We start from the raw sequence: 144,179 nt of genomic DNA on the forward strand, positions 1-144,179 counted from the left end.
GTCTTTTCCTTGCCTCTCAAGGAAGGCTTCTCCTATTTAAATCCCCTCATTCAGACTTTTAGAGATCACTTTTTCACCTACACTCCAGCCGAAATCCCTTTCTCCCTCCTAGTTTTATTTTTCTGTTTTAGGGTTTTATTTTCAGCTTTTATTTCTCTTGTAAGGTGAGCCAAATTCAGAGAGAAACTTAGAGAGAGGGTGGCGTGACAAGTGAGAAGGAAGGACCACCTGCTGCCGCAAGCCCAAGCTCACCTTGCCGTGAGCCAATTGCTTGTGTTGGGTGCCTCCTTCTTCCTCTCTCCTTGCCGCAGCCCCCATGTGCTTGCACCTCTGATTTTTGCTTTCTTCTTCCTTCTAGTTTCTATTTCAATTGTTGGATTATGCTTCTGAATATTTTTAATTAAGTTCCTGATTTTATTTAGTTATCTCTTTATTTCTTTTAATTCATGTTGCTGAGTTCAATTCGTTTATGCTTTTAATTTCCTTAAGTTTGCGTTTCTGATTTCCTTTAGCAAGCATGAATTGGGATTTCATTATTTATTGTTGTTTCTGTTTTGTTTTGTTTTATTTAATTATGTAGGTTAGTTATTCTATCTTGCATGTTAGTCGTAGGTTGATTAATGGATTCGTATGCTTTAACAAATCGTTTATCCGTCTCTTGGTCTGTTAGTTTGATGTTTGCACATATTAAATTTCCACTATCTATTAAAACCCCCGTCACTAGTTGTTTGCATCCTTTGACTGGCCACCTTAGGGTAATTGCATCTAGTTTATCCGTTAGGTTTAGCTGTGAAATAGTCAAAGACACTAAACCACAAGTAACAAGGGAATAAGGGATTATTCTTGGTAGTGGGGTTGGGCGACCTCTATAAGGAAATAGTCAAAGCTTATATGTTGTGCATGTTTGACGTTCTCATAAAACTTAATGACTCCTGCATGGGTAACAGCTGCCCTAGCTTGAACTAGGGAACATGTAGGTTAACTAGCTAAGGAAGGCCCAAGAAGCTCTTAGTTTATGCATTAGGAGAACAATGGCGAGAAAGTAACTAGCCAAACCTTTTTAGCTGTCAAACTTTAATATGTTGTGTTCAAATTAACTGTCATTAGCCTTGGATGGTTATTGCATGCTTATCTGATTTGAAACCGAAAACTTAACATTGCAAGATAGAATAAAGTGTGTGTGCGTGTTGATGAGTGTGCATTTTGCATCACTTTATGATACTAATTCCTTAACCTAGAGTGTTAGAACTCGCTATTTTGTGTTTCTTGTCTTGTTTTTGTGTTTTCAGGTCAAATGAAGCAGAAATGAGAAAAAGAAGCAAATGGAGCCATTTTGGGACAATTCCTGGTCAAACCAGGAAAACGAGTGAAATCCTGGTCAAATCAGGAAAAGTGCAGAAATCCTAGTCAAATGAGGATTCCTAGTCACACTAGGAAACATCAAGTCCAGAACCATCATTGCGGAGCCAGAAATGTGAAATCCTGATTCAAACAGGAATTCCTGGTCGAACTAGGAAACCTAACCCAACTAGGGAAAGGAGTCCTAGTGACACTAGGAGACCCCAGGGGCAATATGGTCATTACGAGAAGTCGAAACGGATAAGGAATCTCTCATTTCCAAGAAATCCTAGTTGCACCAGGAAATGTTTTTCAAGGTTCCAGAAGCTTCCAGAAGGTGGTGGAAATCCATGGAAATGAATAGAGGGAAGAAATGAATTTGAATTCAAATGGAAATGAGGGGCAAAATGGGAAGTCAAAAGTGGAGGGCCCATGGGCCCTAGGGATGCCGAACCAAGTGGGCCATGCATGCACATGCATGGGCCCAAACCCTAGCAGCCCAAAAGCCACACGCAAGGAGGAAGATGGCAGCCCATGCATGCGCATGCATGCCATGCAAACCCTAGCAAGGAAGAGGCCATGCGCAAGCCCAAGATGGAAGCCCATGGAGTGAAACCCTAGCCCATCTTGTGCAAGCTACTGAAGCCCAACATGGAAGCCCAACATGCAAGCCCAAAGCCCAAGACTACCAGCCCATGCGCCAAGGAGGGACCCTAGCTAGGCTAGGCGTGAGCCACTCAAGCCCAAAAGGGAGCAGCCCATCACGCCAAGGCCTAGTCCAGCTGGACCTAGCTGAAGCCGCAAGGCACTAGGAGAGAAACCCTAGCCAGCCGCAACTAGCTTTCCTTGGCTCTCAAGGAAAGCTTCTCCTATTTAAACCCCCTCTTATTCAGACTTTGGCATGGATTCTTTCTCCCCTCCTCCAGCCGAATTCTCTCTTCTCTCTCCTAGTTTATTTTTCTGTTTTAGGGTTTTTAGCTTCAACTATTATTTCTCTTGTAAGGTGAGCCAAATTCAGAGAGGGACTTAGGAAGAGGGTGGCGTGACATTGAGAGGGGAGGATCACCTGCTGCCACAAGCCCAAGCTCACCTTGCCGTGAGCCAATTGCTTGTGCTGGTGCTTCCTTCTTCTCCCTCCTTGCCGCAGCCCCCACTTGTTGCATCTCTGATTTTTGTTTTCCTTTTCCTTTTAATTTCTATTGTTGGATCATGTTACTGATTTTATTAAATTAAATTGCTGGTTTAATTTGGTTGTCTTTTTATTTATTTTATAGTTTTGGTTCTGATTTTAGTTAGTTGTTATTTAATCTTGCAATCTGATTTTGTTATTTACCTCTTATTGCTTTGAATTCATGTTGCTGATTTCCATTGGTTTATGCTTTTAGTTTCTTTAATTTTGCGTTTCTGATTTCATTTAATTGATGCACTTTAAGGTAGTTGTTTAGTTTATGCTTCTAGGTTCATTTAAGTTGCGTTTCTGATTTCCTTTTGCAATCATGAATTGGGACTTTGTTTACTTGCTGCTGTTTTATTTCTTTTATTTGTTTTATTTAATTATGTAGGTTAGTTATTCTATCTTGCATGTTAGTCGTAGGTTGATTAATGGATTCGTATGCTTTAACAAATCGTTTATCCGTCTCTTGGTCTGTTAGTTTGATGTTTGCACATATTAAATTTCCACTATCTATTAAAACCCCCGTCACTAGTTGTTTGCATCCTTTGACTGGCCACCTTAGGGTAATTGCATCTAGTTTATCCGTTAGGTTTAGCTGTGAAATAGTCAAAGACACTAAACCACAAGTAACAAGGGAATAAGGGATTATTCTTGGTAGTGGGGTTGGGCGACCTCTATAAGGAAATAGTCAAAGCTTATATGTTGTGCATGTTTGATGTTCTCATAAAACTTAATGACTCCTGCATGGGTAACAGCTGCCCTAGCTTGAACTAGGGAACATGTAGGTTAACTAGCTAAGGAAGGCCCAAGAAGCTCTTAGTTTATGCATTAGGAGAACAATGGCGAGAAAGTAACTAGCCAAACCTTTTTAGCTGTCAAACTTTAATATGTTGTGTTCAAATTAACTGTCATTAGCCTTGGATGGTTATTGCATGCTTATCTGATTTGAGACCGAAAACTTGACATTGCAAGATAGAATAAGGTGTGTGTGCGTGTGGTGATGTGTGCGTGTGTTTCCATCTTTCAAAACCCCCCATTAGTTATTCTATTGATTATTTGCACTGATTTGTTGTATATTAACCATTCCCTGTGGGATCGACCTCGTGCTTGTACGCTTTGCTACTAATGCGATTCGTGCACTTGCGAGTAAACTTAGAATGAAGTGATTGTTTATTTTATTCTAAGAAAACATATCAACACGTGTGGTGATGTGTGCGTGTGTTCCATCTTTCCAAAACCCCCCATTTAGTTATTCTAGTGATTAATTGCATTGATTTGTTGTTTATTAACCATTCCCTGTGGGATCGACCTCGTGCTTGTACGCTTTGCTACTGATGCGATTCGTGCACTTGCGAGTAAACTTAGAATGAGATAATTGTTTATTTTGTTCTAAGAAAACACATCAACAACACCCTAAATTGATTAAATTCTAGATGCAATAATCCTAGGTGATCAATCAAGGATTAAAAACATATAGAGAACAATGATAACAGTGAAATCAAAATCATCAAATCCATGGAATTAAATAAATAAGCAGCAACTACATAACCAAACCATTGAATATTCGGCCTAGGACTGAATCCTAGGCCCTAGAAAACGTGATTAGTTCATGCTAGAAAACAAGAACATCAAAGGAAACATGTTTTTCATCTAACAATTACAAGAGAAGAGAAGAAGAAAAGACAACACCCAAGGAGAGCTCACGCCTCCAACAGCCTATCTCTCTCAATTTTCTGATTTTTTTCAAGTGTGTGGAACCCCCAAAATGAGAGAAAGAGATGAATATATAAGGGTGTGCGGCAGCTAGGGTTTTGGACACAAAGATATGCGGCAGCTAGGGTTATCAAGGCTAGGAAAATGCGGCAGCTAGGGTTAGGAGAGAATTATGTGCGGCAGCTAGGGTTCTTGGGCTTAAGTGACATGCGCAAGGCCCTAGGGCTTCATTGCACATGTGCGCATGGTGTAGCAGACCCTTATGGGCTTCCACTTCTTCATTCTCTTGGACCCTCTCTTGATTTTGGGCTTCTCTTTAAACAGCAAATATTCATTTAAGCTCAAAATGGGCTGATTTGCATCCATTTAAGCTCAAAATGGGCTGATTTGCATCCATTTAATTCCTATGGGCTTTCCACCTACAACAGAGAAAAACACAAATAAATAACACAAAATATAGGAACTAAGTACTAAATACATGAAGATGGAGGGCCTAAAATGCATACATTTAAGGACCCAACAGCATGCATGCGCCTAACCCTAGGCAGCCCAAGCCCAATGCGACAAGACCCAAGGTGGCAGCCCATGCGCATGAAGGAAGGAAACCCTAGAGGCCTAGGCGTGAGTCACTTAAGCCCATTGCACAAGCCTTGCCGCAAGCCCATGGTTCCCTAAACCCTAGCTGCTGCCGCAATTCCTAAGCCTTGCCTCACAAGGATTTCTCCCTCACCTCTATAAATATATCATATTCTCTCATTATTTAGGGTTCCATTATTTTTACACATTCATAATTTTCAGAGAGAGAGGGAGGCCGAATTTCAGAGAGAGAGAGAGAGAGTTTGGCGTGACAGCAAGAGAGAGAAGGTGCCTTTGCCGCAAGCCCTAGCTCACCCTAGCCGTGAGCCACCTGCTTGTGTGAGATTCCCTTCTTCTCCTCTTCTTGTCGCAGCCCCTCTTTGATGTTCTTTACTTTTTCGTCTAGAATTCTGATTTTATTTTAAGTTTGTGTTTCTGAACTAATTATAAGTATGGATTGAGATTTTGTTTATATATTTCAGATTTCTTTTTATGTTTTAATTATATAGTTATTATGCTATCTTTCATGTTAGTCGTAGGTTGATTTTCAGAGATGCCATGCTTTAACAAATCGTTTATCCGTCTCTTGATGAATTAATTTGATGTTTGCATGTATTTAATTCTCATTATCTGATTGAATTCGTCACTAGTTGTTTGCGTCCTTTGACTGGCCACTTTAGGATAATTGCATCTAGTTTATTTGTTAGGTTTAGCTGTAAAATAGTCAAAGACACTAAATCACAAGTAATAAGGGAATAAGGGATTATTCTTGGTAATGGTTTTGTGCGACCTCTATAAGGAAATAGTCAAAGCTTTTATATGTTGTGCATGTTTGACGTTCTCATAGATCTTAATGACTCTTACATAGATAACAGTTGCCTTAAGTCCGCTTAGGGAACATGTAAGTTAACTGATTAGAGGTCTAAAAAGCTCTTAATATATGCCTTAGGAGAACAATTGTGAGAAAGTAACTAGCCAAACTTTTTTAGCAATCAAACTTTTATACATTGTGTTTGAATTGATTTGTCATTAGCCTTGCATGGTTAAAGTATGCATATCTGATTTGAAACTGAAAACTTAACATTGCAAGATAGGATAATGGGTGTGTGCATGTGGTGATGTGTGCGTGAGTTCCATACTTCCTAAACCCCCCATTTAGTTATTCTTTTGATTATTTGAATTGATATGTTGTTTATTAACCATTCCCTGTAGGATCGACCTCGTGCTTGTACGCTTTGCTACTGATGTGATTCGTGCACTTGCGAGTATACTTAGAATGAGATGTATGTTTATTTTGTTCTAAGAAAAAAATCAACAAATAGAAGATCCAGCTGAAAAGAGGGCAGCTCTGGAGCAGTGTCTAGGAGTTGGAAATGAAGCACAAAGAAGAAAGAAGGAAGGACAATCTTCTTCCTCCTTTGAACACTATAATTTCCACAGTATCCTAAATAGGATACAAGCCTCGAAGGAGAAAAAATCCACACAAGAAACAACCATTTCAGATCTCAAGAAGGAAGTACAACAGGTAAAGGAAGAATTAAAAGATTTAAAAAATAGGGTTAATGTTCTAGAGTTATCTAAACTCTCAGAACACTTTGATGAACAAGAATTTGAAGAAGAATTCTCGGAAGAAATAGGAAAAATCAGAGGAATAAAAAAACCCTGTGAAAAGAGTGAAGAGATTAACAACTTAGGATTCATCAATAAAATTGACAGAATCCTCACTCAAAGATGGTTTGTTGAAATAACCATCATAATTGAACAAGATTACAATTTTACAACTGTAGCCTTAATGGATTCAGGGGCAGACTTAAATTGTCTAAGAAAGGGTTTAGTACCTACTAAGTACTTCTCTAAAACAACCCAAACCTTAAATGCAGCTAATGGAAAGAAGATGAAGATTGATTACAAATTGTCAAAAGCAGCAGTCTGTAACAATGGAATCTGCTTGGAAACACCATTTTTAATGGTGAGAGATTTGTCTCAAAATTGTGTTCTTGGTACCCCATTCCTTAACAAACTTTACCCTATGCAGGTTACAGCAACAGGGATAAAGTCGGTGAACAATGGCATTAAGATTAATTTTGAGTTCATTCAAGAACCACATATTAAGTATATTAATTCCATGAAAAGCAGGATTGAAGGAAAAGAGAGATTTCTCTTCTCCCTAAAAGAAGAAATTCAGTATAAGCATACTGAAAAGATTCTTAATACCCCTCAGGCGCAGAATCAGGTAAGAGCTATCCAAGATATTTTAATAAAAGAAATTTGTGCTGATATGCCTAATGCCTTTTGGAACAGAAAGCAACACGTGGTGTCATTACCATATGAGCCAGAATTTAAAGAATCTTCAATTCCTACAAAAGCAAGGCCTATACAGATGAATAGAAAGCATCTTGAATTATGCAAAGAAGAGATAAAGGATCTCTTAAAAAAAGGACTGATTAGAAAAAGCTCATCTCCATGGAGTTGTCCAGCATTTTATGTTGAAAAGGCTGGTGAGATAGAGCACGGAGTTCCCAGGTTAGTAATAAATTATAAGCCACTTAATAAAGCCCTTAGGTGGAATAGATATCCTCTTCCCAATAAAAGAGATTTGTTGAGTAGACTCTGCAAGTCTACCATCTTTTCTAAATTCGATATGAAATCTGGATACTAGCAAATCCAGATCAAAGAAGAAGAAAGATATAAAACAGCTTTCATAGTTCCTTTTGGTCATTACGAATGTAATGTAATGCCATTTGGACTTAAAAATGAACCATCAGAATTCCAGAATATTATGAATGAGATTTTCTAATCCCTATTCATCATTTACTATTGTTTACATTGATGATGTTCTGGTTTATTCATCATCCTTTGAACAGCATGTCAAGCATCTAAAGATATTCCAAAAGGTAATCACAGATGCAGGTTTAGTAGTTTCTGCAAAGAAAATGAAGATATTCCAGGTAAGAATTCGATTCTTAGGGTATAATATCTCTGAAGGGACAATTGTTCCTATCAGTATAGCCATCATGTTTGTTGAAAAGTTCCTAGATGAACTTAAAGGAAAAACCCAATTGCAAAGATTTCTAAGAAGTCTAAATTACATATCAGACTTCTACCAGGACCTGGCTAAAGACAGCAAGCTTTTGTATCAAAGGTTAAAGAAAAACCCTTTGCCTTGGTCTGAAGATCAAACAAAGGCGGTAAAAAGGCTTAAAGTCAAAGCTAAAGAGCTTCCCTGTTTAGCCATACCTATCCCTGAGGCATTTACAATAGTTGAAACTGATGCTTCAGACCTCGGGTATGGAGGAATCCTTAAACAAAGGATCAACGGTAAGGAACAATTGGTAAGGTTTACTTCTGGTGTTTGGAAACAAGCACAACAAAAATATTCAACAATTAAAAAGGAAATCCTTGCTATTGTTCTTTCTGTAACAAAATTTGAGAGTGACTTATTAAACCAAGAATTCTTAATCAGAGTAGACTGTAAGGCTGCAAAAGATGTTCTAACAAAATGTTAAAAATATTGCTTCTAAACAAATCTTTGCCATATGGTAGGCCATCTTATCTGCTTTTGATTTCCATATTGAATATATAAAAAGATAGTCTAATTCTCTTCCAGATTTTTTAACAAGGGAATTTTTGCAGGGCAAGAATAAGAAGAGCACAGCAGATGCAGTTCAGGAATCAAAGCTACCACAGGGAACAAAGAAGTACCCTGGAAAAAAAAAATAAACCCTTAATAGAGGAAGGTCCTAAAAGGACACCTTACATATCTTTAATGGAGTTACCTCTGGGTCCCATTGAAAATATCCATTTAGAATGCAGGCCAACTGAAGTAGCAAGGATATACCTAATAGGTCATCTTCACCCTAAATTTGAAGGAAAATACCAGTTCTTTTATGAATCCATCTTAATAGAGGCTGGATCGGTTAAAATAACCCATAATTACCGAAATGATTCTAAAAGGATAATTGGTTTCTCACAAATTTACATCCTGAAGATATTATCCTTAAAGGATTGGGGTTCTAACCCTATGTCTAAAAGACGCTTCAAAAATTCAAAACTTTTTCCAAATTTTTATAGTTATTTTGACTACATGCATGCATGGGAAAATTCTTTATGCATTCAAAACGAAATCTTTTCCCATTCATGGTTTTTCAATTTTCAAGTCAAAGATAAAACTCATCTTCCTAACTGGTTTAAAGCTTGGTTCCATATTTGAGGTCCTTCTGAGGACATCCTCCCTTTTGATTTGAAGGAATCTTTTTATAAATTTAGATCTGCCAATTTTGATCTTGCAGACTACTGGGAAGCTTTATTATGGTTCTTTTATCTATATGACTTAATCTGGGTCCTAAAATGGGTCTATGAAATTTCACCTCCTGAAGAGGATGAAGGAATTTTTATTCCAAACCTGAGAAGGAAAATCTTAATAAAATGGTGGGACAAGTTTCACCATAACCATCTCCTATCGCCCAGATTTAAAATAAAATTTGTGGAAGAATTTGTCAATACTTCGGTCAAAGCTTCCTCCTCGCAATCCCAAGGAAGTGTTTCCCCCCATCTTGAAGGATTAATCTCCCAGCTCAAAGCAGCTAAATCAACTGATCCATCTCTCTCTTCAGCAGACTTGAAGCAACATCTCCTTGAAGCCTTTGATGTGGTTGATAAAATGTCTGCTTCAGCAGGTTCAGTAGAAGATTGTCACCTAAACAATGAAGATGACAGTGAAGGAATCTTCTCTCCACTTCATTGAATAATTCCTAAAAGTCATTGTCGGTTCTGTTACTGTTCGGTTCACAAGCTCCTTTACTGTTTTCTTTCAGTGCATGGGCCCCTAACTTTAATAAAGTTAGTTGGTGCTTTGTTGCTTTTTGATTAAAGGGAATCTTATCCGATTTGGTACGTGATCCCTCCACTTAAAGTTTGTTGCCATGTGCTTAGTCTGGATTGGAAGACCTCTCCTATAAGAAGGACCTCTCGGGTTCAGAAGAAGGGCATCGAATAATTTTAAGTATTTTCAAAGTTTTAAAAGTTTAGGTTTTGTTGATAGTCAAGAGTTAGAAACTCTGCCTCTTCTTTTCTGAGTGCTTTGGTGTGTTTGTTTTAAGCAATGGTGTGTACTGTTTAGAGGACCGCTATTCCAAATTCTAAACTGTAAGTTGTTTAATGTTGTTTTTGTAAGTTCAATATTGAACATATTCATAGTCTATTTTTGTATTTTTCAACTTTTGCTACTCAGTTTGTTTGTTTGTTATATAATAACATTACCTGTTTACAAGTTCAAACATGATTAATATCCTGGGTTGTGAATGGTATCATAGCCACTTAATTGTTGTTAATCATAGTCCCTGTGGCATCGGAGAGGTCCGAATCCACCGGTTACAAACATTGATCGACAACAATTTGCTTTTTAAAAGAGTTTGTTTGCTTTACTTACTAGTCGCAGTGGGTCGAAGTCCGTTTAAGCCGGAGTGAGGATAGTCCCTGTGGCATCGGAGAGGTCCGAATCCACCGGTTACAAAAATTGATCGACAACAATTTGGTTTTTAAAAGAGTTTGTTTGCTTTACTTACTAGTCGCAGTGGGTCGAAGTCCGTTTAAGCCGGAGTGAGGTGTTGCGAAGCACTTTATTATGTGGATCAGCGTTTTAGACCAATTGGACCACATTTTGTGTTAAGAAGGTAAGAAAACATCATTTCGGTGCATAGTCGGTCCAATTTCTTCCAAATTGCACCGAAACGTGCCGGTTGGTAAGAGAGACATGGGGAAGCACTTTCCCAGGATAGGATAAGCGTTCTAGACCTATTGAAATACATTTGGTGTGAAGAACACACGAAAACATTATTTCGGTGCATACTTGGTCCAATTTTGTCCTAATTGCACCAAAATATTGACAGATGACAAGAAAGACATGCCGAAGCACTTTCTCATGCTAAGATTAGCGTTCTCGACCAATTGGACAACATTTGGTGTTAAGAACGCACGAAAAATTTATTTCGGTGCATACTTGGTCTAATTTCGTCAAAATTACACCAAAACGTTCCCGCTTGGCGAGAAAAACATGGGGAGGGAAGCACATTCTCATCTTAAAAACTTACAAAAACGTCATTTCCGCACATGCTTGGTGCATTTTCGTTCAAATTGCACCAAAACGTGACCGGTTACGAAGAAAGACATGTCGAGGCACTTACTCATTTGAGGTTTAGCGTTCTATACCTATTGAACCACATTTGGTGTTAAGAACGCACGAAAACATCATTTTCGTACATACTTCGTCCAATTTTGTCTTAATTGCACCAAAACATTCCTGGAGGGCAATAAAGACATAGGGAAGTACTTTCTCATGTTAGGATTAGCGTTCTAGACTTATTGAATCACATTTGGTGTTACGAACGCAGGAAAACGTCATTTCGGTGCATAATTGGTCTAATTTCGTCCAAATTGCATCAAAACGTCACCGGTTGGCAAGAAAGATATGGGGAAGCACTTTCTCATGTTTGGATTAGCGCTCTAGACCTATTTGATGAGTGTGCATTTTGCATCACTTTATGATACTAATTCCTTAACCTAGAGTGTTAGAACTCGATATTTTGTGTTTCTTGTCTTGTTTTTGTGTTTTCAGGTCAAATGAAGCAGAAATGAGAAAAAGAAGCAAATGGAGCCATTTTGGGACATTTCCTGGTCAAACCAGGAAAACGAGTGAAATCCTGGTCAAACCAGGAAAAGTGCAGAAATCCTAGTCGAATGAGGATTCCTAGTTACACTAGGAAACATCAAGTCCAGAACCATCAATGCGGAGCCAGAAATGTGAAATCCTGATTCGAACAGGAAATCCTGGTTGAACTAGGAAACCTAACCCAACTAGGGAAATGAGTCCTAATGACACTAGGAGACCCCAGGGACAATATGGTCATTACGAGAAGTCGAAATGGATAAGGAATCTCTCATTTTCAAGGAATCCTAGTTGCACCAGGAAATGATGGTCAAAGTCAAGGTTCCAGAAGCTTCCAGAAGGTGGTGGACATCCATGGAAATGAATGGAGGGAAGAAATGAATTTGAATTCAAATGGAAATGAGGGGTAAAATGGAAAGTCAAAAGTGGAAGGCCCATGGGCCCTAGGGATGCCGAACCAAGATGGGCCATGCATGCACATGCCTCAGCCCAACACATGTGAGCCCAAAGCACATCAAGGTCCAAGACCAGCAGCCCATGCGCAAGGGAGGGGGCCCTAGCTGACTTGCATGCGCCACTTAAGCCCAAGAGGACAAGCTGATGCCGCAAGCCCATTGCACCTAACCCTAGCTGATGCCGCAATCAACAAGGACAAGGAACCCTAGCAGCCGCATGTTTCCTTTTCCTTGCCTCTCAAGGAATGCACCTCTATATATATCCCCTTCATTCAGAACCCTAGGGATGACTTTTCTCACCTCCTACTCCAGCCGAAATTCTCTTTTGTTCCTTAGTTTTATTTTTGCTGTTTTAGGTTATTTTTAGTTTAATTCTTGTGAGGGGAGCCGAATTCAGAGGGTTCTAGATAGAGAAGGTGGCGTGACAAGTGAGAGAGAGAAGGACCAGCCTGCTGCCGCAAGCCCTAGCTCACCTTGCCGTGAGTTCCTCCTGCTTGCTAGGTGCCTCCTTCTTCCTCTCTCCTTGCCGCAGCCACCCTAGTGTTTGCATCTCTGATTTTGCTTCTTTTTCCTTCTAGTTTCTATTTTAATTGTTGGTTTATGCTACTGAAGTTAATTAGTTTAAGATTCTGAATTTATTTAATGCATGGTTCTGATTTCATTTAATTTATGCAATTTAATTTAGTTGTTTAGTTGTGCCTTTAATTTTGCGTTTCTGATTTTCTTTAGCAAGCATGAATTGGGACTTTGTTTATTTGTTAGTTTCTGTTTTTTATTTATTTTATTTAATTATGTAGGTTAGTTATTCTATCTTGCATGTTAGTCATAGGTCGATTAATGGATTTGCATGTTCTAACAAATCGTTTATCCGTCTCTTGGTCTGTTAATTTGATGTTTGCATGTATTAAATTTCCACTATCTATTAGAACCCGTCACTAGTTGTTTGCATCCTTTGACTGGCCACCTTAGGGTAATTGCATCTAGTTTATTTGTTAAGTTTAGCTGTGAAATAGTCAAAGACACTAAACCACAAGTAACAAGGAAATAAGGGATTATTCTTGGTAGTGGGGTTGGGCGACCTCTATAAGGAAATAGTCAAAGCTTATATGTTGTGCATGTTTGACGTTCTCATAAAACTTAATAACTTCTGCATGGGTAACAGCTGCCTTAGCTTGAACTAGGGAACATGTAGGTTAACTGGCTAAGGAAGGCTCAAGAAGCTCTTAGTTTATGCATTAGGAGAACAATGGCGAGAAAGTAACTAGCCAAACCTTTTTAGCTGTCAAACTTTAATATGTTGTGTTCAAATTAACTGTCATTAGCCTTGGATGGTTATTGCATGCTTGTCTGATTTGAAACTGAAAACTTAACATTGCAAGATAGAATAAAGTGTGTGTGCGTGTGGTGATGTGTGCGTGTGTTCCATCTTTTCAAAACCCCCCATTTAGTTATTCTAGTGATTAATTGCATTGATTTGTTGCTTATTAACCATTCCCTGTGGGATCGACCTCGTGCTTGTACGCTTTGCTACTGATGCGATTCGTGCACTTGAGAGTAAACTTAGAATGAGGTAATTGCTTATTTTATTCTAAGAAAACACACATCAACACTATTGAACCACATTTGCTGCAAAGAACGCACAAAAACATCATTTTGGTGCATACTTGGCCCTATTTTGTCGAAAATGCCCCAAAAAGTGACCGATTGGCAAGAAAGACATGTCGAAGCACTTTCTCATGTTAGGATTAGAGTTCAAGACCTATTGAACCACATTTTCTGTTAAGTACGCACGAAAACGTCATTTCGGTGCATACTTGATCCAATTTTGTTCTCAATGCACCAAAACGGTCCCGTATAACAAGAAAGACATGCAGAAATACTTTTTCATGTTAGGATTTACGTTCTAAACCTATTGAACGATATTTGGTGTTAAGAACACACAAAAATGTTATGTCGGTGCATACTTGGTCCAATTTCAACCAAATTAAAGTAAAACATTCACAGTTCGCAAAAAAAGGTACCTAAACATCGAAGAACGGATCAAGTATATGATGAGTGTGCATTTTGCATAACTTTATGATACTTATTCCTTAACTCAGAGTGTTAGAATTCGATATTTTATGTTTGTTGTCTTGTTTTTGTCTTTTCAGGTCAAATGAAGCAGAAATAGGAAAAAGGAGCAAATGGAGCCGTTTTGGGACATTTCCTGGTCAAACTAGGAAAATGGGTCAATTCCTGGTCAAACCAGGAAAAGAGCTGAAATCCTAGTCAAAGGAGGATTCCTAGTCATAAGAGGAAACATCATGTCCAGAACCATCATTGTCGAGCTAAAAATAAGAAATCCTAATTGGAGCAGGAATTCCTGGTTGAACTAGGAATCCAAACCCTACTAGGGAAAGGAGTCCAAATGACACTAGGAAACCCCAGGGGCAATATGGTCATTACGAGAAGTCGAAATGGACAAGGAATCCTTCATTAACAAGAAATCCTAGTTGGACTAGGAAAGGTTGGTCAAAGTCAACTTTATCAAGTCAAGGTTCCAGAAGCTTCTAGTAGGTGGTGGACATCCATGAAAGCAAATATAGGCAAGAAATGAATTCAAATCCAAAAGGAAATGTGGGGCGAAATGGGAAGTCAGTCAATGGTCAAGGGTCAACTATGACTTATCATCAAGTCAAATGGGCCATGGGCCTATGTGATGCCGAAATCAGAAGGTGGCAGCCATGCATGCATGCGGCAACCCTAGCAGCCCAAAGCCCATCACGCCAAGACCCATGTGGCAGCCCATGCGCACATGTGTGACTGAAACCCTAGGGACATGCGCAAGTCACTTAAGCCCAAGAAGCAAAGCCCATGCCGCACCCCCTAGGTGTCCTAACCCTAGCTGCCGCACACCCTAAAGCCTTGCCTCGTAAGGATTTCTCCCTCACCTCTATATATACATCCTATTCTCTCATAATTTAGGGTCCCATTTTTTGCACTTTCAGAATTTCAGAGAGAGAGAGAGAGAGGCCGAAAGTTAGAGAGAGAGAGAGAGAGGTTGGCGTGACAGTAAGAGAGAGAGGGAGCCTTTGCCGCAAGCCCTAGCTCACCCTAGCCGTGAGTCCACCTGCTTGTGTGAGGTTTCCCTTCTTCTCCTCTTCTTTCCGCAGCCCCTCCATTGATGTTCTTTAATTTTTCTTCTAGAATTCTTCTTTTCTTTTAGTTTTGTGTTTCTGAATTTATTTTACTTATGGATTGAGATTTTATTTATGTCTTTCAGATTTCCTTTTATGTTTTAATTATGTAGTTTATTATTCTATCTTGCATGTTAGTTGCAGGTTGATTTTCAGATATGCCATGCTTTAACAAATCATTTATCTGTCTCTTGATGAATTAATTTGATGTTTACATGTATCTAATTCTCATTATCTAATTGAATCCGTCACTAGTTGTTTGCGTCCTTTGACTGGCCACCTTAGGATAATTGCATCTAGTTTATCTGTTAGGTTTAGCTGTGGACCAATCAAAGACACTAAATCACAAGTAACAAGGGAATACGAGATTATTCTTAATAATGATTTTGTAGGACCTCTATAAGGAAATAATCAAAGCTTGTATGTTGTGCATGTTTGACGTTCTCATAGATCTTAATAACTCTTGCATGGATAACAGTTGCCTTAACTCCGCTTAGGGAACATGTAAGTTAACTGATTAGGGGAGGCCTAAGAAGCTCTTAATATATGCCTTAGGAAAACAATTGCGAGAAAGTTACTAATCAAACCTCTTTAGCAGTCAAACTTTGATCCATTGTGTTTGAATTGATTTGTCATTAGCCTTGGATGGTTAGAGTATGCATATCTGATTTGATGGCTGAAAGCTTAACATTGCAAGATAGGATAATGGGTGTGTGCGTGTGGTGTGGTATGCGTGAGTTCCATCTTTCCCAAAACCCCCCTGTTTAGTCATTCTATTGATTAATTGAATTGATTTGTTGTGTATTAACCATTCTCTGTGGGATAGACTGTTGGGTCCTTAAATGTTTGCATTTTAGGCCCTCTATCTTCATGTATTTAGTACTTAGTCCCTATATTTTATGTTATTTATTTGTGTTTTTCTCTTTTGTAGGTGGAAAGCCCATAGGAATTAAATGGATGCAAATCAGCCCATTTTGAGCTTAAATGAATATTTGCTGTTTAAATGGAAGCCCAAGATCAAGAGAGGCTCCAAGAGCATGAAGAAATGGAAGCCCAGCCCAAACCACATAGGAAGTGGCGTGGTTGCTAGAAGAAAAGGGCTGGCCGCACCTTGCAAGGCTTTCCTTTCCTAATTGGGCTCTAAAAATCAGATTTGATATAACCTGATTTATTTCATTTTAATTCCTGATTTATTGGAGGCCCATTAGGGGAGGAAATCAGCTACATGCAAGCCCATAGGGGTCAGCTACACCATGCGCAAGAGAGGGAAACCCTAGGGCCTTGCGCAAGTCACTTAAGCCCAAGAAGCCAAGCCCATGCCGCATCTTCCTAGCTTGGAAACCCTAGCTGGCCGCACATCCTTCCTTCCCAAAACCCTAGCTGCTGCACACCCTTATATATACATCTCTTTCTATCATTTTAGAGGTTCAGACACTTGGAAAAAAATCAGAAAATAGAGAGAGAGGGGCTGCTGGAGGCGTGAGCTCTCCTTGGGGTGTTTTCTCTTCTTCTTCTTTTTTCTTGTAATTGTTAGATGAAAAACATGATTTCGTGGCTGTTCTTGTTTTCTAGCATGAACTAATCACGTTTTCTAGGGCCTAGGATTCAGCCCTAGGCCGAATTTTCAATGGATTGGTGATGTAGTTGCTGTTTCTTTAATTCCATGGATTTGATGATTTTGATTTCACTTTTATCATTGTTCTCTATGTGTTTATAATCCTTGATTGATCACCTAGGGTTATTGCATATAGAATTTAATCAATTTAGGGTGAGGACAACCAATCAGCCCCTAATACAAGTGATAAACAACTTAGGATTTAGTAATTGGCTGAATTCTAATTGTGTGAAATCGATACTAAAGCACCTAAGGTAGACGCCATGCCTTAGGGTTTTATTTGCATTGATAATCTCATTTGTGTGTTAATGGACCTTGCTGCGTTCTTAGGCAGATGCCATGCCTAGGTTGCATTTAGGGTACCAAACTAGGGTAGACGCCATGCACTAGTTTGTACATTTGGGGAATCATGCATTTCATGCTATGCCATAGGTGAATATGCGAATGCATTCATCAATAGGAATTAAAGGTTTCAGAAATTGCACCATGACATTGGATATGAGGTCTAGTGGTAAAGTCCTAGAGTCCTAGTATCATCTACCAATCTATTTCCACAAGATAACTTGTTGTTTCATACTCTTTGCTAGTTGCGCATTTTAGTCTTTAAAGTTAGGTTTAAATTGCTGTTTTCAAGACATACAAATTCCCTCTCATTCGTGTGTGTGTGCGTGTGTTTCAGTTCAAGTGAGCAGCTGCCCTAGGCGTGACAACTTGGGCAGCCACTCGTGTCTTGTTTCCTTGTTTCTTTTTAGCATACGTTTTATCATTTAAAGATCAATAATAGTCCTCGTGGGATCGACCTTGCTTGTCATCTATATTATATATAGATTCGTGCACTGCGAGTATTAAATTTAAAACGAACAGTTTTTGGCGCCGTTGCCGGGGACTAGGTTTGATCTTTGTGACAATCTTAGTGCGTTCTTTTAGTGTTTTTATTTAGTGATTATTTGCTGTTTTCTTTTTCTTAATTTGTTTTCCCTTTGTCCTTGTTCGTGTGCCGTGAGTCATAGTTGTAGGATTGTGTTTAGTTTTTCGTTTTTAACTTGTTTTAGTTTTCTGATTTTCATATTTATTTAATTACATAGTTTATTTATTTGTTTTAGTCCGAAAATTACTTTTCTCTTGTTGTTCAATTGTGGTTCTAATTTGTTTATTTCTTATTTTGTAGGTACTTGTGCATGTCCCAGCCAGATCCTAACAAGTCAATTGAGGACACTTATTTGGATGAGAGATTAGCCGAAATTAGATTGTTTTGTGAAAGGAGTAAGGCGGAGTTAGTTCGAGCAGCAACACGTTTACCTTTGCCATCCCCTACACCGTCTCCTACATCTTCATCAAGCTCTCACCAATTCGAAAAAATTATTGCCGAGGAAGACAACGTGGAACACATGGGGGATCTAGACATCCCGACCATCCGTGCTTCCCCTTCGAGCATTGCCTTGCCACCTGCTGCAAGAAATTATGAGCTCAAATCTTCTCACTTTAATATGCTACCCTCTTTTCATGGTTTACCTAGTGAAGATCCGCTAACTCACCTTAAAGATATATTTAATGCTGTGAGCTTTTTGCCCTTGACAGGTGTGAATGAGAATCAACTCAAGATGAGGGTGTTTCCTTACACTCTGAAGGATAAAGCTAAGTTTTGGCTGAATTCTTTGAAACCTGGATCACTGAGGACTTGGGATGAAATTGAGAAGAAGTTCCTAGAAAAGTTCTTTTCATCTCAAAAGACGGATATGCTGCGAGATAAGATTATGCAGTTTTCTCAACAAGATGAGTCATTCTCAGAGGCTTGGGAGCGTTTTAATACATTGCTACTTCAATGTCCACATCATGGACTTCCTTTGAACTTATTGATGCGCATATTTCATAAAGGACTAACCCTTGCGAGTAGGAATGCTGTGATTAATTTTTCAGGTGGTTCTATCAGGAATAAGACAGCCCAGGAAGCCTCTGACCTCTATGAAGAGATGGCAAGAGAAACAATGCATTCAGATACTAGAGGTAAGTGTGCTGGTGTTAATGAGGTCAATACTTCTAATAATCTTGCATCTAATGCGCAGATCGCTCGGCTGGAACGCAAGATGGATGTCATACTTGCCCTAAATCAGAAAGCTCCATCATTGGAGGTTTGCGCCATTTGTGCTACACCTGGACATGAAACGATTTCTTGCCCTCATGGTGCCGATTTCCCTGAGTTTGTGCAAGAACAGGCCAACATGCTGAACTCATATAATCAGAGGCCCAGGAATGATCCATTCTCTCCTACTTACAACCCAAGGTGGCGGAATCATCCCAATTTCAGGTGGAGTAATAACCAGAATCAGCAGCAGCCTCAAGGTTCATTTCCACAACATCAGGCACATCAGGGCTATCAACAACAACAGCCTCAGAAGAAGTCCTTGGAAGATTTGATTGCATCCATGGCTTAGAGCACACAGTCTTTCATTCAGAAGTCAGAGACACATATGCAGAAAACTGATAGGGCCATTGCGAATCTTGAGCAACAAATGGGCCAGTTAGCTACCGCACTGAATCAAAGAGAGCCAGGGAGACTTCCAGGGCAAGTGATCATTAACCCCAAGAATAATGAGCAGGTGAATGCAATTACTCTCAGAGGGGGTAAGATAGTTGGGAAAGAGGAGAAAGAAGTTGTGGAGGAAGGTGAAGAGTCAGAAGATGCACCTGAGATCATAGCCGAACCTGTTAAGGGTACCTTAGACTCTTCTGTGCCATCTTCAGGCAACCATGTGGTAGTTCCCAAGGGTTTTCCCTTACCTCAGGTACAATCTGACCCCTCTAAGTTGATTTCTATACATGCTTCTTTTCCTAGCAGGTTGCAGAAGGCTAAGAAAGAGGACCCTCTGAAGGGTGTTATGGAGATATTCAAGAAGGTGGAGATCAATATTCCCCTTCTAGATGCGATTAAGCAAGTGCCAAGATATGCAAAGTTCCTCAAGGACTTGTGCACAAACAAGAGAAGGTTCAAAGAGTTCGAGACAGTGAAGGTCTCAGAGGAGGTTTCAGCAGTGCTTCAGAGGAAGCTACCTCCCAAGCTCAAGGACCCAGGCAGCTTCACTATCCCTTGTATCATTGGGGATTGTAGGTTTGAGAAAGCTCTCCTTGATTTAGGAGCCTCTGTGAATTTAATGCCATTTTCTGTGTATGAGACTCTGAATTTAGGTGAGCTGAAGGCGACCTCTGTGAGTATCCAGTTAGCTGATAGATCAGTTAAGTACCCCAGAGGAATTTTGGAAGATGTACTTGTGAGAGTAGATGGATTGATATTGCCGGCTGATTTCCTAGTTTTGGAAATGGAGGCCGTACCTATGTATGAGGCACAATTACCCTTGATACTTGGTCGTCCCTTTATGGCCACTGCAGGTACAAAAATTGATGTTCAACAGGGTACACTAACTATGAATGTGCAGGGACAGACCATTGAGTTCAGAGTGTTTGAGGCACTCAAACTACCCAGTGATGAGCACAAGTGCTTTAGGGTGGATGTTATGGATTTGGTTTGTCAACAGGTGTTTAATGTGACTTGTAGCAGTGATCCGTTGGATAGAGCTTTGATTCATAGCCCTATGGCTGTGCATGAGGATGAGCAGGTTGAGAACATTTTGGCTCACTTAGAGGCCGTACCCCGCTGTTCAGGTATGTATATTTCTGCTTTTGAGCCTTTGCCTGTTTCTGATACAAAACTTGTACCCTCTGTGTTGCAGGCACCTAAGCTAGAGTTGAAGGATTTGCCTGAGCATCTGAAGTATGCTTATTTGGGTGAGGGAAGCACATTACCGGTGATCATTGCTTCCAACCTCAATGCAGAGGAAGAAGAGAAATTGTTGAGAGTGCTGAGAGAGCACAAAACAGCAATTGGGTGGAGTATTGCAGATATCAAGGGAATCAGTCCCTCGAGGTGTATGCACAGGATATTGTTGGAGGATGGAGCTAAGCCGACTAGAGAGGCTCAGCGTAGACTCAACCCAGTGATGAAGGAAGTTGTGCTGAAGGAGGTGCTGAAGTTGCTAGATGTGGGTATTATTTATCCCATATCATATAGCAAATGGGTGAGTCCGGTGCAAGTGGTTCCTAAGAAGTCTGGTGTTACAGTGGTCAGAAATGATGCAAATGAGCTGGTGCCAACTCGAGTACAGAAAGGGTGGCGTGTCTGCATAGACTACAGGAAACTTAACTCAGGTACTCGGAAAGACCATTTCCCATTACCTTTTATTGATCAGATGTTGGAACGTCTTGCAGGTCATAGCCATTATTGCTTTCTAGATGGGTATTCAGGCTACAACCAGATAGCTATAGCCCTAGAGGACCAGGAGAAGACGACATTTACCTGTCCCTATGGCACTTTTGCCTACAGGCGCATGCCCTTTGGCTTGTGCAATGCTCCAGGTACTTTTCAGCAATGCATGATGAGCATTTTTTCGGATATGGTGGAGCATATAATAGAGGTATTTATGGATGACTTCAGTGTATTTGGTTCTTCTTATGATAAATGCCTACATAATCTTGCTTTGGTTTTAGAAAGATGCCAGGAATGCAATTTGGTTTTGAATTGGGAGAAGTGCCATTTTATGGTACAACAGGGTATTGTTCTTGGCCATGTCATATCCAGTAGAGGGATAGAGGTGGATAAGGCCAAGGTTGATCTGGTAAGTAATCTTCCACCACCTTTGACAGTTAAGGATGTGAGATCGTTTCTTGGTCATGCAGGTTTTTACAGGCGGTTCATTAAGGATTTTTCCCAGATAGCTCGGCCTTTGAGTAGATTGTTGGCCAAGGAGGTGCCGTTTGAATTCAATGAGGAGTGTCTAGCCGCATTTAACAGATTGAAGACTCTTCTCACATCAGCTCCAGTCATTATGCCTCCTGATTGGAGTTTGCCATTTGAGCTGATGTGCGATGCTTCTGATTATGCTGTGGGAGCTGTGTTAGGGCAGAGAGTGAATAAGATACCACATGTTATCTACTATGCCAGTCGGACTCTCAACGATGCCCAGCTGAATTATTCCACCACAGAGAAGGAGCTTTTGGCTGTCATTTTTGCTTTAGAAAAATTCAGGTCATATCTGATTGGAACTAAAGTGATTGTGTTTTCTGATCATGCAGCGCTTAGGTACCTTCTACAAAAGAAAGATGCGAAGCCCAGGCTGATTAGATGGATTTTGTTGCTCCAGGAGTTTGACCTAGAGATCAAAGATAAGAAGGGCTCAGAGAATGTGGTGGCGGATCACCTTAGTCGATTGGTGCACAGTTCTACTGCAGAGGAGGACATCCTCCCTCTGAATGAGCGATTCCCAGATGAGCAGTTGTTCTCATTGTCTGTTTATGTTCCTTGGTACTCTGATATTGTTAATTATATTGTTACAGGAGAACTTCCAGGTGATATACAGAGAGCTCAGAAGGAGAAGCTCATCAGCACGGCTAAGTACTATATATGGGATGATCCATATCTATTTAAGTGGTGCCCCGACCAGATCATCAGAAGGTGTGTGCCAGAATCTGAGTTTCAGTCTATACTAACTTTTTGCCATTCTGATGCATGTGGAGGACATGGTGGAGCAAAGAAGACGGCCCTAAAAGTGTTGCAGTGTGGTTTTTACTGGCCTAGTTTGTTCAAGGATGCTTATACATTCTGTACCACTTGTGATAGGTGCCAAAAGTTGGGTAATATTTCTTCACGAAATCAAATGCCTCTTAACCCCATTCTTATTGTTGAGATTTTTGATGTCTGGGGCATTGATTTCATGGGCCCATTTCCGTCTTCCAAGGGTTATTTGTATATCTTGCTTGCGGTTGATTATGTGTCGAAATGGGTGGAAGCAATTCCATCCAAGACTAATGATTCTAGAGTCGTCCTCAGATTTCTTAAGGATCATATTTTTGCAAGATTTGGCGCTCTCAGAGCTATTATTAGTGATGGAGGATCTCACTTCAACAACAGGTTATTTGCGGCCTTGCTGAGCAAATATGGTATCAAGCATAAGGTTTCTACACCTTATCACCCCCAGACAAGTGGACAGGCTGAGATCTGTAATAGGGAAATTAAGCAAATTTTGGAGAAGACTGTGAGCCCCTCCCTGAAAGATTGGTCAGATCGCCTCTTAGATGCTCTATGGGCTTATCGTACAGCGTATAAGACTCCCATTGGTATGTCCCCGTACAGGTTGGTTTTTGGTAAGCCATGTCATTTACCTGTTGAATTAGAGCATAAAGCATATTGGGCTATTAAACATTTCAATTTTAAGATGAATGAGGCAGGTGACCATAGGAAGCTACAATTGAGTGAGTTGGAAGAACTCAGGAATGAGGCTTATGAGAGTTCTAGGATTTACAAAGACAAGACTAAGGCCTACATGACAAGGCCATTTTGAGAAAACATTTCGAAGTGGGTCAGAAAGTCTTGCTTTACAATTCTCGCCTCAGACTCTTTCCAGGTAAACTTCGTTCTCGATGGTATGTGTTGATGTGTTTTCTTAGAACAAAATAAGCAATTATCTCATTCTAAGTTTACTCGCAAGTGCACGAATCGCATCAGTAGCAAAGCGTACAAGCACGAGGTCGATCCCACAGGGAATGGTTAATATACAACAAATCAGTGCAAATAATCACTAGAATAACTAAATGGGGGGTTTTGAAAGATGGAAACACACGCACACATCACCACACGCACACACACTTTATTCTATCTTGCAATGTTAAGTTTTCAGTTTCAAATCAGATAAGCATGCAATAACCATCCAAGGCTAATGACAGTTAATTTGAACACAACATATTAAAGTTTGACAGCTAAAAAGGTTTGGCTAGTTACTTTCTCGCCATTGTTCTCCTAATGCATAAACTAAGAGCTTCTTGGGCCTTCCTTAGCTAGTTAACCTACATGTTCCCTAGTTCAAGCTAAGGCAGCTGTTACCCATGCAGGAGTCATTAAGTTTTATGAGAACGTCAAACATGCACAACATATAAGCTTTGACTATTTCCTTATAGAGGTCGCCCAACCCCACTACCAAGAATAATCCCTTATTCCCTTGTTACTTGTGGTTTAGTGTCTTTGACTATTTCACAGCTAAACCTAACAGATAAACTAGATGCAATTACCCTAAGGTGGCCAGTCAAAGGATGCAAACAACTAGTGACGGGGATTTTAATAGATAGTGGAAATTTAATATGCGCAAACATCAAACTAACAGACCAAGAGACGGATAAACGATTTGTTAAAGCATACAAATCCATTAATCGACCTACAACTAACATGCAAGATAGAATAACTAACCTACATAATTAAATAAAACAAATAAAAACAGAAACTAACAAATAAACAAAGTCCCAATTCATGCTTGCAAAAGGAAATCAGAAACGTAAACTAAACAAACTTAGAGACATAAACTAAACAACTAATTTAAAGTGCATAAATTAAATGAAATCAGAAACGTAAAGTACACAAGATTAAATGCATACACGAATTAAAATCAGCAACATAAAGTAATTGAAACCAAAAGACAAATTAAATAAATTCAGAAACTTAATTTAATAAATTCAGTAGCATAAACCAATAATTAAAATAGAAACTAGAAGGAAAAGAAAGCAAAAATCAGAGGTGCAAACACATGGGGGCTGCGGCAAGGAGAGAGGAAGAAGGAGGCACCTAGCAAGCAGGAGGAACTCACGGCAAGGTGAGCTAGGGCTTGCGGCAACAGGTGGTCCTTCCCTCTCACTTGTCACGCCACCCTCTCTCTAAGTCTCTCTCTGAATTCGGCTCACCTTACAAGAGAAATAAAAGTTGAAACTAAAACCCTAAAACAGAAAAATAAAACTAGGAGAAGAGAGGGGAATTTTCGGCTGGAGTGTAGGTGAAAAAGTGATCTCCCAAAAGTCTGAATGAGAGGGACTTATATAGAGGAGCCTTCCTTGAGAGGGAAGGAAGAGGAACTTGCGGCTGCTAGGGTTTGCATCTCCTAGTTCCTTGCGGCTTCAGCTAGGGCTAGCTGACTAGGCCTTGCGTGTTGGGCTGCTCCCCCTTGGGCTTCAGTGGCTCACGCCTAGCCTAGCTAGGGTCCCTCCTTGGCGCATGGGCTGGTAGTCTTGGGCTTTGGGCTTGCATGTTGGGCTTCCATGTTGGGCTTCAGTTGCTTGCACAAGATGGGCTAGGGTTTCACTCCATGGGCTTCCATCTTGGGCTTGCGCATGGCCCCTTGTCTTGCTAGGGTTTGCATGGCATGCATGCGCATGCATGGCTGCCATCTACCTCCTTGCGTGTGGCTTTTGGGCTGCTAGGGTTTGGGCCCATGCATGTGCATGCATGGCCCAACTTGGTTCGGCATCCCTAGGGCCCATGGGCCTTCCACTTTTGACTTCCCATTTTGCCCCTCATTTCCATTTGAATTCAAATTCATTTCTTCCCTCCATTCATTTCCATGGATGTCCACCACCTTCCGGAAGCTTCTGGAACCTTGAAAAACATTTCCTGGTGCAACTAGGATTCCTTGAAAATGAGAGATTCCTTATCCATTTCGACTTCTCGTAATGCCCATATTGCCCCTGGGGTCTCCTAGTGTCACTAGGACTCCTTTCCTTTGTTGGGTTAGGTTTCCTAGTTCGACCAGGATTTCCTGTTCGAATCAGGATTTCACATTTCTGGCTCCGCAATGATGGTTCTGAACTTGATGTTTCCTAGTGTGACTAGGAATCCTCATTTGACTAGGATTTCTGCACTTTTCCTGGTTTGACCAGGATTTCACTTGTTTTCCTGGTTTGACCAGGAAATGTCCCAAAATGGCTCCATTTGCTTCTTTTTCTCATTTCTGCTTCATTTGACCTGAAAACACAAAAACAAGACAAAAAACACAAAATAGCGAGTTCTAACACTCTAGGTTAAGGAATTAGTATCATAAAGTGATGCAAAATGCACACTCATCAGTATGGTCCATTTACTGTTACTAATGTTTACCCTCATGGTGCAGTCGAGGTCTGCAATACAAAGACAAAGAATACATTCAAGGTGAATGGCCATCGACTTAAGCCTTACTTGGAGGCTAATATGGAGCGTTCGGAGGAGAACATGCTCTTGGAGGATCCTGTTCCATTAGCATGATGTACTACCAAGTCTGGCTGAAGACGCTAAACTTAGCGCTGATTGGGAGGCAACCCAACATTTTGAGAGAAGAGACATTGCCCTATGGCTGTTTGCATGGATATTAGGGAGTTCTTAACCTTCTACTTTCCTTTAGTTTTTTTGTTGGTTGTGGTCTGTTTTTAGGTCATTAGAGTATTTGTTTTCCTAACTTGAAGGATTCATTGCATGCTTAGTTCGAAACATTGAGGACAATGTTTCATTTAAGTTTGGGGGAAGAGTTTTAGGTTTAGGTTTTGAGATTTTCGTTCAAATTTTTGAAAAATACCAAAAATATTTTTTGTTTTTATGGCCTTTAGGTTCCTGTCCACCACTATGATGAATTGCAAATGCTTTGATCTTGCATACTTTGGTCGAATTGATGAAACCAGTTCTTTTGATTATTCTTTTGACATATAACTCATTTTGAACATATTTGAGCTATCTTTGTGTGGATTACAATGCCGGTATAGTTTAGACTGAAAATGATTGCATGCTTGTATGATCTAGGCTTCTAGTGAACTTATATACCCCTTGTGAGATTCGAGCTTTAATTCTTCTGTTTTGAGGGTTATATGCTAATACTCCATACGTTCATTGAATATCTAGAGTTTGCATGGTCTCATTATCTTTCACTTGATCAAATGCTTGAAATGTGCATCATTTTAAATCAAATGATAGAACTTCCATCTCAATTTAATTGAAGCATGTTGTAACTACATGGAACCAAGGAAATGATTTAGGCCTTCTTTGTCTCGTTTGCGCCATTCTAGCCATCCTTTTTGTGTTCATTTATACCCCTAGTTGCCCTGTTGATCCTTGTCAGCCTTTTTGTTCCTTAACCATGTTACCCGTGCCAGCCCCTAGTTTGGGGGAAGTACCTTTCCGTTGTGTGTATCTACCCATACTTAAGGGATTGTAGAGAACTGGTTTAGGATAATTGTTCATTTGTGTGCAAGGCTTGGGAATAATGTGGAAAAGAAAAGAAAAGGACTTGAATATGTTGCCGTGCCCAAAAGGAAATAGAAAAAAAAAGAAAAGAAAAGAAAGTGAAAAGGGTAGGCATGTGTATCACAAGTGTGCAAATTCAAGAATGCAAGCCTTGTTGCCAAAGTGTATAAGAATGAAATGACAACGTAAAACCTGATTCTCTATGGTTCCCTTAAGTCTTTGTGTTTTCCATACCCTTCTTGTTAAAACCCTTCACCGTTAGCCCCATTACAACCCATATGTAAAAGTCCTATATGATCTTAGGTGAAGTGTAGTCTTAATGTGGAGATTAGATGGGATGGAAGCATATTGTATTTTGATTTGATTTCGGGTATTTGGTATCTTTCATGAGATCATTATTCTTTCACTTGTGCTTTCGTTCTTACATATATGTGAGTAATTTGAATTTGTATGCATAAACTCGCTCACATATGCTTTTTGAGTGAATCACTATGTAACCAATATCTCAGTGCTTTATTTTGTGAGTGACTATCTTTGTGAGATTTGAAGTGACACTAGTTGCTTGTGATTACTCAAGTTGCTTGAAAGTTCAGATTGAAAACTATGTTGATATTGTCTTACGCACATGATGCTTAACCTTGTTGATTGTGAGTTAATGTTGGCATTTGGTAATCTCTGGAACTAGTATGTAATCTATTTGATTGAGTTATGAATGATCAAGCATACCCGAGATTTTTGGTGGACGGTTGGGTTGTTTTTAGAGTCCTAGTGTAGTTTTTGTTTTCTTTTGCTAGGGACTAGCAAATGTTAAGTTTGGGAGAATTTGTTGGGTCCTTAAATGTTTGCATTTTAGGCCCTCTATCTTCATGTATTTAGTACTTAGTCCCTATATTTTATGTTATTTATTTGTGTTTTTCTCTTTTGTAGGTGGAAAGCCCATAGGAATTAAATGGATGCAAATCAGCCCATTTTGAGCTTAAATGAATATTTGCTGTTTAAATGGAAGCCCAAGATCAAGAGAGGCTCCAAGAGCATGAAGAAATGGAAGCCCAGCCCAAACCACATAGGAAGTGGCGTGGTTGCTAGAAGAAAAGGGCTGGCCGCACCTTGCAAGGCTTTCCTTTCCTAATTGGGCTCTAAAAATCAGATTTGATATAACCTGATTTATTTCATTTTAATTCCTGATTTATTGGAGGCCCATTAGGGGAGGAAATCAGCTACATGCAAGCCCATAGGGGTCAGCTACACCATGCGCAAGAGAGGGAAACCCTAGGGCCTTGCGCAAGTCACTTAAGCCCAAGAAGCCAAGCCCATGCCGCATCTTCCTAGCTTGGAAACCCTAGCTGGCCGCACATCCTTCCTTCCCAAAACCCTAGCTGCTGCACACCCTTATATATACATCTCTTTCTATCATTTTAGAGGTTCAGACACTTGGAAAAAAATCAGAAAATAGAGAGAGAGGGGCTGCTGGAGGCGTGAGCTCTCCTTGGGGTGTTTTCTCTTCTTCTTCTTTTTTCTTGTAATTGTTAGATGAAAAACATGATTTCGTGGCTGTTCTTGTTTTCTAGCATGAACTAATCACGTTTTCTAGGGCCTAGGATTCAGCCCTAGGCCGAATTTTCAATGGATTGGTGATGTAGTTGCTGTTTCTTTAATTTCATGGATTTGATGATTTTGATTTCACTTTTATCATTGTTCTCTATGTGTTTATAATCCTTGATTGATCACCTAGGGTTATTGCATCTAGAATTTAATCAATTTAGGGTGAGGACAACCAATCAGCCCCTAATACAAGTGATAAACAACTTAGGATTTAGTAATTGGCTGAATTCTAATTGTGTGAAATCGATACTAAAGCACCTAAGGTAGACGCCATGCCTTAGGGTTTTATTTGCATTCATAATCTCATTTGTGTGTTAATGGACCTTGCTGCGTTCTTAGGTAGATGTCATGCCTAGGTTGCATTTAGGGTACCAAACTAGGGTAGACGCCATGCACTAGTTTGTACATTTGGGGAATCATGCATTTCATGCTATGCCATAGGTGAATATGCGAATGCATTCATCAATAGGAATTAAAGGTTTCAGAAATTGCACCATGACATTGGATATGAGGTCTAGTGGTAAAGTCCTAGAGTCCTAGTATCATCTACCAATCTATTTCCACAAGATAACTTGCTGTTTCATACTCTTTGCTAGTTGCGCATTTTAGTCTTTAAAGTTAGGTTTAAATTGCTGTTTTCAAGACATACAAACTCCCTCTCATTCGTGTGTGTGTGCGTGTGTTTCAGTTCAAGTGAGCAGCTGCCCTAGGCGTGACAACTTGGGCAGCCACTCGTGTCTTGTTTCCTTGTTTCTTTTTAGCATACGGATTATCATTTAAAGATCAATAATAGTCCTCGTGGGATCGACCTTGCTTGCCATCTATATTATATATAGATTCGTGCACTGCGAGTATTAAATTTAAAACGAACATAGACCTCGTGCTTGTAAGCTTTGCTACTGATGCGATTCGTGCACTTGCGAGTATACTTAGAATGAGATGCATGTTTATTTTGTTCTAAGAAAACAATCAACAGTATACTATGGTCCAATTTCATCCAAATTGCACCAAAAGGTTCCTGGTTGGAAAGAAGGACAAGGAGAAGCACTTTCTCATGTTAGGATTAGAGTTCTATACCTATTGAACCACATTCGGACGAAAAAGTAATTTCGGTGCATACTTGGTCCAATTTCAACCAAATTGCACCAAAACATTCCCGGTTTGCAAGAAAAACATGGAGAAGCACCGTCTAATGTTAAGATTAGCGTTCTAGACCTATTGAATGATATTTGGTGTTAAAAATGCACAAAATTGTCATTTTGGTGCATATTTGATCCAATTTCGTTCAAATTACACCAAAACGTGCTGGTTGGTAAGAAAGACATGGAGAATCATTTTCTCAGGTTAGGATGAGCGTTCTAGACCTATTGAAACACAGTTGGTGTTAAGAACGCATGAAAACATCATTTCTGTGCATACTTGGTCCAATTTCATCCAAATTGCACAAAAATATTCACGGATGACAAGAAAGGCATGTCGAAACACTTTCTCATGTTTGGACTAGCGTTCTCGACCAACTGAACAACATTTGGTGTTAAGAACGCACGAAAACGTCATTTCAGTTCATACTTGGTCCAATTTCATCCAAATTACACCAAAACGTTCCCGGTGGGCGGGAAAGACATGGGGAGGGAAGCACTTTCTCATCTTAAGAACTCACAAAAACGTCATTTCGGGGCATACTTGGTGCATTTTCTTCCAAATTGCACGAAAAAGTGACAAGTTAGGAAAAAAGACATGTCGTTTCACTTTCTCATGTTAGGTTTAGCGTTCTATACCTATTGAACCACATTTGTTGTTAAGAACGCACGAAAACATCATTTTAGTGCATAATTGGTCCAATTTCGTCCTAATTTCACCAAAACGTTCCTGGAGGGCATGAAAAGTATGGGGAAGCACTTTCTCATATCTAGATTAGCGTTCTAGACCTATTGAATCACATTTGGTGTTACAAACAAAGGAAAACGTCATTTCGGTGCATAATTGGTCCAATTTCATCGAAATTGCATCAAAACGTCACCGGTTGGCAAGGAAGACATGGGGATGCACTTTCTCATGTTTGGATTAGCGCTCTAGACCTATTGAACAACATTTTCTGCTAAGAACGCACAAAAACATCATTTCGGTGCATACTTGGTCCAATTTCGTCCAAATGCACAAAAACGTGACCGGTTGACAAAAAAGGCATGTTGAAGCACTTTGTCATGTTAGGATAAGCGTTCTAGACTTATTGAACCATATTTTGTGTTAAGAACGCACAAAAATGTCATGTCGGTGGATACTTGGTCCAATTTCGTTCAAATTGCACTAAATGGTTCCCGGTTGGCAAGAAAGACATGGGGAAGCACTTTCTCATGGTAGGATTAGAGTTGTATACTTAATGAAACACATTTAGTTTTAATAATGCACGAAAACGTCATTTCGGTGCATATACTTGGTCCAATTTCGATTTGAATGCACCAAAACGTTCTCGAATAGTAAGAAAGACATGCGGAAACACTTTTTCATGTTAGGACTTGCATTCTAGAACTATTGAACGATATTTGGTGTTAAAAATGCACAAAAATGTCATTTTTGTGCATACTTGGTACAATTTCGTTTAAATTGTACTAAAACGTGCCAGTGGGTAAGAAAGATATGGGTAAGCACTTTCTCAGGTTAGGATGAGCGTTCTAGACCTATTGAACGATATTTTGTATTAAGAACGCACGAAAACTTCATTTCGGTGCATACTTGGTCCAATTTCGTCCTAATTGCACCAAAATATTCAAGGATGACAAGAAAGCTATGTCGAAGCACTTTCTCATGTGAGGATTAGCGTTCTCGACCAATTGAACCACATTTGGTGTTAAAAATGCACGAAAAAGTTATGTCGGTGCATACTTGTAAAAATAGAAAAACTCACATTGGGTTTAGGGATATTCTGACTTACTGGTCACATTACTAAGCTCCTCAAACAACTGGTCATTGGAAAACCAAAGATCAGAAGCCCTATCCGACATCCGTTAACTACCTTGTAGGGAATTCCTTACTCAGGCCGACTGATGGAAATAGACTGACTACCGGAGATATTCGTGTTACTTCGTCTGCACTGGTTTGTACACGAAGCGAGTTCAAGACCAAAGAAAGCCAGAGCATCTCTTTGGAGCAGCCAAAGGAAGGTACTCTCGAGAAAATCCATGTGAATAAGGAATGAGATTAGCATCCCGAGGATGAGCGTGCCAGTTGGTAAGAAAGACATGGGGAAGCACTTTCTCCGGTTAGGATGAGCGTTCTAGACCTATTGAACCACATTTTGTGTTAAGAACGCATGAAAACATCATTTCGGGGCATACTTGGTCCAATTTCGACCAAATTGCACCAAAACGTTCCCGATTGGCAACAAAGACATGGGGAAGCACCTTCTCATGTTAAGATTAGCATTCTAGACCTATTGAACCACATTTGGTGTTAAGAACGCACAAAAATGTCATTTCGGTGCATACTTGGTCTAATTTCATCCAAATTGCACTAAAAGGTTCCCGATTGGCAAGAAAGACATGAGGAAACACTCTCATGTTAGGATTAGAGTTCTATACCTATTGAACCACATTGTAAAAGCAGTTTTATACCTTTCTTCTTCTTTTATTTGAATTTGCCAATATCCAAATTTCATATCAAACTTAGAGAACACTAGATCTATAAAGTCTTTTAAGCAGATCTCTCTTGTTGGGTAAAGGATACCTAATCCATCTAAGGGCCTCATTATGGGGCTTGTAATTAATGACAAGCCTAGGTACTCCTTTTCTATTTCAACTGCTTTTTCAACATAAAAGGCAGGATAGCTCGATGGTGAAGAGCTTTTCCTAATTAATCCTTTACTTAAGAGAACTTTTATCTCTTTCCTGCTAAGCTCAAGATGATTACTATTCATCTGAATTGGTCTTGCCTTAGTTGGGATCATTGACTCATGAAAGTCAGGTCTATATGGCAAGGTTTCCATATGTTGCTTTCTATTCCAAAAGACATTAGGAAATTCTGAACAGATTTCCTTGATTAAGAGATTTCTTATCTCTTGGATCTGTTTTTGGGACTGAGGGGTCTTTAGGATGTCTTCAGTATGTTTATACTGGATTTCTTCCTTTAAGGAAAATAGGAACCTTTCCTTACTGCTAATTCTTTCCTTCATAGTATTGATATACTTGACATGGGGTTCTTGTAAGAATTCAAATTTTATTTGAAACCCATCCACTTCTAACTCGATCCCTGTTTCAGAGATTTTCATTGGATAAAGCATATTTAAAAACGGAGTTCCTAAAATGCAATTCTGAGATAAATCTCTTACCATTAGAAATGGTGTTTCAAGGCAGATTCCATTATTGCAGACAAGTACACTAGACAGTTTCTACTTGATCTGCATTTTTCTTCCATTGGCTGCATTAAGAGACTGACTAGTTTTAGTAAAGTATTTAGTAGGGACTAAACCTTCACTGATGCAATTCAAATATGCTCCTGAGTTCATTAGAGTTGTAGTTGAAAAACTGTAAGTGAGCTTTAAGTTATGGGTAAAAGTGGTATCAGAGCCAAGTTAGTGTTGTTAATCATAGTCCCTGTGACACCGGAACGGTCCAATTCCCCCGGTTACAAACATTGATCGACAACATTCTTGCTCTTTGTTTAGTTTGATTGTTTTGCTTTTGAGTCGCAGTGGGTCGAAGTCCGTTTAAGCAAGAGGATCGACAACATTCTTGCTCTTTGTTGAGGACGAAGTAGACTGTTGTTTCTGTTGACATATTGCACAGCAACCAAATTCACAAATGGCAAGTCTGTTTAGATCTCTGTCTAGAAGATCGGATGGATCTGGATCTAGTAGTGTGACGAGGATAAATAACACATAAAAGGTGGTGATGCGGGATTATGAGAAGCAATTATAAAATTGGAAAATCCCAAAGGTTCCAGTTAGTGACATCTATAGGAAATGATCATTTTCCTTTAGAAATGACTATGGCATTAAGACTTGTGAAAAAACAGTGTCTATAGCTGATTCTCACGAGAATGTCTAGCTATTTTCTTCAGAAATGCTAAAGGAGCATAGAAAGAGAGATTATAAGTATTTGCATATAGGGTTAATACAAGTTGCAGTTAAACCCTTAACTCGAACAAGGTTGAAAACCTCAGTTCTCATCTGTGTGAGAGATTGCAGACATAACATGTTTACAGACTCATTATTAGGAATAGTTGAGTCATCTTTATGTGATGGGCCAGTTTTTTTTAACTATTTTCCAAATTTCTCAATTGCCCTTTCAGATGAAGGAGTCTTTAAAAGCTTTAACCCTCAATATCCAGACTCAGGGATTCGATGTGTGATGAGTGTGCATTTTGCATCACTTTATGATATTAATTCTTTAACCCAGAGTGTTAGAACTCGATATTTTATGTTTCTTATCTTATTTTTGTGTTTTCAGGTCAAATGTAACAGAAATAGGAAAAATGAGCAAATGAAGCCATTTTGGGACATTTCCTGGTCAAACAAGAAAAATGGGTCAATTCCTGGTCAAACCAGGAAACGAGTAGAAATCCTAGTCAAATGAGGATTCCTAGTCACACTAAGAAACATCAAGTCCAGAACCATCATTGTCGAGCCAGAAATGAGAAATCCTAATTGGAACAGGAATTCCTGGTTGATCTAGGAAACCTAACCCTACTAGGGAAATGAGTCCTAATGACACTAGGAGACCCTAGGGGCAATATGGTCATTACGAGAAGTCAAAATGGATAAGGAATCTTTCATTTACAAGAAATCTTAGTTGGACTAGGTAAGGTTGGTCAAAGTCAACTCTAACAAGTCAGGGTTCCAGAAGCTTCTAGAAGGTGGTGGACATCCATGGAAACAAATAGAGGGAAGAAATGAATTCAAATTCAGATGGAAATGAGGGGCGAAATGGGAAGTCAAAGTCAAATGGGCCATGGGCCTATGTCATGCCGAAATCAGAGGTATCATGCATGCATGCATGCGCCAAAACCTAGCAGCCCATGCAGCCCATCACGCAAGACCCAAGTGGCAGCCCATGCGCAAGGATGAAGGAAACCCTAGGGGGCCTAGGTGTGAGTCACTTAAGCCCAAGGAGCAAGCCTCGCCTGAAGCCTTTGCTTCCCAAACCCTAGCTTCTGCCGCATATGCTAAAGCCTTGTCTCACAAGGATTCCTCTCACACACCTCTATAAATATATCCTATTCTCTCAAGGTTCAGACCTTCAGTTCCCATAATTTCAGAATTTTAGAATTCAGAGAGAGAGAGAGGTGCCGAGTTTCAGAGAGAGAGAGAGAGGTGGGCGTGGCAGCTAGGAAGAAGGTGCCTTTGCCGCAAGCCCTAGCTCACCCTAGCCGTGAGCCACCTGCTTGTGTGAGGTTCCCTTCTCTTCCAACCTCACGATCCACTCATTGGCAACGCTGGGATCGGTAGTGCCCCTGAAATCAGTGGCCCCAAGCTTATGAGCTCATTCAATACTATAATCTCCTACAGCTGGGCCACGAGTGCACACGGCATTAGTCATCGCCTCAACTAAACGGTCTATGGTCTGCTCAAATCCAGGTGCAGCCTCATCTGCACCATGGGCTACTCTATGGTGGTTCCCCCGCGGACGGCCACATCGAGGAGGCATAGTACCTATATAAAAACCAAAATTTTATCAATTTACAGAAGGGACATTGGTACAACAATATGAAACCTAGGCTCTGATACCAAATTGATAGGACCGGCCTCGGAGCTCTCAATTAAATTCCGAGGCCGTCCTGTGGGGTCCCACATCCCTCGGAGGGCCCGCTTTCTTACTTTAACTTATTTTTTTAGAGATCCTATCATAACTTAGAAAGTAATCTATATAAATTTTCGGCAGAATCTTCCCTAAAAATAGCACTTATCCAATTTCATAAACCTGTCAAAACACACTTCTAAGTTTCCAACTTCCCTACCACAACCAAATTGGGTCTCCGACCCAACATAAAGTTTACAAAATTTATAAGGATTACAACCAACATCATAACCAAACTACAAGTTAAGGTTTAAAGGAAATCCTACACTATACAATGAGAAGAGAAAGCCCGCCTCGACGCGATAATTGTGACTGGCTGCCGCTTCCACCTGGGCGAACCATTAAAACACAAAAAGATGACTCACAGTGAGAAAGACTCAGTGAGTGGATGAACAAGTCAAAAGATAAACAAAGTTAATAAAGTAGAACATTTATTATAATTCTCAATTTCACAAACACAATAGGATTCCCCCATTTTAAAATACGTTTTGAAACTTTTCCTAAATGATAAAAAAAAAGAAATATATCAAATATTCTTTGTAATGAACTCTTTCACAACTTAACAAAAATCTTACATCATCAACATAATTCCAATAGAAAGGTTCTATATAACAACTTCAACTTTGAAATTCCTTTTGAACATAGAAAATAATGGGAAGTAATAGAAATGCTATATCTTATAAAATTTCTAGCTAAAATATTCTTATAAAATAAAGTTTTTAATAAAAACGTTGGCCATATAAGCACCCAATTGACGGGCTCCATATTGGTACCGTTACAAAACCATCGCACCAAGTGGACCGTCTACATAACCTTCCACCCGCATCGTCGCAACGCCATCAAACAAGTGGACTTACGGTGGCCCTTGTACCATCGATTTGCCGTCGTACAATAAGCCAAAGTGTCGTACGTGCACATAGACTACCCCCAAAGGGCGAGGCATCCCGGCACACAGCCCAAAGTCTATGTGTGTGCCGTGATGGGTCCCAAAGACCTACTTAGCTTAATAGTCGGTGGGTACTTAGATGGCATTTAAATAATTTGTTTAAACATTTGATAACCCTTAAGCTCTAAAACTTAAAACATTTATAACAAAACTTTTTAATATAACATAAGTACTCATAATAATTCACATATAATCCTTTATTTTCCAAATTCGATAAGTTTTCGAGATTATTTTACCGAATAAATCCCATAAACCCTTCTTGGTTCCAAATATATATATATATATATATATGGTTTTATACTCAAAGATCAAAATGACAAATAATTCAATCCATCTAAAATTTATTAATGCAAAACGGACTTTACTCAATTCATTATTTCATCATTTAACTCAAAATTTCAAAAGTAATATATAAATCATAAAACTCATAAATTTTGCAAGCAAAAGAAAGTCCACTCACAATATTGGAGCCTAGTGTCGGTCTCCGGATGGATCACCTCCAGTCTCGGGAGCGTCGCCTAGAACAACCAAGAATACGAAACATAAATTAGACTTGGTACAGAACGTAAATTAAAGTGTGGGAGTTAACATAAGTGTTCTTCTCTTGATTTCTTTGGTCTCGTTTCAATTTACCCATCATACGACTCCTTCAACAACTTGGAAACAACTAGAATATGCCTCTATATACTTCTATAACCCAAATCTAATCCTACCAAGTTAAGCAAATTTTTCTCCATTCCCATTTCCTCAAATTTTCTAATTTTTCCTAACTTAATTCACTTATAACAGAAACTAAGAATCCTAAGGGTTTAAAATTGTCCAATAAAGCATTTAGAAACACCTCCTATTGCCATTTTCTCCATTAACCCGATTTGGGCATAACACCTCCAACCCAATTTTTCAATGTTTTTTCAATATTTGTTTTCTATATTCCCTTGAAATTTCTCAAAGTTTATGATACTAATCCTAAATTTAAAGTTCCTATAGTGAAAATCATCTCAAACCCATCAAGAACACTCCTCCAACTTCGAATTTCTTAGGAAACCCGAAATGGTCTCGAATGCTCAAAAAGCAAACTCTAATTTCTCAAGTTTTTAAACAGCAATTTAAAGAGAAAGGGAGCCCATTACCTAGAGAGGAAAAACCCCCAAAAATTTCATCGAAAATGGGGTAGAGACTGGCCGGATTTTGAAAGGGTTGCCGGCTGCCTTTTCGCTCATTTCTGGGTTGTTCGCTGCAGCCGGGGCTGGGGGTGGCTGGGCTGATGGCGCTGGCGGCTGGGGAAGGTTGTCAGCTGCTCAACGTCGGCTGGAAATGGCCGGAACTGGCCGGCTTGTCGCTGGTTGCTAGTGGCGCAGAGGAGGAGGGAGAAGAAAGAGTCACAGAGAGGGAGAAAAGTGGGGGGTCGGTGACGACGAGAGGGACTCGTCGCCGGCCTCTGGTCGTCGGGAAGATGGCTGGAGCTGGCCGCACCGGTGAGAGAAGAGAGGGGGAGAGCGGCTCGGGAAAAGGAGAGAAAGTGAGAGATCGTGTGGGTGCAGGTGCGGGGAAAGAGAAATAAAGGGGGAGAGAGAGGGAGAAGAGAGAGAGAGAGAGAGAGAGAGAGAGAGAGAGAGAGAGAGAGAAATCAGAAAAAATTTTATGATTTTGGGTATTTAAAAACCTACTTTTATAAATTTACAAAATTGCCCCTAAAATGTTACGCCCCACTCTCTCAAACCGTGGCCCCAATTTAAATTCCGTCTTCGGAAATACGTTATGAACTACTACTTTCATTACCCCCGTCTATTGAAGTTTTTTTTTTTTTTTAAGTTTTATCTTTCCTTAATTTCCCGTTTGATTACCAAATTTCTTATTAGAATGTATAAGTCTCTTTCAAATTAAACTTATCAACTGGATCACCACCGAATGAAATTTAACTTGGTCTTATATAAAAGAACGAAACTTGGATCGGGTCATTACAACCTTGGTATAGTGTTGAGACTCCAGAGTCTTAAGTTAGGATACTAAGAAGGCGACCAGAATCCCCTACTCTTTCTGATATAGAAGGAGATTTATATGTCCAGATGTTACAAAAGGAAGATACCTTCCAGATTGACCATGAACTCCCAAAAAAGGATTTTATGAGTTGGACAAATGCTCGCAAAAGAATATGGTTTGAAAAAACATTTAGTATGGCTCAAAAAGATGTTTTGCATAGGGCTTATACTTCAAGCATGTTAAGAAATAGAAGACATGTGGCTTTTTTCACATTGTTTGAATGGTTTGCTAGGAAAAACCAATTAGAAGAATATGAAATGACAATCAATACCCTTGAGAGTCCTTTCAAGAATTACATGGCAAAGGATGAGAAAATTGTGAAAGCAATTCATCCTCCAGCTATCCCTTTGGAAATTAGGGGAGCACAAGCCTCACCTTTTAAAGAAAATAGTCAGTTGACTAAATTGGACAAAGTTACTGCAGAACATATAGGAGGCCTAGTTTCCCAAGGAAATTATACCAACCTGTTTTTCCAATTCTTAGGAGCACAGACAACTAGGATCCTAAAATGGGTTTATACGGTCTCTCCTCCTAATGAAGATGAGGGGATTTACATCCTAGTTCTAAGAAGAAGTATTTCTGTCAAATGGTGGGATAAGTATAATTTTAATCATCTTCTCTCTCCAAGATTTAAAATAAAATTTTTTTGTGAAGTCCTTAATCCTTCTGAAGTGGCTTTAGTTTCCTAACCATCACAAGAAGAAAAACCTCCTAAATTAGAAGGTTTAATCGTTCAACTCAAAGAAGCTGAACCTTCCTTGTCGGCCATTGACCAAAAGCAACAGTTGCTAGAAGCCTTCGAGGAAATTGACAAGATGTTTGTTGACACAGACAGTGACAGCCATTTCAATAATGGAGATCACTGTGGACGAATCTGATGAGTGTTCATTTTACGCTATTTTATGATACTAACTCCTTAACCAAGAGTGTTAGAACTCGATCCTTTTGTGCCTGTTGTCTTGTTTTTGTGTTTTTAGGTCGAATGAAGCATAAATAGGAAATAGAAGCAAATGGAACCGTTTTGGGACATTTCCTGGTCAAACTAGGAAAATGGGTCAATTCCTGGTCAAACCATGAAAAAAGCTGAAATCCTAGTCAAATGAGGATTCCTAGTCACACTAGGAAACATAAAGTCCAGAACCATCATTGTCAAGCCAGAAATGAGAAATCCTGATTGGAACAGGAATTCCTGGTTGAACTAGGAAACCTAACCCTACTAGGGAAAGGAGTCCTAATGACACTAGGAGACTCCAGGAGTAATATGGTCATTACGAGAAGTCAAAATGGATAAGGAATCTTTCATTTACAAGAAATCCTAGTTGGACTAGGAAAGGTTGGTCAAAGTCAACTCAATCAAGTCAAGGTTCCAGAAGCTTCTAGAAGGGGGTAGGCATCCATGGAATCAAATAGAGGGAATAAATGAATTCGAATCCAAGAGGAAGAGAGGGGCAAAATTGGAAGTCAAAGTCAATGGTCAAGGGTCAACCATATCATGTCATGAAGTCAATTGGGCTTTGGGCCTAGGTGAAGTCGAAATCCACAAGAATAGTGAGGTGGCAGCCCAACACATTATTTGCATGCTTGCAGCCCATTCAGCCCAAGTCATACAGCCATGCGCAAGCCATGCATCCCTAAAGCCCATCACGCGACTTGCTTGTTGCAGCCAGCCCATGTTCTTTTAAAGGAAATCCTAGCCCATCACGCCTACAAAGAGAAAGCCCAAGGAAACCTAGCTGAAAAAGAAGTCAAAACCCTGGAAAATAGAGCACCAATTTCGACAGCAATTCTGTAATTCTCCAGAACGAATCAGGTAGCATGCCATATATGGTTGGAAAGATACGGATGTCAGATTCGAAGTAAATTTACGGATTTTGATTCCGAGTTTTCTAGCTCAAGATATGGTCATTTTAGTGGAGGTAGCGCAGCAGTTCCGCGAACTGAAAATGAAGTTACGCCCAAAATGAGCCCAAATCAGCCCAAGGCCCATGCTTGGCCGAAAATTAGAAGCCTTAATGAGCAAGGAATACACTTATCCCACATTGAGGAGAAAGAGAAATCTCAGCCCCACTCTCCTCTATAAATTCATCTTTATAACTAAAAGAGAGGGTTCTCCTCTCTGAAATTTTAGAAACCCTAGCTGTTCTCTCTCTCTCTCTCTTCTAGCCGCCAATACCCTAGCCTCCTTTCTCTCTCTTTCTTTTCTCACGCAGCCTAGGAACCCTAGCAACCCCCATTATTTCTCTTCCCTTGCCGCAGCCACCATCATCTCTCTTTCTTTATTTTTCTGTTGAACCGAAGGAGGAGGAAGGAGTCAAGCCGCTGCCACCTTGTGCCGCTGCTACCACCTTGTGCCGCCACTACCACCTTGTGCCGCCGCTACTGCCACCTTGTGCCGCCGCCGCTGCCACTCTCTAAGGATGTTCTCTTTGTTTTTCTTTTGGAATTCTAGTTTTTAATTGTTTTGTTTAATTAGTTTGCTTTCCAACATGGATTGAGAATTTATTTATATTATTCTGATTTTCTTTTCTATTTTAATTATGTAGGTTTATTTATTCTATCTTGCATGTTAGTTGTAGGTTGATTATTGGATTTGCCATGCTTTAACAAATCGTTTATCCGTCTCTTGATCAATTAGTTTGATGTTTGCGTGTATTAAATTTCCATTATCTATTTGAACCCGTCACTAGTTGTTTGCATCCTTTGACTGGCCACCTTAGGGTAATTGCATCTAGTTTATTTGTTAGGTTTAGCTGTGAAATAGTCAAAGACACTAAACCACAAGTAACAAGGGAATAAGGGATTATTCTTGGTAATGGGGTTGGGTGACCTCTATAAGGAAATAGTCAAAGCTTTTATGTTGTGCATGTTTGACGTTCTCACGGATCTTAATGACACTTACATGGGTAACAGCTGCCTTAGCTTGAACTAGGGAACATGTAAGTTAACATATTAAGGAAGGCCCAAGAAGCTCTTAGTTTATGCCTTAGGAGAACAATTGCGAGAAAGTAACTAGCCAAACCTTTTTAGCAGTCAAACTTTAATACATTGTGTTCAAATTAATTTTCATTAGCCTTGGATGGTTATTACATGCTTATCTGATTTGAAACTGAAAACTTAACATTGCAAGATAGAATGAAGGGTGTGTGCGTGTGGTGATGTGTGCGTGCGTTTTCATCTCTTCAAAAACCTCCATTTAGTTATTCTATTGATTAGTTGAGTTGATTTGTTGTGTATTAACCATTCCCTGTGGGATCGACCTCGTGCTTGTACGCTTTGCTACTGATGTGATTCGTGCACTTGCGAGTATACTTGGAATGAAATAGATGTTTATTTTGTTCTCAGAAAACATTCAACAAGTTTTTGGCGCCGTTGCCGGGGAATGGTGTCTAATATCAATGAATTGATTTGATTAATCCTTAGAATTAGGATATATTAGTTAGATTTGTTTTTGGTTAGTTTTTAGTTTAAATAAATGCTGTGACTTTACGAGCATATTCTCTACTGATTTGGTGTTTGCTTTTGTAGATGCCGAGAGCAACAATATGAGAAAGAGGAAGGGAAGATGCAAGTAGAGGAATGACAATGTCAGGCTGAAAAACAGTAAACCAAGCGCTGATTGGGGGGCAACCCAAGCATTTTCAAGAATCCAAGAGATCAATATACACCAAGGAGGCCGCGCCTACACTTGGAGTGTCCAACTTACATCCGCAAGTAAACAATTCCTCTATTCTTGCTTCATTTGACCATCTTATTTCATTTGTGTGTTTATTTGGTTGCAATTTCCCTATTGCTTATTTTGAGCATTCATGCATTTAATTTGTATACATTGAGGGCAATGTATCATTTAAGTTTGGGGGGAAAGAAATGGTGTGGTAGCTTGTTTATTAGGTTTTTAGTTTTTAAATTTTGTAAAAAAAAAATTTCGTTTTGGCTTTAGAGGTCCGGTCCTCTAGGGCATTTTTCAAAAAAAAAAAAAAAAAAAGGTTTTGTTTCTTTTGTTTTTAAACTTAGGGAGTCAAATCCCACATCAAAATGCAATTTTCTAAAATTCATTCCACCCTAATGATGGAATTGAATGTTTAGAACCTTGTTGCAACATTGTTTTTAAAGTGATTTGATTCTTTTGTGTGTTTTGGTTAGTTTTTGAGTCCCCAACAAGTTGATTGATTGTTTATGACTCTTGAGAAGCATGTTTAGCATTGTGCCTATGATATTTATTCTTCTTTTTCTAATATTGTTCCATAACCTATTTTACGATTCTATGTGATTGGGCCTTATTTTCATGAACTTGAGTTGTGATTTGCATGATTTAGTGATTCATATGCATCTTAGAGTAGACTTATGTGACCCATGTGAAGTTTTGAGCCTTGTCCTTCATTTTGCGAGTGTTGTACATGACTCTATTCTTTTCTCGTTATTTAAGTCGTTGTATGATCTCATTATTTTTGATCAAATGCTTGAAATGTATATATTTTTAAATCAATGAACTAGAACTTCTTTCTTATTCTAGGCAAAGCATGTTTATAACTACTTGAATCTTAGAAGATGATTTTAGGCCATGTTTGTTTTACCTATAGCCTAAAAAGCCAACCCTTATGTGTTTTATCCCTAGTTAGCCCTTTTGAGCCTTATAGCTTTTTCTTTGTTTACCCATACTATATACCAAAACCCTAAGTTTGGGGGTGCTATACCCCTTTTACCCATTTTACCCTATTATGGTATTGCAATGTGTTTTACATATTGATTGAGGTGGAAAAGAAATGAAAATGCATAGCTTATACAAAAATGTGCTCAGATTGTATGTACACGGTGCCCAAAAAGAAAAAAAATAAAAATAAAAAGAAAGAAAGAAATAGTTGGGACGGTTTCAAAAGAAGAATTAAGCAAAAGAGTTCAAATTGAGCTATGTAGTGCAAAGAAGCATGGTATGCCTCAGAATGATCTATTGTTCTTGCAAATTCCATAGTTTATAGCCCTTTGTTTATCCCTTTCATTTCAATATCATACCTTATCCTAAGCCTTCATTATAACCCCTATGAAGCCCTAATTGATTTTAAGAGAAGTGCAGTTCTTAATGTGGAGTCTAGGAGGGAAGGGAGTTTATGGTTATTGATCTTATTTCAAGTGTTTTGATTTTCCCTTCCTTGAGATCTTGTTTCCTTTCAAATGTGCCTATCTTTCATGCTAATATGTGAGCTATTTCTCTTTGATTACATAACTTCTCTCACATATTGATGAGTGTGCATTTTGCATCACTTTATGATACTAATTCCTTAACCTAGAGTGTTAGAACTCGATATTTTGTGTTTCTTGTCTTGTTTTTGTGTTTTCAGGTCAAATGAAGCAGAAATGAGAAAAAGAAGCAAATGGAGCCATTTTGGGACATTTCCTGGTCAAACCAGGAAAACGAGTGAAATCCTGGTCAAACCAGGAAACGTGCAGAAATCCTAGTCAAATGAGGATTCCTAGTCACACTAGGAAACATCAAGTCCAGAACCATCATTGCGGAGCCAGAAATGTGAAATCCTGATTCAAACAGGAAATCCTGGTTGAACTAGGAAACCTAACCCAACTAGGGAAAGGAGTCCTAGTGACACTAGGAGACCCCAGGGGCAATATGGTCATTACGAGAAGTCGAAATGGATAAGGAATCTCTCATTTTCAAGGAATCCTAGTTGCACCAGGAAATGTTTTTCAAGGTTCCAGAAGCTTCCAGAAGATGGTGGACATCCATGGAAATGAATGGAGGGAAGAAATGAATTTGAATTCAAATGGAAATGAGGGGCAAAATGGGAAGTCAAAAGTGGAGGGCCCATGGGCCCTAGGGATGCCGAACCAAGTGGGCCATGCATGCACATGCATGGGCCCAAACCCTAGCAGCCCAAAGGCCATGTGCAAGGAGGAAGATGGCAGCCCATGCATGCGCATGCATGCCATGCAAACTCTAGCAGACAAGGGGCCATGCGCAAGCCCAAAGTGACAAGCCCAAGATGGAAGCCCATGGAGTGAAACCCTAGCCCATCTTGTGCAAGCAACTGAAGCCCAACATGGAAGCCCAACATGCAAGCCCAAAGCCCAAGACTACCAGCCCATGCGCCAAGGAGGGACCCTAGCTAGGCTAGGCGTGAGCCACTGAAGCCCAAGGGGGAGCAGCCCAACACGCAAGGCCTACTCAGCTAGCCCTAGCTGATGCCGCATGGAACTAGGAGATGCAAATCCTAGCAACCGCAAGTTTCTCTTCCTTGCCTCTCAAGGAATGTTCCTCTATTTAAATCCCCTCCATTCAGAACCCTTGGAGGACTTTTTCACCTCTTCCTCCAGCCGAAATCCCTCTCTTCTTCTAGTTTATTTTTCTGTTCTAGGCTTTTAATTTCAGAATTTAGTTTTGTTTTAGGGAGAGCTAGCCGAAGGTAAATAGAGAAAGAGAAGTGGCGTGGCTGCAAGGAGGGACACCCCTAAGTCGCAAGCCCTAGCTCACCATAGCCGTGAGCCAATTGCTTGTGCAAGGTGCCTTCCCTTCCTTGTCTTGCCGCAGCCCCTTCCCCTTGTTTCTTTTGATTTTCGTTCTAGTTTCTATTTTTATTGTTGGATTATGCTTCTGAATATTTTTAATTAAGTTTCTGAATTTATTTAATTTGTCTTTTGGTTTCAATTACTTTATGTGGCTGATTTTAATTTGTGCATGCATTTAATCTTGTGTACTTTACGTTTCTGATTTCATTTAATTTATGCACTTTAAATTAGTTGTTTACTTTATGTTTCTAAGTTGGTTTAATTTGCGTTTCTGATTTCCTTTTGCAAGCATGAATTGGGATTTTATTTATTGGATGCTGTTTTGTTTTTATTTGTTTTATTTAATTATGTAGGTTAGTTATTTTATCTTGCATGTTAGTCGTAGATTGATTAATGGATTCGTATGCTTTAACAAATCGTTTATCCGTCTCTTGGTCTGTTAGTTTGATGTTTGCGCATATTAAATTTCCACTATCTATTAAAACCCCCGTCACTAGTTGTTTGCATCCTTTGACTGGCCACCTTAGGGTAATTGCATCTAGTTTATCTGTTAGGTTTAGCTGTGAAATAGTCAAAGACACTAAACCACAAGTAACAAGGGAATAAGGGATTATTCTTGGTAGTGGGGTTGGGCGACCTCTATAAGGAAATAGTCAAAGCTTATATGTTGTGCATGTTTGACGTTCTCATAAAACTTAATGACTCCTGCATGGGTAACAGCTGCCTTAGCTTGAACTAGGGAACATGTAGGTTAACTAGCTAAGGAAGGCCCAAGAAGCTCTTAGTTTATGCATTAGGAGAACAATGGCGAGAAAGTAACTAGCCAAACCTTTTTAGCTGTCAAACTTTAATATGTTGTGTTCAAATTAACTGTCATTAGCCTTGGATGGTTATTGCATGCTTATCTGATTTGAAACCGAAAACTTAACATTGCAAGATAGAATAAAGTGTGTGTGCGTGTGGTGATGTGTGCGTGTGTTTCCATCTTTCAAAACCCCCCATTTAGTTATTCTAGTGATTATTTGCACTGATTTGTTGTATATTAACCATTCCCTGTGGGATCGACCTCGTGCTTGTACGCTTTGCTACTGATGCGATTCGTGCACTTGCGAGTAAACTTAGAGTGAGATAATTGTTTGTTTTGTTCTAAGAAAACACATCAACACATATCCTTTGAGTGCAAAATTCAACCCAATTCTTGAATGCTTTATTGTTGAGGGTATGCCTTGGTGAGGATTGGAGTTGAATCTATTTTGTATATGTTGATTTATTTCTTGCTTGTCCAACACTTGGGTTATGAAGAGAATGACCTATATGCACAATGGAAGGGTAAGGTATCTTATTTGAAGCAATATTAGAATTTGAAGAATAAATGTTATATATGCCTTGCTCTACTATGTTATTGTTGGTCATACTCATGATGTCAGTTGTTGGGAAAGTTAGTTAGTTTGTTTTTGAGTCTTTGAGTCTTTTTCTTTATTTTCTTTACTCGAGGACTAGCAAAGTCTAAGTTTGGGGGTGTGATGAGTGTTCATTTTACGCTATTTTATGATGCTAACTCCCTAACCTAGAGTGTTAGAACTCGATCCTTTTGTGTCTGTTGTCTTGTTTTTGTGTTTTTAGGTCGAATGAAGCATAAATAGGAAATAGGAGCAAATGGAGCCATTTTGGGACATTTCCTGGTCAAACTAGGAAAATGGGTCAATTCCTGGTCAAACCATGAAAAGAGCTGAAATCCTAGTCAAATGAGGATTCCTAGTCACACTAGGAAACATCAAATCCAGAACCATCATTGTCGAGCCAGAAATGAGAAATCCTGATTGGAACAGGAATTCCTGGTTGAACTAGGAAACCTAGCCCTACTAGGGAAAGGAGTCCTAATGACACTAGGAGACTCCAGGAGCAATATGGTCATTACGAGAAGTCAAAATGGATAAAGAATCTTTCATTTCCAAGAAATCCTAGTTGGACTAGGAAAGGTTGGTCAAAGTCAACTCAATCAAGTCAAGGTTCCAGAAGCTTCTAGAAGGTGGTGGGCATCCATGGAATCAAATAGAGGGAAGAAATGAATTCGAATCCAAGAGGGAGAGAGGGGCAAAATTGGAAGTCAAAGTCAATGGTCAAGGGTCAACCATATCATGTCATGAAGTCAATTGGGCTTTGGGCCTAGGTGAAGTCGAAATCCACAAGAATGGTGAGGTGGCAGCCCAACACATTATTTGCATGCTTGCAGCCCATTCAGCCCAAGTCATACAGCCATGCGCAAGCCATGCATCCCTAAAGCCCATCACGCCACTTGCTTGTTGCAGCCAGCCCATGTTTTTTTAAAGAAAACCCTAGCCCATCACGCCTACAAAGAGAAATCCCAAGGAATCCTAGCTGAAAAAGAAGTCAAAACCCTTGAAAATAGAGCACCCATATTGACAGCAATTCTGTAATTATCCAGAACGAATCAGGTAGCATGCCATATATGGTTGGAAAGATACGGATGTCAGCTTTGCAGGGAATTTTACGGATTTTGATTCCGAGTTTTCTAGCTCAAGATATGATCATTTTAGTGGAGGTAACGCAGCAGTTCCTCCGCGAGCTGAAAATGAAGTTACGCCCAAAAAGAGCCCAAATCAGCCCAAGGCCCATGCACTTATCCCACAATGAAGAGAAAGAGAAATCTCAGCCCCACTCTCCTCTACAAGTACATCTTTATAACTCAAAGAGAGGGTTCTCCTCTCTGAAATTTCAGAAACCCTAGCTGTTCTCTCTCTCTCTCTCTCTCTCTCTCTCTCTCTCTCTCTCTCTCTCTCTTTTAGCCGCCAATACCCTAGCCTCCTTTCTCTCTCTTTCTTTTCTCACGCAGCCTAGGAACCCTAGCAGCCCCCATTATTTCTCTTCCCTTGCCGCGGCCACCATCATCTCTCTTTCTTTATTTTTCTGCTGAACCGAAGGAGGAGGAAGGAGTCAAGCCGCTGCCACCTTGTGCCGCCACTGCAACCTTGTGCCGCCGCTGCTGCCACCTTGTGCCGCCGCTGCTGCCACCTTGTGCCGCCGCCGCTGCCACTCTCTAAGGATGTTCTCTTTGTTTTTCTTTTGGAATTCTAGTTTTTAATTGTTTTGTTTAATTAGTTTGCTTTCCAACATGGATTGGGAAATTATTTATATTATTCTAATTTTCTTTTCTATTTTAATTATGTAGGTTTATTTATTCTGTCTTGCATGTTAGTTGTAGGTTGATTATTGGATTTGTCATGCTTTAACAAATCGTTTATCCGTCTCTTGATCGAATAGTTTGATATTTGCATGTATTAAATTTCCATTATCTATTTGAACCCGTCACTAGTTGTTAGCATCCTTTGACAGGCCACCTTAGGGTAATTGCATCTAGTTTATTTGTTAGGTTTAGCTTTGAAATAGTCAAAACACTAAACCACAAGTAATTAACAAGGGAATAAGGGATTATTCTTGGTAATGGGGTTGGGCGACCTCTATAAGGAAATAGTCAAAGCTTATATGTTGTGCATGTTTGACGTTCTCACGGATCTTAATGACTCTTACATGGGTAACAGCTGCCTTAGGTTGAACTAGAGAACATGTAAGTTAATTGATTAAGGAAGGCCCAAGAAGCTCTTAGTTTATGCCTTAGGAGAACAATTGCGAGAAAGTAACTAGCCAAACCTTTTTAGCAGTCAAACTTTAATACATTGTGTTCAAATTAATTGTCATTAGCCTTGGATGGTTATTGCATGCTTATCTGATTTGAAACTGAAAACTTAACATTGCAAGATAGAATAAAGGGTGTGTGCATGTGGTGATGTGTGCGTGCGTTTTCATCTCTTCAAAAACCCGCATTTAGTTATTCTATTGATTAGTTGAGTTGATTTGTTGTGTATTAACCATTCCCTGTGGGATCGACCTCGTGCTTGTACGCTTTGCTACTGATGCGATTCGTGCACTTGCGAGTATACTTGGAATGAAATAGACGTTTATTTTGCTCTAAGAAAACATTCAACAGAATCTTCACCAACTTACAGTAAAATTTGTCGTTTGCTTAAAGAGACAGACCGACTCCACCCTCTATCCAGGACACATATCTCTACTTTTTAAAAAGAAAGATGTTGATAAGATTTCCTGGATCAGAAATCTTATCCTTGTCCCTGGTCATTACTTTTCAAAGTCTATTTAAACGGACCTCACCTATATTCTGAGGCATCCGAAGTTTGAATTCAGTTTTTAAATTTAGATTTGCTTTGAGACAAGAGTTAGAGACTCTGCCTCTTTCTTTTCTTTAAGTTGAAGTTTGTCCAAACTCTTTGGAGGTCCTCTGTTCCAACAGTAACCCTGTAAGCTTCTATGCTTTCTTTAATTTCTTTTGTAATATCAGTGTGGAATTATCCTTTAAGGTATGTGCGTATTTTCCAATTCTTATTATTTTGTTTGTTCAGTTGTTATATATCAATTCTCCCTGTCTATATCAAAAAAGATTAAGTTCTGGGTAAAAGTGGTATCAAAGCCAAGTTAGTGTTGTTAATCATAGTCCCTGTGACACCGGAACGGTCCAATTCCTCCGGTTACAAACATTGATCTACAACATTCTTGCACTTTGTTTAGTTTGAATGTTTTGCTTTCTCGTCGCAGTGGGTCGAAGTTTGTTTAAGCCAGAGGATAGGCGTTGACGACGAAGTAGATTGTTGTTCCTGTTGACATATTGCACAGCAACCAAATTCACAAATGGCAAGTCTGTTTAGATCTCTATCTAGAAGATCGGATGGATGTGGATCTACTAGTGTGATGAGGATAAATAACACAGAAGAGGTGGTGATGCGGGATTATGAGAAGCAATTACAAAATTGGATAATCCCAAAGGTTCTAGTTAGTGACATCCATAGGAAAGGATCATTTTCCTTTACAAGTGACTATGTTATTAAGACTTGTGAAAAAACAGTGTCTATAGCTGATTCTCACGAGAATTTCCAGCTATTTTCTTCAGAAATGCTAAAGGAGCATTGAAAGAGAGATTATAAGTATTTGCATATAAGGTTAGTTGATGAGTGTGCATTTTGCATCACTTTATGATACTAATTCCTTAACCTAGAGTGTTAGAACTCGATATTTTCTGTTTCTTGTCTTGTTTTTGTGTTTTCAGGTCAAATGAAGCAGAAATGAGAAAAAGAAGCAAATGGAGCCATTTTGGGACATTTCCTGGTCAAACTAAGAAAACAAGTGAAATCCTGGTCAAACCAGGAAAAGTGCAGAAATCCTAGTCGAAATGGATAAGGAATCTCTCATTTTCAAGGAATCCTAGTTGCACCAAGAAATGTTAGTCAAAGTCAACTCTACAAAGTCAAGGTTGCAGAAGCTTCTAGAAGGTGGTGGACATCCATGGAAATGAATGGAGGGAAGAAATGAATTTAAATTCAAATGGAAATGAGGGGTAAAATGGGAAGTCAAAAGTCAAGGGCCCATGGGCCTAAGGGATGCCGAACCAAGATGGGCCATGCATGCACAAGCATGGGCCCATACCCTAGCAGCCCAAAGTCCATGCGTAAGGAGCAAGATGGCAGCCTATGCATGCGCATGCATGCCATGCAAACCCTAGCAGCCAAGGAGTCCCATGCGCAAGCCCAAGATGCAAGCCCAAGGTGGAAGCCCATGGAGTGAAACCCTAGCCCATCTTGTGCAAGCCACTTCAGCCCAACACATGCGAGCCCAATGCACATCAAGGTCCAAGACCAGCAGCCCATGCGCAAGGGAGGGAGGCCTAGCTGACTTGCATGCGCCACTTAAGCCCAAAGGACCAAGCCCCTTGCCGCAAGCTCACAAGCTCTAACCCTAGCTGATGCCGCAAGCTACAAGGAGAAGAAACCCTAGCAGCCGCATGTTTTCTCTTCCTTGCCTCTCAAGGATTGCACCTCTATATATATCCCCTTAATTCAGAACCCTAGGGACCTCACTTCTCACTTCCTACACTCCAGCCGAAATCTCTTTAGTCTTTAGTTTTATTTTTCTGTTCTAGGTTTTTAATTTCAAAATTTTAGTTTATTCTTGGGAGGACTAGCCGAAGGTTGAGAGAGAGAGAGAAGTGGCGTGGCTGCAAGGAAGAGCAACCCTAAGCCGCAAGCCCTAGCTTACCATAGCCGTGAGCCAATTGCTTGTGCAAGGTGCTTCTTCTTCCTTGTCTTGCCGCAGCCCCTTCCACTTGTTTCCTTCAATTTTTGTTTTAGTTTTCTATTTTATTGTTGGATTGTGCCTCTGAATATATTTAATTAAGTTTCTGAATTTATTTAGTTTGCCTTTTGATTTCATTTAATTCATGTTGCTGAGTTCAATTCGTTTATGCATTTAATTTCGTTAACATTGCGTTTCTGATTTTATTATTAAGCATGAATTGGGATTTCATTATTGTTGGTTACTATTTTTATTTATTTAAAGTAAGTATGTAGGTTAGTTATTCTATCTTGCATGTTAGTCGTAGGTCGATTAATGGATTTGCATGTTCTAACAAATCGTTTATCTGTCTCTTGGTCTGTTAGTTTGATGTTTGCATGTATTAAATTTCCACTATCTATTAGAACTCGTCACTAGTTGTTTGCATCCTTTGACTGGCCACCTTAGGGTAATTGCATCTAGTTTATTTGTTAGGTTTAGCTGTGAAATAGTCAAAGACACTAAACCACAAGTAACAAGGGAATAAGGGATTATTCTTTGTAGTGGGGTTGGGCGACCTCTATAAGGAAATAGTCAAAGCTTATATGTTGTGCATGTTTGACGTTCTCATAAAACTTAATGACTCATGCATGGGTAACAGCTGCCTAAGCTTGAACTAGGGAACATGTAGGTTAACTGGCTAAGGAAGGCCCAAGAAGCTCTTAGTTTATGCATTCGGAGAACAATTGCGAGAAAGTAACTAGCCAAACCTTTTTAGCAGTCAAACTTTAATATGTTGTGTTCAAATTAACTGTCATTAGCTGATGAGTGTGCATTTTGCATCACTTTATGATACTAATTCCTTAACCTAGAGTGTTAGAACTCGCTATTTTGTGTTTCTTGTCTTGTTTTTGTGTTTTCAGGTCAAATGAAGCAGAAATGAGAAAAAGAAGCAAATGGAGCCATTTTGGGACAATTCCTGGTCAAACCAGGAAAACGAGTGAAATCCTGGTCAAATCAGGAAAAGTGCAGAAATCCTAGTCAAATGAGGATTCCTAGTCACACTAGGAAACATCAAGTCCAGAACCATCATTGCGGAGCCAGAAATGTGAAATCCTGATTCAAACAGGAATTCCTGGTCGAACTAGGAAACCTAACCCAACTAGGGAAAGGAGTCCTAGTGACACTAGGAGACCCCAGGGGCAATATGGTCATTACGAGAAGTCGAAACGGATAAGGAATCTCTCATTTCCAAGAAATCCTAGTTGCACCAGGAAATGTTTTTCAAGGTTCCAGAAGCTTCCAGAAGGTGGTGGAAATCCATGGAAATGAATAGAGGGAAGAAATGAATTTGAATTCAAATGGAAATGAGGGGCAAAATGGGAAGTCAAAAGTGGAGGGCCCATGGGCCCTAGGGATGCCGAACCAAGTGGGCCATGCATGCACATGCATGGGCCCAAACCCTAGCAGCCCAAAAGCCACACGCAAGGAGGAAGATGGCAGCCCATGCATGCGCATGCATGCCATGCAAACCCTAGCAAGGAAGAGGCCATGCGCAAGCCCAAGATGGAAGCCCATGGAGTGAAACCCTAGCCCATCTTGTGCAAGCTACTGAAGCCCAACATGGAAGCCCAACATGCAAGCCCAAAGCCCAAGACTACCAGCCCATGCGCCAAGGAGGGACCCTAGCTAGGCTAGGCGTGAGCCACTCAAGCCCAAAAGGGAGCAGCCCATCACGCCAAGGCCTAGTCCAGCTGGACCTAGCTGAAGCCGCAAGGCACTAGGAGAGAAACCCTAGCCAGCCGCAACTAGCTTTCCTTGGCTCTCAAGGAAAGCTTCTCCTATTTAAACCCCCTCTTATTCAGACTTTAGGATTGATTCATTCTCTCCTCCTCCAGCCGAAATCACCCTCTCTCCCTCTTAGTTTTATTTTGCTGTTTTAGGGTTTTTAGTTTCAGACTTTTATTCTTGTAAGGTGAGCCGAATTCAGAGAGAGGTTTAGGAAGAGGGTGGCGTGACAAGTGAGAGGGAAGGACCACCTGCTGCCGCAAGCCCAAGCTCACCTTGCCGTGAGCCAATTGCTTGTGCTGGTGCCTCCTTCTTCCTCCCTCCTTGCCGCAGCCCCCATTTGTTGCACCTCTGATTTTTGTTTTCCTTTTCCTTTTGATTTCTATTCTTATTGTTGGAACATGTTACTGATTTTATTAAATTAATTTGCTGGTTTTATTTAGTTGTCTCTTTATTGCTTTTATAGCTTTGGTTCTGATTTTAGTTAGTTGTTATTTAATCTTTGCAATCTGATTTTATTTAGTTATCTCTTTATTGCTTTCAATTGATGTTGCTGAGTTCCATTTGTTTATGCTTTTAATTTCGTTAATTTTACGTTTCTGATTTCATTTAATTGATGCACTTTAAAGTAGTTGTTTAGTTTATGCTTCTAGGTTTATTTAAGTTGCGTTTCTGATTTCCGTTAGCAATCATGAATTGGGACTTTGTTTACTTGCTGCTGTTTTATTTCTTTTATTTGTTTTATTTAATTATGTAGGTTAGTTATTCTATCTTGCATGTTAGTCGTAGGTTGATTAATGGATTCGTATGCTTTAACAAATCGTTTATCCGTCTCTTGGTCTGTTAGTTTGATGTTTGCACATATTAAATTTCCACTATCTATTAAAACCCCCGTCACTAGTTGTTTGCATCCTTTGACTGGCCACCTTAGGGTAATTGCATCTAGTTTATCCGTTAGGTTTAGCTGTGAAATAGTCAAAGACACTAAACCACAAGTAACAAGGGAATAAGGGATTATTCTTGGTAGTGGGGTTGGGCGACCTCTATAAGGAAATAGTCAAAGCTTATATGTTGTGCATGTTTGACGTTCTCATAAAACTTAATGACTCCTGCATGGGTAACAGCTGCCCTAGCTTGAACTAGGGAACATGTAGGTTAACTAGCTAAGGAAGGCCCAAGAAGCTCTTAGTTTATGCATTAGGAGAACAATGGCGAGAAAGTAACTAGCCAAACCTTTTTAGCTGTCAAACTTTAATATGTTGTGTTCAAATTAACTGTCATTAGCCTTGGATGGTTATTGCATGCTTATCTGATTTGAGACCGAAAACTTGACATTGCAAGATAGAATAAGGTGTGTGTGCGTGTGGTGATGTGTGCGTGTGTTTCCATCTTTCAAAACCCCCCATTAGTTATTCTATTGATTATTTGCACTGATTTGTTGTATATTAACCATTCCCTGTGGGATCGACCTCGTGCTTGTACGCTTTGCTACTAATGCGATTCGTGCACTTGCGAGTAAACTTAGAATGAAGTGATTGTTTATTTTATTCTAAGAAAACATATCAACAAGTTTTTGGCGCCGTTGCCGGGGAATGGTGTCTAATATCAATGAATTGGTGTAATTAGTCATTAGAATTAGGTTATATTAGTTAGATTTCAGTTTTTGTTAATTTTTAGTTTTTAATAAATGCCATGCCTTTATATGCATTCTTTCTACTGATTGTGTGTTTTTCTCTTAATTAGGTGTGTTTATGAACCCTGATCTTGTTGCTAGGTTAGAGAGGCTCAAGAACGAAGCTTTAGGTGCATCACAAGTCAGCCCGCAACCTAGTGCATCAGATTCGAGTAGTGAAGAGACTGAGAGTGTCGACATGGCTGAAGCAAATGAGATAGTGCCGCAGCCCCTGAGCCATTTTTCAGCACCTTCGCTGCCCACTCAACCATCATGCATTCGGTATGCCACCATAGCCACTGATTTCGAAATCAAGAGTGGTCAGATTCATTTGTTGCCGAGCTACCATGGGCTGAATGGGGAGGATCCGATCCACTTTTTGAAGGAGTTTTCCGGGGTTTGTGAAGCCGCACAATTGAGGGGCCTGAATGCTGATCAGTACCGTTTGAGGATGTTCCCTTTTGCGCTTAAGGACAAGGCAAAGAGGTGGTTGTATTCGCTGCCCAGTGGTTCCATTTCGACATGGGATGATCTTTCGAGCAAGTTTTTGAACAAGTTCTATTCCATTTCCAAGACTAATTCGATTCGGAAGGAGATCCTTGGATTTGTGCAAAAGGCGGACGAACCATTCCATGAGACTTGGGACAGATTCAATGAGTTACTTACTAGCTGCCCACACCACAACTTATCTCCTTGGTATGTGATTTGTTGTTTTTATCAGGGATTGTTGGAGAGAGACCAAGCCAAGGTGGATTCGGCATGTGGTGGTGCGTTTATGTCTAAAACGGAGGATGAGGCTACAGAATTGTTTGAGTCGCTTTCTTTGAGTTCTCAACAATGGGATTCCAATCGTGCAAGAGGAGGACCAAAGAGAGGGTTGTATGAGGTAGCTGATGTGCCAAACACCATGGAGGGACAGATTTTGGAAATCAAGACTATGGTGCAGAAGTTATCTATGGCTCAAGAAAAGATGATGAGTGCGCAAGGACAAGGGGGTGACGTGGAACAAGTGAACCAGGTTGGGAATTATCCTAGGGTGCCATATGATCCATTTTCTAACACTTATAACCCTGGATGGAAGAACAACCCTAATTTCAGGTGGAGCAACAACAATGGACAGCAAGCTAGTGGGAGCACCAACAAGCCGTATGTGCACCCTAATGCCGAGAGGTCTAGTTTGGAGGACAAGATTGCTCAGATTGCTCAAAGCACCACTTCCCTTGCCCAAAGCACCAATGCCTTCATGAACCGTACCGAACAGCAGATGCAAGCCAATTCGAAGGCTATTGCACACTTGGAGAGTCAAATGGGTCAGATTGCCACTACTTTGGGTCAGAGAGAGAAGGGGAAGTTGCCAAGTCAGCCCATCGTCAACCCGAAGAATGAGGAGCATGTAAATGCTATTTTGAGGACTACTCCAAGAAAAAGAGTTAGAATGGTCAAAACTAAGGTGGTGAAGGAAGTAATTGAGATCAGTGATAGTGAGGAAGAGGAGGATCCGGAAATGACTGAAGAGCATAAGGATACACGTGAGATTCCCCTCATTCCGGACATCGACATCACCAAATTTCCAGCAACCATGAGGGAGTTGAAATCTATTGAGAAGAAGGTTGAGAAGCAAGGGCATAGTCACAATGTTCCTAGGGAGATTCGTGGTTATCTCTTTGCATCTTTTCCAAGCAAGAAGAAGGATCCGGGCTCGTTGGTCATATCATGCAGCATAGGGGAGCATAAGATCACTAGTGCCTTAATTGACAGTGGTGCAGCTATCAATGTCATGCCGCTGGTTGTGTTCGAGAGGCTTGGATTCAAAGAGGCTGATTTGCAACCAGCTGATGTGAACATTCGCTTCGCCAACTCTTCAGCCCAAGAAGCTTGTGGTATGCTTGTGGATGTTTTGGTTAAATGTCGTAAATTACTAATCCCCTCTGATTTCATAGTGCTAGATGTGCCGACAATTCCGGGCGATGTCTCTATTATTCTTGGGAGACCATTTTTGTGCACCTCTAACATGGAGTACAAAGCATTGGAGAGCGCCATGACAATTCGGCACTACGCCAAGCGAGAGTTGTATGTGCTCACTTCCGAGATGCCAGAAAACGAGGAGGTCACTTTTTATGGAGAGGAGAAGTCCGAGATGGAGAGCTTCCTCAGTTCGATCCTAAAGAATGCCGAAAGCAGCAATGGCAAGAGGAAGAGGAAAGAACGCAAGTAAAGGAGATGGCAATGTCAGGCTGAAGACAGAAAAACAAGCGCTTATTGGGAGGCAACCCAAGTTTTTAGTTTCGAATAATGGAGGAGAAGTCATTGAGGACCAAGGAGGCCGCGCCTACCCTTGGAGTGTCCACGCTTGCGTATGCAAGTAAACAGTTTCTTTATTTCGCTTCATAAGACAATTTCTTGTTTTGGTGTGTTTATTTGATTTTGGATATTTGCAATTTCCCGTTTCGCTTAATTTGATCATTCTTGCATTTATTTCATATACATTGAGGGCAATGTATCATTTAAGTGTGGGGGGAAGGGCAATTGTCATTTGTTAGTGTTTTTAGGTTAAAACAAGTGTTTAGAGTGTTTTAAGTGTTTTTGAGCGTTTTTAGAAAAAGAAAAAAATTTTTCGTTTTTAGTGTTTTTAGGTGTTTTTAGGTTAGGAAAAAACTTTTTCCTTTGTTTTTAAACTTAGGGTGTCACAACCCACATCAAAATGCACGTTTTCATTAGATCTCATTCACCTTAGTGATGGATGTGATTCTTTGGAAGTGTGCGACATTGTTTTAAAAACAAAAAGTTTTTGAGTCATTTTGGTTGTTTCAGGTTATTTTGAGTCCCCAACTAATTGATTTGAGTGTGCATGATTGTTATGAGCATGTTTTAGTATTGTGTGTATATTTGGTGTTCTTTTCATTCTAATAGTGTTCCATAACATATCTTGCAATTCTATGTCATTTGGCCTTGTTGATATGAATTTAGGTTGTGATTAGCATTACTAATGATTATATGCATAATAGAGTAGACTTGCATGACCTAAGTGAGCTTTTGAGCCCTGTTCTTCAATTCTTGAGTGTTGCGCGCCACTCTGATTCTATCATTGTCATATAAGTCGTTGTTTTGATCTCATTATCTTTCATTTGGTCATTTGCTTGGAATATGCATAATCTTGAATCAATGAGCTAGAACTCTTTTCTTGTGTACACAAAGCATGCCGTATTTGCATAACTCTTGAGAAATGAATTTAGGCCCTGTTTGTGTACCCCATAGCCTGAAAGCCTACCCATTACATGTTTTATCCTTAGTTACCCATTTTGAGCCTTTTAAGCCGTTTTCTTTGTTACCCCATACCAAACCCTAAGTTTGGGGGTGTACCACCCCTTTCATCCGTTTTACCCTTTTATGGTGTTGCAAGTGGTTTATATGTTGATTGAGGTGAAAAAGAAGTGAAAATGCATAGCTTATACAAAAATGTGTTAGAAAAGTATGTATGCCGTGCCCAAAGAAAAGAAAAAGAAAAGAAATCAAAGAAAAGAGATGGGACGGTTTCAAAAGAAAAAGTGAGCAAAAAGAGCTCAAGTTAAGCTATGAAGTGCAAAGAAGCAAAGTGTACCTCAGAATGTTCTATTGGTGCTTGCAATTCCTTGAAATTAGCCCTTTGTGTTTTCCTTTTCATTTCAATACCCTATCCTAGCCTAAGCCTTCATTACAACCCTATTTAAAGCCCTAGCTGATCTCAAGAGGTGTGTATTATACTTATGTGGAGTCTATTTAAGAAGGGAGCCTATGGTTATTGATTCTATTTCAAGCATTTGTATTCCTTTCATGAGATCAGTATTTCTTTCTAAATGTGCCTTTATTTCATGTACATATGTGAGCTAATTGCTTTTGTTACATATTTTCTCTCACATATACTTTTGAGTGCACATATCAACCCAATTCTTGAGTGTTTATCATTGAGAGTATGCCATAGTAAGAATTGGAGTTGAATCTATTATGTATGTATTGATTTAGTTCTGTTTGTCTAAGACTTGGATTTGTGTCAAGGATGGCCTATATGACAATAGAGGAGTGAGGTATGTTATTTGAAATGTTATTAGAATTTGAAGAATATCATTTATATGCCTTGCTATTTTATGTGATTAATGGTTGTGCGCATGAATTCAGTTGTTGGGATGTTGGAGTCAGTTTTGAGTCTTTTCTTTCCTTTATTTGCTCGAGGACTAGCAAAATCTAAGTTTGGGGGTGTGATGAGTGTGCATTTTGCATCACTTTATGATACTAATTCCTTAACCTAGAGTGTTAGAACTCGCTATTTTGTGTTTCTTGTCTTGTTTTTGTGTTTTCAGGTCAAATGAAGCAGAAATGAGAAAAAGAAGCAAATGGAGCCATTTTGGGACAATTCCTGGTCAAACCAGGAAAACGAGTGAAATCCTGGTCAAATCAGGAAAAGTGCAGAAATCCTAGTCAAATGAGGATTCCTAGTCACACTAGGAAACATCAAGTCCAGAACCATCATTGCGGAGCCAGAAATGTGAAATCCTGATTCAAACAGGAATTCCTGGTCGAACTAGGAAACCTAACCCAACTAGGGAAAGGAGTCCTAGTGACACTAGGAGACCCCAGGGGCAATATGGTCATTACGAGAAGTCGAAACGGATAAGGAATCTCTCATTTCCAAGAAATCCTAGTTGCACCAGGAAATGTTTTTCAAGGTTCCAGAAGCTTCCAGAAGGTGGTGGAAATCCATGGAAATGAATAGAGGGAAGAAATGAATTTGAATTCAAATGGAAATGAGGGGCAAAATGGGAAGTCAAAAGTGGAGGGCCCATGGGCCCTAGGGATGCCGAACCAAGTGGGCCATGCATGCACATGCATGGGCCCAAACCCTAGCAGCCCAAAAGCCACACGCAAGGAGGAAGATGGCAGCCCATGCATGCGCATGCATGCCATGCAAACCCTAGCAAGGAAGAGGCCATGCGCAAGCCCAAGATGGAAGCCCATGGAGTGAAACCCTAGCCCATCTTGTGCAAGCTACTGAAGCCCAACATGGAAGCCCAACATGCAAGCCCAAAGCCCAAGACTACCAGCCCATGCGCCAAGGAGGGACCCTAGCTAGGCTAGGCGTGAGCCACTCAAGCCCAAAAGGGAGCAGCCCATCACGCCAAGGCCTAGTCCAGCTGGACCTAGCTGAAGCCGCAAGGCACTAGGAGAGAAACCCTAGCCAGCCGCAACTAGCTTTCCTTGGCTCTCAAGGAAAGCTTCTCCTATTTAAACCCCCTCTTATTCAGACTTTAGGATTGATTCATTCTCTCCTCCTCCAGCCGAAATCACCCTCTCTCCCTCTTAGTTTTATTTTGCTGTTTTAGGGTTTTTAGTTTCAGACTTTTATTCTTGTAAGGTGAGCCGAATTCAGAGAGAGGTTTAGGAAGAGGGTGGCGTGACAAGTGAGAGGGAAGGACCACCTGCTGCCGCAAGCCCAAGCTCACCTTGCCGTGAGCCAATTGCTTGTGCTGGTGCCTCCTTCTTCCTCCCTCCTTGCCGCAGCCCCCATTTGTTGCACCTCTGATTTTTGTTTTCCTTTTCCTTTTGATTTCTATTCTTATTGTTGGAACATGTTACTGATTTTATTAAATTAATTTGCTGGTTTTATTTAGTTGTCTCTTTATTGCTTTTATAGCTTTGGTTCTGATTTTAGTTAGTTGTTATTTAATCTTTGCAATCTGATTTTATTTAGTTATCTCTTTATTGCTTTCAATTGATGTTGCTGAGTTCCATTTGTTTATGCTTTTAATTTCGTTAATTTTACGTTTCTGATTTCATTTAATTGATGCACTTTAAAGTAGTTGTTTAGTTTATGCTTCTAGGTTTATTTAAGTTGCGTTTCTGATTTCCGTTAGCAATCATGAATTGGGACTTTGTTTACTTGCTGCTGTTTTATTTCTTTTATTTGTTTTATTTAATTATGTAGGTTAGTTATTCTATCTTGCATGTTAGTCGTAGGTTGATTAATGGATTCGTATGCTTTAACAAATCGTTTATCCGTCTCTTGGTCTGTTAGTTTGATGTTTGCACATATTAAATTTCCACTATCTATTAAAACCCCCGTCACTAGTTGTTTGCATCCTTTGACTGGCCACCTTAGGGTAATTGCATCTAGTTTATCCGTTAGGTTTAGCTGTGAAATAGTCAAAGACACTAAACCACAAGTAACAAGGGAATAAGGGATTATTCTTGGTAGTGGGGTTGGGCGACCTCTATAAGGAAATAGTCAAAGCTTATATGTTGTGCATGTTTGACGTTCTCATAAAACTTAATGACTCCTGCATGGGTAACAGCTGCCCTAGCTTGAACTAGGGAACATGTAGGTTAACTAGCTAAGGAAGGCCCAAGCAGCTCTTAGTTTATGCATTAGGAGAACAATGGCGAGAAAGTAACTAGCCAAACCTTTTTAGCTGTCAAACTTTAATATGTTGTGTTCAAATTAACTGTCATTAGCCTTGGATGGTTATTGCATGCTTATCTGATTTGAGACCGAAAACTTGACATTGCAAGATAGAATAAGGTGTGTGTGCGTGTGGTGATGTGTGCGTGTGTTTCCATCTTTCAAAACCCCCCATTAGTTATTCTATTGATTATTTGCACTGATTTGTTGTATATTAACCATTCCCTGTGGGATCGACCTCGTGCTTGTACGCTTTGCTACTAATGCGATTCGTGCACTTGCGAGTAAACTTAGAATGAAGTGATTGTTTATTTTATTCTAAGAAAACATATCAACATTAGCCTTGGATGGTGTTGATTGTGTTTTCTTAGAACAAAACAAACAATTATCTCATTCTAAGTTTACTCGCAAGTGCACGAATCGCATCAGTAGCAAAGCGTACAAGCACGAGGTCGATCCCACAGGGAATGGTTAATAAACAACGAATCAATGCAATTAATCACTAGAATAACTAAATGGGGGGTTTTGAAAGATGGAAACACACGCACACATCACCACACGCACACACACTTTATTCTATCTTGCAATGTTAAGTTTTCAGTTTCAAAACAGATAAGCATGCAATAACCATCCAAGGCTAATGACAGTTAATTTGAACACAACATATTAAAGTTTGACAGCTAAAAAGGTTTGGCTAGTTACTTTCTCGCCATTGTTCTCCTAATGCATAAACTAAGAGCTTCTTGGGCCTTCCTTAGCTAGTTAACCTACATGTTCCCTAGTTCAAGCTAAGGCAGCTGTTACCCATGCAGGAGTCATTAAGTTTTATGAGAACGTCAAACATGCACAACATATAAGCTTTGACTATTTCCTTATAGAGGTCGCCCAACCCCACTACCAAGAATAATCCCTTATTCCCTTGTTACTTGTGGTTTAGTGTCTTTGACTATTTCACAGCTAAACCTAACAGATAAACTAGATGCAATTACCCTAAGGTGGCCAGTCAAAGGATGCAAACAACTAGTGACGGGGGTTCTAATAGATAGTGGAAATTTAATACGCGCAAACATCAAACTAACAGACCAAGAGACGGATAAACGATTTGTTAAAGCATACGAATCCATTAATCGACCTACAACTAACATGCAAGATAGAATAACTAACCTACATAATTAAATAAAACAAATAAAAACAGAAACTAACAAATAAACAAAGTCCCAATTCATGCTTGCAAAAGGAAATCAGAAACGTAAACTAAACAAACTTAGAGACATAAACTAAACAACTAATTTAAAGTGCATAAATTAAATGAAATCAGAAACGTAAAGTACACAAGATTAAATGCATACACGAATTAAAATCAGCAACATAAAGTAATTGAAACCAAAAGACAAATTAAATAAATTCAGAAACTTAATTTAATAAATTCAGTAGCATAAATCAATAATTAAAATAGAGACTAGAAGGAAAAGAAAGCAAAAATCAGAGGTGCAAACACATGGGGGCTGCGGCAAGGAGAGAGGAAGAAGGAGGCACCTAGCAAGCAGGAGGAACTCACGGCAAGGTGAGCTATGGCTTGCGGCAGCAGGTGGTCCTTCCCTCTCACTTGTCACGCCACCCTCTCTCTAAGTCTCTCTCTGAATTTGGCTCACCTTACAAGAGAAATAAAAGTTGAAACTAAAAACCTAAAACAGAAAAATAAAACTAGGAGAAGAGAGGAATTTCGGCTGGAGTGTGTAGGTGACAAAGTGATCCCCAAAAGTCTGAATGAGAGGGACTTATATAGAGGAGCCTTCCTTGAGAGGCAAGGAAGAACAAACTTGCGGCTGCTAGGGTTTCCCTCTCCTAGTTGCTTGCGGCTTCAGCTAGGGCTAGCTGATCAGGCCCTTGCGTGTTGGGCTGCTCCCTTTGGGCTTAAGTGGCTCACGCCTAGCCTAGCTAGGGTCCCTCCCTTGCGCATGGGCTGGTAGTCTTGGGCTTTGGGCTTGCATATTGGGCTTCCATGTTGGGCTTCAGTGGCTTGCACAAGATGGGCTAGGGTTTCACTCCATGGGCTTCCACCTTGGGCTTGTCACCTTGGGCTTGCGCATGGCCCCTTCCTTGCTAAGGTTTGCATGGCATGCATGCGCATGCGTGGGCTGCCATCTTCCTCCTTGCGTATGGCTTTTGGGCTGCCAGGGTTTGGGCCCATGCATGTGCATGCATGGCCCACTTGGTTCGGCATCCCTAGGGCCCATGGGCTCTCCACTTTTGACTTCCCATTTTGCCCCTCATTTCCATTTGAATTCAAATTCATTTCTTCCCTCCATTCATTTCCATGGATGTCCACCACCTTCTGGGAGCTTCTGGAACCTTAAACAACGTTTCCTGGTGCAACTAGGATTTCTTGAAAATGAGAGATTCCTTATCCATTTCGACTTCTCGTAATGACCATATTGCCCCTGGGGTCTCCTAGTGTCATTAGAACTCCTTTCCCTAGTTGGGTTAGGTTTCCTAGTTCAACCAGGATTTCCTGTTCGAATCAGGATTTCACATTTCTGGCTCGGCAATGATGGTTCTAGACTTGATGTTTCCTAGTGTGACTAGGAATCCTCATTTGACTAGGATTTCTGCACTTTTCCTAGTTTGACCAGGATTTCACTTGTTTTCCTGGTTTGACCAGGAAATGTCCCAAAATGGCTCCATTTGCTTCTTTTTCTCATTTCTGCTTCATTTGACCTGAAAACACAAAAACAAGACAAGAAACACAAAATAGCGAGTTCTAACACTCTAGGTTAAGGAATTAGTATCATAAAGTGATGCAAAATGCACACTCATCACACCCCCAAACTTAGATTTTGCTAGTCCTCGAGCAAATAAAGGAAAGAAAAGACTCAAGACTGACTCCAACATCCCAACAACTGAATTCATGCGCACAACCATTAATCACATAAGAAAGCAAGGCATATAAATTGTATTCTTCAAATTCTAATAACATTTCAAATAACATACCTCGCTCCTCTATTGTCATATAGGCCATCCTTGACACAAATCCAAGTATTAGACAAAGAAAACTAAATCAATACATACATAATAGATTCAACTCCAATCCTCACTATGGCATACTCTCACTGACAAACACTCAAGAATTGGGTTGATATGTGCACTCAAAAGTATATGTGAGAGGAAATATGTAACAAAAACAATTAGCTCACATATGTACATGAAATAAAGGCACCTTTTTGAAAGAAATACTGATCTCAGGAAAGGAATACAAATGCTTGAAATAGAATCAATAACCATAGGCTCCCTTCTTAAATAGACTCCACATCAGTATAATACACACTCTTGAGATCAGCTAGGGCTTTAATAGGGTTATAATGAAGGCTTAGGCTAGGATAGGGTATTGAAATGAAATGGAAACACAAAGGGCTAAATTCATGGAATTGCAAGCACTAATAGAACATTCTGAGGTACACTTTGCTTCTTTGCACTTCATAGCTTACTTTGAACTCTTTTTGCTCATTTTTTTTCTTTTGAAACCGTCCCATCTCTTTTCTTTGATTTCTTTTCTTTTTCTTTTGTTTGGGCACGGTATACATACTTTTATGACACATTTTTGTATAAGCTATGCATTTTCACTTCTTTTCCACCTCAATCAACATATAAACAACTTGCAATACCATAAAAAGGGTAAAACGGGTTAAAGGGGTGTAGCACCCCCAAACTTAGGGTTTGGCATGGGGTAACAAAGAAAACGGCTTAAAAGGCTCAAAATGGGTAACTAAGGATAAAACATGTATTGGGTAGGTTTTCAGGCTATGGGGTACACAAACAGGGCCTAAATTCATTTCTCAAGAGTTATGCAAATACGACATGCTTTGTGTACACAAGAAAAGAGTTCTAGCTCATTGATTCAAGATTATGCATATTCCAAACAAATGACCAAATGAAAGACAATGAGATCAAAACAACGACTTATATGACAATGATAGAATCAGAGTGGCGCGCAACACTCAAGAATTGAAGAACAGGGCTCAAAAGCTCACTTAGGTCATGCAAGTCTACTCTATTATGCATATAATCATTAGTAATGCTAATTACAACCTAAATTCATATCAACAAGGCCAAATGACATAGAATTGCAAGATATGTTATGGAACAATATTAGAATGAAAAGAACACCAAATATACACACAATACTAAAACATGCTCATAACAATCATGCACACTCAAATCAATTAGTTGGGGACTCAAAACGACCTGAAACAACCAAAATGACTTAAAAACTTTTTGTTTTTAAAACAATGTCGCACACTTCTAAAGAATCACATCCATCACTAAGGTGAATGAGATCTAACGAAAACGTGCATTTTGATGTGGGTTTTGACACCCTAAGTTTAAAAACAAAAGAAAAAGTTTTTTTTCCTAACCTAAAAACACCTAAAAAAACTAAAAACGAAAATTTTTTTTTATTTTTTATTTTTTTTTCTAAAAACACCCAAAAACACTTAAAACACCCTAAACACTTGTTCTAACCTAAAAACACTAACAAATGACAATTGCCCTTCCCCCCACACTTAAATGATACATTGCCCTCAATGTATATGAAATAAATGCAAGAATGATCAAATTAAGCGAAACGGGAAATTGCAAATATCCAAAACCAAATAAACACACCAAAATGAAAGATTGTCTTATGAAGCGAAATAAAGAAACTGTTTACTTGCGTATGCAAGCGTGGACACTCCAAGGGTAGGCGCGGCCTCCTTGGTCCTCAATGACTCCTCCTCCATTATTCGAAACAAAAACTTGGGTTGCCTCCCAATAAGCGCTTGTTTTTCTGTCTTCAGCCTGACATTGCCATCTCCTTTACTTGCGTCCTTTCCTCTTCCTCTTTTTGCCATTACTACTCTCGGCACTCCCTAAGAACGAACTGAAGAAGCTCTCCATCTCTGACTTCTCCTCTCCATAAAAAGTGATTTCCTCGCTTTGTGGCATCTCGGAAGTGAGCAAATACACCTCTTGCTTGGTGTAGTGCCGAATCTTCATGGTACTCTCCAATGCTTTGTACTCCATGTTAGAGGTGCACAAAAATGGTCTCCCAAGAATAATAGAAACGTCGCCCGGAATTCTCGGCACATCTAGCACTATGAAATCAGAGGGGATTAGTAATTTACGACATTTAACCAAAACATCCACAAGCATACCACAAGTTTGTTGGGCTGAAGAGTTGGCGAAGCGAATGTCCACATCAAATGGTTGCAAATCAGCCTCCTTAAATCCAAGCCTCTCGAACACAACCAGCGGCATGACATTGATAGCTGAGCCATTGTCAACTAAGGCATTGGCGATCTCATACTCCCCTATGCTGCATGGTATGACCAACGAGCCTGGATCCTTCTTCTTGCTTGGAAAAGATGCAAAGAGATAACCACAAATCTCCCTAGGAACGTTGTGACTATGCCCCTGCTCCTCAACCTTTTTCTCAATAGACTTCAATTCCCTCATGGTTGCTGGAAATTTGGTGATGTCGATGTCCGGAATGAGGGGAATCACACGTGTATCAGCTTTCTCCTCTATCATTTCTGGATCCTCCTCTTCCTCACTATCCATGATCTCAATCACCTCCTTCACCTCCTTAGTCTTGACCACTCTAACTCTTTTTCTTGGAGTAGTCCTCAAAATAGCATTTACATGCTCCTCATTCTTCGGGTTGACGATGGGCTGACTTGGCAATTTCCCCTTCTCTCTTTGACCCAAAGTAGTGGCAATCTGACCCATTTGACTCTCCAAGTGTGCAATAGCCTTCGAATTGGCTTGCATCTGCTGCTCGGTACGGTTCATGAAGGCATTGGTGCTTTGGGCAAGGGAAGTGGTGCTTTGAGCAATCTGAGCAATCTTATCCTCCAAACTAGACCTCTCGGCATTAGGGTGCACATACGGCTTGTTGGTGCTCCCACTAGCTTGCTGTCCATTGTTGTTGCTCCACCTGAAATTCGGGTAGTTCTTCCATCCAGGGTTGTAAGTGTTGGAATATGGATCATACGGCACCCTAGGATAGCTCCCAACCTGGTTCACTTGTTCCATGTCACCCCCTTGTCCTTGCACACTCATCATCTTCTCTTGAGCCAAAGATAACTTCTGCACCATAGTCTTGATTTCCAAAATCTGTCCCTCCATGGTGTTCGGCACATCAGCTACCTCATACAACCCTCTCTTTGGTCCTCGTCTTGCACGATTGGAATCCCATTGTTGAGAACTCAAAGAAAGCGACTCAAACAATTCTGTAGCCTCATCCTCCGTTTTGGACATGAATGCACCACCACATGCCGAATCCACCTTGGCTTGGTCTCTCTCCAATAATCCCTGATAAAAACAGCAAATCACATACCAAGGAGATAGGTTATGGTGTGGGCAGCTAGTAAGTAACTCATTGAATCTGTCCCAAGTCTCATGGAATGGCTCGTCCGCCTTCTGCACAAATCCAAGGATCTCCTTCCGAATAGAATTCGTCTTGGAAATGGAATAGAACTTGTTCAGGAACTTGCTCGAAAGATCATCCCATGTCGAAATGGAACCACTAGGCAGCGAATACAACCACCTCTTTGCCTTGTCCTTAAGCGCAAAAGGGAACATCCTCAAACGGTACTGATCGGCATTCAGGCCCCTCAATTGTGCGGCTTCACAAACCCCGGAAAACTCCTTCAAAAAGTGGATCGGATCCTCCCCATTCAGCCCATGGTAGCTCGGCAACAAGTGAATCTGACCACTCTTGATTTCGAAATCAGTGGCTATGGTGGCATACCGAATGCATGATGGTCGAGTGGGCAGCGAAGGCGCTGAAAAGTGGCTCAGGGGCTGCGGCACCATCTCATTTGCTTCAGCCATGTCGACACTCTCAGTCTCTTCACTACTCGAATCTGATGCACTAGGTTGCGGGCTGACTTGTGATGCACCTAAAGCTTCGTTCTTGAGCCTCTCCAACCTAGCAACAAGTTCAGGGTTCATAAAACACACCTAATCAAGAGAAAACACATAATCAGTAGAAGGAATGCATATAAAGGCATGGCATTTATTAAAAACTAAAAATTAACAAAAACTGAAATCTAGCTAATATAACCTAATTCTAATGACTAATTACACCAATTCATTGATATTAGACACCATTCCCCGGCAACGGCGCCAAAAACTTGTTGATTGTGTTTTCTTAGAACAAAACAAACAATTATCTCATTCTAAGTTTACTCGCAAGTGCACGAATCGCATCAGTAGAAAAGCGTACAAGCACGAGGTCGATCCCACAGGGAATGGTTAATAAACAACGAATCAATGCAATTAATCACTAGAATAACTAAATGGGGGGTTTTGAAAGATGGAAACACACGCACACATCACCACACGCACACACACTTTATTCTATCTTGCAATGTTAAGTTTTCAGTTTCAAAACAGATAAGCATGCAATAACCATCCAAGGCTAATGACAGTTAATTTGAACACAACATATTAAAGTTTGACAGCTAAAAAGGTTTGGCTAGTTACTTTCTCGCCATTGTTCTCCTAATGCATAAACTAAGAGCTTCTTGGGCCTTCCTTAGCTAGTTAACCTACATGTTCCCTAGTTCAAGCTAAGGCAGCTGTTACCCATGCAGGAGTCATTAAGTTTTATGAGAACGTCAAACATGCACAACATATAAGCTTTGACTATTTCCTTATAGAGGTCGCCCAACCCCATTACCAAGAATAATCCCTTATTCCCTTGTTACTTGTGGTTTAGTGTCTTTGACTATTTCACAGCTAAACCTAACAGATAAACTAGATGCAATTACCCTAAGGTGGCCAGTCAAAGGATGCAAACAACTAGTGACGGGGGTTCTAATAGATAGTGGAAATTTAATACGCGCAAACATCAAACTAACAGACCAAGAGACGGATAAACGATTTGTTAAAGCATACGAATCCATTAATCGACCTACAACTAACATGCAAGATAGAATAACTAACCTACATAATTAAATAAAACAAATAAAAACAGAAACTAACAAATAAACAAAGTCCCAATTCATGCTTGCAAAAGGAAATTAGAAACGTAAACTAAACAAACTTAGAGACATAAACTAAACAACTAATTTAAAGTGCATAAATTAAATGAAATCAGAAACGTAAAGTACACAAGATTAAATGCATACACGAATTAAAATCAGCAACATAAAGTAATTGAAACCAAAAGACAAATTAAATAAATTCAGAAACTTAATTTAATAAATTCAGTAGCATAAACCAATAATTAAAATAGAGACTAGAAGGAAAAGAAAGCAAAAATCAGAGGTGCAAACACATGGGGGCTGCGGCAAGAAGAGAGGAAGAAGGAGGCACCTAGCAAGCAGGAGGAACTCACGGCAAGGTGAGCTATGGCTTGCGGCAGCAGGTGGTCCTTCCCTCTCACTTGTCACGCCACCCTCTCTCTAAGTCTCTCTCTGAATTTGGCTCACCTTACAAGAGAAATAAAAGTTGAAACTAAAAACCTAAAACAGAAAAATAAAACTAGGAGAAGAGAGGAATTTCGGCTGGAGTGTGTAGGTGACAAAGTGATCCCCAAAAGTCTGAATGAGAGGGACTTATATAGAGGAGCCTTCCTTGAGAGGCAAGGAAGAACAAACTTGCGGCTGCTAGGGTTTCCCTCTCCTAGTTGCTTGCGGCTTCAGCTAGGGCTAGCTGATCAGGCCCTTGCGTGTTGGGCTGCTCCCTTTGGGCTTAAGTGGCTCACGCCTAGCCTAGCTAGGGTCCCTCCCTTGCGCATGGGCTGGTAGTCTTGGGCTTTGGGCTTGCATATTGGGCTTCCATGTTGGGCTTCAGTGGCTTGCACAAGATGGGCTAGGGTTTCACTCCATGGGCTTCCACCTTGGGCTTGTCACCTTGGGCTTGCGCATGGCCCCTTCCTTGCTAAGGTTTGCATGGCATGCATGCGCGTGCGTGGGCTGCCATCTTCCTCCTTGCGTATGGCTTTTGGGCTGCCAGGGTTTGGGCCCATGCATGTGCATGCATGGCCCACTTGGTTCGGCATCCCTAGGGCCCATGGGCCCTCCACTTTTGACTTCCCATTTTGCCCCTCATTTCCATTTGAATTCAAATTCATTTCTTCCCTCCATTCATTTCCATGGATGTCCACCACCTTCTGGGAGCTTCTGGAACCTTAAACAACGTTTCCTGGTGCAACTAGGATTTCTTGAAAATGAGAGATTCCTTATCCATTTCGACTTCTCGTAATGACCATATTGCCCCTGGGGTCTCCTAGTGTCATTAGGACTCCTTTCCCTAGTTGGGTTAGGTTTCCTAGTTCAACCAGGATTTCCTGTTCGAATCAGGATTTCACATTTCTGGCTCCGCAATGATGGTTCTAGACTTGATGTTTCCTAGTGTGACTAGGAATCCTCATTTGACTAGGATTTCTGCACTTTTCCTGGTTTGACCAGGATTTCACTTGTTTTCCTGGTTTGACCAGGAAATGTCCCAAAATGGCTCCATTTGCTTCTTTTTCTCATTTCTGCTTCATTTGACCTGAAAACACAAAAACAAGACAAGAAACACAAAATAGCGAGTTCTAACACTCTAGGTTAAGGAATTAGTATCATAAAGTGATGCAAAATGCACACTCATCAGATGGTTATTGCATGCTTATCTGATTTGAAACCGAAAACTTAACATTGCAAGATAGAATAAAGGATGTGTGCGTGTGTTTCCATGTTCCAAAACCCCCCATTTAGTTATTCTAGTGATTAATTGCATTGATTTGTTGTTTATTAACCATTCCCTGTAGGATCGACCTCGTGCTTGTACGCTTTGCTACTGATGCGATTTGTGCACTTGCAAGTATACTTAGAATGAGATAATTGTTTATTTTGTTCTAAGAAAACACATCAACATTAGTACAAGTTGCAGTTAAACCCTTAACTCGAACTGGGTTGAAAACCTCAGTTATCATCTGTGTGAGAGATTGCAGACATAACATGTTTACAGACTCGTTATTAGGAATAGTTGAGTCATCTTTATGTGATGGGTCAGTTTTATTTAACTGTTTTACAAATTTCTCAATTGCCCTTTCAGATGAAGGAGCCTTAAAGGCTTTAACCCTCAATATCCAAACTCAGGGATTCGATATGATCCCAGGATTACAGAATATGGCAGTAGTATACCGTATATATTATAAAGCCATGAACACTTTGTGCCCGGATGCACAAAATTTGGAGTTTAAAGGAAAGACTACTCTATGTCAAGCCAACCTAGGAAAGGCCAACGTAGTAGTTCCAAAGACTATTATGTGGGAACAGATCTCACTTCCAGAACAGTGGACATTACAGAACCAAGTACCAATAAGTCCTCTTGAGAACCAAGAGGTAGATCAAATAATTGAACACCAAGATGGTGACGTTGAAATTAGATTCTCTTCTACAAGATCTGCAAAGATTAGTAGGACAATTGGTGGGTCAAGCTCAAGACAATCTAGTGCTAGGCCATCGTCTGTTACTACTCGAGATGTGGAAAGTGAGCATGATATTATTATCATAGGAGGAGTAACCCAAATAGCCAACTACGTAAACCAGCCTTTGTATAGGGCTGAGACTCCAGAGTCTCAAGTTAGGATACCATGAAGGTGACCAGAATCCCCTACTCTTTCTAATATAGAAGGAGATTTATATGTCTTGATGTTACAGAAGGAAGATACCTTCTAGATTGACCATGAACTCCTAAAAAAAGATTTCACGAAAAAGTCATTTCGGTGCATACGTGGTCCAATTTCGACCAAATTGCACCAAAACGTTCCCAGTTTGCAAGAAAGACATGGGGAAACACCTTCTCATGTTAAGATTAGCGTTCTAGACCTATTGAACCAGATTTGGTGTTAAGAACGCACAAAAACATCATTTCGGTGCAAACTTGGTCCAATTTCATCCAAATTGCATCAAAACGTCACCGGTTGGCAAGAAAGACATGGGGAAGCGCTTTCTTATGTTTTGATTAGCGCTTTAGATCTATTGAACCACATTTGCTGCAAAGAACGCACAAAAATATCATTTCGGTGCAAACTTGGTCCAATTTCATCCGAAATGCACCAAAACGTGACCGGTTGGCAAGAAAGACACGTCGAAGCACTTTCTCATGTTATGATTACCGTACTAGACTTATTGAACCACATTCTGTGTTAAGAATACACAAAAACGTCATGGCGGTGCATACTTGGTCCAATTTCATCCTAAAGGCACCAAAACGTTCCCGGATGGCAAGAAAGATATGCTGAAGCACTTTCTCATGTTCGGATTTGTGTTCTAGACCTATTGAACGATATTTGGTGTTAAAAACGCACAAAATTGTCATTTTGGGGCATACTTGGTACAATTTAGTTCAAATTGAACCAAAACGTGCCAGTTGGTAAGAAAGACATGAGAAAGCACTTTCTTAGGATAGGATGAGCGTTCTAGACTTATTGAAACACATTTGGTGTGAAGAACGCACAAAAACCATCATTTCGGTGCATACTTGGCCCAAGTTCGTCCTAATTGCACCAAAATATTCACGGATGACAAGAAAACCATGTCGAAGCACTTTCTCAGGTTAGGATTAGCGTTCTCGACCAATTGAACCACATTTCGAGTTAAGAGCACACGAAAACGTTATTTCGGTGCATACTTGGTCCAATTTCATCCAAATTACACCAAAACGATCCAAGTTGGCGGGAAAGACATGGGTAGGGAAGCACTTTCTCATCTTAAGAACTCACAAAAACATCAGTTTGGGCATACTTGGTACATTTTCATCCAAATTGCACCAAAACGTGACCGGTTTGGAAGAAACACATTGGGAAGCACTTTCTCATGTTTGGATTAGTGCTCTAGATCTATAAAACCACATTTTGTGTTAAGAACGCGTGGAAACTTCATTTCGGTGCATAATTGGTCCAATTTCGTCTAAAGTGCACCAAAACGTGCCGTTGATAAGAAAGACATGGGGAATAACTTTCTCATGTTTGGATTAGAGCACCAGACCTATTAAATGACATTTTGTGTTAAGAACATACGAAAATGTCATCTCGATGCATACTTGGTCCAATTTCGTCTAAAATGCACCAAAACGTGACCGGTTGGCAAGAAAGACACGTCGAAGCACTTTCTCATGTTAGGATGAGCGTTCTAGACCTATTGAAACACATTTAGTGTTAAGAACGCACAAAAACATCATTTCGGTGCATACTTGGTCCAATTTAGACCTAATTGCACCAAAATATTCACAGATGACAAGAAAGACATGTCGAAGCACTTTCTGATGTTAGAGTCAGCGTTCTTGACCAATTGGACCACATTAGGTGTTAAGAACGAACGAAAACAACATTTCGATGCATACTTGGTCCAATTTCGTCCAAATTACACCAAAACATTCCCGGAACGAACGAAAACAACATTTCGATGCATACTTGGTCCAATTTTGTCCAAATTACACCAAAACATTCCTGGTTGGCGAGAAAGACATGTCGAAGCACTTCCTCATGTTAGGTTTAGCGTTCTATACCTATTGAACTACATTGGATGTTAAGAACGCATGAAAACAACATTTCGGTGCATACATGGTCCAATTTCGTTCAAATTGCACCAAAAGGTTCTCTATTGGCAAGAAAGATATGTGGAATCACTTTCCCAGGTTAGGATTAGAGTTCTATGCCTATTGAACCAAATTTGGTGTTAAAAACGCACGAAAACGTCATTTCGGTGCATACTTGGTCTAATTTCCTCCAAATTGCACCAAAATGTTCTTGGTTGGCCGGAAAGACATGGGGAAGCACTTTCTCATATTAGGATCAACTTTCTAGACCTATTGGACGTTATTTGGTGTTAAAACGTACAAAATTGTCATTTTGGTTCATACCTGGTCCATTCGTTCAAATTGCACCAAAATGTGCTGGTTAGTAAGAAAGACATGGGGAAACACTTTCTCAGGTTAGAATGAGCGTTCTAGACTTATTTAAACACATTTGGTGTGAAGAACGCACGAAAACATCATTTCGGTGCATACTTGGTCCAATTTCGTCCTAATTGCACCCAAATATTCACAGATGACAAGAATGACATGTCGAAGCACTTTCTCATGTTAGGATTAGCGTTCTCGACCAATTGAACCACATTTGGTGTTTAGAACGCACGAAAACGTCATTTCGGTGCATACTTGGTCCGATTTCGTCCATATTACACCAAAATGTTCCCGGTTGGCGAGAAAGACATGGGAAGCAAAGCAATTTCTCATCTTTAACAACTCACAAAAACGTCATTTCAGTACATCCTCGGTACATCCTCGGTACATTTTGGTCCAAATTGCTCCAAAACATGACCGGTTAGGAAGAAAGTCGAAGCACTTCCTCATGTTAGGTTTCGCGTTCAATACCTATTGAACCACATTTGGTGTTCAGAACGCACAAAAACATCATTTCGGTGCATAATTCTGTCCTAATTGCACCAAAACGTTCTTGGAGGGCAAGAAAGACATAGGGAAGTACTTTCTCATGTTAGGATTAGCGTTCTAGACCTACTGAATCACATTTGGTGTTACGAACGCACAAAAACGTCATTTCAGTGCATAATTGGTCCAATTTCGTCCAAATTGCATAAAAACGTCACTGGTTAGGAAGAAAGACATGGCGAAGTACTTTCTCCTGTTTGGATTATCGCTCTAGACCTAGTGAACCACATTTGCTACTAAGAACGCACAAAAACCTCATTTTCGGTGCATACTTGGTCCAATTTTGTCAAAAATGCACCAGAAAATGTTACCCAGGACAAATAGAACAAAATCAAGTGAAACCAAACATGCAAAAGAAATAGTATTGAATAATGTTTAAAGCAGCAAAACCTTGTAATCCCAGATGAATAAAGGGGTTAATCCTTTTTAATTTTAAAAACTGGCAAAGTCAAAACATAAATGATAAACAAACAAATTAACAAGAACTGAAATATGCAAACATATGCTAGTATTGCATTAAACATCAAACTTACAGATAGTGATACTTGGAGTAGGTCTCCAGAATACACAGAAAGAGTTAAAACTTGTAATCTAGAACTTATCCGAGCCTGCCTTACAATGAAGGGGGAGACCCTTTAAATAGATCTTAAAAGCTATACTGTAGCCATGTGGATTGACAAAAAGGCCTAAACAAGTGGCCGACATAGAAAAGAAGTAAAGTAGGTTCCTTCGGAGCGTAGTGAAGCATTATTGAAAAGCATCTTTGCTTTTAGCAAACTGACAAATGTTCGACAGGAAAAAGTTGATTCTTCACGTGGTGCTTTTGGACGACTTTGCTTTTAGCAACACGACAACTGAGACAGCTGGCTAGTAACTTTTAATTGAGTGGAGAAAAGATGTTGTAGCAATCATCTTCATTATCACCAGGCCAGGCTGATTGAGAGTCTGAATCAAAAACTTCTTTTAAGGCCTTCTTCAGGACTTCTTTTGGAATAAACTTATTTTCTTCCTTGAGCTTGGCAAGATGGAGGCGAACCAAGTGGAGAAACCCTAGAGGAGAATCCAGGGACTACTTCCTTGATCAACTTAACTTTAAAAATAGGACGAAGGATATGGTTATAATTGTAATTATCCCACCATTTAGTGCAGATATTCCTTCTAAGATTCGGGATGTAAAATACCTTCGTCTTCATCTTCGAGAGAGAAACAGTAATCCCATTTGAGAATCCAACAAAGGTTGTGTAGGGCATAGAACCACATCCCAATGTCCCATTGTGAGACGTCATTTGTGTTAGCCAAACCAAAAAGTCTAAGGCTCTTGAAAACTGCAGGACCCCATACTGCGAACCATCCTTTGAATGGTTAGGAATAGGCTCTTTATAGCCTTCAGCTGGAACTGGAAGAACCAGAAATGAGAAAATAACTCATTTTGAAAGAATAGAGTTATTTCCCAAGCCTTCTTGTAGTTGAATTAATCAAACCAAGCAGGGAACAAACCTTCGAATCTGTCAAATTTCCTTTTAGAAAATTGGGATGATCCCCACTCTTTAGTAGAGATAATGTCTATGATAAACATCTGAGAGTAACCAATTACTCCTCTTGAGCGATAATTATGAGTAATTTTGAAGGAACTAGTTTCAATTAGCAAGGATTCAAACCACTGCTGATTTTTTTATCCTAGTTTAGGATCGCAATGATTATTAAGGTAGCTTTTAGCTACAGGTCTTGGCTCTTTAGCCAATTCATAATCTTCTATTATTGATACTCCAACCTCTAGGGTTGGGTAATAAGGAGTCCTTTTAGGACCTTTTCCCAGAGGCTGCTTAGGCTTCTGGGTGTGCTCTTGGGCATCTTCTAGGTGCCTTTAAGACACCTTCTGAGGACTCTTCCTAATGTAATGATTCCGCCTCATTTGACTTCGCCTCATTATCCTTGCCCTGCAAAAATTCACGTGTTAAGAAATCTAGGAGTGAGCTACTCTCCCCTTTAATATACTCTATTTGAAAATCAAAAGTTGAAAGAATGGCTTGCCATCTAGCAAATATTTGTTTTGAAGACAAGTTTACATCCTTTTTTAAAACATCTTTGGCTGCTTTGCAATCAACTCGAATAAGAAACTCTTGATTTAATAAATCACTTTCAAACTTTGTAACAGTTAAAACAATTGCAAGAATTTCTTTTTTGATAGTTGCATAGTTTTGTTGGGCTGGATTCCAGACCCCTGAAGTAAAACGCACAAGGAGTTCTTTTTTAGAATTCGGATCCTTCTGTTTTAGGATTCCTCCATAACCCCTTCAGAGGCATTTGTTCCAACGATCTTGAACATTCCTGGTTTAGGAATGCTTAAACATGGGAGCTCTTTAGCTCTTGCTTTTAAGGCTATTACTGCTTTAGTATGCCTAAGGCTCCATGGAGGAGGATTCTTCTTTAGCCTTTCATAGAGAGGTTTGCTATCCTTGGCCAAGTCCCTGTAGAAATCAGCAATGTAATTTAGACTGCCCAAAAATCTTTGTAATTGAGTTTTATCCCTAATTTCATTTGGGAACTTGTCAGCAAAAGCAATTGCTCTGTCTATAGCGATGATTGTCCCATGGTGAATATTGTGACCTAAGAATCTTACCTTAGTTTGGAACAATTCCATCCTTTTAGATGAAATTACAAGACCTGCATCCATAACTACACGTAAAAAGGTATTGAGGTGCTTAAAGTGTTGGTCCACAGATGAGGAATACACCAACACATCATCAATATATGCAATGGTAAAGGATGAATAGGGATTAAAAATGCTATTTATAATGTTTTGAAATTCCGAAGGGGCATTTTTCAATCCAAAGGGCATCACCTTCCATTTGTAATGTCCGAATAGAACAGTGAAGGCCGTCTTGTACCTTTCTTCTTCAGCAATCTGGACTTGTGATGAGTGTGCATTTTGCATCACTTTATGATACTAATTCCTTAACCTAGAGTGTTAGAACTCGATATTTTGTGTTTCTTGTCTTGTTTTTGTGTTTTCAGGTCAAATGAAGCAGAAATGAGAAAAAGAAGCAAATGGAGCCATTTTGGGACATTTCCTGATCAAACCAGGAAAACGAGTGAAATCCTGGTCAAACCAGGAAAAGTGCAGAAATCCTAGTCGAATGAGGATTCCTAGTCACACTAGGAAACATCAAGTTCAGAACCATCATTGCAGAGCCAGAAATGTGAAATCCTGATTCGAACAGGAAATCCTGGTTGAACTAGGAAACCTAAACCAACTAGGGAAATGAGTCCTAATGACACTAGGAGACCCCAGGGGCAATATGGTCATTACAAGAAGTCGAAATGGATAAGGAATCTCTCATTTTCAAGGAATCCTAGTTGCACCAGGAAATGTTAGTCAAAGTCAACTCTACAAAGTCAAGGTTCCAGAAGCTTCTAGAAGGTGGTGGACATCCATGGAAATGAATGGAGGGAAGAAATGAATTTGAATTCAAATGGAAATGAGGGGCAAAATGGGAAGTCAAAAGTCAAGGGCCCATGGGCCTAAGCGATGTCGAACCAAGATGGGCCATGCATGCACATGCATGGGCCCAAACCCTAGCAGCCCAAAGTCCATGCGTAAGGAGCAAGATGGCAGCCCATGCATGCGCATGCATACCATGCAAACCCTAGCAGCCAAGGAGTCCCATGCGCAAGCCCAAGATGCAAGCCCAAGGTGGAAGACCATGGAGTGAAACCCTAGCCCATCTTGTGCAAGCCACTTCAGCCCAACACATGCGAGCCCAATGCACATCAAGGTCCAAGACCAGCAGCCCATGCACAAGGGAGGGAGGCCTAGCTGACTTGCATGCGCCACTTAAGCCCAAAGGACCAAGCCTTTGCCGCAAGCCCACAAGCTCTAACCCTAGCTGATGCCGCAAGCTACAAGGAGAAGAAACCCTAGCAGCCGCATGTTTTCTCTTCCTTGCCTCTCAAGGATTGCACCTCTATATATATCCCCTTAATTCAGACCCTGGGGACCGGACTTCACACTTTTTGCACCAGCCAAATTCTCCTTGCCTCCTAGTTTATTTTTCTGTTCTAGGTTTTATTTTTCAGTTTTTAGTTTTGTTCTTGTGAGGGCTAGCCGAAAGTTGAGAGAGAGATAGGAGTGGCGTGGCTGCAAGGAAAAGCATCCCTAAGCCGCAAGCCCTAGCTCACCATAGCTGTGAGCCAATTGCTTGTGCAAGGTGCCTTCTCTTCCTTGTCTTGCCGCAGCCCCTCCCACCTGTTTTCCTTGATTTTTCTCCTAGTTTTCTATTTTCTTGTTGGATTATGTTACTGAATTTATTTAATTTATGATTCTGATTTTCTTTTGTACATGGTTCTGATTTATTTAGTTTATGCAATTTAATTTAGTTGTTTAGTTTATGCCTTTAGTTTTGTGTACTTTGTGTTTCTGATTTTATTATTGAGCATGAATTGGGATTTCATTATTTATTGTTGCTATTTTTATTTATTTAATATAAGTATGTAGGTCAGTTATTCTATCTTGCATGTTAGTCGTAGGTCGATTAATGGATTTGCATGTTCTAACAAATCGTTTATCCGTCTCTTGGTCTGTTAGTTTGATGTTTGCAAGTATTAAATTTTCACTATCTATTAGAACCCGTCACTAGTTGTTTGCATCCTTTGACTGGCTACCTTAGGGTAATTGCATCTAGTTTATTTGTTAGGTTTAGCTGTGAAATAGTCAAAGACACTAAACCACAAGTAACAAGGGAATAAGGGATTATTCTTGGTAGTGGGGTTGGGCGACCTCTATAAGGAAATAGTCAAAGCTTATATGTTGTGCATGTTTGACGTTCTCATAAAACTTAATGACTCCTACATGGGTAACAGCTGCCTTAGCTTGAACTAGGGGTCAGAATCCACCGCTAGCGTACCATTCACTTTACTATGGGTATTAACAATCAATAAGTAAACATGTTGACAAAGTTCGTCTACTAAAAGGTTTGGCTAGTTACTTTTAGCAATTACTCCCCTTACTGTGCATAAACTAAGAGCTTCTTGGGCCTTCCTTAGCCAGTTAACTTGCATGTTCCCTAGTTCTAAGCTAAGGCAGCTGTTACTCATGCAAGAGTCGTTATGATCTGTGAGAGTGACAAACACATAGCGCATAGCTCCAAATTAATGTACCCTATGTCCTCTATGATCTCTTTTCTCATGAATATTATCTTAGGATACCCACTTGTTGCCTATTGAAACTATCATCCTTTCGAGCTTATTTAGCTTCACAACATAATTCTAGATGCATGCAACCTAAGGTGATCAGTCAAAGATGCAAAACAAATAGATTCAATTTAAACTGAGATCCAAGATTTGTCAACATATAAACAATTAAATTATTGATATTCCATAGTGAAAATGAACAGCAATGCTAGGGCTTCATCCTAGCCCTAGCCCAATATTTAACTATGCATAATTAAATCCACAAGTAAACGATGCATAATTAAAACCATGGAAATAAAAATAAAAGTGAGAGAGATCAAGCCGGGGCAGCAAGGTGGAGGTGCGGCTGCAATGGTGGTGTGCAATGGTGCTGCTCGGCCTTGGGCTCCACGACAAGGAGGCTGAGGTGCTCGGCAAGGTGGCAGCAAGCATGGCTGCTGGAAGTGGCTGCTACTCGGCGGCTTCACTTGGTCTCCCTTCTTCAGTTCAGCACAAAATAAAAGAAAACACAATAGAATGTGGCTGCTAGGGTTCGGCCACCAAAAGAAAAGAAGTTACAATAATCAAAAGGGAGATGGTGGCTGCGGCACAAGAAGAGAAGAGATGGGCGGCTAGGGTTGCGTCAGAAAAATAAAAGAAAGAGGGAAAGAGAGCAAGGGTGTGCGGCAAGAAAAGAGAAAGGAGGCTGCTAGGGTTGCGAAAATTAAAAGAAGAGAGAAGAGAACTTCAGAACTGAACCCCTTTTCTGATTTTTAAAGATATATTTATAGAGGGGAGTGGGGCTGCATTTTCTATTCCTCTCCAATGTGGGATTGATGTAACTTGACCTAATGGACCAAGGCCATACTCACTTAAGCCCAATGCACATACAGCAGCCCTTTGCGCAAGTCACTTGAGTCCATCTCCTTCAGCTCATGCGCCAACCCCTAGGGTTTTACTTAAGCCCATGCCGCACCCTCCTTAGGGTTTCACGCCTGGCCCAAGCCCAATCCCTTGGCTGAAATTCATCTCATCCATTTGTGCTTTGGCTCAATGTCTTCCAGAAGCTTCTAGAACCTTTGACTTGTTGACTTTGACTTTTGACCACTTCTCCTTGTCCACCTAGGAATCTTTGTTGACTTAGGATTTCTATCTCATTTGGAATTTCACAATTACCATTTTGCCCCTCATGATTCCTATCTTCATTAGGACTCCATTTCCTACTTGGATTAGGTTTCCTAGTTGAAACAGGATTTCCTGCTCCAACTAGGATTTCTCATTTCTGGCTTCTGATCATCATAATTGCTTCTTATTCAAGCTTGATCTTTCCTTGTGAGACAAGGAATCCTAGTTTGACTGGGATTCGGCATTTCCTGGTGTGACCAGGATTTCTCCACTTTTCCTAGTTTGACTAGGAAACGTCTAAAAAATGGCTCTTTCGGCTTCTTTTCTCTTCTTTGCTCATTTTATCCTATAAAAACAAAAACAAACTAACAACACACAAAATATCGAGTTCTTGCACTCTGAGTTAGGGAGTTAGTATCATAAAATAGTGTAAAATGAGCACTCAACACCTAGCTAGCTAGGGTTCCTTCCTTGCGCATGGGCTGCTGGTCTTGGGCTTTGGGCTTGCATGTTGGGCTGCTAGGGTTTGGGCCCATGCATGTGCATGCATTGCCCATCTTGGTTCGGCATCCCTTAGGCCCATGGGCCCTTGACTTTTGACTTTCCATTTTGCCCCTCATTTCCATTTGAATTCAAATTCATTTCTTCCCTCCATTGATTTCCATGGATGTCCACCACCTTCTAGAAGCTTCTGGAACCTTGACTTTGTAAAGTTGACTTTGACTAACATTTCCTGGTGCAACTAGAATTCCTTGAAAATGAGAGATTCCTTATCCATTTTGACTTCTTGTAATAACCATATTGCCCCTGGGGTCTCCTAGTGTCATTAGGACTCCTTTCCCTAGTTGGGTCAGGTTTCCTAGTTCAACCAGGATTTTCTGTTCGAATCAGGATTTCACATTTCTGGCTAAGCAATGATGGTTCTGAACTTGATGTTTCCTAGTGTGACTAGGAATCCTCATTTGACTAGGATTTCTGCACTTTTCCTGGTTTGACCAGGATTTCACTCGTTTTCTTGGTTTGACCATGAAATGTCCTAAAATGGCTCCATTTGCTTCTTTTTCTCATTTCTGCTTCATTTGACCTGAAAACACAAAAACAAGACAAGAAACACAAAATATCGAGTTCTAACACTCTAGGTTAAGGAATTAGTATCATAAAGTGATACAAAATGCACACTCATCACACCCCCAAACTTAGATTTTGCTAGTCCTCGAGCAAATAAAGGAAAGAAAAGACTCAAGACTGACTCTAACATCCCAACAACTGAATTCATGCGCACAACCATTAATCACATAGGAAAGCAAGGCATATAAATTGTATTCTCCATATTCTAATAACATTTCAAATAACATACCTCGCTCCTCTATTGTCATATAGGCCATCCTTGACACAAATCCAAGTATTAGACAAACAAGACTAAATCAATACATACATAATAAATTCAACTTCAATCCTCACTATGACATACTCTCAATGATAAACACTCAAGAATTTGGTTGATATGTGCACTCAAAAGTATATGTGAGAGGAAATATGTAGCAAAAACAATTAACTCACATATATACATGAAATAAAGGCACATTTTAGAAAGAAATACTGATCTCATGAAAGGAATCCAAATGCTTGAAATAGAATCAATGACCATAGGTTCCCTTCTTAAATAGACTCCACATAAGTATAATACACACCTCTTGAGATCAGCTAGGGCTTTAATAGGGTTATAATGAAGGCTTAGGCTAGGATAGGGTATTGAAATAAAAAGGAAACACAAAGGGCTAAATTCATGGAATTCCAAGTATTACTAGAACATTCTGAGGTACACTTTCTTCTTTGCACTTCATAGCTCAATTTGAACTCTTTTTGCTCATTTTTTTTTTCTTTTGAAACTGCCCCATCTCTTTTCTTTGGTTTCTTTTCTTTTTTTTTTTCTTTTCTTTGGGCAAGTATCCAAAACCAAATAAACACACCAAAATGAAAAATTGTCTTATGAAGCGAAATAAAGAAACTGTTTACTTGCGTACGCAAGCGTGGACACTCCAAGGGTACGCGCGGCCTCCTTGGTCCTTGATGACTCCTCCTCCATTATTCGAAACAAAAACTTGGGTTGCCTCCCAATAAGCGATTGTTTTTCTGTCTTCAGCCTGACATTGCCTTCTCCTTTACTTGTGTCCTTTCCTCTTCTTCTTGCCGTTGCTACTCTCGGCACTCCCTAAGAACGAACTGAAGAAGCTCTCCATCTCTGACTTCTTCTCTCCATAAAAAGTGATCTCCTCGCTTTGTGGCATCTCGGAAGTGAGACAATACACCTCTTGCTTGGTGTAGTGCCGAATCTTCATGGTACTCTCCATTGCTTTGTACTCCATGTTAGATGTGCACAAAAATGGTCTCCCAAGAATAATCGAAACGTCGCCCGGAAGTCTCGGCACATCTAGCACTATGAAATCAGAGGGAATTAGTAATTTACGACATTTAACCAAAACATCCACAAGCATACCACGGGCTTTCTCGACTGAAGAGTTGGCGAAGCGAATGTTCAAATCAAACGGTTGCAAATCAGCCTCCACAAATCCAAGCCTCTTGAACACAACCAGCGGCATGACATTGATAGCTGAGCCATTGTCAATTAAGGCATTGGCGATCTCATACTCCCCTATGCTGCATGGTATGACCAACGAGCCCGGATCCCTCTTCTTGCTTGGAAAAGATGCAAAGAGATAACCACAAATCTCCCTAGGAATGTTGTGACTATGCCTTTGCTCCTCAACCTTCTTCTCAATAGAATTCAACTCCCTCATGGTTGCTGGAAACTTAGTGATGTCGATGTCCGGAATGAGGGGAATCACACGTGTATCAGCTTTCTCCTCAATCATTTCCGGATCCTCCTCTTCCTCACTATCCATGATCTCAATCACCTCCTTAGTCTTGACCACTCTAACTCTCTTTCTTGGAGTAGTCCTCAAAATAGCATTTACATGCTTCTCATTCTTCGGGTTGACGATGGGCTGGCTCAGCAATTTCCCCTTCTGTCTCTGACCCAAAGTAGTGGCAATCTGACCCATTTGAATTGGCTTGCATCTGCTGCTCGGTACAGTTCATGAAGGCATTGGTACTCTGAGCAAGGGAAGTGGTGCTTTGAGCAATCTGAGCAATTTTGTCCTCCAAACTAGACCTCTCGGCATTAGGGTGCATATATGGCTTGTTGGTGCTCCCACTAGCTAGCTGTCCATTGTTGTTGCTCCACCTGAAATTAGGGTTGTTGTTCCATCCAGGGTTATAAGTGTTAGAAAATGGATCATATGGCACCCTAGGATAATTCCCAACCTGATTCACGTGTTCCACATCACCTCCTTGTTCTTGCATACCCATCATCTTCTCTTGAGCCAAAGATAACTTCTGCACCATAGTCTTGATTTCCAAAATCTGTCCCTCCATGGTGTTTGGCACATCAGCTACCTCATATAACCCTCTCTTTGGTCCTCCTCTCGAACGATTGGAATCCCATTGTTGAGAACTCAAAGAGAGTGACTCAAACAAATCTGTAGCCTCATCCTCCGTTTTTGACATAAATGCACCACCACATGCCGAATCCACCTTGGCTTGATCTCTCTCCAATAATCCCTGATAAAAACAACAAATCACATACCAAGGAGATAGGTTATGGTGTGGACAGCTAGTAACTCATTGAATCTGTCCCAAGTCTCATGGAATGGCTCGTCCGCTTTCTGCACAAATCCAAGGATCTCCTTCCGAATCGAATTTGTCTTGGAAATGGAATAAAACTTGTTCAGGAACTTGCTCGAAAGATCATCCCATGTTGAAATGGCACCACTGGGCAGCGAATACAACCACCTCTTTGCCTTGTCCTTAAGCGCAAAAGGGAACATCCTCAAACGGTACTGATCGGCATTCAGACCCCTCAACTGAGCGGCTTCACAAACCCCAGAAAACTCCTTCAAAAAGTGGATCGGATCCTCCCCATTCAGCCCATGGTAGCTCGGCAACAAGTGAATCTGACCACTCTTGATTTCGAAATCAGTGGCTATGGTTGCATACCGAATGCAAGATGGTTGAGTGGGCAGCGAAGGTGCTGAAAAATGGCTTAGGGGCTGCGGCATCATCTCGTTTGTCTCAGCCATGTCGACACTCTCAGTTTCTTCACTACTCAAATCTGATGCACTAGGTTGCGGGCTGACTTGTGAAGTACCTAAAGTCTCCTTTTTGAGCCTCTCCAACCTTGCAACAAGCTCAGGGTTCATAAACACACCTAATCAAGAGAAAAACACACAATCAGTAGAAAGAATGCAAATAAAGGCATGGCATTTATTAAAAACTAAAAATTAACCAAAACTGAAATCTAACTAATATAACCTAATTCTAATGACTAATTTAACCAATTCATTGATATTAGACACCATTCCCCGGCAATGATGAGTGTGCATTTTGCATCACTTTATGATACTAATTCCTTAACCTAGAGTGTTAGAACTCGATATTTTGTGTTTCTTGTCTTGTTTTTGTGTTTTCAGGCCAAATGAAGCAGAAATGAGAAAAAGAAGCAAATGGAGCCATTTTGGGACATTTCCTGGTCAAACCAGAAAAACGAGTGAAATCCTGGTCAAACCAGGAAAAGTGCAGAAATCCTAATCGAATGAGGATTCCTAGTCACACTAGGAAACATCAAGTCCAGAACCATCATTGCGGAGCCAGAAATGTAAAATCCTGATTCGAACAGGAAATCCTGGTTGAACTAGGAAACCTAACCCAACTAGGGAAATGAGTCCTAATGACACTAGGAGACCCCAGGGGCAATATGGTCATTACAAGAAGTCGAAATGGATAAGGAATCTCTCATTTTCAAGGAATCCTAGTTGCACCAGGAAATGTTGGTCAAAGTCAACTTTACAAAGTCAAGGTTCCAGAAGCTTCTAGAAGGTGGTGGACATCCATGGAAATGAATGGAGGGAAGAAATGAATTTGAATACAAATGGAAATGAGGGGCAAAATGGGAAGTCAATAGTCAAGGGCCCATGGGCCTAAGGGATGCCGAACCAAGATGGGCCATGTATGCACATGCATGGGCCCAAACCCTAGCAGCCCAAAGTCCATGTGTAAGGAGCAAGATGGCAGCCCATGCATGCGCATGCATGCCATGCAAACCCTAGCAGCCAAGGAGCCCATGCGTGATGAGTGTGCATTTTGCATCACTTTATGATACTAATTCCTTAACCCAGAGTGTTAGAACTCGATATTTTGTGTTTCTTGTCTTGTTTTTGTGTTTTCAGGTCAAATGAAGCAGAAATGAGAAAAAGAAGCAAATGGAGCCATTTTGGGACATTTCCTGGTCAAACCAGGAAAACGAGTGAAATCCTGGTCAAACCAGGAAAAGTGCAGAAATCCTAGTCGAATGAGGATTCCTAGTTACACTAGGAAACATCAAGTCCAGAACCATCATTGCGGAGCCAGAAATGTGAAATCCTGATTCGAACAGGAAATCCTGGTTGAACTAGGAAACCTAACCCAACTAGGGAAAGGAGTCCTAATGACACTAGGAGACCCCAGGGGCAATATGGTCATTACGAGAAGTCGAAATGGATAAGGAATCTCTCATTTTCAAGGAATCCTAGTTGCACCAGGAAATGATGGTCAAAGTCAAGGTTCCAGAAGCTTCCAGAAGGTGGTGGACATCCATGGAAATGAATGGAGGGAAGAAATGAATTTGAATTCAAATGGAAATGAGGGGCAAAATTGGAAGTCAAAAGTGGAGGGCCCATGGGCCCTAGGGATGCCGAACCAAGATGGGCCATGCATGAACATGCATGGGCCCAAACCCTAGCAGCCAAAAGATCATGCGCAAGGAGGAAGATGGCAGCCCATGCATGCGCATGCATGCCATGCAAACCCTAGCAGCCAAGGGGGCCCATGCGCAAGCCCAAGATGCAAGCCCAAGGTGGAAGCCCATGGAGTGAAACCCTAGCCCATCTTGTGCAAGCCACCTCAGCCCAACACATGTGTGCCCAAAGCACATCAAGGTCCAAGACCAGCAGCCCATGCGCAAGGGAGGGCGCCCTAGCTGACTTGCATGCGCCACTTAAGCCCAAGAGGACAAGCTGATGCTGCAAGCCCATTGCACCTAACCCTAGCTGATGCCGCAAGCAACAAGGACAAGGAACCCTAGTAGCCGCATGTTTCCTTCTCCTTGCCTCTCAAGGAATGCACCTCTATATATATCCCCTTCATTCAGAACCCTAGGGATGACTTTTCTCACCTCCTACTCCAGCCGAAATTCTCTTTTGTTCCTTAGTTTTATTTTTGCTGTTCTAGGTTAGTTTTAGTTTAATTCTTGTGAGCGGAGCCGAATTCAGAGGGTTCTAGAGAGAGAAGGTGGCGTGACAAGTGAGAGAGAGAAGGACCAGCCTGCTGCCGCAAGCCCTAGTTCCTCCTGCTTGCTAGGTGCCTCCTTCTTCCTCTCTCCTTGCCGCAGCCACCCTAGTGTTTGCATCTCTGATTTTGCTTCTTTTTCCTTCTAGTTTCTATTTTAATTGTTGGTTTATGCTACTGAAGTTAATTAGTTTATGATTCTGAATTTATTTAATGCATGGTTCTGATTTCATTTAATTTTTGCAATTTAATTTAGTTGTTTAGTTGTGCCTTTAATTTTGCGTTTCTGATTTTCTTTAGCAAGCATGAATTGGGACTTTTTTTATTTGTTAGTTTCTGTTTTTTATTTATTTTATTTAATTATGTAGGTTAGTTATTCTATCTTGCATGTTAGTCATAGGTCGATTAATGGATTTGCATGTTCTAACAAATCGTTTATCCGTCTCTTGGTCTGTTAGTTTGATGTTTGCATGTATTAAATTTCCACTACCTATTAGAACCCGTCACTAATTGTTTGCATCCTTTGACTGGCCACCTTAGGGTAATTGCATCTAGTTTATTTGTTAGGTTTAGCTGTGAAATAGTCAAAGACACTAAACCACAAGTAACAAGGGAATAAGGGATTATTCTTGGTAGTGGGGTTGGGCAACCTCTATAAGGAAATAGTCAAAGCTTATATGTTGTGCATGTTTAACGTTCTCATAAAACTTAATGACTCCTGCATGGGTAACAGCTGCCTTAGCTTGAACTAGGGAACATGTAGGTTAACTGGCTAAGGAAGGCCCAAGAAGCTCTTAGTTTATGCATTAGGAGAACAATGGCGAGAAAGTAACTAGCCAAACCTTTTTAGCTGTCAAACTTTAATATGTTGTGTTCAAATTAACTGTCATTAGCCTTGGATGGTTATTGCATGCTTGTCTGATTTGAAACTGAAAACTTAACATTGCAAGATAGAATAAAGTGTGTCTGCGTGTGGTGATGTGTGCGTGTGTTCCATCTTTTCAAAACCCCCCATTTAGTTATTCTAGTGATTAATTGCATTGATTTGTTGCTTATTAACCATTCCCTGTGGGATCGACCTCGTGCTTGTACGCTTTGCTACTGATGCGATTCGTGCACTTGCGAGTAAACTTAGAATGAGGTAATTGCTTATTTTATTCTAAGAAAACACAATCAACAAGTTTTTGGCGCCGTTGCCGGGGAATGGTGTCTAATATCAATGAATTGGTGTAATTAGTCATTAGAATTATGTTATATTAGCTAGATTTCAGTTTTTGTTAATTTTTAGTTTTTAATAAATGCCATGCCTTAATTTGCATTCTTTCTACTGATTGTGTGTTTTTCTCTTGATTAGGTGTGTTTTATGAACCCTGAACTTGTTGCAAGGTTGGAGAGGCTCAAGAACGAAGCTTTAGGTACATCACAAGTCAGCCCGCAACCTAGTGCATCCGATTCGAGTAGTGAAGAGACTGAGAGTGTCAAAATGGCTGAAGCAAATGAGATGATGCCGCAGCCCCTGAGCCATTTTTCAGCACCTTCGCTGCCCACTCAACCATCTTGCATTCGGTATGCAACCATAGCCACTGATTTCGAAATCAAGACTGGTCAGATTCACTTGTTGCCGAGCTACCATGGACTGAATGGGGAGGATCCGATCCACTTTTTGAAGGAGTTTTCCGGGGTTTGTGAAGCCGCACAATTGAGGGGCCTGAATGCCGATCAGTACCGTTTGAGGATGTTCCCTTTTGCGCTTAAGGACAAGGCAAAGAGGTGGTTGTATTCGCTGCCCAGTGGTTCCATTTCGACATGGGATGATCTTTCAAGCAAGTTCCTGAACAAGTTCTATTCCATTTCCAAGACAAATTCGATTCGGAAGGAGATCCTTGGATTTGTGCAGAAAGCGGACAAGCCATTCCATGAGACTTGGGACAGATTCAATGAGTTACTTACTAGCTGCCCACACCATAACCTATCTCCTTGGTATGTGATTTGTTGTTTTTATCAGGGATTATTGGAGAGAGACCAAGCCAAGGTGGATTCGGCATGTGGTGGTGCATTCATGTCAAAAACGGAGGATGAGGCTACAGATTTGTTTGAGTCGCTTTCTTTGAGTTCTCAACAATGGGATTCCAATCGTGCAAGAGGAGGACCAAAGAGAGGGTTGTATGAGGTAGCTGATGTGCCGAACACCATGGAGGGACAGATTTTGGAAATCAAGACTATGGTGAAGAAGTTGTCTTTGGCTCAAGAGAAGATGATGGGTATGTAAGAACAAGGAGGTGATGTGGAACACGTGAATCAGGTGGAGCAACAACAATGGACAGCAAGCTAGTAGCAACACCAACAAGCCATATGTGCACCCTAATGCCGAGAGGTCTAGTTTGGAGGACAAGATTGCTCAGATTGCTCAAAGCCCACTTCCCTTGCTCAGAGTACCAATGCCTTCATGAACCGTACCGAGCAGCAGATGCAAGCCAATTCGAAGGCTATTGCACACTTGGAGAGTCAAATGGGTCAGATTGCCACTACTTTGGGTCAAAGAGAGAAGGGGAAATTGCCAAGCCAGCCCATCGTCAACCCGAAGAATGAGGAGCATGTAAATGCTATTTTGAGGACTACTCCAAGAAAGAGAGTTAGAGTGGTCAAGACTAAGGAGGTGATTGAGATCATGGATAGTGAGGAAGAGGAGGATCCGGAAATGATTGAGGAGAAAGCTGATACACGTGTGATTCCCTTCATTCCGGACATCGACATCACCAAATTTCCAGCAACCATGAGGGAGTTGAAGTCTATTGAGAAGAAGGTTGAGGAGCAGGGGCATAGTCACAACGTTCCTAGGGAGATTTGTGGTTACCTCTTTGCATCTTTTCCAAGCAAGAAGAGGGATCCGGGCTCGTTGGTCATATCATGCAGCATAGGGGAGTATGAGATCGCCAATGCCTTAGTTGACAATGGCTCAGCTATCAATGTCATGCCGCTGGTTGTGTTCGAGAGGCTTGGATTTGTGGAGGCTGATTTGCAACCGTTTGATTTGGACATTCGCTTCGCCAACTCTTCAGTCGAGAAAGCCCGTGGTATGCTTGTGGATGTTTTGGTTAAATGTCGTAAATTACTAATTCCCTCTGATTTCATAGTGCTAGATGTTCCGAGACTTCCGGGCGACGTTTCTATTATTCTTGGGAGACCATTTTTGTGCACCTCTAACATGGAGTACAAAGCATTGGAGAGTACCATGAAGATTCGGCACTACACCAAGTAAGAGGTGTATTTGCTCACTTCCGAGATGCCAGAAAACGAGTGATGAGTGTTCATTTTACGTTATTTTATGATACTAATTCCCTAACCTAGAGTGTTAGAACTCGATACTTTTGTGTCTGTTGTCTTGTTTTTGTGTTTTTAGGTTAAATGAAGCAATGATGGAGAAAGAAGCTAAATGAGGCTATTTTGAGCTAAAAATGGAAGAAATGGGAAAAAGAATCTTGAGGGAATCTGCTAGAAGGATCTGGAATCTGGATGGAATTTGGAAGGAATCTTTAGAGAATCTCAGATAGAATCTTTTGGGGAATCTTTTTGGTTAAGGTCGACTTTTGGTCAAAGTCAAAGGTCAAAGGTCAAAGTCAATGGTCAACCGTGCCACATCATCACATGACATGGACTACACATGCAGCCCATGCACTATGGGCCATGCGCATAACCCTAGCCCAAAGGACCAAGGCCATGCGCTTATTGCAAGCCCAATTGGAGGAAGCCCAAGTTGTGCCATTCCAAGATCCAAGAGCCCAAGTCATACAGCCATGCGCAAGCCATGCATCCCATGCAAGCCCATGCTCCTAAACCTAGCAACCCAAGTCCATCACGCCATGCAAAGAGAAAGCCCAAGGAATCCTAGCTGAAAAAGAAGTCAAAACCCTGAAAAATAGAGCACCATTTTCGACAGCAATTCTGTAATTCTCCAGAGAGAACCAGGTAGCATGCCATATATGGTTGGAAAGATACGGATGTTAGCTTCGCAGGAAATTTTACGGATTTCAATTCCGAGTTTTCTAGCTCAAGATATGGCCATTTTAGTGGAGGTAGCGCAGCAGTTCCGCGAGCTGAAAATAAGTTACGCCCAAAAAGAGCCCAAATCAGCCCAAGGCCCACTTTTGGCCGAAAATTAGAAGTCTTAAGGAGCAAGAAATTCACTTAAGCCCATGTTCTTTTAATGAAACCCTAGCCGCACCTTGTCTTCTCCTTGCCTCCAAAGGAATCCTCACCTCACCTCTATAAATATATCCTATTCTCTTATTGTTTAGGGTTCCCATATTTTTTATATTTTCAGAATTCAGAGAGAGAGGGGGAGGCCGAATTTCAGAGAGAGAGAGTGAGAGGGTGGCGCCACTTGAGGGAGAATGAGAGACCATGTGCCGCAGCCCTAGCTCATCGTTGCCGTGAGCCTCCTTGCTGCTATGTCTCTCCTCTTCTTCTCTCTTGTGCCGCTGCCACCCTCTTGTGATGTTCTTTGTTTTTCTTTTGATTTTCTTCTTTTTCTTTAGTTAATTAGCTTGTTCTTGCTTTCATTGTGGATTTAATTATTATAATGGAAGTTAGATCTTTTATTTTCTTTATTATTATGTTTTGAGTTTTTTATTGCTTTGCTAAGTTGGATGATGAAACTTTAATTGTGAGTTATGCAATGGTGACACTTGTGATTTAAATTGATCTCTATTTGTTTTGCATCTTTGACTGATCACCTTAGGTTGCATGCATCTAGATTTATGTTGTGGAACTAAACAAGCTCGAAAGGATGATAGTTTCAGTAGGCAACAAGTGGGTATCCTAAGATAATATTCATGAGAAAAGGGATCATAGATGACATACAGTACATTAATTTGGAGCTACGCGCTATGTGTTTATCACTCTCACAGATCGTAACGACTCTTGCATGGGTAACAGCTGCCTTAGCTTAGAACTAGGGAACATGCAAGTTAACTGGCTAAGGAAGGCCCAAGAAGCTCTTAGTTTATGCATAGTAAGGGGAGTAATTGCTAAAAGTGACTAGCCAAACCTTTTAGTAGATGAACTTTATTACATTTATGCATTATCTTGAATTGCTTGGTTGTATTTCCATCAATTGGTGTGGATTCTGAATTCTTAGCATTGCAATTGTGTGTGTGTGTGTATGTGGTGTGTGTGAGTTTAACAATCTACAAACCCCTCCTGCCGTGTGTGTGTGTTTGGTGATTCTAGTTGGTAAGTTGAATTGGTTTGATGTGTATTTACCTATTCCTCGTGGGATCGACCTCGTACTTATACGCTATGCTTACATGAGCGATTCGTACACTTGCGAGCTACAACTTGGTATTCGTTTCTAAATTCCAAGTAAAACAAGTTGTACAAAAAGAGGCAACAACGAGGAGATCACTTTTTATGGAGAGGAGAAGTCAGAGATGGAGAGCTTCTTCAGTTCGTTCTTAGGGCCTGCCGAGAGTAGCAATGGCAAGAGGAAGAGGAAATGACGCAAGTAAAGGAGATGGCAATGTCAGGCTGAAGACAGAAAAACAAGCGCTTATTTGGAGGCAACCCAAGTTTTTGTTTCGAATAATGGAGGAGGAGTCGTCGAGGACCGAGGAGGCCGCGCCTACCCTTGGAGTGTCCACGCTTGCGTACGCAAGTAAACAGTTTCTTTATTTCGCTTCATAAGACAATTTTTCATTTTGGTGTGTTTATTTGGTTTTGGATATTTGCAATTTCTCGTTTCACTTATTTTGATCATTCTTGCATTTATTTCATATACATTGAGGGCAATGTATCATTTAAGTGTGGGGGGAAGGGCAATTGTCATTTGTTAGTGTTTTTAGGTTAGAACAAGTGTTTAGAGTGTTTTAAGTGTTTTTGAGTGTTTTTAGAAAAAGAAAAAAAAAAATTTTGTTTTAGTGTTTTTAGGTTAGGAAAAAACTTTTTCTTTTGTTTTTAAACTTAGGGTGTCAAAACCCACATCAAAATGCACGTTTTCATTAGATCTCATTCACCTTAGTGATGGATGTGATTCTTTTGAAGTGTGCGACATCGTTTTAAAAACAAAAAGTTTTTGAGTCATTTTGGTTGTTTCAGGTCGTTTTGAGTCCCCAACTAATTGATTTGAGTGTGCATGATTGTTATGAGCATGTTTTAGTATTGTGTGTATATTTGGTGTTCTTTTCATTCTAATAGTGTCCATAACATATCTTGCAATTTTATGTCATTTGGTCTTGTTGATATGAATTTAGGTTGTGATTAGCATTACTAATGATTATATGCATAATAGAGTAGACTTGCATGACCTAAGTGAGCTTTTCAGCCCTGTTCTTCAATTCTTGAGTGTTGCGCGCCACTCTGATTCTATCATTGTCATATAAGTCGTTGTTTTGATCTCATTGTCTTTCATTTGGTCATTTGCTTGGAATATGCATAATCTTGAATCAATGAGCTAGAACTCTTTTCTTGTGTACACAAAGCATGTGGTATATGCATAACTCTTGAGAAATGAATTTAGGCCCTGTTTGTGTACCCCATAGCCTGAAAGCCTACCCATTACATGTTTATTCCTTAGTTATCCATTTTGAGCCTTTTAAGCCGTTTTCTTCCATACCAAACCCTAAGTTTGGGGGTGTACACCCCTTTTACCCGTTTTTACCCTTTTTATGGTATTGCAAGTTGTTTATATGTTTATTGAGGTGAAAAAGAAGTGAAAATGCATAGCTTATACAAAAATGTGTTAGAAAAGTATGTATGCCGTGCCCAAAGAAAAGAAAAAGAAAAGAAATCAAAGAAAAGAGATGGGACGGTTTCAAAAGAAAAAGTGAGCAAAAAAAGTTCAAATTGAGCTATGAAGTGCAAAGAAGCAAAGTGTACCTCAAAATGTTCTATTGATGCTTGCAATTCCATGAATTTAGCCCTTTGTGTTTCCTTTTCATTTCAATACCCTATCCTAGCCTAAGCCTTCATTATAACCCTATTAAAGTCCTAGCTGATCTCAAGAGGTGTGTATTATACTTATGTGGAGTCTATTTAAGAAGGGAGCCTATGGTTATTGATTCTATTTCAAGCATTTGGATTCCTTTCATGAGATCAGTATTTCTTTCTAAAATGTGCCTTTATTTCATGTACATAGGTGAGCTAATTGTTTTTGTTACATATTTTCTCTCACATATACTTTTGAGTGCACATATCAACCCAGTTCTTGAGTGTTTATCATTGAGAGTATGCCATAGTGAGGATTGGAGTTGAATCTATTATGTATGTATTGATTTAGTTTTGTTTGTCTAATACTTAGATTTGTGTCAAGGATGGCCTATATGACAATAGAGGAGCGAGGTATGTTATTTGAAATGTTATTAGAATTTGGAGAATACAATTTATATGCCTTGCTTTCCTATGTGATTAATGGTTGTGCGCATGAATTCAGTTGTTGGGATGTTGGAGTCAGTTTTGAGTCTTTTCTTTCCTTTATTTGCTCGAGGACTAGCAAAATCTAAGTTTGGGGGTGTGATGAGTGTGCATTTTGCATCACTTTATGATACTAATTCCTTAACCTAGAGTGTTAGAACTCGATATTTTGTGTTTCTTGTCTTGTTTTTGTGTTTTCAGGTCAAATGAACCAGAAATGAGAAAAAGAAGCAAATGGAGCCATTTTGGGACATTTCCTGGTCAAACCAGGAAAAGTGCAGAAATCCTAGTCGAATGAGGATTTCTAGTTACACTAGGAAACATCAAGTCCAGAACCATCATTGCGGAGCCAGAAATGTGAAATCCTGATTCGAACAGGAAATCCTGGTTGAACTAACAAACCTAACCCAACTAGGGAAAGGAGTCCTAATGACACTAGGATACCCCAGGGGCAATATGGTCATTACGAGAAGTCGAAATGGATAAGGAATCTCTCATTTTCAAGGAATCCTAGTTGCACCAGGAAATGATGGTCAAAGTCAAGGTCCAGAAGCTTCCAGAAGGTGGTGGACATCCATGGAAATGAATGGAGGGAAGAAATGAATTTGAATTCAAATGGAAATGAGGGGCAAAATGGGAAGTCAAAAGTGGAGGGCCCATGGGCCCTAGGGATGCCGAACCAAGATGGGCCATGCATGCACATGCATGGGCCCAAACCCTAGCAGCCCAAAGATCATGCGCAAGGAGGAAGATGGCAGCCCATGCATGCGCATGCATGCCATGCAAACCCTAGCAGCCAAGGGGGCCCATGCGCAAGCCCAAGATGCAAGCCCAAGGTGGAAGCCCATGGAGTGAAACCCTAGCCCATCTTGTGCAAGCCACCTCAGCCCAACACATGTGAGCCCAAAGCACATCAAGGTCCAAGACCAGCAGCCCATGCGCAAGGGAGGGGGCCCTAGCTGACTTGCATGCGCCACTTAAGCCCAAGAGGACAAGCTGATGCCGCAAGCCCTTTGCACCTAACCCTAGCTGATGCCGCAAGCAACAAGGACAAGGAACCCTAGTAGCCGCATGTTTCCTTCTCCTTGCCTCTCAAGGAATGCACCTCTATATATATCCCCTTCATTCAGAACCCTAGGGATGACTTTTCTCACCTCCTACTCCAGCCGAAATTCTCTTTTGTTCCTTAGTTTTATTTTTGCTGTTCTAGGTTAGTTTTAGTTTAATTCTTGTGAGGGAAGCCGAATTCAGAGGGTTCTAGAGAGAGAAGGTGGCGTGACAAGTGAGAGAGAGAAGGACCAGCCTGCTGCCGCAAGCCCTAGCTCACCTTGCCGTGAGTTCCTCCTGCTTGCTAGGTGCCTCCTTCTTCCTCTCTCCTTACCGCAGCCACCCTAGTGTTTGCATCTCTGATTTTGCTTCTTTTTCCTTCTAGTTTCTATTTTAATTGTTGGTTTATGCTACTGAAGTTAATTAGTTTATGATTCTGAATTTATTTAATGCATGGTTCTGATTTCATATAATTTATGCAATTTAATTTAGTTGTTTAGTTGTGCCTTTAATTTTGCGTTTCTGATTTTCTTTAGCAAGCATGAATTGGGACTTTGTGTATTTTTTAGTTTCTGTTTTTTATTTATTTTATGTAATTATTTCGGTTAGTTATTCTATCTTGCATGTTAGTCGTAGGTCGATTAATGGATTTGCATGTTCTAACAAATCGTTTATCCGTCTCTTGGTCTGTTAGTTTGATGTTTGCATGTATTAAATTTCCACTATCTATTAGAACCCGTCACTAGTTGTTTGCATCCTTTGACTGGCCACCTTAGGGTAATTGCATCTAGTTTATTTGTTAGGTTTAGCTGTGAAATAGTCAAAGACACTAAACCACAAGTAACAAGGGAATAAGGGATTATTCTTGGTAGTGGGGTTGGGCGACCTCTATAAGGAAATAGTCAAAGCTTATATGTTGTGCATGTTTGACGTTCTCATAAAACTTAATGACTCCTGCATGGGTAACGGCCTTACCTTGAACTAGGGAACATATAGGTTAACTGGCTAAGGAAGGCCCAAGAAGCTCTTAGTTTATGCATTAGGAGAACAATGGCGAGAAAGTAACTAGCCAAACCTTTTTAGCTGTCAAACTTTAATATGTTGTGTTCAAATTAACTGTCATTAGCCTTGGATGGTTATTGCATGCTTGTCTGATTTGAAACTGAAAACTTAACATTGCAAGATAGAATAAAGTGTGTGTGCGTGTGGTGATGTGTGCGTGTGTTCCATCTTTTCGAAACCCCCCATTTAGTTATTCTAGTGATTAATTGCATTGATTTGTTGCTTATTAACCATTCCCTGTGGGATCGACCTCGTGCTTGTACGCTTTGCTACTGATGCGATTCGTGCACTTGCGAGTAAACTTAGAATGAGGTAATTGCTTATTTTATTCTAAGAAAACACAATCAACAATGCGCAAGCCCAAGATGCAAGCCCAAGGTGGAAGCCCATGGAGTGAAACCCTAGCCCATCTTGTGCAAGCCACTTCAGCCAAACACATGTGAGCCCAATGCATATCAAGGTCTAAGACCAGCAGCCCATGCGCAAGGGTGGGAGGCTTAGCTGACTTGCATGCGCCACTTAAGCCCAAGAGGACAAGCTCTTGCTGCAAGCCCATAGCTAGAAACCCTAGCTGATGCCGCAAGCGACAAGGAGAAGAAACCCTAGCAGCCGCATGTCACCTCTTCATTGCCTCTCAAGGATTGCACCTCTATATATACCTTCTTAATTCAGAACCCTAGGGACCTCACTTCTCACTTCCTACACTCCAGCCGAAATCTCTTAAGTCTCTAGTTTTATTTTTCTGTTCTAGGTTTTTAGTTTCAGCTTTTATTTTATTATTGTGAGGATTAGCCGATGGGTGAGAGAGAGAGAAGAGTGGCGTGGCTGCAAGGAAGAGCAACCCTAAGCCGCAAGCCCTAGCTCACCATAGCCGTGAGCCAATTGCTTGTGCAGGTGCCTCTCTCCCTTGTCTTGCCGCAGCCCCTCTTGTTGTTTTCCTTCACTTTCTGTTCTAGTTCTCTAGTTTATTATTTGGATATTGGTTTCTGAATTTATTTTATGCCTCTGAATTTATTTAAATTAAGTTTCTGAATTCCATTAGTTTATCTCTTTGATTTCATTTAATTCATGTTGCTGAGTTCAATTCGTTTATGCATTTAATTTCGTTAACTTTGCGTTTCTGATTTTATTATTAAGCATGAATTGGGATTTCATTATTGTTGGTTGCTGTTTTTATTTATTTAATTTAAGTATGTAGGTTAGTTATTCTATCTTGCATGTTAGTCGTAGGTCGATTAATGGATTTGCATGCTTTAACAAATCGTTTATCCGTCTCTTGGTCTGTTAGTTTGATGTTTGCACGTATTAAATTTCCACTATCTATTAGAACCCATCACTAGTTGTTTGCATCCTTTGATTGGCCACCTTAGGGTAATTGCATCTAGTTTATTTGTTAGGGTTAGCTGTGAAATAGTCAAAGACACTAAACCACAAGTAACAAGGGAATAAGGGATTATTCTTGGTAGTGGGATTGGGTGACCTCTATAAGGAAATAGTCAAAGCTTATATGTTGTGCATGTTTGACGTTCTCATAAAACTTAATGACTCCTGCATGGGTAACAGCTGCCTTAGCTTGAACTAGGGAACATGTAGGTTAACTGGCTAAGGAAGGCCCAAGAAGCTCTTAGTTTATGCATTTGGAGAACAATTACGAGAAATTAACTAGCCAAACCTTTTTAGCAGTCAAACTTTAATATGTTGTGTTCAAATTAACTGTCATTAGCCTTGGATGGTTATTGCATGCTTATCTGATTTGAAACTGAAAACTTAACATTGCAAGATAGAATAAAGGGTGTGTGCGTGTGTTTTCATCTTCCAAAACCCCCCATTTAGTTATTCCATTGATTAATTGAATTGATTTGTTGTGTATTAACCATTCCCTGTAGGATCGACCTCGTGCTTGTACGCTTTGCTATTGATGCGATACTTGCACTTGCGAGTATACTTGAAATGAAATAAATGCTTATTTTGTTCTAAGAAAACACATCAACAGGCAACGGCGCCAAAAACTTGTTGATGTGTTTTCTTAGAACAAAATAAGCAATTATCTCATTCCAAGTATACTCGCAAGTGCACGAATCGCATCAGTAGCAAAGCGTACAAGCACGAGGTCGATCCCACAGGGAATGGTTAATACACAAAAAATCAATTCAATTAATCAATAGAATAACGAAATGGGGGGTTTTGGAAGATGGAAACACACGCACACACCCTTTATTCTATCTTGCAATGTTAAGTTTTCAGTTTCAAATCAGATAAGCATGCAATAACCATCCAAGGCTAATGACAGTTAATTTGAACACAACATATTAAAGTTTGACTACTAAAAAGGTTTGGCTAGTTACTTTCTCACAATTGTTCTCCTATTACATAAACTAAGAGCTTCTTGGGCCTTCCTTAACCAGTTAACCTACATGTTCCCTAGTTCAAGCTAAGGCAGCTGTTACCCATGCAGGAGTCATTAAGTTTTATGAGAACGTCAAATATGCACAACATATAAGCTTTGACTATTTCCTTATAGAGGTCGCCCAACCCCACTACCAAGAATAATCCCTTATTCCCTTGTTACTTGTGGTTTAGTGTCTTTGACTATTTCACAGCTAAACCTAACACATAAACTAGATGCAATTACCCTAAGGTGGCCAGTCAAAGGATGCAAACAACTAGTGACGGGTTCTAATAGATAGTGGAAATTTAATACATGCAAACATCAAACTAACAGACCAAAAGACGGATAAACGATTTGTTAGAACATGCAAATCCATTAATCGACCTACGACTAACATGCAAGATAGAATAACTAACCTACATAATTAAATTAAATAAATAAAAACAGCAACAATAAACAAAGTCCCAATTCATGCTTGCTAAAGAAAATCAGAAACGCAAAGTACCTAAAATTAAAGGCATAAACTAAACAACTAAATTAAATTGCATAAACTAATTGAACTCCGCAACATGAATTAAATGAAATCAAAAGGCAAACTAAATAAATTCAGAAACTTAATTAAATATATTCAGAGGCACAATCCAACAATAAAATAGAAAACTAGAACAAAAATTGAAGGAAACAAGTGGAAGGGGCTGCGGCAAGACAAGGAAGAAGAAGCACCTTGCACAAGCAATTGGCTCACGGCTATGGTGAGCTAGGGCTTGCGGCTTAGGGTTGCTCTTCCTTGCAGCCACGCCACTTCTCTCTCTCTCTCTCAACCTTCGGCTAGTCCTCCCAAGAGTAAACTAAAATTCTGAAATTAAAAACCTAGAACAGAAAAATAAAACTAAAGACTAAAGAGATTTCGGCTGGAGTGTAGGAAGTGAGAAGTGAGGTCCCTAGGGTTCTGAATTAAGGGGATATATATAGAGGTGCAATCCTTGAGAGGCAAGGAGAAGGTAACTTGCGGCAGCAGCTAGGGTTAGGGTGAATCAGGCCTTGCGGCATGGGCTGCTCCTTGGGCTTAAGTGATTCACGCCTAGCCTAGCTAGGGTTCCTTCCTTGCGCATGGGCTGCTGGTCTTGGGCTTTGGGTTTGCATGTTGGGCTGAAGTGGCTTGCACAAGATGGGCTAGGGTTTCACTCCATGGGCTTCCACCTTGGGCTTGCATCTTGAGCTTGCGCATGGGCTCCTTGGCTGCTAGTGTTTGTATGGCATGCATGCGCATGCATGGGCTGCCATCTTGCTCCTTACGCATGGGCTTTGGGCTGCTAGGGTTTGGGCCCATGCATGTGCATGCATGGCCCATCTTGGTTCGGCATCCCTTAGGCCCATGGGCCCTTGACTTTTGACTTCTCATTTTGCCTCTCATTTCCATTTGAATTCAAATTCATTTCTTCCCTACATTCATTTCCATGGATGTCCACCACCTTCTAGAAGCTTCTGGAACCTTGACTTTGTAGAGTTGACTTAGACTAACATTTCCTGGTGCAACTAGGATTCCTTGAAAATGAGAGATTCCTTATCCATTTCGACTTCTTGTAATGACCATATTGCCCCTGGGGTCTCCTAGTGTCATTAGGACTCTTTTCCCTAGTTGGGTTAGGTTTCCTAGTTCAACCAGGATTTCCTGTTCGAATCAGGATTTCACATTTCTGGCTCTGCAATGATGGTTCTGAACTTGATGTTTCCTAGTGTGACTAGGAATCCTCATTTGACTAGGATTTCTGCACTTTTCCTGGTTTGACCAGGATTTCACTCGTTTTCTTGGTTTGACCAGGAAATGTCCTAAAATGGCTCCATTTGCTTCTTTTTCTCATTTATGCTTCATTTGACCTGAAAACACAAAAATAAGACAAGAAACACAAAATATCGAGTTCTAACACTCTAGGTTAAGGAATTAGTATCATAAAGTGATGCAAAATGCACACTCATCAGTAGGTTAACTGGCTAAGGAAGGCCCAAGAAGCTCTTAGTTTATGCATTAGGAGAACAATTGCGAGAAAGTAACTAGCCAAACCTTTTTAGCAGTCAAACTTTAATATGTTGTGTTCAAATTAACTGTCATTAGCCTTGGATGGTTATTGCATGCTTATCTGATTTGAAACCGAAAACTTAACATTGCAAGATAGAATAAAGGGTGTGTGCGTGTGGTGATGTGTGCGTGTGTTTCCATCTTCCAAAACCCCCCATTTAGTTATCCTAGTGATTAATTACATTGATTTGTTGTTTATTAACCATTCCCTGTGGGATCGACCTCGTGCTTGTACGCTTTGCTACTGATGCGATTCGTGCACTTGCGAGTATACTTGGAATGAGATAATTGCTTATTTTGTTCTAAGAAAACACATCAACAACTTGCCAGTAACCGGACTTCATGTCGAATTTGGAGAAGACAACAGCCTGATTAAGTCTATAAAGGAGATCTCTCTTATTTGGAATTTGGTACCTGATTCCTCTCAGGGCCTAGTTTAGGGCCTTGTAGTTTATTACCAGTCTAGGAACCCCTTTCTCGATCTCTGCTTCTTTCTCAATATAAAAGGCCGGGCAGCTCCTAGGGGATTAAATGGGCCTAATTTGGCCTTTGGCTAAGAGATCTTTTATCTCCTGCTGACACAGCTCCAAATGCCTCTTGTTCATCTAAATGGGACGGGCCTTTGTAGGAATCATTGACTCTTTAAAGTCTGGCTCATATGGCAATTTCACCACATGTCTTTTTCTGGCCCAACAAACTGAAGGAAGGTCAGAACAGACATTTTTATCAAATGATTCTTTTAAATTTCTTACCTGGGCCTGGCCTGAGGTTCTTTTAGAACCTTTTCTACCTGTTTGTATTGTATCTCTTCTTTTAGAGATAATAAGAACTTCTCTTTGCTTTCTACTTGGTCAGTAATAATGTCAACTTGTTTGAACAAGGGTTCTTGGATAAATTTGAAGTGGATTCGAACTCCTTGAACATCACAAGTGATTCCTTCTTGGTTTACCTGCATATTGTTAGATTGGTATAGCTCACTCAAGAAAGGATTCCCTAAAATATAGGCCTGATTTAGGTCTTTGACCAGGATGAACTGGATAGGCAAACAAACTCCATTATTACATATAGCAGAATTAGAGAGTTTAAACTCTATGCCCAACTTCTTACCATTTGCTGTCCTAAGAACTTGGGTGGTTTTGCTGAAATATTTCAAAGGTACAAGTCCTTCTTTTAAACAATTTAAATCAGCCCCAGAGTCATTTGGAACAATAGTAGAGAATTGAAAAAATCTATCATTTACATCTACTATTACCGTTACCTGGGTGTACCATTTTTGGTACCTTACCTTGTCAATGGAGTTAATTGACTGTTCCAGGGTCCCAGAGGGCTCAGCCTGTTCTTCAGGAAAGAACTCCTCAAATTCCCTCTCTTGGATTCTTCCTTCACTTACCTAGGTTTCTAGCTGGAACATTCTTCCTCTAAGAGCTTTTAGCTCTTCTTTTACCTGATTGACCTCAGTTTTTAGGTCTGCAATGGTAATCTCCTTTTTCGGAGTCTGTTGCTGGATCCTGTTTATGATATTCTGAAAATTGTATGGCTCAAACTTGTCGGCTTGAGCCATCCTGCTCTGCTTTTCCTCGTCTGATTTGGTGGATCTTTCAAGCAGGCTTTCCAAAACTTCTCTTTTCTGGACGGGGTCCTGTATTTTATCAACAAGGTTAAGTAACATATTATCCTCTAAGGAAATGACATTTACCTGACATCCACATTCTTCTTTGTCAAACTGGCTGGAAGATTCTGATTCTTCTTCTTCTGTGATCTCATCTTCTAGTCCTATGATCTCCTCATCCTCAGATGCATCAGATTCTAGCAAAAGTAGTGATAGTTGTTCCTTTAACCTATCACTTACATCCAAAGAGTTAATCTTGTCTTTCATTTTGCAATCTCTTTGGTAATGTCCTGCTTTTCCACACTTGTAACAAGTAAGGCCTTTTCTTCTAGTTACTTGTTTGGATCCAGAAACCTTACATGTCTGTTGTTTCCTGAATGGTTGCCTCCTCTGATAAGAGAGTTTCTTCCTTGTATAATATTCCTGTTTAGGAATCTGTCTTCTAGCCACCTTCTTTTTCTTTGCCATCGAAACTTCCTTCGAGAAACCAAATTGCTCACAGAAGTCGCCTAACTCTTTGCCTTTAAGCAATCTTTCTTTCTCGATCTGTCTTTTCAGCTTCATATTCGTGCACAAGGATAGTCCTTCATCACATATTTCTCCATTATGTTCTCCAAAGGTACAGATATGGAAGGGTATTTGTCCTCCATACTTAGCCTTTAACCTGTTTTTTACCTTTTCAGCGAACAGGGCTGGAAGACCTGAGATGAACTTCTCCTTCCAGAAGTCAGCATGACAGTCAGCACGCATGAAGACTTTTGCCATGAAGACATCCTTGTACCATCTGTATTGCGATAGACTAGAGCATTTTAGGTTCATGAGAACCTCTCTAGATCTATCCTGGATCAACTGGGTGGACCCTACAAAGTGAAAAGTTAGTGTAAAAATAAGCGTATTCACTGCATCTCCCTCCTCTTCTTCTCGTTCCATTCCGCCTTGTCTTTTAACTACCACCTTTTTTGCCCCTAAGATGGATTCCCTTTGCTCTTGACTTAGAAAGTCCCACCATCCGCTGAGCTGACCTGCAAAACCAGAGATTATAGCTAGAACAAAGTTCCTGTCTGTACTATTTTTGTGGTTAGCTTTTAATGTTGTTGCTAGCATCATCATCTGTCTGAAGGTATCCACAATCTGGTACTCTGTCTTGCCATCGATATTCCATTCCACGATGGAGGATCCGTCAAACCTAACTGGATCGTTTATCCAGTTCTCCTCAAATTGCATATCAACAGGTGTGGGCCTGTGATAGTAATTCCTGGTAGGAGCTGTTCTTACTTGTGTTGCTCCAAATTGGACTTTGTTGATTTGGGCCTCATGATCAGGATGTCTAAACGCTTTTTCAATCTCTTCTATCTCTGAGTCTCCTTGGGCCACAACATTGATAGATGGGCCAGGTTTTGGGCTTTCTTCCCTGAACGAAGTCTTCATCGTGGGAACAATACCTGCCAATCTGTTAGATATCTAATCAATCAAGTCATCATTAGACGCTTTTAGTGTAAATGTATCACTCATTTCTGGTGGTAGTTTGAACATTAATTGTTCAGTTGTCGTTCCTATCTTGATCGTTTCCTTTTTAGGAAATGCTTCCGCCAGGGCTTCCTCAATCCTGGTGGTTTGCTCCCCGATTGTCTGCAAGCATAAATTCGAAAAGTTAGTCTGCTGAATGATTGTTTCAATATGCGTCGAATTTACCTTTGACTCAATGTCCACTTTGGGGCTCGCTTTGAATGGTGCTGCAGTTGCTCCAGCAAAGCTCAGTACACAGCATGGAGGGTGGATGGCTTTAATGGGATCTTCTGATTTAGGGAAATAAGTTTTGAATGGACTAGTTATAACATTGATTGCGTCCTCAAATATGGTTCCTTGAATGTTCTCATAGAACCAGTCAAAGAAGGGTACCATCTTCTTATGCTCCTTCATCCATTCAGTCCATTCGTAGTGGGACTGGAATCTTTGTTCCTTGTCCAAATTCTCCATCAACCATTTCCACTTTAGGAAATTCTTACTACTCATAAAATCTGCTTTTAGCAGTTCTTTATCAAGCTTAAAACCAGACTCTTGATAGGCTTCTAAGACATTAATATGAGGTCCAGTATAAATTGGGCCTTCAATATCAGAAAAGGTTGGGCCTTCTCTAATGTTGGGTTCGGCTTGGTCTATGTAAACATGCCTACTAATGTTTCCTAGCCTCTCTATTCCCATGATAATTGGGTCATCCTCTAATCTTCTAGATGGTTCGGGCTGAATACGAATTCCTTAAAAGACAAGGATCCTCAGAAATAATAGACACAGGGGGTCTATGACTACTAGATCTGGAGGAGGGTCTCATACTAGAACTACCAATTCTAGTAGATCTAGAATTAGAAAACCTGATTTCCACCTCACCTCCCTCATATTCCATTATCTGGTCAATTTGGGTATTTTCTAGTGGTCTTTGAGGGGCTTCTTGGACTAAGGTCCATTCTCTAGGTTAGTTTACCTGGTCCCAAGAAATGGTTCTAGGAACTGCCACGTTGGCTCTCCTTGCATCAGCTTGGAACATGATGGTCTTACCTTCCTCATGTAGATCTCTGGCCCCTGGACATAACGTTGTCATCGCCTTATAGTATATCCTGTATACTACTGCCATATTTTGAGAACCTGGGATCATGTCGAATCCCTGCGATCTGATGTTCAATGTCAGTGTTTTTAGCACTCCTTCATCCGCAAGAGCTACTGAGAAATTGGGAAAACAGTTAAAGAATATTGGCCCTTCACTTAAAGAAGATTCTACAACCCCTAATAAGGAATCTGAGAATCTATTATGTCTGCAATCTCTTACACAAACTAAAACAGAAGTGTTTAAGCCCATCCTTACCAAGGGCTTAACAGCTACCTGCACAGCTCCTATGTGCAGGTAGTTGTATTTTTTGCTGACATGCTGGTTTAGCATGCTTGGAGTAAAGAGCTGGATGTTGTCATCTTGGTTCGAGATAGATACTGTACGTTCACAGGTTTTGATGACGTAGTCACTTCTCCACTCGAACGTTCCTTTTTGGTAAATTTCCTTCGTTGGAAAAGCTGGGATGCTCCAGTTTTGTAACTGCTTCTCGTAATCTCCAATAACTACCTCCTCTGTATTGTTCAGCCTCGTAGATCTTGAGCTATCAGATCTGTGTGACAATGATCTCAAAAGCCTCGCCATTAATTAAAGTTTAATAGTTCTACCCCTAGGTCTCTGTGGTTCCCAAACGGCACACTCAGCCTAAGACCAACTCCCTTCCCGTAGGCTACTACCTCACTTTAAAGAAAACTTGGCTCTGAAGTGTTGTATGTTTTCCTAGAGCAAATTATTTAACCTTTAACCAAGCTCTAGGTTAACTCGCAAGTGCACAAATCGCGAAGTGGCAAAGCTTGCAAATACGAGGTGGATCCCATAGGGAATTGTACTAGTGTTATGATTACTAACTCAATTAAATTCAATTAAATCTACACTAACTCACACACACGAATAGGGAGGGTTTTAGATTGGTTTTGAGACTAGACTAAACTAACAATAAAGTAACAAAACTTTAAAGTAACAAACTGAATTAATTTAGATGAAAATATCAATAAAGAAGCACTAGGGGTCAGAATCCACCACTAGCATACCATTCACCTTACTATGGATACCAACAATCAATATGCAAACATGTCAACAAAGTTTGTCTACCAAAAGGTTTGGTTAGTTACTTTTAGCAATTACTCTCCTTACTTTGCATAACTAAGAGCTTCTTAGACCTCACTTAGTCAGTTAACTTGTATGTTCCCTAAGCGTACTTAAGCCAACTATTATCCATGCAAGAGTCATTACAATTTGTGAGAGTGACAAACATATAGAGCATAAACCCATCCCAATTGAAACCTATGACCATCTAGAATCCCTTTTCTCATGAATATTATCTTAGGATACCCACTTATTGCCAATGAAACTTTCATTCTTTCGAACTTGTTTAGTTTCACAACATTAATTTAGATGCATGCAACCTAAGCTGATCAGTCAAAGATGCGAAACATATAGAATCAATTTAAATATAAATCCAAGATTTGTCAACATGTAAAGCAATTGAAAGCTCAATAATCCATAGTAGAAGTAAATAGCATCACTAGGGCTTCATCCTAATCCTAGCTAAATATTTAGCTACGCATAATGTTGAATGTTTTCTTAGAACAAAATAAACAATTATCTCATTCTAAGTTTACTCGCAAGTGCACGAATCGCATCAGTAGCAAAGCGTACAAGCACGAGGTCGATCCCACAGGGAATGGTTAATAAACAACAAATCAATGCAATTAATCACTAGAATAACTAAATGGGGGCTTTTGGAAGATGAAAACACACGCACACATCACCACACGCACACACCCTTTATTTTATCTTGCAATGTTAAGTTTTCAGTTTCAAATCAGATAAGCATGCAATTACCATCCAAGGCTAATGACAGTTAATTTGAACCCAACATATTAAAGTTTGACTGCTAAAAAGGTTTGGCTAGTTACTTTCTCGCAATTGTTCTCCTAATGCATAAACTAAGAGCTTCTTGGGCCTTCCTTAGCCAGTTAACCTACATGTTCCCTAGTTCAAGCTAAGGCAGCTGTTACCCATGCAGGAGTCATTAAGTTTTATGAGAACGTCAAACATGCACAACATATAAGCTTTGACTATTTCCTTATAGAGGTCGCCCAACCCCACTACCAAGAATAATCCCTTATTCCCTTGTTATTTGTGGTTTAGTGTCTTTGACTATTTCACAGCTAAACCTAACAAATAAACTAGATGCAATTACCCTAAGGTGGCCAGTCAAAGGATGCAAACAACTAGTGACGGGTTCTAATAGATAGTGGAAATTTAATACATGCAAACATCAAACTAACAGACCAAGAGACGGATAAACGATTTGTTAAAACATGCAAATCCATTAATCGACCTACGACTAACATGCAAGATAGAATAACTATCCTACATAATTAAATTAAATAAATAAAAACAGCAACAATAATGAAATCCCAATTCATGCTTACAATTAAATCAGAAACACAAAGCGCACAAAATTAAAGGCATAAACTAAACTACTAAATTAAATTGCATGAATTAAATGAAATCAGAACCATGCATTAAATAAAATCAGAATTATAAACTAAATGAATTCAGAAACATAAACCAACATAAAATCAGAATTCTAGAAGGAAAAAGAAAACAAAAAATCAGAGATGCAAACACAAGGGTGGCTGCGGCAAGGAGGGAGGAAGAAGGAGGCACCTAGCAAGCAATTGGCTCACGGCTATGGTGAGCTAGGGCTTGCGGCAAGGGGCTGGTTCCTTCTCCCTCTCACTTGTCACGACACCTTCTCTCTCTAAGTCCCTCTGAATTCGGCTCCCTCTCCCACTTTTATTTTCTGAAAACTAAAACCTAAAACAGAAAAATAAACTAGGAACTAGGAGAATTCGGCTGGTGCAAAAAGTGTGAAGTGAGGTCCCTAGGGTTCTGAATTAAGGGGATATATATAGAGGTGCAATCCTTGAGAGGCAAGGAAAAGGTGATTTGCGGCTGCTAGGGTTTCTTCTCCTTGTAGCTTGCGGCATCAGCTAGGGTTTCTAGCTATGGGCTTGCGGCAAGGCTTGTCCTCTTGGGCTTAAGTGGCGCATGCAAGTCAGCTAGGCCTCCCTCCCTTGCGCATGGGCTGCTGGTCTTGGACCTTGATGTGCATTGGACTCACATGTGTTGGGCTGAAGTGGCTTGCACAAGATGGGCTAGGGCTTCACTCCATGGGCTTCCACCTTGGGCTTGCACATGGGCTGCTAGGGTTCGCATGGCATGCATGGGCTGCCATCTTGCTCCTTACGCATGGGCTTTGGGCTGCTAGGGTTTGAGCCCATGCATGTGCATGCATGGCCCATCTTGGGTTCGGCATCCCTTAGGCCCATGGGCCCTTGACTCTTGACTTCCCATTTTGCCCCACATTTCAATTTGAATTCAAATTCATTTCTTCCCTCCATTCATTTCCATGGATGTCCACCACCTTCTAGAAGCTTCTGGAACTTTGACTTTGTAGAGTTGACTTTGACCTACATTTCCTGGTGCAACTAGGATTTTTTCAAAATGAAAGATTCCTTATCCATTTCGACTTCTCGTAATGACCATATTGCCCCTGGGGTCTCCTAGTGTCATTAGGACTCCTTTCCCTAGTTGGGTTAGGTTTCCTAGTTCAACCAGGATTTCCTGTTCGAATCAGGATTTCACATTTCTGGCTCTGCAATGATGGTTCTGGACTTGATGTTTCCTAGTGTGACTAAGAATCCTCATTCGACTAGGATTTCTGCACTTTTCCTGGTTTGACCAGGAAATGTCCCAAAATGGCTCCATTTGCTTCTTTTTCTCATTTCTGCTTCATTTGACCTGAAAACACAAAAACATGACAAGAAACACAAAATATCGAGTTCTAACACTCTAGGTTAAGGAATTAGTATCATAAAGTGATGTAAAATGCACACTCATCACATAATCAAACTCACAATCAAATAAAACAAAAGATGGGAGAGAGAGGCAGCAGCTTGGCTGCCCTTGGAATCCACGGCAGGACAACAGCAAGGTGGCGGGGCACAAGGTGGCAGCAGTGCTGCTGCTCTTTCTTCTTCTCCTAAGGATCGGCACAAACAAACAAAGAGAGAGAGAGAGAGAGAGAGATGGGTGGCTGCGTGAGAAAAATAAAGGAGAGAGAGAGAGAGAGCAGCTAGGGTTTGGGGGCTAAAAGAGAGAGAGAGAGAGAGAGAGAGAGAGAGAGAGGAGGGTTTTTCAACACTTTGCAAGGAACTCTCTCTTTGTGCTATAAAGATGTATTTATAGAGTGAAAGGGGGCTGAAGCTTTCCTCTCCTTTTCAATGTGGGATTCAGAAGTTTTCTTGCCAATTAGGTCAACTTGTGGGCTTTGGGTACCAAAAAGGATAGCAAGGAAAGGGCCTTGAACATTTCTTGGGCGTCACTTTCATTTCTGGTCGCAGGTCTGCTGCTCTGCCTTCACTAAAAAGGCTATAACTTGGGCTGGACATGTCAGAATCGAGATCCGTAAAATTCTCCATGTAGCTTACATCCGTAGCTTTCCAACGATATGTGGCATGCCATCAGATAAGATCTGTAGAGGTCTGGGCATGCTGTCGAAGTTGCTGCTCATTTTCACAGGGTTTTGACTTTCCTTATTTCACTTGGATTCTTTGTAATCTTTGACCAAATCTGTTGAGTGCTCATTTTACACTGCTTTATGATACTAACTTCTTAACTCAGAGTGCAAGAACTCGATATTCTGTGTGTTGTTAGTTTGTTTTTGTTTTTATAGGATAAAATGAGCAAAGAAGAGAAAAGAAGCCAAAAGGACCTTTTTTAGACATTTCCTAGTCAAACTAGGAAAACGAGAGAAATCCTGGCCAAACCAGAAAAAGTGCAGAAATCCTAGTCGAATAAGGATTCCTAGTCACACTAGGAAACATCAAGTCCAGAACCATCATTGCGGAGCCAGAAATGAGAAATCCTGATTGAAACAGGAAATCCTGGTTGAACTAGGAAACCTAACCCAACTAGGGAAAGGAGTCCTAACGACACTAGGAGACCCCAGGGACAATATGGTCATTACGAGAAGTCGAAATCGATAAGGAATCCTTCATTTACAAGAAATCCTAGTCACACTAGGAAATGTTGGTCAAAGTCAACTCTACAAAATCAAGGTTCCAGAAGCTTCTAGAAGGTGGTGGACATCCATGGGAATAAATGGAGGGAATAAATGAATTCGAATTCAAATGGAAATGAGGGACAAAATGGGAAGTCAAAGTGAATGGTCAAGGGTCAACTATGAAAAGTCAACAAGTCAAATGGGCCATGGGCCTATACAATGCCGAATTCTGAAGGCGCCATGCATACATGCATGCACCAGCCTGATGAGTGTTCATTTTACGTTATTTTATGATACTAACTCCCTAACCTAGAGTGTTAGAACTCGATACTTTGGTGTCTGTTATCTTGTTTTTGTGTTTTTAGGTCTAATGAAGCAAAAATAGGAAATAGGAGCAAATGGAGCCGTTTTGGGACATTTCCTGGACAAACTAGGAAACGAGCAGAAATCCTAGTCAAATGAGGATTCCTAGTCAGAAGAGGAAACATCAAGCCCAGAACCATCATTGTCAAGCCAGAAATGAGAAATCCTAATTGAAGCAGGAATTCCTGGTTGAACTAGGAAACCTAATCCTACTAGGAAAAGGAGTCCTGATGAGACTAGGAGTCACTAGGGGCAATATGGTCATTATGAGAAGTTGAAATGGACAAGGAATCCTACATCTACAAGGAATCCTAGTGGGACTAGGAAAGGTTGGTCAAAGTCAACTCTATCAAGTCAAAGTTCCAGAAGCTTCTAGAAGGTGGTGGACATCCATGGAAATGAGGGGCGAAATGGAAAGTTAAAGTCAATGGTCAAGGGTCAACTATGACATGTCATCAAGTCAAATGGGCCATGGACCTATGTGGAAGTCAATGGCAAGGTGGCAGCCCATGCATACATGCGCATCCCATGCAAGCCCATGCGCCTAAACCTAGCAGCCCAAGTCCATCACGCCATGCAAGGTGGCAGCCCATGCACTGAAACCCTAGGGCCTGTGCAACCCATTCAGCCCAAGTCATGCAGCCATGCGCAAGCTAGAAGGGAGGAAGCCCATCACGTCACTTGCAGCAGCCCATCCCATACAGCCATGCGCAAGCCATGCAGCCCAAGTCCATCACGCCATGCAAAGAGAAAGCCCAAGGAATCCTAGCTGAAAAAGAAGTCAAAACCCTGGAAAATAGAGCACCAATTTCGACAGCAATTCTGTAATTCTCCAGAGAGAACCAGGTAGCATGCCATATATGGTTGGAAAGATACGGATGTTAGCTTCGCAGGGAATTTTACGGATTTCAATTCCGAGTTTTCTAGCTCAAGATATGGCCATTTGAGTGGAGGTAGCGCAGCAGTTCCGCGAGCTGAAAATAAGTTACGCCCAAAAAGAGCCCAAATCAGCCCAAGGCCCACTTTGGGCCGAAAATTAGAAGTCTTAAGGAGCAAGAAATTCACTTAAGCCCATGTTCTTTTAATGAAACCCTAGCTGCACCTTGTCTTCTCCTTGCCTCCAAAGGAATCCTCACCTCACCTCTATAAATATATCCTATTCTCTCATTGTTTAGGGTTCCCATATTTTTATATTTTCAGAATTCAGAGAGAGAGGGGGAGGCCGAATTTCAGAGAGAGAGAGTGAGAGGGTGGCGCCACTTGAGGGAGAATGAGAGACCATGTGCCGCAGCCCTAGCTCACCTTTGTCGTGAGCCTCCTTGCTGCTATGTCTCTCCTCTTCTTCTCTCTTGTGCCGCTGCCACCCTCTTGTGATGTTCTTTGTTTTTCTTTTGATTTTCTTCTTTTTCTTTAGTTAATTAGTTGTTCTTACTTTCATTGTGGATTTAATTATTATAATGGAAGTTAGATCTTTTATTTTCTTTATTATTATGTTTTGAGTTTTTTTTTTTATTGCTTTGCTAAGTTGGATGATGAAACTTTAATTGTGAGTTATGCAATGGTGACACTTGTGATTTAATTTGATGCATGTAGTAAATCCTTGATCTCTATTTAAATTGACTCTATTTGTTTTGCATCTTTGACTGATCACCTTAGGTTGCATGCATCTAGATTTATGTTGTGAAACTAAACAAGCTCGGAAGGATGATAGTTTCAGTAGGCAACAAGTGGGTATCCTAAGATAATATTCATGAGAAAAGGGATCATAGATGACATATAGTACATTAATTTGGAGCCATGCGCTATGTGTTTGTCACTCTCACAGATCGTAACGACTCTTGCATGGGTAACAGCTGCCTTAGCTTAGAACTAGGGAACATGCAAGTTAACTGGCTAAGGAAGGCCCAAGAAGCTCTTAGTTTATGCACAGTAAGGGGAGTAATTGCTAAAAGTGACTAGCCAAACCTTTTAGTAGATGAACTTTATTACATTTATGCATTATCTTGAATTGCTTGGTTGTATTTCCATCAATTGGTGTGGATTCTGAATTCTTAGCATTGCAATTGTGTGTGTGTGTGTGTGTGTATGTGGTGTGTGTGAGTTTAACAATCTACAAACCCCCCTGCCGTGTGTGTGTGTTTGGTGATTCTAGTTGGTAAGTTGAATTGGTTTGATGTGTATTTACCTATTCCTCGTGGGATCGACCTCGTACTTATACGCTATGCTTACATGAGCGATTCGTATACTTGCGAGCTACAACTTGGTATTCGTTTCTAAATTCCATGCGCCAGCCCAAGCCTATCAGCCATGCGCAAAACCCTAGAGGGCTGGTATGTGTCACTTAAGCCCAAGCTAAAGCCCTTGCCGCAAGCCCAATACCTCTCCTAACCCTAGCTGCTGCCGCACCCTCTCTTCTCCTTGCCTCCCAAGGATTTATCTCCCACTCCACTCTATAAATACATCTTTAAAAATCAGAAAAGGGGTTCTGTTCTGAAGTTCTCTTCTATTTTCTTTTAATTTTCGCAGCCCTAGCAGCCCCTCTCTTTTCCTCTTGCCGCAAACCCTAGCAGCCACCCTCTCTCATATTTTTCTTGTGCTGCCGCCACCATCTCCCTTCTCTTTATTTTTCTTTCTTTTCTTTTGTGGCCGAACCCCAACAGCCCCCTTCTATTGTGTTTTCTTTTATTTTGTGCTGAACTGAAGAAGGAGGATCAAGTGAAGCCGCAGCCACCACCACCAAGTTGCGCCACCAAGCCGCAGCCACGCCATCACCACCTTGCTGCTACCTCGCCGAGCAGCCCCATTGCACACCACCATTGCAGCCACACCTCCACCTTGCTGCCTCGGCTTGATCTCTCTCACTTTTATTTTTATTTCCATGGTTTTAATTATGCATCGTTTACTTGTGGATTTAATTATGCATAGTTAAATATTGGGCTAGGGCTAGGATGAAGCCCTAGCATTGCTGTTTACTTTCACTATGGATTATTAATATTTCGATTGTTTATATGTTGACAAATCTTGAATCTCTGTTTAAATTGACTCTATTTGTTTTGCATCTTTGACTGATCACCATAGGTTGCATGCATCTAGATTTATGTTGTGAAACTAAACAAGCTTGAAAGGATGATAGTTTCAATAGGAAACAAGTGGGTATCCTAAGATAATATTCATGAGAAAAGAGATCATAGAGGACATAGGGTACATTAATTTGGAGCTATGCGCTATGTGTTTGTCACTCTCACAGATCGTAACGACTCTTGCATGGGTAACAGCTGCCTTAGCTTAGAACTAGGGAACATGCAAGTTAACTGGCTAAGGAAGGCCCAAGAAGCTCTTAGTTTATGCACAGTAAGGGGAGTAATTGCTAAAAGTGACTAGCCAAACCTTTTAGTAGATGAACTTTATTACATTTATGCATTATCTTGAATTGCTTGGTTGTATTTCCATCAATTGGTGTGGATTCTGAATTCTTAGCATTGCAATTGTGTGTGTGTGTGTGTGTGTGTATGTGGTGTGTGTGAGTTTAACAATCTACAAACCCCCCTGCCGTGTGTGTGTGTTTGGTGATTCTAGTTGGTAAGTTGAATTGGTTTGATGTGTATTTACCTATTCCTCGTGGGATCGACCTCGTACTTATACGCTATGCTTACATGAGCGATTCGTATACTTGCGAGCTACAACTTGGTATTCGTTTCTAAATTCCATGCGCCAGCCCAAGCCTATCAGCCATGCGCAAAACCCTAGAGGGCTGGTATGTGTCACTTAAGCCCAAGCTAAAGCCCTTGCCGCAAGCCCAATACCTCTCCTAACCCTAGCTGCTGCCGCACCCTCTCTTCTCCTTGCCTCCCAAGGATTTATCTCCCACTCCACTCTATAAATACATCTTTAAAAATCAGAAAAGGGGTTCTGTTCTGAAGTTCTCTTCTATTTTCTTTTAATTTTCGCAGCCCTAGCAGCCCCTCTCTTTTCCTCTTGCCGCAAACCCTAGCAGCCACCCTCTCTCATATTTTTCTTGTGCTGCCGCCACCATCTCCCTTCTCTTTATTTTTCTTTCTTTTCTTTTGTGGCCGAACCCCAACAGCCCCCTTCTATTGTGTTTTCTTTTATTTTGTGCTGAACTGAAGAAGGAGGATCAAGTGAAGCCGCAGCCACCACCACCAAGTTGCGCCACCAAGCCGCAGCCACGCCATCACCACCTTGCTGCTACCTCGCCGAGCAGCCCCATTGCACACCACCATTGCAGCCACACCTCCACCTTGCTGCCTCGGCTTGATCTCTCTCACTTTTATTTTTATTTCCATGGTTTTAATTATGCATCGTTTACTTGTGGATTTAATTATGCATAGTTAAATATTGGGCTAGGGCTAGGATGAAGCCCTAGCATTGCTGTTTACTTTCACTATGGATTATTAATATTTCGATTGTTTATATGTTGACAAATCTTGAATCTCTGTTTAAATTGACTCTATTTGTTTTGCATCTTTGACTGATCACCATAGGTTGCATGCATCTAGATTTATGTTGTGAAACTAAACAAGCTTGAAAGGATGATAGTTTCAATAGGAAACAAGTGGGTATCCTAAGTGTGACGCCCCGAAACTGGGAACACCACAGCGGCACTCGTCTTAAAGATCTTGAGACTATAATACCCCTTACCCCGAGTATTATATTCCCAAGCTCTTTAAAACGAGTTAAGCCCTTTTTATTGAAGAACCCGGGTTGGATCAGAGTAGTAAAAATACAGCGAAAGAAATTACTGAAAATACCTCACATTATAAATAATAGTAAAGAGTACCAACCCGTGAGGGTTATATGTTTCAAATACACTAACCCTAATGCTACATAATAAAACAGTAGATAAACAGATATGTCAGGATAGTCCAACCCACGCCAGAGTGATTCAGCCTTCAACAAAGTGGTGCAACAAATTGGACTCATGGATAGCCATTGGGATATGCCACCTACGAGGATGAAAGAGAAACACCACCACAGATCCAAAGAAAGGATCTAAACCAGATAGCAAGACTGAAACTGACAAGCTGCAAGTGCCACACCCACGACCTCAATCTTGGTCTCCAACAACTGGATTATCTGCACTCACAAGAGTACAGTAGGGGGTAAGCGTCACATACGTTCATCGCTTCCCCTCGAGGGAAAATCCTGGTTAGGTTTGAAAGCAATACTCGAAGATATAGGATTTCAAGGAAAACAGTTTAAAAGCAATGCACACCCAAAAACAGGGTATCAATATCAATAATATTGTAACCAAAGCCAGTAATGATAAAGATAATTATGCCAATAATCAGTGAGTAAAGCCTTTGCATGCTCATACATCTTTTTCAGTGAAAATCCTTCCTGTCACGTGACATAGTTCAGAAACATACCTGCGACCGATCACATACAGGCCAACCGCCAGTATCGGAAATTCAACCACCACCTCGATACTGTGGTGAGAGTATCCATTTACCTGGTAATACCACATTGGTTAGCCTCCCCAGAAGGACATTCGACTAACCAGTCCGTACTTACCCCTCCGGAGGTTTAGGGGATCGAAACCCAAGGTCACAACACGTGCCCGTTACTCTCAGGTCGTCCAAGGTATCACACAGAAAATCACACAAATATGCCATACAAAAATCATGCACATTCTCTGTGAAAGACATTTTCATATACATATAGTACGAAAATAGGCAGGAAATCCATTAACCGGGATATGGTACCTTCCCCCTACCTGCTTTACCAAAGTGTGTCCCTTGCCTGATCCCTTTCCTGTGTCTGGGTCCCACTTGTACCTGTTGGGAAACTGGAGATCCGAATCCGACGACAGCTATTAGGAACGTACTAAACGTACTCTCGGCCTTGTCTGTTAAGACCAGGTAAAATTTAGAGGTTTGGCACTAGCGTAACTTGCTAGGCTTCTCTAAATTCTTGATCCGGCATGACCCTGCTCCCCGAGGCAGACAGTCATGTCAGACCGTGTGGTTTCTAAGTTTATTTTAATTTATTGTCGAGGAGGTTGATCAGATATGAACCTTACAACGTGACCAGGTCAGTGCATGGGGAAACTGAGGGAGCTCTGGCTCAGTACCCAACGCATGTATGCTCATGGACTGACCTTAGTCATCACGTTATTTGGTTACCACTGATATGGCCTCAATATTTATTAAGTTCATTTAATAACAACAGTTAAACGGCGTTTCGTCTATAACCACCACTTAAACAACAGCAAATTAAATAAGCTGGGTTAAGGGTATACCTGTTGAAGACTTCCCACGAGCAGAGTCTCGGTACTACTAGACTTGCTAAATAATAAGATTAAAATAGCCTAATTAACAAGAGATTTATTTAACAAAATTTTAGCAGAAATTCGACAGGGATCAAGAAATTACCTATGGAGCTCAGAAATGATTTTTTTAAAAACTTCAGCAAAACATAGCCTTCACACTACTAGAATTGAAGAGCTCGTCGCCACGATCGCGTAGGCGAAATCGGATCGTCGATCGGAGCTCCAGAACTCAAGATAAACTCAAAACAAGATTGAAGAAGAGAGAGAAAGGAGGAGAGAGGAGAGAGAAGCTCTCTCTTGGGAAGCGTGCGGCTGAAATGGATGAAGAACCAGCAAGGGTGCGCTGCTATTTATAGGGAGGCTTGACTGAGTCAACTCGGTCAACTCGTTGACTCAGTGGGTGGACTCACCACCAACCGTCGCCACGTGTCAAGTGGAGAGGCTGCCACGTGTCAAGTGGCCATGCAGCTGGTTGTACATGCAGCCGTCGGATCAGATGGGCCATGCAAGATCCAACAGCCCAGATCGTGCCACGTGGCGCGATCTGGTATTTCCTATTTTATTTTCTTTTTCCTATTTTTCTCAACTTCAAAAATTAATTAAAAATAGCTCGGGACTCGGAAAAATACCCCGAAAAATACTACGGACTCGTATCGACTAGTACTAATTAACTATGAGGTCAAATTACCAATTTTCCCTTTAGAAAAATTTTGAAAATTTCAAGCTCCACAAATTAAGATAAAATGCTTTTAAAAATGAAATTTTAGGAAATTCGTAAAATAATTTTCCGGACTCGGAATAATACGAGACTTGCTCCGTTGGATTCGTGAGTAAAAGTACCACCTTTTAAAGGTCTAACTTGGGTCCAAACTCTAGTTAAAGTTGGTCAAACAATTAAAGCTTAAGGTGAAAAATACGATTTTCCGCCAAACAAATTTCTAGAAAAATTCTAGAAATTAAAGAAAAATCCCAAAATAAATTTGGAAAATTTTGGGTCTCACATCCTCCCCTACTTAGAAAAAATCTCGTCCTCGAGATTACCTGAGTTCACTGAAGAGATGCGGGTATCTCTTCCTCATATCGGATTCCAGTTCCCATGTCGCTTCCTCGACTCCGTGGCGCTGCCACTGAACTTTTACAAGTGGTACCTTCCTATTCCTGAGTTGTTTCGTCTCGTAAGCTAAGATAGAAACAGGTCCTTCCACATAAGACACGTTTGGTTCGAGCGGTAAACCAATCCAAGGCATCACTTGAGGGATGTCAGGCACACTCTTTTTCAACTGGGACACATGGAATACGTTATGTATGTATGCTAACTGAGGCGGCAACTCCAACCTGTAAGCAACTTTCCCGACACGTTCCAAAACCTTGAACGGTCCAATATACCTGGGTGCCAACTTGCCTCGCATACCAAACCGAAATGTACCCTTCAAAGGGCTAACTTTCAGAAACACCAAGTCCTCAACTTGAAATTCCAAAGGCTTCCTCCTTCGATCAGCGTACGATTTCTGCCTACTCTGGGCGGTTTCTAGTCGTTTCTTGACCATCTTGACCTTTTCGGTCGTTTCTTTAATCACTTCAGGACCCAGAACAACTCGGTCCTCAACATCGGCCCAACAGAGTGGCGAACGACACGGCCTTCCGTAAAGTGCTTCGTACGGTGCCATCTTGATACTGCTTTGATAACTATTGTTATATACGAACTCGGCGAGCGGTAAGTACTCACTCCACTTACCTCTGAAATCTAGAACACAAGCTCGCAACATATCTTCCAGTATCTGAATAACTCTTTCAGATTGCCCATCCGTCTGCGGATGATAGGCACTGCTAAGATTCAACTGAGTGCCTAATTCAGATTGTAACTTCCACCACAATCGAGACGTAAATCGGGGATCTCGATCGGAAACAATCGTCTTCGGAATACCATGCAATCGAACAATCCATTCGACATAGAGATCAGCAAAATAATCAACGGGTGAGTTCATCTTGACCGGCAAGAAATGAGCTGACTTCGTGAGTCTGTCCACGATAACCCAAATACCGTTGTGCCCTTTTGTATTTCTCGGCAGATCTGTGATGAAATCCATAGTAACACAATCCCACTTCCACTCTGGAGTAGGTAACGGTTGTAACAATCCAGACGGCTTCTGGTGTTCGGCTTTCACTTGTTGGCAGGTCACACAGTGATTAACAAAATCAGCCACGTCTCTTTTCATACCTTTCCACCAGTATCTTCGTTTCAAATCTTGATACATTTTCGTTCCTCCAGGGTGCATAGCAAAACTGGTAGAATGAGCTTCGTTCAGAATCCGTTGTCTTGTTTCTTTCCTGTTTGGCACAACTATTCGGCCTCTGTATCTCAAACTTCCATCAGAATGTACCTTCCATTCCCCAGGTGCATCTCCTGAGTATACCTCCTTCTTTTTCTGCTGTATCTCTAGATCCCCTTCTTGTTCTTGAACTAATTCTTGCTCCAATTGGGGCTCAATCTGCATACTTGCAATCCTTCCATCATGGTGTATGTTGACCTTGTACTGATCCAAAGTCTGTAGGATCTCCCGTTCAGCCATCAATAAACTGGCTAGAGTGTTTTTCTTCCTGCTCAGTGCATCAGCTACTTTGTTGGCTTTTCCTGGATGATACTGTAATTCAAAATCATAATCTTTAAGATACTCCATCCAGCGTCGTTGTCGCAAATTCAGATCTCTCTGAGTGAATATATGCTTGAGGCTCTTGTGATCTGAGAAAACAGTGAATCGACCTCCATACAAGTAGCATCTTCAGATTTTTAGAGCGTGTACAACAGCGGCTAACTCCAAATCATGAGTTGGATAATTCTTTTCATATTCCTTCAACTGTCTTGAGGCATAGGCTATCACTCGCCCATTCTGCATCAGTACACATCCGACTCCTATTATGGACGCGTCGGTGTAGACTTCATAAGGATCTTCATTGTTGGGTAAGACTAACACTGGGGCAGTTGTCAGTCGTTTCTTGAGCTCTTGGAATGCTTCTTCACACTTCTCGTTCCATTCAAACTTGAATCCTTTTCTGAGTAATCGAGTCATCGGGGTAGCAATCTTGGAAAAACCTTCTACGAACCTTCTGTAATAACCTGCTAATCCAAGAAAACTACGGACTTCTGTCATGCTCTTCGGTTGTTCCCAATTCAGAACTGCTTCGATCTTCTTGGGATCAGGAGATAATCCTTTTTTCTGAGATGATGTGGCCAAGGAACTGTACCTCTTTCAGCCAAAATTCACATTTTGACTTCTTGGCGTAAAGTTGCTTTTGAAGTAATGTCTGTAGAACAATTCTCAGATGCTCTTCATGCTCTTCCTTACTCTTGGAGTAAATCAGGATGTCGTCGATGAAGACAATAACAAATTTGTCCAAGTATGGACGGAATGCTCGGTTCATCAGGTCCATGAATGCGGCAGGTGCATTTGTCAATCCAAACGGCATCACAACGAACTCATAATGTCCGTATCTGGTACGAAAAGTAGTCTTTGGGATGTCTTCGTCTCGAACTCTGAGTTGATGGTAGCCGGATCTGAGATCAATCTTTGAGAAGTACTTCGCTCTACTAAGTTGATCAAATAGCTCGTCAATTCTCGGCAATGGATACTTGTTCTTTATTGTGACTTGGTTCAGCTTCCGGTAGTCTATGCAGAGTCGCAATGTTCCATCATGCTTTTTGGCGAATAGAACAGGGGCTCCCCATGGTGATATACTTTCTCTGATAAAGCCCTTCTCCTTCAAGTCGTCTAATTGCTTCTTCAGCTCCACCATCTCGGCTGGTGCCATGCGGTAGGGCGGGATTGAAATAGGTTGAGTGCCTGGTACAAGTTCAATCTTGAATTCTACTTCTCTTGTTGGTGGGATTCCGGGCAGATCTTCTGGAAAAACGTCTGGGTATTCGTCTACCACTGGTATTGGTTTATCTTCCTTCTGCTTGGCTTGTGTGGAAAGGATGAGTGAATAGCATAGCATAACTTTCTTGCTTTTGAAACAAACTCTCAGCAATGGGTTGATGGGTTGTAGCGGTTTGTGCAATCGGATGATCACCTCTTCTCTGTTACTCGTGACTACCTTCACTTTTCTTTTCTCACAATCGATCTGTGCCTGATTTTCTTGTAACCAATCCATTCCTAGAATAAGGTCGTAGTAATCCATGTTCAAAGGGTATAGGTTTGCTGTCAAGACTCGGTTTTGGACTACTAGTTGGCAAGATTGGTAAATTCTATCTACTTCGGTTGTTGTTCCAATGGGTGTACTCATGTGGATGGTTTCAGCTAAAGGTTCAGCATGCAATCCTAATTCCTCAGTAAAGCTAACAGAGACAAATGAATGTGAAGCACCCGTATCAAACAAAATTCTTACTTCAGTATTAAAGAGCAGTATAGTACCGTCAAGTGGGGCTTCTTCCTGGTTAGCTCTTACTGCAAAAACTCGTCCTCCTCTAGCTGGTTGTGGTCTTCCTCCGCCACCTCTTCCTTGTCCTCCACGATTGTTGGGTTGTGGTAGTGCATGTTGCAATGGTTGAGCTCTAAATGGTTGTGGTACAGCCTGTATCTGTGGTTGTGGCCTGGGGGCATTCTGCTGTGTTCTAGTAGGACAATTATTTCTGTAGTGGCCTTCATCTCCACACTGGAAACAAATTTGAAGTCTAGTCTTCTTCCAGTTTCTTTGGTTTCGGGAGGGTCCCCCCCTCTGAAAATTTCTTCTTTTTCCTAGTCTTGTTCCCTCAGACCTCGCAATTTCCCCTTTCTGTCTAGTTGCAAGGAAATCCTGCTCCTGAGCATAAGCAGCATTGACCACATCTTTGAAAACTGTAAACCTTTGACTTGCCAAGTATTGGCGAATCCCGTTCTTCAGACCTTGCAGAAATCTGACAGTCTTTGCCTTCTCATCATTCATGGTAGATGGGACGAAACGTCCAAGTTCAGTAAACTTTCCCACGTATTCAGAAACAGTCATGTTTCCCTGCTCTAGATCCATGAATTCCTTCATCTTTGTCATTTGCAGTGGCTCGGGAAAATATCTGTCGTAGAACAATTCCCTAAATCCTTCCCAAGTCATAGTGTTAATATTTTCTCGGTGCCTAATGCATCTCCACCATCCGTCAGCTTCGCCTTCAAACACATGTGTAGCTAGCCAGATCTTGTACTCATCTGGTGCGTTAATCGACTCGAGCTTCTTCTCGATGTGCGTAACCCAATTCTCAGCTAAATCGGGTTCGGAACTTCCGTGAAACTTCATCGGCTTAGTCCTAAGGAAACGATCTAAGTACTCGCCTCGTCGCTTATCTTCACGTTCAGCGGGAGTGAGACGGTTACCAGCTTGTTGAGCAAAGAAAGCCTGCATAAATTCAGCCATTTGCTGCGGGTCGAACCGATTATTGGCATTACTGTTAGTTCGATCGAAACGGGGCGGCATCTTGTCAGCAAGACTGAAAACAAATAAGGGAATGATTGACACAAATAATAGAAGGAACAAAAGTGTTTCAAGGGAAAGACTTATCGAAGAATGTGTTTGGTTGGAAACTTCGAAAGAATCTGCTGAATCGGCTCTGGGTTGGCATATCCTGCATATTAGTAAAAATAATCTACTAACAATCTTACAAAGTTATTTATTTATTTATTTATTATTATTATTATTTTTTTTATAGGTCGTACCGCTCTGATACCACTTTTTCTGTGACGCCCCGAAACTGGGAACACCACAGCGGCACTCGTCTTAAAGATCTTGAGACTATAATACCCCTTACCCCGAGTATTATATTCCCAAGCTCTTTAAAACGAGTTAAGCCCTTTTTATTGAAGAACCCGGGTTGGATCAGAGTAGTAAAAATACAGCGAAAGAAATTACTGAAAATACCTCACATTATAAATAATAGTAAAGAGTACCAACCCGTGAGGGTTATATGTTTCAAATACACTAACCCTAATGCTACATAATAAAACAGTAGATAAACAGATATGTCAGGATAGTCCAACCCACGCCAGAGTGATTCAGCCTTCAACAAAGTGGTGCAACAAATTGGACTCATGGATAGCCATTGGGATATGCCACCTACGAGGATGAAAGAGAAACACCACCACAGATCCAAAGAAAGGATCTAAACCAGATAGCAAGACTGAAACTGACAAGCTGCAAGTGCCACACCCACGACCTCAATCTTGGTCTCCAACAACTGGATTATCTGCACTCACAAGAGTACAGTAGGGGGTAAGCGTCACATACGTTCATCGCTTCCCCTCGAGGGAAAATCCTGGTTAGGTTTGAAAGCAATACTCGAAGATATAGGATTTCAAGGAAAACAGTTTAAAAGCAATGCACACCCAAAAACAGGGTATCAATATCAATAATATTGTAACCAAAGCCAGTAATGATAAAGATAATTATGCCAATAATCAGTGAGTAAAGCCTTTGCATGCTCATACATCTTTTTCAGTGAAAATCCTTCCTGTCACGTGACATAGTTCAGAAACATACCTGCGACCGATCACATACAGGCCAACCGCCAGTATCGGAAATTCAACCACCACCTCGATACTGTGGTGAGAGTATCCATTTACCTGGTAATACCACATTGGTTAGCCTCCCCAGAAGGACATTCGACTAACCAGTCCGTACTTACCCCTCCGGAGGTTTAGGGGATCGAAACCCAAGGTCACAACACGTGCCCGTTACTCTCAGGTCGTCCAAGGTATCACACAGAAAATCACACAAATATGCCATACAAAAATCATGCACATTCTCTGTGAAAGACATTTTCATATACATATAGTACGAAAATAGGCAGGAAATCCATTAACCGGGATATGGTACCTTCCCCCTACCTGCTTTACCAAAGTGTGTCCCTTGCCTGATCCCTTTCCTGTGTCTGGGTCCCACTTGTACCTGTTGGGAAACTGGAGATCCGAATCCGACGACAGCTATTAGGAACGTACTAAACGTACTCTCGGCCTTGTCTGTTAAGACCAGGTAAAATTTAGAGGTTTGGCACTAGCGTAACTTGCTAGGCTTCTCTAAATTCTTGATCCGGCATGACCCTGCTCCCCGAGGCAGACAGTCATGTCAGACCGTGTGGTTTCTAAGTTTATTTTAATTTATTGTCGAGGAGGTTGATCAGATATGAACCTTACAACGTGACCAGGTCAGTGCATGGGGAAACTGAGGGAGCTCTGGCTCAGTACCCAACGCATGTATGCTCATGGACTGACCTTAGTCATCACGTTATTTGGTTACCACTGATATGGCCTCAATATTTATTAAGTTCATTTAATAACAACAGTTAAACGGCGTTTCGTCTATAACCACCACTTAAACAACAGCAAATTAAATAAGCTGGGTTAAGGGTATACCTGTTGAAGACTTCCCACGAGCAGAGTCTCGGTACTACTAGACTTGCTAAATAATAAGATTAAAATAGCCTAATTAACAAGAGATTTATTTAACAAAATTTTAGCAGAAATTCGACAGGGATCAAGAAATTACCTATGGAGCTCAGAAATGATTTTTTTAAAAACTTCAGCAAAACATAGCCTTCACACTACTAGAATTGAAGAGCTCGTCGCCACGATCGCGTAGGCGAAATCGGATCGTCGATCGGAGCTCCAGAACTCAAGATAAACTCAAAACAAGATTGAAGAAGAGAGAGAAAGGAGGAGAGAGGAGAGAGAAGCTCTCTCTTGGGAAGCGTGCGGCTGAAATGGATGAAGAACCAGCAAGGGTGCGCTGCTATTTATAGGGAGGCTTGACTGAGTCAACTCGGTCAACTCGTTGACTCAGTGGGTGGACTCACCACCAACCGTCGCCACGTGTCAAGTGGAGAGGCTGCCACGTGTCAAGTGGCCATGCAGCTGGTTGTACATGCAGCCGTCGGATCAGATGGGCCATGCAAGATCCAACAGCCCAGATCGTGCCACGTGGCGCGATCTGGTATTTCCTATTTTATTTTCTTTTTCCTATTTTTCTCAACTTCAAAAATTAATTAAAAATAGCTCGGGACTCGGAAAAATACCCCGAAAAATACTACGGACTCGTATCGACTAGTACTAATTAACTATGAGGTCAAATTACCAATTTTCCCTTTAGAAAAATTTTGAAAATTTCAAGCTCCACAAATTAAGATAAAATGCTTTTAAAAATGAAATTTTAGGAAATTCGTAAAATAATTTTCCGGACTCGGAATAATACGAGACTTGCTCCGTTGGATTCGTGAGTAAAAGTACCACCTTTTAAAGGTCTAACTTGGGTCCAAACTCTAGTTAAAGTTGGTCAAACAATTAAAGCTTAAGGTGAAAAATACGATTTTCCGCCAAACAAATTTCTAGAAAAATTCTAGAAATTAAAGAAAAATCCCAAAATAAATTTGGAAAATTTTGGGTCTCACACTAAGATAATATTCATGAGAAAAGAGATCATAGAGGACATAGGGTACATTAATTTGGAGCTATGCGCTATGTGTTTGTCACTCTCACAGATCGTAACGACTCTTGCATGGGTAACAGCTGCCTTAGCTTAGAACTAGGGAACATGCAAGTTAACTGGCTAAGGAAGGCCCAAGAAGCTCTTAGTTTATGCACAGTAAGGGGAGTAATTGCTAAAAGTGACTAGCCAAACCTTTTAGTAGACGAACTTTGTCAACATGTTTACTTATTGATTGTTAATACCCATAGTGAAGTGAATGGTATGCTAGTGGTGGATTCTGACCCCTAGTGTTCTTTATTATTGTTTTACCCGAAATCATACAACAAGTTTTTTATAATTGCTCTAGGAAAACATACAACAAGTTTTTGGCGCCGTTGCCGAGGAATTGTTATATGTGTTGATTGCTAGTTTAATTAACTTTAGTTAAGTCATTTTAGTTAGGTTTTATTTTCTGTTTTTATTTTTGGTTCTCACTGATTTCTCTTGTTTCTAAGGTACAATGGAAGAATCAAATTCGAAGATCACTCCTCTTTCACGCGTAGAAGGCCAAAAGGTGTTGAGTGCGTACAAGGGAAGGCCGAGACTCAATTGGACACCATTAAGGATGAGGTCGACTCTTGTGTCGCCGAAAGGAAGTGAATCTGAAGAAGTATACGAAGAGGAGAAATCAGAAGAGGAAGTCGAGGAGACCTTGCAGCCGAATGCATCTCAGATGAGAATACCTTTAAGTGATTATTCGTCTCCAACGCTTCTAGCTCAACCTACGTGCATTGTTTACTCTCAAGTGGAAGCTGATTTTGAACTTTCAAGTGGGACAATCAAACTTCTTCAATCATTTCATGGGTTAGAAGGAGAGGATCCCTACGTGCATATCAAGGAATTTCATGCAATATGCGAGATTGGCAAGCTGAGGGGGTTGAGCGATGATCAAAGGAAGTTAAGGTTATTTCCATTCTCTCTTAAAGATAAAGCTAAACATTGGTTGTTTTCCTTGCAGGTCGCTTCTATTAAAACATGGGAGGAACTGGCATCTAAGTTTCTTCTGAGGTTCTATCCAGTTAGAAAGACTACCATCATGAGGAAGCAGATCTTAGGGTTTACACAATCAGAGGATGAAGTGTTTCATGAGAGTTGGGAAAGGTACCAAGAGCTTCTGACTTCGTGTCTGCACCATAATTTTGCCCCATGGATGCAGATTGAGTACTTTTATGAGGGTCTGTTGGATCAAGATCGTAATATGGTGGACATGACATGTGGAGGAGCACTGAAAAAGAAGACTTTTGAGGAAGCATGGACACTCTTTGACTCATTGGCATTGAGTTCACAGCAGTGGAATAGACGGAAAAGAGTGGAAAAGAAATCAGCTATGGAAGCTGAGATGTCTGAGCTTAAACAGATGATGCAGGTTCTGATGGCAAATCAGGAAGCTAGGCCATCACATGGAGAGTCATGTTTCGAGGTTGAAAGAGTTCAAGCTAGACCGAGTGTACAGTGCCCTGTTGAGCAGCGAAGTACTTATTTGGAGGACATGATTGCTACATTAGCCCAGAGTACAACTTCGATGTCTAATGATACTAAGACGTTTATGAATAAGACTGAGGAGCAGTTGAGTGTCACAGCTAAAGCTATCTCGAATTTGGAAGCCCAATTGGAACAAGTGACTTTGACCTTTGACAAAGTGGTACAGGGTGCACCAATTCAGGATAAGGCCGAAGCAATCACTACTTTGAGAAGTGGTAAAGTGATTGACAACAAAGTGGGCACTACTCAAGATGATAATGCAGGCAACGAGGACGAAGTTGAGATGCTAGATCCTCGAAAAAGTACAAGAGGGATAAAGTTAAGGTCAAGGATGAGGAAGAAGAGGAAAGAAAGAAACAAGAAAAGCACATTGCTACGCGTGCTAGCAAGAAGGCCGAGATTACTTCCTCTATTCCAAGAGCTCCGTTGCCTTTCCCTCAACGTCAAAGGAAGCAGAGTAAGGACGAGCAAGCTAAGGAAATTTTGGAGATGTTTAAGAAAGTGAAAATCAACATTTCTTTGCTTGATGCTATTTGTTGAGTGTTCATTTTACACTACTTTATGATACTAACTCCCTAATTCAAAGTGCAAGAACTCGATATTTTGTGTGTTGTTAGATTGTTTTTGTTTTTATAGGATAAAATGAGCAAAGAAGAGAAAAGGAGCCAAACGGATCATTTTTAGACGTTTCCTAGTCAAACTAGGAAAACGAGAGAAATTCTGGTCAAACCAGGAAAGGGGCCGAAATCCTAGTCGAATGAGGATTCCTAGTCACACTAGGAAACATCAAGTCCAGAACTATCATTGCGGAGCCAGAAATGAAAAATCCTGATTGGAACAGGAAATCCTGGTTGAACTAGGAAACCTAATCCAACTAGGGAAAGGAGTCCTAATGACACTAGGAGACCCCAGGGGCAATATGGTCATTACGAGAAGTCAAAATGGATAAGGAATCCTTCATTTACAAGAAATCCTAGTCACACTAGGAAATGTTGGTCAAAGTCAACTCTACAAAATCAAGGTTCCAGAAGCTTCTAGAAGGTAGTGGACATCCTTGGGAATAAATGGAGGGAAGAAATGAATTCGAACTCAAATGGAAATGAGGGGCAAAATGGGAAGTCAAAGTTAATGGTCAAGGGTCAACTATGACAAGTCAACAAGTCCAATGGGCCATGGGCCTATGCAAATGCCGAAATCTGAGGGGCCATGCATGCATGCATGCACCAGCCCAAGATTAAGCCCAATGCGCAAGCCTAAAGGTGGCAGCCATGAAGTGAAACCCTAGGGGGCTGGCGTGTGGCACTTAAGCCCAAAGCCAAAGCCTTTGCCGCAAGCCTAACCCTAGCAGCAGCCGCACCTTCTCTTTTCCTTGCCTCCCAAGGATTCCTCTCCTACTGATCCCTATAAATATATCTTTAAAAATCAGAAAAAGGGTGCTGAAGTTTTGCTCTCTCTTCTTCTAATTTTCGGAAACCCTAGCCGCAGCCTCCATCTCTTTCTTTTTATTCTCTTGCCGCAACCCTAGCAGCCACCCTCTCTCTCTTATTCTCTTCTTGTGCCGCAGCCACCATCTCTTCTTTTCTCTTTAGTTTCTCCTTCTTTTCTTTTGTGGCCGAACCTAGCAGCCCCCTTCTATTGTGTTGTCTTTTATTTTTGCGCTGAATGGAAGAAAGAGGATCAAGTGACGCCGCAGCCACCACCACCGAGTCGCACCACCTAGCAGCCGCTCCTTCCAGCAGCCACGCCATCACAATCTTGCTGCCACCTTGCCGAGCACCTCAGCCTCCTTGCCGTGGAGCCCAAGGCCGAGCAGCCCCATTGCACACCACCATTGCAGCCGCACCTCACCTTGCTGCCCCGGCTTGATCTCTCTTCCTTTTATTTTTATTTCCATTATTTTAATTATGCATTGTTTAGTTGTGGATTTAATTATGCATAATTAAATATTGGGCTAGGGCTAGGATGAAGCCCTAGCATTGCTATTCATTTTCACTATGGATTATCAATAATTTAATTGTTTATAGGTTGACAAATCTTGGATCTCTGTTTAAATTGACTCTATTTGTTTTGCATCTTTGACTGATCACCTTAGGTTGCATGCATCTAGATTTATGTTGTGAAACTAAACAAGCTCGAAAGGATGATAGTTTCAATAGGAACCAAGTGGGTATCCTAAGATAATATTCATGAGAAAAGAGATCATAGAGGACATAGGGTACATTAATTTGGAGCTATGCGCTATGTGTTTGTCACTCTCACAGATCGTAACGACTCTTGCATGGGTAACAGCTGCCTTAGCTTAGAACTAGGGAACATGCAAGTTAACTGGCTAAGGAAGGCCCAAGAAGCTCTTAGTTTATGCACAGTAAGGGGAGTAATTGCTAAAAGTGACTAGCCAAACCTTTTAGTAGATGAACTTTGTCAACATGTTTACTTATTGCTTGTTAATACCCATAGTGAAGTGAATGGTATGCTAGTGGTGGATTCTGACCCCTAGTGTTCTTTATTATTGTTTTACCCGAAATCTTTCAGTTGTCATTTTAAAGTTTGTTATTTCTCTGTTTGTTTAGTTTAGCCTTAAAAACCAATCAAAACCCCCCATTTGCGTGTGTGAGTTATAGTTGAGTTAATTGAATTTAATTGAGTTAGTAATCGTACACTAGTACAATTTCCTGTGGGATCGACCTCGTATTTGTAAGCTTTGCTACTTAGCGATTCGTGGACTTGCGAGTTAACCTAGAGCTCAGAAAAGGTTATTTAATTTACTCTAGGAAAACATACAACAAGTTTTTGGCGCCGTTGCTGGAGAATTGTTATTTGTGTTGATTGCTAGTTTAATTAACTTTAGTTAAGTCATTTTAGTTAGGTTTTATTTTCTGGTTTATTTTTTCTTGTTGATTTCTCTTGTTTCTAAGGTACAATGGAAGAATCAAATTCGAAGATCACTCCTCTCTCACGTGAGAAGGCCAGAAGGTGTTGAGTGCGTACAAGGGAAGGCCGAGACTCAATTGGACACCATTAAGGATGAGGTCGACTCTTGTGTCGCCGAAAGGAAGTGAATCTGAAGAAGCATACGAAGAAGAGAAATCAGAAGAGGAAGTCGAGGAGACCATGCAGCCGAATGCTTCTCAAATCAGAGTACCTTTGAGTGCTTATTCGTCTCCAACGCTTCTAGCTCAACCTACGTGCATTGTTTACTCTCAAGTGGAAGCTGATTTTGAGCTTTCAAGTGGGACAATCAAACTTCTTCCATCATTCCATGGTCTAGAAGGAGAGGATCCCTACGTGCATATCAAGGAATTTCATGCAATATACGAGATTGGCAAGCTGAGGGGGTTGAACGATGATCAAAGAAAGTTAAGGTTATTTCCATTCTCTCTTAAAGATAAAGCTAAACATTGGTTGTTTTCCTTGCAGGTCGCTTCTATTAGAACATGGGAAGAATTGGCATCCAAGTTTTTGTTGAGGTTCTACCCAGTTAGTAAGACTACCATCATGAGGAAGCAGATCTTAGGGTTTACACAATCAGAGGACGAAGTGTTTCATGAGAGTTGGGAAAGGTATCAAGAGCTTCTGACTTCGTGTCCGCACCATAATTTTGCCTCGTGGATGCAGATTGAGTACTTTTATGAGGGTCTGTTGGATCAAGATCATAATATGGTGGACATGACAAGTGGAGGAGCACAGAAAAAGAAGACTTTTGAGGAAGCATGGAAACTCTTTGACACATTGGCACTGAGTTCACAGCAGTGGAATAGACAGAAAAGAGTGGAAAAGAAATCAGCTATGGAATCTGAGATGTCTGAGCTTAAGCAGATGATGCAGGTTCTAATGGCAAAGCAGGAAGCTAGGCCATCACATGGAGAGTCATGTTTCGAGGTTAAAAGAGTTCAAGCTAGACCGAGTGTACAGTCCCCAGTTGAGCAGCGAAGTACTTATTTGGAGGATATGATTGCTACATTAGCCCAGAGTACAACTTCGATGTCTAATAATACCAAGTCGTTTATGGATAAGACTGAGGTGCAGTTGAGTGTCACAGCGAAAGCTATCTCGAATTTGGAAGCCCAATTGGAACAAGTGACTTCGACCTTGGACAAAGTGGTAAAGGGTGCACCAATTCAATATAAGGCCGAGGCAATCACTACTTTGAGAAGTGGGAAAGTGATTGACAACAAAGTGGGCACTACTCAAGAGGATAATCAAGGCAATGAGGATGAAGTTGAGATGCTAGATCCGGAACAAGTGGAAAAGTACAAGAGGGATAAAGTTAAGGTTAAGGATGAGGAAGAGGAGGAAAGAAAGAAGCAAGAAAAGCACATTGCTACGCGTGCTAGCAAGAAGGCCGAGATTACTTCCTCTATTCCAAGAGCTCCGTTGCCTTTCCCTCAACGTCAAAGGAAGCAGAGTAAGGATGAGCAAGCTAAGGAAATTTTGGAGATGTTTAAGAAAGTAGAAATCAACATTCCTCTTCTTGATGCTATTCAGCAGATTCCTAAGTATGCCAAGTTTTTGAAGGAGTTGTGCACACACAAGAGGAAATTCAAAGAGCATGAGCAGGTGTGTCTGAGTGAAGAAGTCAGTGCGGTTTTGCAAAGGAAGCTGCCACCAAAGTTGAAAGACCCTGGCAGTTTTACGATTCCATGTTTGGTTGGGGATCACAAGTTTGAGAAGGCATTGCTGGATTTGGGAGCAAGTATTAATTTGATTCCGTATTCAGTTTTCGCACAGTTGGGCATTGGAGACCTTAAACCTACTAGTGTTACTCTTCAATTGGCAGATCGTTCAATAAAGGTTTCGAAAGGTGTGGTTGAAGATGTGCTGGTTCGAGTAGCAGATTTGATCATGCCCGCTGATTTCATCATTCTTGAAATGGAGGATACCCCAATTAGAGGGAATGAGCTACCGATCATATTGGGAAGACCGTTCATGGCCACAGCGAACACCAAGATTGATGTGAGTAATGGGAAGTTCACAATGTCTGTACTTGGTGAAATAGTTGAGTTTGATGTTTTCGGTGCAATGAAGTATCCAAAGGAGGAGGATGATTGCCTAAGGATTGATAGTTTGGACCCATTGATTGAGGAAGTGTGCGAAACTAGTCTTGCAGAAGATACATTGGAGGTTGCTTTGGGAGCACCAGAGACCAGTGAGTTGGATGAAAACGTGGAAACAACTCCTACACGTTTGGAAGGCAACCGACCTCTCAGAAATAAGTGGTTCAACCAGTTTGAAATGTTAGTACCCACTAATCATAAGACACTTCCTTCTATTGACCAAGCACCTAAGTTGGAGCTGAAACCGTTACCAGAGCATTTGAAATATGCATTTTTGGGAGAAAATAAGACTTTGCCTGTGATTATTGCAACTAATTTGGGTGCAGGCGAGGAAGAAAGACTCTTGAGAGTTCTGAAGGAAAATCGGTTGGCATTGGGATGGACCATAGCCGATATCAAGGGAATCTCACCCACAGTATGTATGCATAGAATTTTACTTGAGGAGGAATCTAGGCCTACTCGTGATGCCCAAAGAAGACTGAATCCAACTCTGAAGGAAGTTGTGCGTAATGAGGTAATCAAATTGTTGGATGTTGGTATTATTTATCCTATCAGTGATTCGAAGTGGGTTAGTCCTGTTCAAGTGGTGCCGAAGAAAAGTGGTATTACTGTGGTGAAGAATGAGCATAATGAGTTGGTTACCCAAAGGACGCAAACCGGTTGGCGTGTTTGTATTGACTATCGGAAGCTTAACACCGCAACAAGGAAGGATCATTTTCCTTTGCCATTTATTGACCAGATGTTGGAAAGGTTGGCTGGCCATAGTCACTATTGCTTTTTGGATGGGTATAGTGGGTACAATCAGATTGCTATTGCACCCGAGGATCAAGAGAAGACCACGTTCACATGTCCATTTGGTACATTTGCTTATAGGAGGATGCCATTCGGATTGTGCAATGCGCCTGCAACATTTCAGAGATGCATGATGTCTATTTTCTCTGACATGGTGGAACGAATCATTGAGGTATTTATGGATGATTTTTCTATTTTTGGTTCGTCTTTTGATGCATGTCTGCATAACTTGTCTTTAGTTCTGAAAAGATGTCAAGAAGCCAATCTAGTGCTTAATTGGGAGAAATGTCACTTCATGGTTCAACAAGGGATAGTATTGGGTCATGTGATTTCAAAAGAGGGCATACAAGTTGATAAAGCCAAGATTGATGTGATACAAAGATTGCCGCCTTCATCGAGTGTTAAGGAAGTAAGAAGTTTCCTAGGCCATGCTGGGTTTTATAGGAGGTTCATTAAGGACTTTTCTAAGATTTTCAGGCCTTTGTGCACCTTATTGCAAAAAGAGGTGAATTTCGAGTTTAATGAGGATTGCTTGGTTGCATTTAACAAGTTGAAGAAGCTACTCACTTCTGCTCTAATCATTATGCCACCTGATTGGAACCTGCCGTTTGAGCTCATGTGTGATGCAAGTGACTATGCTGTTGGAGCAGTTTTGGGTCAGAAAGTCGATAAGCTGCTACATGTGATCTATTATGCAAGCAGGACTCTGAATGATGCACAGTTGAACTATTCTACTACAGAGAAGGAGTTGCTTGCTGTGATCTTTGCCTTGGAGAAATTTAGAAGTTATTTGATTGGGTCTAAGATCACCATCTACACTGATCATGCCGCTCTCAAGTATCTGCTGAATAAGAAAGACGCCAAGCCGAGGTTGATTAGATGGACTCTGTTGCTACAGGAATTTGATATTGAGATCAAGGATAAGAAAGGTTGTGAGAATGTGGTAGCAGACCATTTGAGTAGACTCGTCAATGAGGAACAGTCTGAAGATGACACACTACCGTTACGAGAGTCATTCCCGGACGAGCAGCTTTTTGCCATCTTGACTACTCCATGGTATGCTGACATAGCTAATTATTTAGCAAGTGGAGTGTTTGATGAGTGTGCATTTTGCATCACTTTATGATACTAATTCCTTAACCTAGAGTGTTAGAACTCGATATTTTGTGTTTCTTGTCTTGTTTTTGTGTTTTCAGGTCAAATGAAGCAGAAATGAGAAAAAGAAGCAAATAGAGCCATTTTGGGACATTTTCTGGTCAAACTAGGAAAACAAGTGAAATTCTGGTCAAACCAGGAAAAGTGCAAAAATCCTAGTCGAATGAGGATTCCTAGTCACACTAGGAAACATCAAGTTCATAACCATCATTGCAGAGCCATAAATGTGAAATCCTGATTCGAACAGGAAATCCTGGTTGAACTAGGAAACCTAACCCAACTAGGGAAAGGAGTCCTAATGACACTAGGAGACCCCAGGGGCAATATGGTCATTTCAAGAAGTCGAAATAGATAAGGAATCTCTCATTTTCAAGGAATCCTAGTTGCACCAGGAAATGTTAGTCAAAGTCAACTCTACAAAGTCAAGGTTCCAGAAGCTTCTAGAAGGTGGTGGACATCCATGGAAATGAATGGAGGGAAGAAATGAATTTAAATTCAAATGGAAATGTGGGGCAAAATGGAAAGTCAAAAGTCAAGGGCCCATGGGCCTAAGGGATGCCGAACCAAGATGGGCCATGCATGCACATGCGTGGGCCCAAATCCTTGCAGCCCAAAGTCCATGCGTAAGGAGCAAGATGGCAGCCCATGCATGCGCATGCATGCCATACAAACCCTAGCAGCCAAGGAGTCCCATGCGCAAGCCCTAGATGCAAGCCCAAGGTGGAAGCCCATGGAGTGAAACCCTAGCCCATCTTGTGCAAGCCACTTCAGCCCAACACATGCGAGCCCAATGCACATCAAGGTCCAAGACCAGCAGCCCATGCACAAGGGAGGGAGGCCTAGCTGACTTGCATGCGCCACTTAAGCCCAAAGGACCAAGCCCTTGCCGCAAGCCCACAAGCTCTAACTCTAGCTGATGCCGCAAGCTACAAGGAGAAGAAACCCTAGCAGCCGCATGTTTTCTCTTCCTTGCCTCTCAAGGATTGCACCTCTATATATATCCCCTTAATTCAGAACCCTAGGGACCTCACTTCTCACTTCCTACACTCCAGCCGAAATCTCTTTAGTCTTTAGTTTTATTTTTCTGTTCTAGGTTTTTAATTTCAAAATTTTAGTTTATTCTTGGGAGGACTAGCCGAAGGTTGAGAGAGAGAGAGAAGTGGCGTGGCTGCAAGGAAGAGCAACCCTAAGCCGCAAGCCCTAGCTCACCATAGCCGTGAGCCAATTGCTTGTGCAAGGTGCTTCTTCTTCCTTGTCTTGCCGCAGCCCCTACCACTTGTTTCCTTCAATTTTTGTTCTAGTTTTCTATTTTATTGTTGGATTGTGAATATATTTAATTAAGTTTCTGAATTTATTTAGTTTGCCTTTTGATTTCATTTAATTCATGTTGCTGAGTTCAATTCGTTTATGCATTTAATTTCGTTAACTTTGCGTTTCTGATTTTATTATTAAGCATGAATTGGGATTTCATTATTGTTGGTTACTGTTTTTATTTATTTAAATTAAGTATGTAGGTTAGTTATTCTATCTTGCATGTTAGTCGTAGGTCGATTAATGGATTTGCATGTTCTAACAAATCGTTTATCCGTCTCTTGGTCTGTTAGTTTGATGTTTGCATGTATTAAATTTCCACTATCTATTAGAACCCGTCACTAGTTGTTTGCATCCTTTGACTGGCCACCTTAGGGTAATTGCATCTAGTTTATTTGTTAGATTTAGCTGTGAAATAATCAAAGACACTAAACCACAAGTAACAAGGGAATAAGGGATTATTCTTGGTAGTGGGGTTGGGCGACCTCTATAAGGAAATAGTCAAAGCTTATATGTTGTGCATGTTTGATGTTCTCATAAAACTTAATGACTCCTGCATGGGTAACAGCTGCCTTAGCTTGAACTAGGGAACATGTAGGTTAACTGGCTAAGGAAGGCCCAAGAAGCTCTTAGTTTATGCATTAGGAGAACAATTGCGAGAAAGTAACTAGCCAAACCTTTTTAGCAGTCAAACTTTAATATGTTGTGTTCAAATTAACTGTCATTAGCCTTTGATGGTTATTGCATGCTTATCTGATTTGAAACCGAAAACTTAACATTGCAAGATAGAATAAAGGGTGTGTGCGTGTGGTGATGTGTGCGTGTGTTTCCATCTTCCAAAACCTCCCATTTAGTTACTCTAGTGATTAATTACATTGATTTGTTGTTTATTAACCGTTCCCTGTGGGATCGACCTCGTGCTTGTACGCTTTGCTACTGATGCGATTCGTGCACTTGCGAGTATACTTGGAATGAGATAATTGCTTATTTTGTTCTAAGAAAACACATCAACAAGTTTTTGGCGCCGTTTCCGGGGAATGGTGTCTAATATCAATGAATTGATTTAATTAGTCATTAGAATTAGGTTATATTAGCTAGATTTCATTTTTGGTTAATTTTTAGTTTTAATAAATGCCATGCCTTTATGAGCAGTCTTTCTACTGATTGTGTGTTTGCTCTTGATTAGGTGTTATTTTATGAACCCTAAAGTTGTTGCAAGGTTATAGAGGCTCAAAAACAAAACGTTAGGTACCTTTCACATCAGCCCTCAACCTAGTGCATCAGATTCGAGTAGTGAGGATATTGGAAGCGTCAAAATGGCTGAAGCAAATGAGAATGTGCCACAGCCACTGAGTCACTTTTCAGTACCCTCGCTGCCCACTCAACCGAAGGGGAAATTACCAAGCCAGCCCATTGTCAACCCGAAGAATGAGGAGCATGTAAATGCTATTTTGAGGACTACTCCAAGAAAGAGAGTTAGAGTGGTCAAGACTAAGGAGGTGATTGAGAACATGGATAGTGAAGAAGAGGAGGATCCGGAAATGATTGAAGAGAAAGATGACACACGTGTGATTCCCCTCATTTCGAACATCGACATCACCAAGTTTCCAGCAACCATGAGGGAGTTAAAGTCTATTGAGAAGAAGGTTGAGGAGCAAGGGCATAGTCAGAACGTTCCTAGGGAGATTTGTGGTTATCTCTTTGCATTTTTTCCAAGCAAGAAGAGGGATCCGGGTTCGTTGGTCATACCATGCAGCATAGGGGAGTATGAGATCGCCAATGCCTTAATTGACAATGGCTCAGCTATCAATGTCATGCCACTGGTTGTGTTCAAGAGGCTTGGATTTGTGGAGGCTGATTTGCAACCGTTTGATTTGAACATTCGCTTCGCCAACTCTTCAGTCGAGAAAGCCCGTGGTATGCTTGTGGATGTTTTTGTTAAATGTCGTAAATTACTAATTCCCTCTGATTTCATAGTGCTAGATGTGCCGAGACTTCCGGGTGACGTTTCGATTATTCTTGGGAGACCATTTTTGTGCACCTCTAACATGGAGTACAAAGCAATGGAGAGTACCATGAAGATTCGGCACTACACCAAGCAAGAGGTGTATTGTCTCACTTCCGAGATGCCACAAAGCGAGGAGATCACTTTTTATGGAGAGGAGAAGTCAGAAATGGAGAGCTTCTTCAGTGCGTTCTTAGGGAGTGCCGAGAGTAGCAATGGCAAGAAGAAGAGGAAAGGACGCAAGTAAAGGAGAGGCAATGTCAGGCTGAAGACAGAAAAACAAGTGCTTATTGGGAGGCAACCCAAGTTTTTGTTTCGAATAATGGAGGAGGAGTCATCGAGGACCAAGGAGGCCGCGCCTACCCTTGGAGTGTCCACGCTTGAGTACGCAAGTAAACAGTTTCTTTATTTCGCTTCATAAGGCAATTTTTCATTTTGGTGTGTTTATTAGGTTTTGGATATTTGCAATTTCCCGTTTCGCTTAATTTGATCATTCTTGCATTTATTTCATATACATTGTGGACAATGTATCATTTAAGTGTGGGGGGAAAGGCAATTGTCATTTGTTTGTGTTTTTAGGTTAGAACAAGTGTTTAGGGTGTTTTAAGTGTTTTTGAGTGTTTTTAGAAAAATAAAAAAAATAAAAAATTCGTTTTTAGTGTTTTTAGGTGTTTTTAGGTTAGGAAAAAACTTTTTCTTTTGTTTTTAAACTTAGGGTGTCAAAACCCACATCAAAATGCACGTTTTCATTAGATCTCATTCACCTTAGTGATGGATGTGATTCTTTAGAAGTGTGCGACATTGTTTTAAAAACAAAAAGTTTTTGAGTCATTTTGGTTGTTTCAGGTCGTTTTGAGTCCCCAACTAATTGATTTGAGTGTGCATGATTGTTATGACCATGTTTTAGTATTGTGTGTATATTTGGTGTTCTTTTCATTCTAATAGTATTCCATAACATATCTTACAATTCTATGTCATTTGGCCTTGTTGATATGAATTTTGGTTTTGATTAGCATTACTAATGATTATATGCATAATACAGTAGACTTGCATGACCTAAGTGAGCTTTTGAGCCCTGTTCTTCAATTCTTGAGTGTTGCGCGCCACTCTAATTCTATCATTGTCATATAAGTCGTTGTTTTGATCTCATTGTCTTTCATTTGGTCATTTGCTTGGAATATGCATAATCTTGAATCAATGAGCTAGAACTCTTTTCTTGTGTACACAAAGCATACCGTATTTGCATAACTCTTGAGAAATGAATTTAGGCCCTGTTTGTGTACCCCATAGCCTGAAAGCCTACCCATTACATGTTTTATCCTTAGTTACCCATTTTGAGCCTTTTAAGCTGTTTCCTTTGTTACCCCATACCAAACCCTAAGTTTGGGGGTGTTACACCCCTTTTACCCTTTTATGGTATTGCAAGTTGTTTATATGTTGATTGAGGTGAAAAAGAAGTGAAAATGCATAGCTTATACAAAAATGTGTCAGAAAAGTATGTATGCCGTGTCCAAAGAAAAGAAAAAGAAAAGAAATCAAAGAAAAGAGATTGGACGGTTTCAAAAGAAAAAGTGAGCAAAAAGAGTTCAAATTGAGCTATGAAGTGCAAAGAAGCAAGTGTACCTCAGAATGTTCTAGTAATACTTGCAATTCCATGAATTTAGCCCTTTGTGTTTCCTTTTCATTTCAATACCCTATCCTAGCCTAAGCCTTCATTATAACCCTATTAAAGCCCTAGCTGATCTCAAGAGGTGTGTATTATACTTATGTGGAGTCTATTTAAGAAGGGAGATTATGGTCATTGATTCTATTTCAAGCATTTGGATTCCTTTCATGAGATCAGTATTTCTTTCTAAAATGTGCCTTTATTTCATGTACACATGTGAGCTGATTGTTTTTGTTACATATTTCCTTTCACATATACTTTTGAGTGCACATATCAACCCAATTCTTAAGTGTTTATCATTGAGAGTATGCCATAGTGAGGATTGGAGTTGAATCTATTATGTATGTATTGATTTAGTCTTGTTTGTCTAATACTTGGATTTGTGTCAAGGATGGCCTATATGACAATAGAGGAGCGAGGTACGTTATTTGAAATGTTATTAGAATTTGGAGAATACAATTTATATGCCTTGCTTTCCTATGTGAGTAATAGTTGTGCGCATGAATTCAGTTGTTGGGATGTTGGAGTCAGTCTTGAGTCTTTTCTTTCCTTTATTTGCTCGAGGACTAGCAAAATCTAAGTTTAGGGGTGTGATGAGTGTGCATTTTGCATCACTTTATGATACTAATTCCTTAACCTAGAGTGTTAGAACTCAATATTTTGTGTTTCTTGTCTTGTTTTTGTGTTTTCAGGTCAAATGAAACAGAAATGAGAAAAAGAAGCAAATGGAGCCATTTTGGGACATTTCCTGGTCAAACTAGGAAAACAAGTGAAATCCTGGTCAAAACAGGAAAAGTGCAGAAATCCTAGTCGAATGAGGATTCCTAGTCACACTAGGAAACATCAAGTTCAGAACCATCATTGCAGAGCCATAAATGTGAAATCCTGATTCGAACAGAAAATCCTGGTTGAACTAGGAAACCTAACCCAACTAGGGAAAGGAGTCCTAATGACACTGGGAGACCCCAAGGGCAATATGGTCATTACAAGAAGTCGAAATGGATAAGGAATCTCTCATTTTCAAGGAATCCTAGTTGCACCAGGAAATGTTAGTCAAAGTCAACTCTACAAAGTCAAGGTTCCAGAAGCTTCTAGAAGGTGGAGGACATCCATGGAAATGAATGGAGGGAAGAAATGAATTTAAATTCAAATGGAAATGAGGGGCAAAATGGGAAGTCAAAAGTCAAGGGCCCATGGGCCTAAGGGATGCCGAACCAAGATGGGCCATGCATGCACATGCATGGGCCCAAACCCTAGCAGCCCAAAGTCCATGCGTAAGGAGCAAGATGGCAGCCCATGCATGCGCATGCATGCCATGCAAACCCTAGCAGCCAAGGAGTCCCATGCGCAAGCCCAAGATGCAAGCCCATGGAGTGAAACCCTAGCCCATCTTGTGCAAGCCATTTCAGCCCAACACATGCGAGCCCAATGCACATCAAGGTCCAAGACCAGCAGCCCATGCGCAAGGGAGGGAGGCCTAGCTGTTGCCTCTTTTTGTACAACTTGTTTTACTTGGAATTTAGAAACGAATACCAAGTTGTAGCTTGCAAGTATACGAATCGCTCATGTAAGCATAGCGTATAAGTACGAGGTCGATCCCACGAGGAATAGGTAAATACACATCAAACCAATTCAACTTACCAACTAGAATAACCAAACACACACACACGGCAGGGGGGTTTGTAGATTGTTAAACTCACACACACACCACATACACACACACACACACAATTGCAATGCTAAGAATTTAGAATCCACACCAATTGATGGAAATACAACCAAGCAATTCAAGATAATGCATAAATGTAATAAAGTTTACCAGCCGAAGGCCTTCTTGAGGACACTCCTAACTATTGTTTTCCTTATGCATATACTAAGAGCTTCTTGGGCCTCCCCTAGTCAGTTAACTTGCATGTTCCCTAGTGCTAAGCTAAGGCAGCTGTTACCCATGCAAAAGTCATTAAGTTTTGTGAAAACGATAAACACATAGCGCATAGCTCCAAATTAATGTACTGTATGTCATCTATGATCCCTTTTCTCATGAGTATTATCTTAGGGTACCCACTTGTTGCCTACTGAAACTATCATCCTTTCGAGCTTGTTTAGTTCCACAACATAAATCTAGATGCATGCAACCTAAGGTGATCAGTCAAATATGCGAAACAAATAGAGTCAATTTTACTAGAGATCAAGGACTTACTACATACATCAAATTAAATCACAAGTGTCACCATTGCATAACTCACAATTAAACTTTCATCATCCAACTTAGCAAAGCAATAAAAAAACTCAAAACATAATAACAAAGAAAATAAGAGATCTAACTTCCATTATAATAAGTAAATCCATGAAAGCAAGAACAAGCTAATTAACTAAAGAAAAAGAAGAAAATCAAAAGAAAGACAAAGAACATCACAAGAGGGTGGCAGCGGCACAAGAGAGAAGAAAAGGAGAGACATAGCAGCAAGGAGGCTCACGGCAAAGGTGAGCTAGGGCTGCGGCACATGGTCTCTCATTCTCCCTCAAGTGGCGCCACCCTCTCACTCTCTCTCTCTGAAATTCGGCCTCCCCCTCTCTCTCTGAATTCTGAAAATATAAAAATATGGGAACCCTAAACAATGAGAGAATAGGATATATTTATAGAGGTGAGGTGAGGATTCCTTTGAAGGCAAGGAGAAGACAAGGTGCGGCTAGGGTTTCATTAAAAGAACATGGGCTTAAGTGAATTTCTTGTTCCTTAAGACTTCTAATTTTCGGCCAAAAGTGGGCCTTGGGCTGATTTGGGCTCTTTTTGGGCGTAACTTATTTTCAGCTCGCGGAACTGCTGCGCTACCTCCACTAAAATGGCCATATCATGAGCTAGAAAACTCGGAATTGAAATCCGTAAAATTCCCTGCGAAGCTAACATCCGTATCTTTCCAACCATATATGGCATGCTACCTGATTCTCTCTGGAGAATTACAGAATTTCTGTCGAAATTGGTGCTCTATTTTCCAGGGTTTTGACTTCTTTTTCAGCTAGGATTCCTTGGGCTTTCTATTTGCATGGCGTGATGGACTTGGGCTGCATGGCTTGTGCATGGCTGTATGGGATGGGCTGCTGCAGGTGACATGATGGGCTTCCTCCCTTCTAGCTTGCGCATCGCTGCATGACTTGGGCTGAATGGGTTGCACAGGCCCTAGGGTTTCAGTGCATGGGCTGCCACCTTGCATGGCATGATGGACTTGGGCTGCTAGGTTTAGGCGCATGGGCTTGCATGGGATGCGCATGTATGCATGGGCTGCCACCTTGCCATTGACTTCCAAATAGGCCCATGGCCCATTTGACTTGATGACATGTCATAGTTGACCCTTGACCATTGACTTTAACTTTCCATTTCGCCCCTCATTTCCATGGATGTCCACTACCTTCTAGAAGCTTCTGGAATCTTGACTTGATAGAGTTGATTTTCACCAATCTTTCCTAGTCCCACTAGGATTCCTTGTAGATGTAGGATTCCTTGTCCATTTCAACTTCTCATAATGACCATATTGCCCCTAGTGACTCCTAGTCTCATCAGGACTCCTTTTCCTAGTAGGATTAGGTTTCCTTGTTCAACCAGGAATTCCTGCTTCAATTAGGATTTCTCATTTCTGGCTTGGCAATGATGGTTCTGGGCTTGATGTTTCCTCTTGTGACTAGGAATCCTCATTTGACTAGGATTTCTGCTTGTTTCCTAGTTTGTCCAGGAAATGTCCCAAAACGGCTCCATTTGCTCCTATTTCCTATTTTTGCTTCATTAGACCTAAAAACACAAAAACAAGATAACAGACACCAAAGTATCGAGCTCTAACACTCTAGGTTAGGGAGTTAGTATCATAAAATAACGTAAAATGAACACTCATCACTAGCTGACTTGCATGCGCCACTTAAGCCCAAAGGACCAAGCCCTTGCCGCAAGCCCACAAGCTCTAACCCTAGCTGATGCCGCAAGCTACAAGGAGAAGAAACCCTAGCAGCCACATGTTTTCTCTTCCTTGCCTCTCAAGGATTGCACCTCTATATATATCCCCTTAATTCAGAACCCTAGGGACCTCACTTCTCACCTCCTACACTCCAGCCGAAATCTCTTTAGTCTTTAGTTTTATTTTTCTGTTCTAGGTTTTTAATTTCAGAATTTTAGTTTATTCTTGGGAGGACTAGCCGAAGGTTGAGAGAGAGAGAGAAGTGGCGTGGCTGCAAGGAAGAGCAACCCTAAGCCGCAAGCCCTAGCTCACCATAGCCGTGAGCCAATTGCTTGTGCAAGGTGCTTCTTCTTCCTTGTCTTGCCGCAGCCCCTTCCACTTGTTTCCTTCAATTTTTGTTCTAGTTTTCTATTTTATTGTTGGATTGTACCTCTGAATATATTTAATTAAGTTTCTGAATTTATTTAGTTTGACTTTTGATTTCATTTAATTCATCTTGCTGAGTTCAATTCGTTTATGCATTTAATTTCGTTAACTTTGCGTTTCTGATTTTATTATTAAGCATGAATTGGGATTTCATTATTGTTGGTTACAGTTTTTATTTATTTAAATTAAGTATGTAGGTTAGTTATTCTATCTTGCATGTTAGTCGTAGGTCGATTAATGGATTTGCATATTCTAACAAATCGTTTATCCGTCTCTTGGTCTGTTAGTTTGATGTTTTCATGTATTAAATTTCCACTATCTATTAGAACCCGTCACTAGTTGTTTGCATCCTTTGACTGGCCACCTTAGGGTAATTGCATCTAGTTTATTTGTTAGGTTTAGCTGTGAAATAGTCAAAGACACTAAACCACAAGTAACAAGGGAATAAGGGATTATTCTTGGTAGTGGGGTTGGGCGACCTCTATAAGGAAATAGTCAAAGCTTATATGTTGTGCATGTTTGACGTTCTCATAAAACTTAATGACTCCTGCATGGGTAACAGCTGCCTTAGCTTGAACTAGGGAATATGTAGGTTAACTGGCTAAGGAAGGCCCAAGAAGCTCTTAGTTTATGCATTAGGAGAACAATTGCGAGAAAGTAACTAGCCAAACCTTTTTAGCAGTCAAACTTTAATATGTTGTGTTCAAATTAACTGTCATTAGCCTTGGATGGTTATTGCATGCTTATCTGATTTGAAACCGAAAACTTAACATTGAAAGATAGAATAAAGGGTGTGTGCGTGTGGTGATGTGTGCGTGTGTTTCCATCTTCCAAAACCCCCCATTTAGTTACTCTAGTGATTAATTACATTGATTTGTTGTTTATTAACCGTTCCCTGTGGGATCGACCTCGTGCTTGTACGCTTTGCTACTGATGCGATTCGTACACTTGCAAGTATACTTGGAATGAGATAATTGCTTATTTTGTTCTAAGAAAACACATCAACAGTGTTGCCCAATGATCTGACACACTACCAAAGGAAGAAGTTTTTGCATGATGTCAGACAGTATGTGTGGGA

The 144,179-nt window shown here is 40.7% G+C and overlaps 1 non-coding gene and 1 pseudogene across 1 annotated transcript; one reads left to right on the forward strand and one right to left on the reverse strand.

Annotated features, from left to right (window-relative positions):
• Nucleotides 1-19,179: 19,179 nt before the first annotated feature.
• Nucleotides 19,180-71,337, forward strand: LOC147299469 (uncharacterized; annotated as a pseudogene).
• Nucleotides 54,858-54,963, reverse strand: LOC147299470 (small nucleolar RNA R71). The gene has a single exon (XR_015120139.1). It is a non-coding gene; the product is annotated as a small nucleolar RNA R71 (small nucleolar RNA).
• Nucleotides 71,338-144,179: the final 72,842 nt, after the last annotated feature.

Source organism: Dryas octopetala, chromosome 1 (genome assembly GCF_963921425.1).
Source record: "Dryas octopetala chromosome 1, drDryOcto1.1, whole genome shotgun sequence".
Lineage (NCBI taxonomy): Eukaryota > Viridiplantae > Streptophyta > Magnoliopsida > Rosales > Rosaceae > Dryas > Dryas octopetala.